At 40.8% G+C, this 129,592-nt stretch overlaps 3 protein-coding genes across 4 annotated transcripts in view; all 3 read left to right on the top strand.

Annotated features, from left to right (window-relative positions):
• Window positions 1–32,702: 32,702 nt before the first annotated feature.
• On the top strand, window positions 32,703–47,978 carry LOC139442691 (elastase-like). Its single transcript, XM_071223570.1, has 2 exons — window positions 32,703–32,740; window positions 42,859–47,978. The coding sequence occupies exons 1-2, from the start codon at window positions 32,710–32,712 to the stop codon at window positions 44,781–44,783; spliced, it is 1,956 nt and encodes a 651-aa protein (XP_071079671.1). The 5' UTR covers window positions 32,703–32,709; the 3' UTR covers window positions 44,784–47,978.
• Window positions 47,979–70,160: 22,182 nt separating this feature from the next.
• LOC139442942 (elastase-like) lies at window positions 70,161–101,371 on the top strand. Its single transcript, XM_071223866.1, has 2 exons — window positions 70,161–70,392; window positions 98,290–101,371. Exons 1-2 carry the CDS (start codon window positions 70,362–70,364, stop codon window positions 100,260–100,262), a joined length of 2,004 nt encoding a protein of 667 aa, XP_071079967.1. The 5' UTR covers window positions 70,161–70,361; the 3' UTR covers window positions 100,263–101,371.
• Window positions 101,372–111,610: 10,239 nt separating this feature from the next.
• The window catches only part of LOC139442943 (cleavage and polyadenylation specificity factor subunit 2-like), a 233,717-nt gene continuing 215,735 nt past the window's right edge, over window positions 111,611–129,592 (top strand). The window contains exons 1-9 of one of the 2 annotated variants that reach the window (XM_071223867.1): window positions 111,611–111,678; window positions 113,336–113,511; window positions 114,509–114,668; window positions 114,977–115,082; window positions 115,388–115,517; window positions 115,641–115,756; window positions 116,653–116,741; window positions 117,005–117,103; window positions 120,682–120,804. In XM_071223867.1, the coding sequence (XP_071079968.1) occupies window positions 113,363–113,511; window positions 114,509–114,668; window positions 114,977–115,082; window positions 115,388–115,517; window positions 115,641–115,756; window positions 116,653–116,741; window positions 117,005–117,103; window positions 120,682–120,804 (972 nt within the window). In that variant the 5' untranslated portion in view covers window positions 111,611–111,678; window positions 113,336–113,362. The remainder of the gene's footprint in view (window positions 111,679–113,335; window positions 113,512–114,508; window positions 114,669–114,976; window positions 115,083–115,387; window positions 115,518–115,640; window positions 115,757–116,652; window positions 116,742–117,004; window positions 117,104–120,681; window positions 120,805–129,592) is intronic. The other variant, XM_071223868.1, reaches the window with a different exon arrangement.

Raw genomic sequence — 129,592 nt, 5'->3', positions numbered from 1 at the left:
CATGTTGTTAGCACGCGTCACTAATCCAGGCTGCAGTGTTTGGAGTAATTATTTGATTTCATGATTTATTGACGTGTTGATTGCGACCATTCCAACAGTGAACAGGTCGATAAAGCACGGGAATTGTGGGGAGTGACTGGTGGGTGCCAGAGATGCTATCTTGAAGTTTGTAAGGTTCAAAGCAGTCCATTATAGATATGAACTCACTGTACAACTACCGCTAAGTCTTTGTCAAATGCTCGGGCATTCTTTGTGTAGATCGCAAAGCAAAGTCAGATTACGTATATCCTTGCCAAAGCTCGGGCACTTCAGACATAAATATCAACACATAGTCATATTACGACTACCGTAAAGCTGCATATAATGGTCGGGAACTTGTTTTGAAACCTCAAAGCAAAGTCACAGGATATTATTGCAAAAGCTCGAGCACTTTGGCATTAATCTCAACGAATAGTATTACAACTACCGTAAAACCTTTGAACAAGCAAGGCGCCGCCATTCGCTGTGCAGAGTGTGTTCCTTGGGTACGCTTGTTACCTATTATCGTGGATGCGAATCCCGGTTCGCTCTGATAATGTCTCTAGCTAGGGTAGTCAGCACCATACCCGTGCTTGTGTGTTTCACCGAGGTTATAAATGTCTGAGACCTGTATCACTTCGGGCTTTCCTTCCACATTAGTGAGTATGGTTTTACGCCGCTTTTCACAATATTCCAGCGGGGAACACCAGACATGGGCTTCACGCATTGTACACATGTGGGGAATCGGGCCCTGGTTCTTCGGCGTGACGAGCGAACGCTTTAGCCACGAGGCTACCCCTACCGCCCCTCTCCAACATTAAGCAGACTCGCCTTGACATAAGTGGAATACTGATCATGGCGTTAAACAAACGCAGTCACGCACGTTATGAAATGCTCGGACCCGTTGTGTGAACATCGGACGCATAATATATCACCTTACGACTACCGATAATCATTTGTACAAATCGTGCGTATTGTATTATGAAACAGGAAATTACGTTAATATTTCTCCACTTAATATCAAAAGGGTGAATGGGTGGATATATAACTGCTTTCTATTCTCCAGTTGAACGTTAATTTAGGCCCGGTTAGAGACCCACATCCACACCCACACCCACACCCACACCCACACCCACACATACACACACACCCACACACACACCCACAACCACACCCACAACCACAACCACACCCACAACCACAACCACACCCACAACCACAACCACACCCACAACCACACCCACACCAACAACCACAACCCACACCCACACCCAGTACAGACGGCCTAACTCACCATTCGTTTCCTCAAAATGACATAGTTATAAACTTTTTCGGTTAATAAACCGGTAACTTACAGTCAAATTCAAATGTCATCTTTGAGCTGTGTTGCAAAAAGGGTCTGTCATATATTGAACTTGACACGTGAAAAGATGGAACCTGAAGCACCTCACAATCAAAGTACATTGCTCATATATGCGAGGGTTGTTTTATACAACAGTAAACTCGTATTACCCTTTCCCAAATCAGTTGTCTTGAATTATCGTGGAATGCCATACGATTGGGAACACACAATGCTGCAAAGCCTCCACATCAGATAATAAAGCTTGCTCGTCCACGCACTGTCATTGCTACCTTGTTCAACACTGGTGACAGGCATGGCATTGATTACACAAACCAATCAGTTTAAAATTCAGCTACTTAATTCTAGAAAGACATTTGGCTGAGTATTTTATCTACAGGCACAATGAATTCATTTCATTTAATAACATGCTTCGTCCCCTTTCAATATGATGTTCATTCGACAGATGTCCGCACTGTTGTGTGATTTGTCAGTGTAGAGGAATGTGTTCAAGGTTTTGCGTTACGTTATTGTAGAAGGGCAACCAGAGATGTAAGGTTAAGTTCGCCCATGTAATTTCTGAAAGGTTTTACTTACGTAGTTATATTTCAATATTTTTTTTCGCTTGCCTTTTAATATGTCAATCCTTTTTTTAATAAGAATGTATTTTATTAAGTACAGAATAGACAACGAACAAGTCTTCATTTGTTTCGTCTTTTGAGCATTGTCAACGCTGTGCGGTGTTCGTCTTTTGCGTTTCGTTGATCCAGTGCATATGACGCACGTTTTTTTTTTGTCTGCTCCTAACCGGATTGAGTTTAAGGCATGACCTTTCATCGTGTTACTATAGCGACCGTAATAACAATAAAACTCATCGGATTGATGCATTTAGAATTGGGTTAAACCTATCAGATATTTCTGAAAGTGTATACCAGATAAAAATCTGAAGAGCGTAAACTGGTGCAGTGTCTTTATTAACATGATAGCTTCCACATTTTGTATATTCTGGAGCTGGTACATGAAGGACAGGTAAATCCAAGGATGAAACATGCGGATGGAGGAGGGGCGGCGGGGGGGGGGGGGGGGGGGGGGCAGTCGTTAAGATACAGCTGCAGTACTCCACGATACAGCTCTGATATCACAGTAACGGGTGGCCCAGTCGTCTAAGGCGCCGCGATTCCCTGTGCTGAGTCGTTTCCCTTGGACACGCTAGAAACCTATCATTGTGGGTTCGAATCCTGGTTCGCCCCGATTATGTTTCTTGGTTTGTCAGTACCATACCCGTGCTCATGGGTTTCACCAAAGTGATAAACGTCTAAGACAAGCATCCTTTCGGGCTTTCCTCCCACATCAAGCTGACACGCCGTGATATAACGGGAATACTGTTCAAAGCGGCGTCAAACCCAACTCACACTCACTCATTCTAGTAAGTATGTAGGAGTAATTACATGCCAGAATATGTAACTGCTTTATGGTGTCGGCCTGTAGATGATTGAATGCTTGGATGATTGAATGATTGGAGAGTATCAAACTAACAGTTATTAGCTTGCGGTCAGCGTGGTCACTTCACACCACCAGATCCCCGTGTTCGCCCATTCCTGGTGTACCCCACCGTGATACGCTTGGAATAGGTCTACAAGCGGATAACACTTTAAATCCCTCTCTCCTTGGGTCAGATCAAGTCCCCGTGCATGTCGGATGGTTAAGTTGTATCATGAGGCTGATTGTTTGTCATCGTAGTCATGCTATCAACCACTAATTTGGCTGGTCCAGGCTGGATAATTTACAGGCAGTCGTGAACTGGTCAACTATGAAGAATGCGGCATTTGCGACCTTTCGAGCACTCGATAATGGTATTTTATCTAAATGACGCCCCGGCGTATATTTGAGACCCGGATACCGTAAAAATAAAAAATAATGATAATATTAAGTCCTCTTATAAAGCGCATAACTCCATACACAATGTATGCCCAAAGCGCTGCATTAGTAGTAAGCTGGTCATTGGATCAGTGTGCACAGTGATTTCATTCTCAGCTCCCTTGGGAGCATACAACCCAAGCTGCCTTTGAGGCGCTAGAAGGCTAAAGTCAAATTACCATCAAATTATATCTTCACCGTAGGTTATGTTTCATTGTTTTTTCTTTATTTACTGTGTTTTAGTTGACTCGAAGTGTATTAGAAACCAAGTGTATAAGTATAAGTGACCTGTGTATTCTTCCAACTCGTTTTTCACCCGGCGTTCATTTGCAGGTCAAACATCAATTAGAGATTATACAGTAACCTATTCTCAGCAAGCACCAGACATAAAGACTTACGAGACACAAACAAAACTATGCTGTAATAAAACATGTGCAATAAATTCCTGATTTAAATATGATAAATATAAATAGGTAATATCTGGGTATTTTTCTCACATGTTGTGAACAGTAAGGGGTTTACAAAATATTTCACATGAACATTTATCAATAGATGATATGAAGCAGGACATTTTAGTTAATATTTTATGCCTGGGGTTGGAGAGCAGGATAACCAATAAGTTAATGTGTTTCATTCAACTGATTGTGCTTCAAAGTGTTCACGCTATCTCTCCTCCACTGGGGTTATTGGACTTATTGTGTGTTAGTGTTCCGTAACCATGGTGTCATTATCTGATCAAAAACCTGTCAAACCCTTTTCAAATGTTAACATATCAATCCAAGAATGCTAATGGTTTGTGTTGAGAGTGGATGTGGTTGGATGGGAGTTTGAGAGAGAGAGAGAGAGAGAGAGAGAGAGAGAGAGAGAGAGAGAGAGAGAGAGCGAGGGGGGGGGGGGAGTTAGGTGGTTTGAATTGTATTTGAGATAATAATATCTCACATGTTGGCTTCATGTGGAGGAAAGTCTCCCCGTAAATATTTCCCAGAACATTTATTTTTTACCATACATTGAATGGAAATCACATGAAAAGGCCCCCATGGCTTACATGGAAATCGGGTGGCCAGGCTCTGTGAATTGGTTTTGGCACGTCATCGTAAACCGAAGTCTTGGTTTATTGTTCGTGCTTTCAGCCACTGGTTCGCTTGGTCCAGAGTCGATCACAGATGGCCGTGATATAAGCGTTTACCTCACATCTGTGCTGGTCTATCTGTAGGGTTGTGCCTGTGTTCCTCACATCTGTGCTGGTCTCTCTGTATGGTTGTGCCTGTGTTGCTCCCATCTGTGCTGGTCTCTCTGTATGGTTGTACCTGTGTTCCTCACATCTGTGCTGGTCTCCCTGTAGGGTTGTGCCTGTGTTTCTCACATATGTGCTGGTCTCTCTGTATGGTTGTACCTGTGTTCCTCACATATTTGCTGGTCTCTCTTTGTGGTTCTGCCTGTGTTCCTCACATCTGTGCTGGTCTCTCTTTGTGGTTCTGCCTGTGTTCCTCACATATGTACTGGTCTCCCTGTATGGTTCTACCTGTGTTTCTCACATCTGTGATGGTCTCCCTGTATGGTTGTGCCTGTGTTTCTCACATCTGTGATGGTCTATCTGTAGAGTTGTGCCTGTGTTTCTCACATCTGTGATGGTCTCCCTGTAGGATTGTGCCTGTGTTTCTCACATCTGTGCTGGTCTCCCTGTATGGTTGTGCCTGTGTTTCTCACGTCCGTGCTGGTCTCCCTGTAGGGTTGTGCCTGTGTTTCTCACATCCGTGCTGGTCTCCCTGTATGGTTGTGCCTGTGTTTCTCACATCCGTGCTGGTCTCCCTGTAGGGTTGTGCCTGTGTTCCTTACATTTGTGCTTGTCTCCCTGCATGGTTGTACCTGTGTGACGTGCATCTGTGTTGGTCTCCCTTTATGGTTGTGTCTGTGATTGCCAACCCTCTTGTACTTCTTTTGTGGATGTGATGCCAAATGTTTCAACGGAATTTGCTCTGAAGATTTGACTTCGTGGTGATGGAGAAAGTGGTGGGCCACCAAGGTCCTACCCTGGGTTACAGTTCTTATACATCAGGTATCAGGATACTGCTGATGACGGATCATGAGGATATGTTCAGTCAGGTCAACTTCAGATCTTGAGGACGACTTGTGGAGTTAGTCAGTTGCGATTAACAGAAAACAGATCCGAATAGTGTCAGTGATGTGATGTGATGAATTGTAACAGGTACGAGGGGTGATTGAAAAGACCAGCCAAACTACGAGGAAAATATCCTACAGCCTTCAGGTTTTGCACGTTTTAAATACAATACTTCCCATTCTCACAGCTTTGAACGTTTTAACCCTGATCTAACACCTTTTGTGCACGAGGCGTGTGAAATGTAGATACCAAAGACTGGAGCTCATGGAATAATGTTTGACAATAAAAGTCCGTTGTACAATTCCGACTACACCATGGACATGTTTTTATGATAACTATCAAATAGTGATGATACCTGGTGTTCGCGGAAAAGTGAGAATATCCTTCCCCACCAGTGCCATCGGTCGCAAACACATAAAGGCAGGTAAATTATTCACCTAAAAATTCACGGTAACATATGGTACAAGTCAAAATAGAGAATTGCATCTGATATTATTTTTAGTCACTGATGCGTCGGGGAGGTCGGGTAGGCTAGTGGTTAAAGCGTTCGCTCGTCAGGCCGATGACTCGGGCTCGATTCCCGACATGGGTACAATGTGTAAAACCATTTTTGGTTTCCCCCGCCGTGATATTGCTGGAATATTGCTAAAAGCGGCGTAAAACCATACTCACTCACTCACTTACTCAGGGGATGGTGCACTTTCCGTTGACACTGTTAAGAGGTAGACTGATCGACGACTCACTTTACGTCACATAGCTAATACAGTAGGCCTTCAACTGCCACCACGAAGAAAATGTTGATAAAATGCATGATATGATTTTGGATGATCGACGACTCACGTCACAGTCTGAGACTGTTCTCAGGAACGAACAGTGCATGGCAAAGGTTTCAACACGCTGGCTTCCAACGCTTCTGACTCCTGATCAGAAACGCTCAAGGTACATCATCACTCGTAAGAATGTACGTCCTTTTGAACCAGACCCAGCTGATTTTTAAGCGATTTGTAACCATGGATGAGTCTTAGTTTCATCACGATAACGCAGAGACTAAACAACAGTCAACACAGTGGAAACATCTAATCTAATGTCTCTTCTATCAGCTGGTTAGGTGATGTTTTCGGTTTTCGGGGATTCCAAAGGAGGTCCACTGGTGGACGTACGTCCCTGAATGTCAGAACATCAGTAACATGCTAATCTTCTCAGGCACCTTCATAAGCATATCAAGGCTGAGCGTCGTAGAAAACTCGCAAAAGTTGTATTGTTCTTCCAGGACAATGCACATGTTCATAGTTAAGTCTGATGTTGCAATGGCTGTAATGTATGACTGTGGCTATTAACACATTGAACATTCTCAGTATTCACCAGATTTTGCAGTCAGTCATACCAAAACCCCATATATTCTATGGTGACATGCCGGTACTCGATCACAGCTCTTTCTCACTTTTCTCCATTTTCGCATTTTTCTTAGCCCTTTCAAATTCTCCAGTTGACATCTCGAAAACAGGGAATGTTATCAGTTTGAGAGATGGCGTTGTGTCTTAAAAGAGAAGATATTTTTCTTACACGCGTTCAAACCTTACATTACACAAAGACGTATTTATATATGAGGCAGCGATTTTTTCGATTTGCCTCGTATGCGTGCTTGTGTGTGCGTATGCCCGTGCTGGCTTCGTGAATCATTGTGCCTGCCTCAAGTGTGTTTGTTTGTTTGTTTCTCCATATATGCTTGTACAATAAATATACTGAACAGCAAAAGAAACGTCACCATGGATAGATATATGAGGAACCTTATTTGTCCAAACACTGTAAACATACTTTGAGACATAATAAAAAGATGAAACTTGGCAAAACTGATCATCAAGGTTGAAATTAAAGTGTCAAATGTTCGTAAAGTGAAACACAACACTAGTCTCAGAAAATTGCATCACAAGTCAGTATCTCGTGTGTCCGCCGTGTGCATTGATGACTGCCGTGCAACGTCGATACATGGAATGGATGAGGCGGTTGATGAAGGCCACTATCAATATCATAGGCACTAAAGCCCACACTCTGAGGAATGCCTGACGCAGTTCAGCTGCAGTTGTCGGCCTGGGTCGGACGCCATTCAGCCGACTTTGAATCTCGTCCCACAGGTGCCAAATGAGGTATGGAGTGTGGTCTCAAGACTTGATCAATGTACCGAGCTGCTGTGACACCATTGCCTCTCCCTGGACCGAATTTCTGGAAGGCCACAGGGCCGACCCTCTGTGCAAGATCAATTCCACCCCACACCATGATGCTCGGACCAGCCCACGAGTTTCTCTCAACAACACAAGCATCCGAATAACGTTCTATACGGCGTAGCCAGACACTCTCTCTACCATCTTCTGTTGAGATACAGTAACAGCTCTCGTCTGAGAAGGGAACTCTTCTCCACTGCTGGTGGCGCCAATACTGGTGCTGTGTTGCCCACTGAAGACGGACCCGGCGATAACGTGGTGTCAGAATGGGTCCTCGGTGTGGCCTGAGACAGTGGATGTGTCTGCTCATCAATCGTCGAGGCACGGTGTGTCCCCATGGTCTGTCGAGTAGTTTCCGCAGCAGTAACAAAGCGATCTTGAAGATGCTGTCGCACAATCTGACGATCCTGACGTCGGGTGGTGACCCTTGGTCTTCCACTACGTGGTCGGTCATCTGTAGTTTGGGTGGTCTGGTACCGTCTCTGGATCCGGTATATGGTCCTTACATGAAATGCATTGACTACTTGCCGGGCGGTTTGTCCTGCTTGCAATCGTCCAAGGGCTTGGTGTCGCTGATTTCTTGTCAATCTTGGCATATGGTAGCAATTCAATAACGAATGAATGTTTTCCGATCTGGAAGGATTTTAATACGGCAAGAAATGAGGGAACGCATGCGCATTTCAATTTGCACGGAACTCACGTGCATCGGGTTACCATGGCCGTTGCCATGATGCGGTTTGGCGTTCGGTTTTATTGTCATCTGCTTTGTTTTTTTATCATCAAATTTCATTTTTCCGGACAAGGTAATGTTAAATTTTAGAAACTTTGACAAAACATTACCCAGATATTTAAATGAAAACTTTTCATGCAATGTTACTTGGGGTGACGTTTCTTTTGCGGTTCAGTATATATGTTTGGTTGACCCACTGTATGATTAATTCGTTTACTACCGAACTTGACCAGTCGGATGATTTTAACAGATAATCTTAAATGTACCCACGGGTATCTACCTGTCTATCTATCTATCTATCTATCTATCTATCTATACCTATTGAAATCAAATTTACACTTCTCCGTTATGTCTTGGGACAAAATACATGTGTTACATTTATAATACGGTAAAACGATTAGCACGTTTAAGCGATGTCTCATTCGTCTCAAATGAAAAACGTGCAAAACACCATTCCCCAGACAAATAGCATCCACAAACATAAAAATGCTTTGAAAGAAACAGTGAACATGTTTCTTCAGAGAAAAAACATGAATGACAGGTTTCTTAAGCTTGCCATCATTTTAATTATTTAAGCATATTTAACACGTTGCAAAGCGGCGCCTTTGATCAATATCCCAAAGTGTGGGTGACATGCTGTCAGTCAAAACTGTCACTTCTCGTGAAATTCTTCTCAATTATTTAGACATGTAAAATAACGTTATTATTAAGTTAAGCGTCGTGTTTTTTAAGTATCGACCGGAATGTATTGTGTGGTGCACTAAACGCTGTGTCATTTTCGTGTTGGCAGTGTTTAGGCACACTTCTTAAAGTCAATACAGATTGTGGATTAGAAATATCGATCGTTAGTTTCAACAGTCTCTTCAGAGGAAAAGCACAACGGTCTTTGAATTGCAAGTACAACATGTCTTTTTATATTCCAATGCGTTTAAAGATATTACCGTTCTACAAACAATATGAACTTTATGTATTTGTGTCCAAATATTAACGTCTTTCCGAAGAAATCATACTTCAAGTGACATATAGAAAAACACAAGCTGAATCATTAATTTTCCATTCGCAGACTCGTTGGCGGGTACTTTCATTTCAATCTAGACGATTCCTAACATCAAAGAGTTTGGAGTGTTGAATACTTTTAAGGTTGTCAAAACTAATCTACGGTTGTATATGTTATGTACATGAATAAGTAGGTCGGTAAAGTAATGATATGTTCACGGACGGTTGGTGAGGTGAGGTGAAATGTGGCTACTTGTACTATGCCGAATGTATAGCGCTAGCCCACTGGGATACCATGTCGCAGTTTAACGTGAATACCTCACTCAGACACAATATACTGTCTCCGAGCCGACCAGTCCTTGGTTTAGCTCCTCGTTGCACAGCGTCAGGCAGGGCAACAACAAGTTCCATCTTTTAACGTCTTTCCGTCTTAACCCCGTACCTTCCGCTCTCCGGGCGGACGCTCTACCACTAGACCACGGAGGCGATCCCCGATGGTTACGGTTGCTTGTCTTCGTCATGCCGAAACCACAGCAGTCTCGTGGTTAAAGCGTTGTTTGTCATGCCGAGCAATATGACGTTGGTCTGTAAATAATCAGACTGTCCAGCGGTTCACATCATAAGCATCGTTATACGTAGTTGGAATACGATAATATGCATCAACGTAGTCAGCCTGACCACCCGATTCCATAAGTCGCCTCTTACAAGAATGGGCCCGTGGATCTTCACGGGTCGAACAAGGGGCACGGGTGGCCCAGTCGTCTAAGGCGCCGCGATTCGCTGTGCAGAGCTGCGTCCCTTGGGCACACCAGACACTTATAATTGTCGGTTCGAATCCCGGTTCGCCCCGATTATGTTTCAAGGTTTGTTAGCACCATGCCCGTGCTCGTGGGTTTCACCGAAGTGGTAAACGTCTGAGACCTGCAACACTTCGGGCTTTCCTCCCACATTAAGCTGACACGCCGCGATATAACTGGAATATTGTTAAATGCGGCGTTAAACACAACTCACTCACTCACTCACGGGTCGAAAACATTTGTTACGAAACCTTGTATTGAGGCATAATTTTGAGAGTCCAGCGAGGGGCCTTTGATGAGAAGCGTTTTTCGTTGCCAGTTCACACATTGTTTGTACCCTATCCTAATCTAAGTCTGCTTATGTGTGTTTATTTGTTGTATAAACGCCGCACTCAGCGATATTCTAGATGTATGTAAATAATCGAGTCTGGAACAGACAATCCAGTGATTGATAACATGAGCATCGATCCACGCAATTGGGATACGATGACATGCATCAATTAAGTCAGCGAGCCTGACCACCCGATCCCATTAGTCGCCTCTTACGGCAAGCATGGGTTGCTGAAGACCTATTCTACCCCGGATCTTCACGGTTCAAGGCTGCTTTTAAAACTCGTATGGTGTCCATGGCGAACTCGGGACCGATGTTGCCCCGAACTCTGCCTGGATCCAATATGATCGTATCATGCCAACACTTGCATACGGAGGCAAATGACCATTTAACGAAAGCAATGCATCAAAATGCACATCACCCATGCCAGAGACGTAAGACAGGAATACTTTTATTCATATGGAAAGTTTTATGTCATATGAATAATTTACAGCGAAAGTTCCATCGAGCATTAAATCCCTAATGCTTCGACATGCATGCTTTATGGGGTAGCTTTAGAAGGCCTGCAGGAAATGTTAAATCTTGTCGAAATCAATAGTTTTTATACATTTGATATGTCTACCTAGATTATATATCAGTTTTGTTTGTAACAACATAACTTTGGCCCCAGATGGCACCACAATGTTTCTTGTCATGGCGGCTTAAAGAAAAGGCGAGGCAACTTAACGCTGAGAACACTCGCCTTACTTTTTTATCCCCTCGAAAACCTTAATACAGGAGGTGAAAAAATAAATGTCATTTTACAAAAATAATCAATGTTTTATGAATACCCAAATGTTCTGGAAGAAAATGGTATTCTTCCACTTCAGCTCAATACAAGGCCCCGTTCCACAAAGCGATCTCAAGGCTGCGATTGTCTTAAATCTCCGTTAACGTACATGTATTTGCGTTCTGTCGTCTTCAGGGACGGGGTCTATGTCGTGTAAGAACATTCTTGTCTTGATCGTGTTTGAAATTTCGACCCTGTGTCTTCAATAAAGGTGGGGCAGTTCGTTCCCCACAATGGTGCGATGTGTGTAGCCCATTTTGGGTGTCCCCCATCGTGATATTGATGAAAAATCGTTGATTGGAGTTAAACCATACTCACTTTAATAAACACTTAGATTGAAAACGTGTCGAGTATAACACTAGCATTTGCAGACCAGTCGGATACGACTAAGCATTCAATACCGACGTCTTCATCTGTTTTGTGTGTGTAACGTGTTTGACTATTTACTGAGTGAACGTTGTTTAAAGACGTCAGCACTATCCCACCAAAATCGTGGAGGAATGCAAATAATTGAGTCTGGAACAGACAAACCAGTGACTGAAGCATCACGTCACTGGGGAACGATGACATCACAGGAACTCGATGATAGCGTGTAGAGCATAACATATTCGTAAAGAAAAATATCACACCCCTCTTTACATATAGACAAGGAGTGATACCCGCCATCTTGGACCTTGTTCAAGATTTCGCTCTCGGTTCGAATCACAGCTCGATATCGCATGAAATATGAATGTCACTTATTTCAACCTATTGGCACTTGCTAAACAAACCATTAGCTATACACCTGAGTTCATCTGTGGTCACCTTACCTCGTATGTATTTGAAAACTTCCATCAGATCTCAACCCTAAGCTTCGCCGCCGAGGTAAACAAGAAAAAGGTGGCCGAAAATTACGGCACTACACGGGCTTGAACTCAGTTAGCGTTTCTGATTAAATAAGGGCCAAGATAGCGGGTGTCACTCTTTGTCTATATGTATAGAAGTGTGTTACTTTTTCTATACGAAAATATTATGTTCTGCACGCTATCATCGAGTTTCTGTGGATGACCACCTGATCCACTCAGTCTCCAAGATATTTGTCTTAAGAGGCGACTAACGGATCGGATCCCTAGTTGCGTAGATCGATGCTCATAATGTCAATCACTGGATTGTCTGGTCCAGACTCGATTATTTACAGACCGCCGTCATATAGCTGGAGCATTGCTGGGTACGGCGTTAAACAACAAACAAACAAACCAGCCAGCTGAGGGTAAATGACGGCGAATTCTACTCCGGAATCCCCATTAGATCTTGTTCGACTATTTGTTCTGTTTTTTTATCACATACAAAATTCTTACATCATGAATGGTGTGTTATTTTAAAGGGTTATCACTTTGAAGCGGAATCCCTTGCGTGAACATTTTTCCGAGAGTAGATACTGCACCTATGTTAAAAATATTACTAAAAATACTCCAGTTGTTTTCACCCGTGCTTTTCCTTCAATAGACTACTTCTGAAGAGTTAATTTCTTTCTTCATACCAACAATATATACATTGATTCCGTCAGTTTCTTTTAAAAAACCGATAGCCTACTTTCATTAAAAAAAATACATAGTGAAAGGCGTATTTTCATTATATTAATGTCAAAAAAGAATTCTAATAGGACCACTTTCGCTATCAATGCTTCCAACCTCCATGCTGCCACAGCGATGAGATCATTTCATCCGGGACTTCGATTGCCGATAAACGCATTAGTCGACTTCGTGCTGCACGTGCATATTCAACTCTCCATGCAAAAGGTGTCAGATGTCAGGATCACCACGAGCTTATGGTGGATGATGCACGTGCAACTTGAACTCTCCGTGCAAATGATGTCAGGAACACAACGAGCTCGTGATTGACAGGTTTGTCTCAATTTGTGGAATATTGAATTTATGTTTTGGCTGAGACTTCTTCACACGTTAGTTCAACCATTAAACGGGTTGCAAATGTGAAAACTTGCCTTTCCCCCTTGTCTGTATACTTTTTGTTTTATTTACAACCTAGCCGTTGCAATTGAGTGTTGCTCTTGCTGTAGGCAAATGGCGGCGAGCTTGCCAAGGTGTTTGTATTAAAGCGTTGGCGTGGATTCGGGTTCGCTTTCCAATATTTGTGCCATATATGAACACTATATTGGCGGGATATTTATCAAATGCCGTACTCTCGGCGATGTGGTTTGTTTGTTTGTTTGTTTATTTGTTTGTTTAACCCGCACTCAGCAATAGTACAGCTATATGAGGCGATCTGTAAAAAAAAGTCTGGACCAGACAATCCAGTGTTCGACCGCATGATCACCATTCTACACAATTGGGATACGATGATATGCATCAACCAAAGTCAGCGAGCCTGACCATCCGATCCCGTTAGTCGCCCCTTACGACAAGCCTAGTCGCCTGTGTCACCCGTCACAAACACACGCAAAAGTAAGTCAGTTGATCACCTGTCAAGTCAAAATCGGGAATTGCAATTGCATGTCTACCATAAAACTACCAAAGAACATTAAAGAAAGAGCATGCTCGATTGCACCTAAAAGACTAGGAAAATGTCGACACTAAAGAGTGCATCTGCAGGAATATTGATCTACATAACGAGAAAGTTGACTATTGGATAGCTGAGCTCATCCCTCTTGTCATTCAGCCTTGTGGGTAATTTTGTGTCACTCTGAATCATTCTTGATAGATCTAAATATGAAACAGATGAAGCGGTTTCATTGGTCACCTACATTTCCAGGTATAGGGTAAATCAAAGGAAGGGAATTGGTTATTTGACCGTTAGTAAACAAACGATATCAGATCTTCTATATATACTCAACAACAAAAGTTCCTGTGACACCAATATTTTAGTGAATTTTTCAAACAAGTTAAGTTTGGTTTTCAATATTGTAGTACGTGTATGGAATGAAGTCACAAAAACGCAACTGCTACAGAAAAGCATGCATTCAATGCAAAAGTTGACTTTTATGCAAGCCCCATCCATTTCACTACCATGTGCGTTAACGGAATTCCATATGCATTGTATAGCATCGTGCTGACGACAACCACTCAGAAAAACAACAAAATTATGCAATTATTCAACATTACGAAATGTCACGCCTGTCCAAAAGTGAGCGTCTGCGAGCCATTGGTATGCTTTGAAGCAGGATCGAGTTAACGTGATGTTGCAAGACAAGTTAACGTCCACAGAAACACCATTTGGTGTTTCTGGCAACGTTGGCAACATACGAATGCAGTCAGAGACCATCCTCGGAGTGGCAGGACACGCGTAACCAATAATCGAAAAGTCAACTGGATTCGAACAACACACCTACGAAATCGATTCCAACCAGCCACAGTGACTGCAAGAAGCATCCTTGGCCTTCGACGAATACCTTCACAAACCGTACGTCGTCGCCTCAGATGTGCGATTACAGCAAGACAGAGGATCCGTTTGATAGTGGTAGAGGGAAATCTTGATGTACAACGCTACCGCAACTAGATCATCGTCCCTGTTGTTCTACCGTTTTAGCGTCGTCATGGCCCAGGCATTAACTTTCAACATGACAACGCCCGGCCTCATATTGCTCGACTTGTTCGGGATTCTCTCCAACAAAACAACGTGAATGTCATCCCCTGGCCGGCTCGCACTCCTGATCTCTCACCAATCGAGCACATGTTGGATAAGATGGATCGGCGCCTTCGACGTCAACCACGTCTTCCACAGACACTCCAGGAACTTCGAAACATGCTCCGGCAGATATGGACAGTAAGGACTTTGTGCAACGTCAGGTCCATTCCATGAGCCGAAGATGTGCTGCTTGCATCGCACCAAGAGGTGGACACACACGCTATTGATATGTATATTGACATTTTGGCATGTTCATGTTTTTTTATGAAATCACGCATTTTTTTAGGTCAGTGTGGCAAATTAAACCAATTGAACACTTACAGCAGACTTTTATCTGTAGCAAACCGAAATTGTTTCGGATTTGGTAAAAAAACATAACTTTGCATTAAATCATATTCAATGTCACAGGAACTCTTGTTGTTCAGTATACTTGATGCTGATTATGTTAAATCTCTTGATCCAAATTCCCTTGTTCTGAATTTGCAAACCCGAGCAGAAATTCACATCAAAAGCATCGTTTTACGTAGTTGGAATACGATGACATGCATCAACGAAGTCGGCGAGCCTGACCACCCGATCCCATTAGTCGCCTCTTACAAGAATGGGGGCCCGTGGATCTTCACGGGTCGAACACGTTTGTAACGATAACTTGGCCCGCCGAATTGTTTTGAGGCATAATTTTGAGCGTCTTGCGAGGCGCCTTTGGTGAGAAGCGTTATCCGTTGCCAGTTCAAACATATTTTGTACCCCATCCTAATCTACGTCTGCTTAAGTTTGTTTGTCGTTGTTTAAAGCCGCACTCAGCAATATTCCAGCTGTATGACGGCGGTATGTAAATAATCCAGTCTTGACCAGACAATCCTGTGATTGATATCATGAGCATCGATCCACGCAACTGGAATACGATGACATGCATCAACCAAGTCAGCAAGTCTGACAACCCGATCCTGTTAGACGCCTCATACAGAAGGGCATAGTCACAATTGACAGCAAGCATGGGTTGCTGATGACCTATTCTACCCCGGATCTTCACTAGTCACGTGCATAAAGAAACAGTTAAGCAAGAAGAGGAGCACAACTTGTCCCACCAGGGATGTCTACCTCTTCTCAAAGACTTTATCAAAGAAGAAGTCCAGCATTTGTGTACTCCAAATAACTACAATATGATAAATGATCAAAATTAATGTTGCCTTACGTTGTCACATAGATTTCTCGTGACGTTGCCGAATCAATGCTCGTCGTGTGTCTGAAAACAAGAATGTGAAAAGTTGGGCTTCAAGTACCTAGTTTACATTAAACCGTCAGCGACCTTCCCTGTGCCAGCTCCAGTTCAACTGTTCAATGACACGGCATGGTACGTAAGTACATTCATTACGATTCGGGCACTGCTGTCGTATCAAATATATATATATAAGTGCACATTTCCTATCACAAGCCAGTGTTATTAATACGTCATAACGTCAAGTAGGTACATGTGTCCTTAATTGGCCATGCTAAGTGTGAAACTTTTAATCTATTAATGGTCTCCTATCGGTTATATCAATACGTGTTACGTGTGAGGTCAAATTCCATTCGAACCGAAATGTCACAGTGACTTAATAACCAAAAAAATATGAATATGTATGCAATAATAACCAGCGCGGGGGTATTATAATATGTCTTAATTACGACGGCGTTGGTCTATTAATTACGTTCTAAACCTTGCAAAGGATTTTACTATCGCTAAAGTACATCGTATGTCTACGTTCATCCCCGTGGATTCCGGTTTAGAATTGGTCCCCAGCAACCTACGACGTCCTCAAGCCGCGATCATATGGAGAAGGTTCTCAGGCTCGGTGACTTGGTTGATTGCGTGTCATCGTACCCTAGCGGCGTGCATCGTTGCTCACAATATCAATCATTGGATTGTCTGTTCCAGCCTCGTTTATTTACAGTTCTCTGTCGTATAGCTATAGATAGAACATTGCTGAGGGATTCCAGGGGGCACCGGTGGCCCAGTCGCCTAAGGCGCCGCGATTCGCTGTGCAGAGTTGCGTCCCTTGGACACGCCAGAAACTTATGATTATGGGTTCGAATCCCTGTTCGCCCCAATTATGTTTCAAGGTTTGTTAGTGGTAAACGTCTGAGACCTGCATCCCTTCGGCCTTTCCTCCCACATTAAGCTGATACGCCGCGATATAACTGGAATAATGTTAAAAGCGGCGTTAAACCCAACTCACTCACTCGTTCAAATCCGTTCTTTACACTGGGCTAGGGCAGGGCATGATAATAACACTATCTCCGTACATCAATACTAAGTTGATGTAGCTTTGCAAAATACAAGCTTTTTCGTGGCGGTCTCTCTAAACAGATTCAAGCCTGGGCCAGCAAACGGGTGATTGATGTTTTGTGAACAGAACCTGACTGCCCGGTCTATAGTGGACAAAAAATGGGTTGCTTGGGACCTATTCTACCACGGATTCCGCTTGCGGTTTATTTGAATAAGAATCATCTGTAAATATTCACGAACTATTCATATAGTTTTCGCCCCGTAAAGATCCGGATTCATAATTATTAAAGTAACCTTCATACTAATATACAAATGTTTGTGTCATATCGTCTTTGACAAAAGGAATCATCGCGTGTGGTAGAATAACAATGATGAAGAAGACGTAAATATATTCTCAATCACGATTTCAGGCTAGGGCTAAACATATACAGATGTAACATATTAAATTAATGAACTTGGTGATATCAGTTAATATATTATCAATGACGTAAACCTTCATGAAATTTTAAAAGTAAGGACACCCGTGAAGATCCCGGGTAGAATAGGTCTTCAGCAACCCATACTTGCCGACAGAGGCGACTACGTTGTCGTAAGTGGCGTCTAACGGGATCGGGTGGTCAGGCTCGCTGACTTAGTTGATGCATGTCATCGTATCCCAATTTGATCGATGTTCATGACGTCAATCACTGGGTTGTCTGGTGCAGACTCGATCATTTTCAGACCGCCGCCATATAACTTGAATATTGCTAAGTGCGGCGTTAAACAACAAACAAACAAACTATATATTGTTCACTGTATGATACTGACATGAGTATGAAAGTCTTTGATAAGGTTTTTATTCAGGATCAGGCCCGGCATAGCGCTTGTCTTCTTCCTCATAAAATATGTTGTGCCTTGTCACTGGTGTAAGCTCACGACCTTTGATAGCATGCTTAAACCAGCATGGCAATTCGACGGCCGTCTGTCATGGTCTCTTTACGACCAATTTGGTCCATTTGTACAAGACGAGTCGGCGTTGGCGTTAAGAGGTCATGACAAATCTTATGCTACTTAAAGACATTGTCTGGGAAAAGCCGAGATAGTAAGATCTAAAAGAGGGCAATTGTATACTATTTAGGCTGCAACGGTAAAGCCGTCAGGCTTACCTCCGAAATGAGATGTCTATGTGTATCTAACTACATCTTCTGATATCGCAGTAGGTTATTACGAAAACAGCACAGATTTTAACGAGGTAAATAGGCCGCACTCAGCAATATTCCAGGTATATGACGGCGGTCTGAATTTGATGGAGTCTGGAACAGACACTCCAGTGATTGACATCATGAGCATCGATCCACGCATTTGGCATACGATGACATACATCAACCAAGTCAGCGAGCACGACCACCCGATCCCGTTAGTCCCCTCTTAAGACAAGCATGGGTTGCTGAAGACCTATTCTAACCCGGATCTTCACGGCTCTCTAATGAAACAAGTGCTGTGATGAAATTACTGACGCAATGAGCTCGAGTACACGATTGTGACCTATGAGATGAACCCTCTGACAATAAGAAACCACGACCATTGTCAACTGAGGTTACATTTTAATCACGGTACTGTAGCTACAAACACCGGTAATGTTTTCATATTAGTTATGGAGCTCCAGTCAGACGTCGCGTCTGCTGAATTGACTAAATTGACATGTCTATATTTATTTAATGTCCCTAACAGGCTTCCGTACGTTTTACTTCAGCGGAACCTTTCCATGAAAAAATGATGTTTTGTTTTTATAATGCCCTTTTGATAAATATCTATGATGTCTAGTCATACAATGGAATAAGAATAGCCAAAAAGGGACCGAACCTTTCACCATCAGCTCTCTAGTCGGTAAAGGAGGTGTAGTAGTGATGTAACTGTCTGGAGTCGTGTTTGTACATTCCAAGGAAGCTGTAAGCTATAGGAAAATACCACGTTATTGCTTGAATGCAGTCAGACAGTACTGGTAATAAATCTACTGCCAATGATATATGACTGTTTGGCTTTAAACACATTAAACAATGTTACAAGTAGCTCTCAGAGATGTACGTTTCCATGCACATAAAGAATACACAAGTCAATGCACGTTCTCAAATATTATGTTTATTTGTCTCGTAAATTCTGAAATAAATACTGTATTTGTTGCTTAGCATCTCATGTAAAAAATATGAACTATATTTCACTTGAAGAAATGTGCTTAAGTGCACGAAATAAGCTGTATTTACAGCATAACTTACCGCATAAATTTCCTAACATTTATTTACACAAGCTCCTTCTTTCCACGAGTGTCATAACCCAGTTATCTACACAGTGAGTGAGAGGTTTAACGCCGTCTTTAGCAATATTCCAGAAGTGCCACGGATAGGCACCACTCACATTACCCATGACGGGAACGAACCCAGATTTCGGCATGACGTACCAACACCTTCACCACTACCCCACTACCCCACCACCCCTATACTGTGCGATATAAGTTGACGATATTATATCGGTTCGCACATCAAATGTTAACAGTATATGTATCATCTCATTTTGGTCTAAGTCCTGGTAAGAAGATTGGTTTCTATGTGGACCCATCTAAAATGAATAATTTTTTCCGAAAAAAGTTAAAGAAAAAGTCTAGAACTATTTGATTATAAAAGGATGTAGAGAGTGAGTGAATGTTGATTAAGGTCCAAGTCATCCGCTCCGTTCATCATTTGTCTAGGAATTCCAAAAATAATCCTCCAATAACCATGTATGTTTTTCTGCAGTCCATGTCGTACCGACCTCCTTGCATGTATGTTTCCTATTGCTGCAACTACATTGCCCAACGGCTCTATTTTAAAGCCATAGCGGTTCTGATGCTTCTCACCTGACATGCCTTATACGAACTCGTTGCTTTAAGGAGTAGTAGGGTAGTTTAGTGGTTAAAGGGTTCGCTCGTCACGTCGAAGGCCCGGGTTCGATTTCCCCCATGGGTGCAATGTCCGCCCCGTCTGCTTTGGGGTACATTAATCTTAATTTGAGCGGACCACTGAACATATTTCTGATAATACATATTGAAACGGGTTGTGTATTTGCAGTTTAGAAGAAATTGCGTCGAAAGTTATAGAGCTTACTATGATGACTATCTGGAGAAAACTGAGAAACGAACTGTGATTACTTACCTGCATAAAATGGGAATAGCACCAAAGACAATACCCAAACATGTGGAATGAATGCTTGGCGATGTCTTCCGCGGTTAAGGTTGATGGGTGACTTAAAAGTTCTGAGCCTAACTATGATGGACTGCTTAGGTTGAGTTTGATGCTAATTATTGTTCACCATAATCCACTAGGTCCACGCACATCTGTCAACAATGCTGGAGTGCCTGGATCCCACTGGTGTAAAAGGCTTCCTCGTGTTGCTGCAAGAAGTCCTTTTCAGCAGAAATTAAATAATGCTTGCCAGACCGTATTTTCCTCAATTTTGGGAAGGGTACCAAATCTAGTGAATATGGTGGATGTTCATTGAATTCATAGCCACAGTCATGCATTGCAGGGGGCATGGGTGGCCCAGTCGTCGAAGGCGCCGCGATTCGCTGTGCAGAGTTGCGTCCCTTGGACACGCCAGAAACCTATGATTGTGGGTTCGAATGCCGGTTATCCCCGATTATGTTTCTAGGTCTGTCAGCACCATACCCGTACTCGTGGGTTTCACCGAAGTGGTAAACGTCTGAGACCTGCATCACTTCGGGCTTTCCTCCCACAATAAGCTGACACGCCGTGATATAACTGGAACACTGTTAAAAGCGGCGTTAACCCAACTCACTCACTCACTCACTCATGCATTTCAGCCATGGGGACAACAGAGTTGTGCACGGGTACATTGTCCTGGTGCAACAACACACTTCATGATGTCCTCTGCTGCGACCTGTAGCCTTGATATTATCCGGTCGTTGCCTAAGGAGAACAGAATAATATTGGCCACTAATGGTCTGATCTTTCGGGAGGTAATCCGCCAAAGCTACCACCTTGCCAGCTGATGAAACTTAGCCTTCGTCTTCGGAGGAGACGTCAAATGTTTCTACTTCAATGACGGTTGTTTAGTCTCTGGCTGATAGTGGTGAATTCAAGACTCATCCATGGTTACAAATCACTCAACAAAATCAGCTGGGTCGGCTCCTAGACCATGTAGATTCTTTAAAGAGATGATGAACATGGAGCGTATCTGACATGGAACCCACCATAATTATTGAAAAAATAATTTATTCATGCTTCAAGCCGTTAAAAATAATAGAATTTGCCTGTCACAAAAAATACATTGTTGCAAGATGTTTTTCCTTTAAAAGTCAGGCTCATAGTTTACAATAACAAAATATTTTTTTGATAAATACCTTATATCGATAAATACCACCCTAAGAATACCAAATGATCGGTCCCTAAGGCGTCAGAAGCCTTGAAACCCAGCATGCTGAAACCTATATCATGCCCAGTTTATTCCTCAGAGTATTCTCATCTCTCGTATGAGAGATGCGTACTGTATATGATATGTGACGCGTGGTGAGTCATAGATCTTCCATAATCATGTCATGTATTCTATCAACATTCACCTTAGAGGTGTTAGTTGAGGACTTCCTGCTCTTGGCTCATCTGTGAGCCCCTCTCGGCCCCAGTGGTCACATTTTAGCAGTGTCAAAGGAATGTGCACCATCCTCTAAAGTTGACACCATGTCCGCATTGATGGTTGTTGGAGTGAGTGAGTGAGTTGGGTTTAAGGCCGCATTTAACAGTATTCCAGTTGTTTCACGGCGTGTCAGCTTAATGTGGGAGGAAAGCCCGAAGTGATGCAGGTCTCAGACATTTACCACTTCGGTGAAACCCACGAGCACGGGTATGGTGCTGACAAACCTAGAAACATAATTGGGCGAATTGGGATTCGAACCACAATCGTAGGTTTCTGGCGTGTCCAAGGGACGAAACTCTGCACAGCGAATCACGGCGCTTATGACGACTGGGCCATCCGTGCCCCCTGTAAGCAGGGAACGTACTGTACTTATAACATTACATAAACTGTAAAGGGTGTACACAGAAACTGTCAAGAAGATTGTATGACAACAAGGATGACATCAACTTTCCTTTTATGTCAAGAAACATTCCTGCGCGCAGCTCCTGCCTTTAGTGTTTACACTTTACAAATTTTGAGGTACAATCGAGCATGTTGTTGCTACAAAGATTTCAAAGAGCGTCATACGCTTCTTTCTCAAAATGCCCGTGAAGATCCGGGTTAGAATAGGTCTTCAGCAACCCATGCTTGCCGTAAAAGGTGACTAACCGGATCGGGTGGTCAGGGTGGCTGACTTGGTTGATGCATGTCATCGTATCTCAAATCGATCGATGTTCATGATATCAATCACTGGATTGTCTGGTCCAGACTCGATTATTTACAGACCGACGTCATATAGCTGGAATATTGATGAGTGCGGCGTTAAACAACAAACCAACCAACCAACCAATCTTTCTCAAAAGTTGTTCGATCAAGGTTACAACATCCAAGCCCTTAATAAAGATTTCGAAAGGTTTTATGGTGGACATGTTGATGGCATTTCCAAATTTGACGCATCAGTGACTAAATTGATGTCCGTATGCAATTCCCATATTTTCTAGTCTTTTTAGGTGAAAAATGTACTTGCCTCTGCATGTGGAGCCACTGGTGGGGCAGCATATGATCCATAAACACATCTTCATGATATAATCGGAACGGTACAATGGACAGGTTTCTGGTGATTATGAATCGGGTTTTGTTGCATTTATTTATATACATCCTTCGTAGTGAGACTCATAACTTTTTGCCACACTTCATCACCGATCCTGAAATGCCTGCCCTGAAAGGTAAGAAAGTCAACCTCAAGCACCTAAACCCACTGGCTTTATTTTCGCTTACTTATGCACGCGGTAGTTAATGTTGTATCATATTATGCACGTAGGTACACTTAGTTTATCTGGAACGGAAACAAATGTTGTATTAATTTCTTATTATACAGTTTGCAGTAGATGTTTGTATTATGTTGTAGAAAAGATGCTTCTACATTTACCTCTTCAAACCTACAGAAAGAGGTATTTTAATAGTCTATTTGTATTGACTATCATTTCTTTGAGGGCATATCACCGCAAAAATACAGGGTATATCATTTTAGAAGTGTCAATGTCTCATTTCCGAACATTTTGGTCTCAAGAATTCAAGTAATAAATTATATTGACAAAACTGTGTTTTATTCATCATTTCCTACGGTGAGTCATTACTGGAAATCAATCATACCATTCTTATTGTCATGATAACTGTATTAGGAAGGGACTAAAAATGTGACTTATGTCAAGAAATAGGCTGTACATATACTCTAAATCAATATACACACCTGCTGCCCTTTCACATTTAAACACGTAACTTAGACAGAGAAATTAAGATGACCCCTCACAAAGGCGCGCAGATGATGAAAGTAGTATGTTTCCTTCAAATATGACCTGGCTTTTGGTTTTGCAGGGGCGGTCGGTAGCCGGTAGTGGTTAAAGCGTTCGCTCGTCTCGCCGAAGACCCGGGTTCGATTCCCGACAAGTGTACAATGTGTGAAGACGATTTCTGGTGTCACCCGCCGTGTTGTTGCTGGAATATTGTTAAAAGCGGCGTAAAACCATACTCACTCACTCACTTAGTTTTACATATATATCAAAATATCGATATTAATTTGTGTCCTGAATATTGTCTTCATTCCCCGTAAGTGGCTACTCAAAGGTGACTGAATCGGAGCGATGACTGCTGAGCTTGGCAAGTATTTGGATGGTTAACCACAAGGGTTGGTTGGTTGGTTGTTATTGTTTAACGCCGCACTCAGCAATATTCCAGCTATATGACCGCGGTCTGTAAATAATCGAGTCTGGACCAGACAATCCAGTGATTGATATCAAGAACATCGATCCACGCAATTGGGATCGATGACATCAACCAAGTCAGCGATCCTGACCACACGATCCCGTTAGTCGCCTCTTACGACAAGCATAGTCGCCTTTTACGGCAAGCATGGGTTGCTGAAGACCTATTCTACCCCGGAATCTTCACGGTTCTTAACCACAAAGGAAGGCCAGCCGTAGTGTATTATCTGGTTGGTAGTTATCCCGACGGCGCGTGTCTGTTGCTTCCACAAGCGAACAAGGGTTTATCTACAGATTTCTACTTACTAAAGACATAGTTTCTCATTTCATTTTTTGTCATTTCCAGACCGAATCAATTTGTTCACCCTAATGGTTACTGGAAGCACATGCACAAAAATAATCCACTTAAACACGTCCTCTGGTTGATCCTCTACTACACTGGTGAGTTTTAGCAGAAACCGCTGTTAGATATATCTTAACTAACTCCGAAAAAGTATCCTGTTTTCCTCTCTCCAAAGTTCGGACATTTCTGCTATTGGCACAAAACAGCGTGCTTTTTCGCATTTAGAACCTCCAGTAAATTTCAGCAATGGGCTCATTACGCATGGATGTCACCGCTAATGCACAGTTAGGAAGGAACATGCTGATAGCCAGATAAAAACTGTTTCCTTACGATTGTTATTTTTACACACGTTTCCGAGTAGATTTCACCTAATTGCACCATTGTTGACTCCTCTGTAGCGTTATGGTAGTGCACTCACACCTTGCAGGAGGTCACAGGATATTCAAGCGTTGGTGTGGTTTAATTCCAAGTGCGTGCCGTGTGCATTACACGCACATCACACTTCTAAGAATTCATTTCTATATTTCTCGACTAAATTGTAGCCAGGTTGTAATGTGGGGATATGTTTAATCAAAAGTAGGGTATGAAACAAGAACAATTTGATTATTAAAGGATGTAGTGAGTGAGTGAGTGAGTGAAAGGTCTCCGTCAGCAGTTTTCCAGTTGTGTTCCGCTTCACTATAACATCTGAAAAAGTATCTTCAAAGTACACTATTAGTCTAGGAATTTCACGAATAATCCCCTTATAGCCAAGTTTTTTGTCTGCAGTCCATATCGTGCCTACTCTCTGATATATACGTTCCCTATTGCTGCAGCTGCATTCCCCGACGGATCCATTCTAAAGCGATAACGGTTCTGATACTTCTCACACAACATGCCTTATACAAACTCTGCGAAACATATAAACATACTCAGTGTGGTTCCTCCCCAACATTCCACGCAACGGCCGTACCAGCACTTTGTTTTGATGCTCACGTTTAACACAGACACAGTATCACATAAATTTCCCAACCCCTGCTGTCATCGTGTAGCGGTGGTGCTGTAGATGTGTGCTTCAAGAACATCATCACTGGTTTCTGTGGCAGATGCATTAGCAGTGTTATGGATACGGGGCCCACCCAATTAGCGCTACCAGCATGTACACGTGTTAAAGGGATACTTGGGGTCAGGGAGGGGGCTAATTGCATGAGAGGCTGATAGTGATAACAACATCGTCAGGTGCCATTTCTGATCCTCAGCAGTCAATGCCTTTATAGATTAGATAGTAAAGTTCCGAGCAGCTAAACTCCCAGACTTCATTTTCGCTGACCTTTGCACATGTAGTTAGTATGATGTCATAATATATAGGGGTACATTAATCATAATTGGAGCAGATCACTGTATAATTTTTTGATAGTACATATTGATGTGTGTGTTTACAGTTTAGAAGAAAATGCGTCGATTCTTATTTATCTCTTAATTCAGATGAACAGGTATTAGAATCATCTATTTATATTTAGCCAATTCCTACGAGGACAAATCTCCAGAACTAAAGCGGACCATATGATCTGCGTTGTGTTGGTGTTTCTCATTTTGAGTGAGTGAGTGAGTATGTTTTTACGCCGCTTTTAGCAATATTCCAGCAATATCACGGCGGGGGACACCACAAATGGGCTTCACACATTGTACTCATGTCGGGAATCGAACCCGGGTCTACGGCGTGACGAGCGAACGCTTTAACCACTAGGCTACCCGACCGCCCCTCTCATTTTGAAAATTGTGGCCGGGACAAATAGGATCATGGTGTGCGGGGGCAAACACTATTCATACTTTAGTATTTCATTTATTTGGTCATTACAGGCCATTAATATCATTCAATTTAATTATATTAGTACTATTCATGGGGGCTGTCTGGTAGCCTAGTGGTTAAAGCGTTCGCTCGTCACGCCGAAGACCCGGGTTCGATTCCCGACATGGGTACAATGTGTGAAGCCCATTTCTGGTGTCCCCAGCCGTGATATTGCTGGAATATTGCTAAAAACGGCGTAAAACCATACTCACTCACTCACTATTCATGCTCGTGGTATGAGACACTGGGGTGAGCAAGGATACAGTGGGTATACGTTGTGTTGGTTCTAGCAGTAGACACAGAATTGTAGAAATATAATTACGGGTACAAGTAGTTATATTAGTGGCTGGAATATCGAAGTAGCAATAGTAGCAGCAAAGTAGAACTATTACAGTAGAATAGTAATAGAATACCGAGTAGTTGTTGCAGTAGTAGTCTTAGCTATAGCAGTAGCAGTCGTAGCCATATTAGTAGTATCGTGTAAGCATATCGCATTCTGATGTCAAATGATATACACTAATGATATTTTAATAATGCATATTGGCGATAGTTCAACAGTGACATGTCAAGATCCAGGATAGAATAGAACTTCAGGAACCCATGCTTGCCATAAAAGGCAACTATGCTTGTCGTATGAGGTGACTAACGGGGTCGTGTGGTCAGGCTCGCTGACTTGGTTGATGCATGTCATCGAATCCAGTTGCGTGGATCGATGATCATGATGTCAATCACTGGATTGTCTGGTCCAGACTCGATTATTTACAGACCGCCGTCGTATAGCTGGAATATTGACGAGTGCGGCGTTAAACAAAAGGGAAACGAACAAACGAAACATCATGTAAGTATGTCGCATACTGATGACAAATGATATACAATTTTATAATGCATAGTGACGATAGTTTATCATGTAAGTACGTCCAATGCTGATGATAAATGACATCTAATTATGCTGCATGGCGATGATAAAAGACATAATCAAGGAACTTTGCCGCCTACTAACGACAAATGCTGTTTAAATCTAGCAACTACTAATGTCAATTAATACATGAGCAAACGCACATTAACAGATTGCGCAAGTGGACAGTGTAGAACTACAGTGAAACCTCATTAATCCGGACAGAACCGTTCCAATTGAAATGGTCTCGGTACAAAGTAATCTCTATGTCAATAAATATACGTTCCCAACAACAAAAAATGTCCGCATAACAAGGTTTGCAGTCTAACGGGGTTCTCACTAACGAGGTTTCACTGTACAGAAATAAAACCGCACACACTGAATTCTTGCGTGCGATGATTAAACCGACGGCTGCTCTAGGGTAGGATCCCCGTCTGTTTGCCACGACGTCGATCGTCTGATTGAGTCCCATTGCGTGGGGTTTACCGGAACAACCACACGATCAGTTTCCGGCTCTCTTTCCCCCATACATAGCCTGCCGGAAGCTAGCGATGTTGCTGAGGGAGGAGAATAAATGGCTGTGACATCCCGAGAGGCTATAAACTAAATAACGTATATATCTGCCGCCGTTTCTTATATAAACAAGTAACCGAGACTCCGACAATAGAAAAAGGATGAAGACTCCACAGAGACAAATAATGAAACATAATTCTTTGGGATATGACCTCGCTGTTAGCTTTGCATTAATATCACTTGTCAGATTTAGTGGAGAAAATAATGCTATCAATGGGTGTCCCGACATACAATCAATAATTCCATGGCTCAATGGTTCCGTTAGGGGAGACTGAAAGAGACAGAGTGCCCAAGACGGTTGGTTGGCTCAGAAGAAAATTGACTACGGTTAACCACTCGGAAATGCATGCTGTCATCTATGATGTTTCTGTTTGAAATTTACCCAGTGGTTACAATATGTGCCCTGTGGATCAGGTGATCAAGATGGCTGCTGGGTATGGAAAGTAATTGGATGGATGACCGTGAGGCAACATCAGTTGTCGTCCATGATCTGACTTCGTTATTGAAGGCGTCGGTTGTTCACGAGGTCATTGCGTTGATCGAAAATGTCTACTAAATTACCTTTTTCAATTTAGAAAATATAGAACGCTGTATCATTTCATCTATTATCGCTTCTGACCCTCGAAATGACTCAATTTGTCACTTTTATTGCCATGGTAATCACATACACAGATGTAAGTTGCTTAAAAGAGTGTCTGTATAGATCCTGTACGACAGCGATGAGATTCTCTCGGGGTTCTCTCATCGAGGTTTCCTCTCAGCAAAGTTCGAACATTTCTTCTATAGGCACAAAACCGTGCTTTACCGTATTTAGAACCTCTGGTACATGAGAGACTACCTCATTACACGTAGATGTTACCGGTAATGCATAGTGAGGAAGGAACCTGCTGTTAGCCAGAAAAAAATACGGCTTACAAGTTGTTATTTTTACACACGTTTCCGAGTAGAATTCAACTAATTGCTCCATTGTTGTGACTCATCTGTGGCGTTATGGTAGTGCACTTACATCTTGCAAGAGGTCACAGGAACTTGGTGCAGTATATTTTCAAGTGCGCGCCGTGTGCATTACACGTTCACACACGCTCATTTCCATAATATCAGATTAAACGTATCAGTTGTGGTCAGGTACGGTTGTACAGACGAAATGGTATTAGAATATAGGTTTGAGAATTACCCTTTGACCTATACATGGTTATTGATAGACATGGTCCATAAACAAGCTAGTGAATGGTGTGGGAGGTGCCACAGAAGCATCAATACTCTTACAGAGATTCAAGAGAAATCATCCAGGCTGACAAAACACAACTAGCTGAATTGTGCATTGTTGATAACGTCAATCTCCATGCGTATTCCTGGACGTTCACAGTCTGTTATTTCGTAAAGGGTATCTATTTTGGCAGATTGTCATAGGAATCAAATGACAACAATTGGGTCTGAGGAAGGGTTGTCTTGTTTACAATGTATGTACTTTAGGATTGGCTTGCTGTTACCTCAACTCGTCAGCTGCATATAACCATCTGCTAACTCCATGTTTAGATTGTACTGTCCATGTCTGACACCTAACTCAACAGTAATTTGGTAATAATCGTTCCTTATTTTTATTGTTTCTTTGTTTGTTGTTTAACGCCGCACTCGGCAATATTACAGCTTTATGACGGTGGTCTGTAAATAATTCAATTCTGACTAGACAATCAATTGACTGATATCATGAGCATCGATCCACGCAGTTGGGACACGATGACATGTTTCAACCAAGTCAGCGAGTCTGACCATCCGATAATGAGGTTTTACGCCGCTTTTAGCAATATTCAAGCAATATCAAGGCGGGGGACACCAGAAATGGGCTTCACACATTGTACCCATGTGGGGAATCGAACCCGGGTCTTCGGCGTGACGAGCGAACGCTTTAACCACTTGGCTACCCCACCGCCCCCCAACCAAGAAGGGATTTTAGGGATATTTCTGCCTAGAAAGAAAACTCCAGTAGATTTCTTAATTATTAACATTATTATTCTCATTATTAATAGTATCATTATTATTATATGCAGCAGCAGCCATCCAGGCTGACACAACTGGATTATAAGTGCACTGGTTTTATAGTGCATCTCCAAGCTGTCTTCACATAGCACATAGGCAAGACATCAGCAAGCCATACGATGAGAAATAAGTTATCTGGTAAGAGGAGTCAAGTATATGTGCGGCATTTAAATAGTTATTGCATCGCTGTTGCATACATCCTCCAAGATCCAACTGTTCTTATATAACATAGTGTAGGTTGCAGCCAGATGGGTAACAATAATGCGTTTGTTGTGTGTTACTGATTGTTTCATCGTGACTCATTACTTTACAAGCAGTGTAACGTAAGATAACATTGACGTCAGCTCACGTGCCTTAGGCCATGCGTATTGTGATTGTTCATCATCTCCATGCTCAGCTTAAGCTGGCGGGCGGAGCAAAAAACAAAATAAATGAAATATGGAAACTGCATTTGGTTGAGAATTCAGCTGATAAGTTTTGTATTGTTAGATTGATCGACCTTGCTCTGGTGGATGGAAAAAAACAAAGTAATATGCATGGTTGCATCCTTTCTTCGAGTATCCTGACAATGAAAATTGGTAGAGAGAGAGAGAGAGAGAGAGAGAGAGAGAGAGAGAGAGAGAGAGAGAGAGAGTTTGTATGTTGTTTAACGCCTTACTCCGCAATATTACAGTATATGACGGCGGTCTGATAATAATCGAGTCTGGACCAGAAATTCCAGTGATAGACATCATGAGCAACGGTCTACGCAATTGTGATACGATGACATGCATCAACCAAGTCAGCGAGCCTGATCAACAAATCACATGAGTCGCCTCTTACCACAAGCATAGTCGCCTGTTACGGCAAGCATGGGTTGCTGAAGACCTATTCTACCCCGTATCTTCAGGGGTCTGGAGTAAATTAAGCCGTTACTAGCCTCTCGGTGCTGGTCGCATACCTCAATACGTGTATACGAAACATCATTCTGGTCAAGCTGAAAGAACCTGGTTATATCGTATAGTCAGAATGGCAATAAAGATTTGTTATCTTTGTCAGTGGTTACTATACAGTTTAGGGGTACAGAAATGAAATCATACCCACACGAGAATTTATTGACGGGGTTTACCAAATTGTAGGACTGCCACCTAGGTTTGGAGAGAGCGAGTAATTGTTCCCTAATTTGTCAATGCCAGAGAATAACCAGTCTAGATTATCAACTGACACAGATTCCATTTGGCGTTAAGGGCAAAATAGCTGTAAAAATTATATGGACCCCTATAATCAATGACGAAACCAGGTTTTTGCGACAGCCCCAGTTCACAATATTCTATCTATATCCCACCGGCATGTTACAATCGAATCTGGACCATGTAAACCAGTGACTGACAACATGAACAACGCCATCGGGTACGACACGCGATCAGTTTAGTCACAATGGTCTTCCTGCATTGCACCTATGTTTAGAATCGAGTGTGAACGCACCACTAGGCTCCCCCATTGCCCCAAGATCACACATAGGGCCTACAAAGAGGTCATTTCTAGTTTCCCTAAGTGGTACAAATTAAATTACAATAAACCACGGTTATAACGAACTAAAACCACTAATTTGAGATCGTTATAACTATAGTTCGTTATAAGCATATATACAGCCCATATAAAGCAAATGGACGAGACCCAAAAACAGTTAGTAATATCCGTCAGTTCGATATGAGCGTGTTCGTTATAAACGTAGTTTACTGTAGCTTATTTCGTTGGTAATGCGAAGAGCAAATTTAGATTAACACCACATTATTGTAAAGGTCAAACAGATATGACAGTTTATTCATGACCATTTGACCTAAATGTTTCTAGCGTCTACTTCTATTTGTCACTCCCTGGTTTGTAGTGAAGTAAAAACAATACCTTTGTTGGTCTGACCACGATTTAGTTCATTAAGCAATTACATCTCGCAATACACATACACTTAAAGTAGTCATTATAAGCTATTCCAGAAATACAAATGACTGTTGCCCGAATGGCATCATTAATACAAATTACTCTTATCATATTGGTATATCTGTTTCCGGTAAGAGAGTAAAAAAACAGGTTTCGTTTAGCACAAATTCTAGTAAACAAGTCAGGATGAAGTATTGTGTATACATATCATGCTTTGAAATGGTTTAATGTGTGAAGTTTGAAATCTTACTTACATGTTCAATGGTTGTCGATTGCATCGACCATGAAATGTACAACAAATATGACAAACTGATATCGACATTGTCTTTTAATATGAAAATAGTGTTAAAAGTAAAAACCTGAATCGGAAAGATACAAAAGAATATGACATTAATTTTGTCTAAATACTTAATACGAAAAGAAACATCAAAATTATACACACTATCCCCAGTTCACAAGCGTGGATAATTCACTTAGTGCCCTGGAGTGATATTGAACGCACGAAAAGGGGCACGCCAGAACCTAATACACCTGTCGTAATGAGAACCTAACAAAGAGTGAGTGAGTGAGTGAGTGAGTGAGTATGGTTTTACGCCGCTTTTAGCAATATTCCAGCAATATCACGGCAGGGGACATCAGAAATGGGCTTCACACATTGTACCCATGTCGGGAATCGAACCCGGGTCTTCGGTGTGACGAGCGAACCGTTTAACCACTCGGCTACCCGACCGCCCCCCTAACAAAGAAAATTTAAAGGGACGTGTTTACCTATTTAAGCCAACCAGTGAACTTCATTTATTCTTTAAAACATTGAAATTTGTCTACTGTGTACTATGGAATACTACAAGGGACATTGTCGCGTTGTCGCATTGTCACATTGTCGCCCTTGCAAAGTGTACTCTAGTCGGATTGACCCCAGCAAACGACGGACAGTCTTGGGAATTGTATTTCTGAAACAAGTTATAATTTGACACGGTCTGTATATATTGGTAAGGATGTCGCAACAGGCGTGCATAGCTGCTGACTGCCATGATGGCCTCATCTGTCCTGTGGGTGGCGTGTGAGTAGTACTGCTCTTCCATACTCTACGTTTCCTCAAATCCTAGACTCACAGTTACTGTGACCTGTTTCTGGAATGGGTCCAAAAATGGGTAACAATAGGTTTGTTGTTGTGGCAAGTATGTTGCAGATGAAGGGACGCTAATAGGCTGATGAATGTATGGGGACTGACGTGTGGTTGTAACTAAGGTTAATTGATTTGTCTCAAGCTGGGACGGATTGTAGAGTGGATGTGAGTGAGTGATTTAGGTTTAACGCCGCTTTGAACAGAATTCCAGTTACATCACGGCATGTCAGCTTAATGTCAGCCCGAAGTGATGCGGGTCTGGACATTTACAATTTGGATAAACCCACAAAAACGGGTATGGTGCTAAGAAACCTAGAAACGCTATCAGTGTAAACCGGGATTCGAACCTACGATCATAGCTTTCTGGCGTGCCCAAGGGACGCAACTCCGCAAAGATAATTGCGGTACCCTTAGACGACTGGGCCACCCGTGTCCCCAACGACGAATTGAAAATGCCTTTGGTATTTTCGACGTTGTTATTGCTAACGAATTGCTGCGTGCTTCACAAATAATATGGGTCCTTGTAGAGTGAGTTTTAAGGCTAGTTTTCTGTTTTCTAGAGAAGTGGATTGGATTGAATGTTCTTCTGACACGAAACTGGTATTTCGAAGGATGTAGTCCTGCTCGAAAATGAAATTCCAGTTCAAATTGCTGTACAGAAACTAGTTTGTGGGAAGTCACGAGTCCAAAGTTGAGTGTTGGCTGTTTGACACTGCTCCAACGAGTGATACCACTGGCGTTGCCAGCAAAACTAGTTTACGACTGTTTCTCTGTAGGGATGTGCATTGCATGGTCAATATGGCTGAAATATACGTCTTCGGCGTCGTTTGGCATTATCGGCCAAAAATGGGCCTTCTCCCCACTTGATGTTAATTGGGCTGTTGTTATATAGCATTATATGAATAACGAATCAATGTAAAATGTTTGCGAGGTTACTTGAATAATTCTACTATCACTAGGTGAGGAGGTGAGGTGGAATGGCGAAGTGCGCGCGAGCGTGCGTGCGTGTGTGTGTGGCTACGTATTCTAGTCGAGACTAATGCAACCTCCCCATCCCCCATGCCACCCCCTCCCTCCCCCCCCACCCCCTCATCCCCAGATACAGTTTGACATGAATACCCCTTTCAGACACAGTATACTGAATCCGAGCCGACCAGTCCTTTTTTATACCCATTAATGCCGAGAGCTAGGCAGGGACAACGACCACTGGGAAATGCGTTAGGCCGAGCTCTCCGAGGTGACATAACAGTGCCGAATGACACGATCTGCTGGTCGTTATTTTAAACCTCAGATTAGGACCCTGTCAGTACCATACCCTTGCTGTTGGGTTTCATCGAGGTGATATGCAACTATGACCTGACTCGGTTAATATTTTCTCGTATATTAAACTGCAACACCGTAACATAACTGAACAATTCTTACCAATAAAATTTATTCATATAACGAATAGAAAGTTACAGGGAGGCCATTTGCAGGTTTTCTGTACAAGAACGTCTCATGCCTGAACTGGTTCTGATGACCACACGCGATACATAAACATATCTCGATAACCCACGGCTCGCTTACTCATTGATTCATCCGTCACAAGCAGACAGGATAAGATACTTCCCGAAATCTAATTAATACTGGTCGATAGTCCGTAGCTCACGACCGCCAACTGTTACTATTTGGAATACATGGAGCAGATGTAGATGGTTATTCCCGGCCCCGAGGCAGCGGCTGTATGATGAGTTAAATGAGCCACAAATACAAACTACAAATCATTCGACGTCCACCTTCTAACGAGGTGACGCCAGAGAACTGAGTACCTATAAATATTTCTCTAAGAAATCGCCGCTCTTGCTAATTAAACACGATCAATGAAAGGGGTGGTCGATAACTAGGGATAGCATGCGTCGTTCATATTTTACGAGATTTTATCCCAGTGAGAATACCCAAAGTTTCAATGTTGTTCCAGATAGCTTTCTGTTGTTGTGAATGAAGTAATATGGAGTGAGTGAGTGGTGAGTGTAGGAGGGGGGTGGATGCTGTTGCAGAGGGGGGGGGGGGGGGGGGGGCTGAGTAAGTGACTGAGTCTGGGTGGGTGTTTAGGGTGAGTGATTGGGTGAGTGAGTGGGAGAATGAGTCAATTATTACGCTGTTTTTAACAGTGTTTCCGTTATATGGCGACTTGTCATTTTATTGTTCGTGTGTTTTGATTGGTGGTAATCAGTTGTGACGCAACGTAACACCAGGTCGTACAGAACACTTGACCATCCGTTACAGCAGAAGCATTGTAAGTACTTGACTGGACCAAAAACACCAGTCGCCAACGGCATGAGTAACGAGCCACGCTATAGCGATACTGACACATACAACCCTTGAAAATCTGGAGTAGAATAGGTCTTCAGCAACTCATGCTTGCCGAAAAAGGCAACTGTGTTTATCGTAAGAGGCGACGAACGGGATCGGGTGCTCAGGCTCGCTGACTTGGTTGATGCATGTCATCGTATCCCAATTGCGTGGATCGATGCTCATGATGCCAATCGCTGGATTGTCTTGGCCAGACTCGATAATTTACAAACCGCCATCATACAGCTGGAATATTGTGCGATGTTAAACAAACAAACAACACATAGTCATTCCATTGTGTAACTACCCGGTCCAGGTCACGGTAGAGTCATCACAGCCTGTAAGGGCTCAGTCACACATTCAGGATTGTTATTGCCGTCCTTGATAAGACCATTCTCGATCAAAATTTGTCAAACGTCTGATCAAGATCCTGTGATTCGTGGCGGGAAATTCACAAACAATCAGATATTGTTCAGGAAGCGTCCCGATTCAGCCGTTTCCAGCCGAATTCGTCACGGTTCTCCCTTTCTGAATCCGAATCTGATCCCATTTGTATCTTCCGCATGGTAAAAAACGACCGAATCTGTCACGAAAGGGTCCCGATTCTCCCGAATGCGATCCGACAGAGATTAGACAGTGACCGGACAGTGAACCGACAAAGACGGTTCGCATTCGACAAGATCTGGACGCAATCTGGACTTAATCGACAAGAAACGGCAATGAACATTTCATGCCCGTTCATCACGACAGCGTCCCGATCCACAGGACACCGTCCAGACAACACAGGACATTGTTACGATTTTGATCCGTTACAGCAGAATCTGTCACGACATAGTCACGATTGTAATCCGACTAGGCAAAATCGGCTGAGTTTCCCGACCATATTGTTGGGAGTGCTTGGTCGACCTCTCTGGACCTTTCCCGATGCGTAGGACTCTGTTACGAACCTATACGACTGCGTTCAGACAATGATAGGACATTCCAGATCTTTGAGGATAGTAATCTGACTTTTTCACTTTTCGTGTCGGAGCTCTGTCTGAACTCAAACGGGAGCCATAATCGTCACTGTGTGAACCTGGCCTAACTGGGTTGGTAATGTTTTTGAATGGGATTGAGCTGTGTTGAAATATGCTCACTTAAGATGAATTATTCCCATGTGTGCCTTTTCGGAATTAAAAGGCTAAAGTGTGGAAATTTATGAGCGCTAAAGCTTGGGTCATCCAGAAAACACAGAACTTGATGTGTGACATGTTTCAATGTGAGTGTAACGTCGTTAATAGGGGGCACGGGTGGCCCAGTCGTCTGAAGTGCTGAGTGGGTACCATAGACGTGCCAGACACTTTATACCATGGGGTTCAAATCTCAAATTCATGTTTCTAGGTTTGTTAGCACCATACACGTGCTCGTGGTTATATCAAAGTAGTAACCGTCTATACTGGATTATCCATTATGTTTTATCTCCATTCTATTATGATAACCACCCTGGACCCATTCGCCAACATAGCATCATTTTTTAAAGCAAAATTCGCAGTGACGTCCCCGCCTCTATCGCTTACTTAGCACAGAATTTCTCTCGCTCGTCAGATATGGCTGAAATATTGCCGATGTGACGTTAAAATTTTCACTCACTCACTCACTCACTCACTCACTCACTTACTCACCCACCCACCCACCCACTCACTCACTCACTCACTCACTCACTCACTCACTCACTCATGTTACACTAAGATCGTTCGTACATACTAAATTTTGGAGTCGTTATTTCTTCGGTCTGTTGGTAGCGCCATATTTCACATCCATGTAGTTTGATTGGGTAACGTTTTTGTATCGGATATTCTGCAATAGCAGAGGTTGATTACACCCTTGAGCGCCTTTTTATAATTTACAGACGAAAGTGAGCTAAATATATGAGAATTTAAGCTGTGGTAATCCAGTACTTGATATTTGACATGTTTAATAATATAATTATACATTTTAGGCCGCAGGCCCATAAACTATATCATTACAAATTACATATTGTCAGGAAAGCCCGAAGTGAAGCAGGAATTTGTACGTTTACCGAGAAACCCACGATCTTGGGTAAGGTGCTGACAATACTAGAAACACCATCTGGGCTAATCCGGCATTCGAACCCGCGGACATAGGTTTCAGGCATGAAACTCTACACAGCGCCCCTGCCCGAAACATGGGGCATAACTTTAAATGTTCCTTTAAAATACAACTTTTGTTTATTAATCATGCTTGTTCAGGAAATGTTTGTATCCAATTTCTTATGCGTCATGGACTGATACGTACATGTAGGCGCAATCGTCGTCTTGTTTTAAACGGCAAAAATCAATAGACGACAGTGTTTGGATTGAAACGTTCACACTGCTATTCACGCAGGAGGTGTAGACATAGTACTCAATCAGTGGCACTGCATTTCACTTCGCACCACTATGTTCCAGTATATACCCCAACTATGCTCCACTATTGCTCGGTAACGTGTCAGTATGCTCCTCTATGCACCCCTAGTCTACACAGTGCTCCATAGCCTGTCTTACAGACCCTGACCCATGCAAGTCTATAATGTTTAGCAAGTCTAGATTACTGAAGTATCTGAAAATGAAGAGAGTCACAGGGCTCCCTTTAATTGTAGTTTTATTAAGATAACTGAACAACTGTTTTTTTCTGTACGATATGTTCATTTCAGAGACTAGATGTTAGTCTAAGTGTTCCACGATACACCAATATCTACTGGTCTCGTGGCAGAGCGTCTGCCCAGAGAGCGGAGGGTCGGGGCTTCGATCCACGGCCGCGTCGCACCAAAAGACGTTAAAAGATGGTACTTGTTGTGACCCTGCATGGCGCTAAAACAAAGATTGGTTAGCTTGGAGTCATTATACCGTGTCTGAAAGGGGTTTCCACGTTAAACTGTGGCATGGTATCCGTATGGGCTAGAACTATACACACACACACACACACACACACACACACACACACACACACACACACACACACACACACACACACACAGAGCTTCAATATAAGACCAAGTCGCAGAATATTTTTTGCACTTTTATTTTTCAATACAATCTCCATCCACCTCAATACTTATTCCATTTGTCCTTCAAGCTTTTAATATCACTTTATAGAAATCCGCAATCATATCACCCACCCTACTGCCCAGACTTAGCCCCCAATGACTATTTCCTGTTCCGGCAAATGAAATCTGCCCTACGTGGAAGACGCTTCCAGGGTGACGAGGACATAAAGGCTGCCACAGAGGCGTGGTCAGAGGGCCAATCTGCGGATATCTATAAAAGCGGTATTAAAAGCTTGAAGGACAAATGGAATAAGTGTATTGAGGTGAATGGAGATTATATTGAAAAATAAATGTGCAAAAGTTATTCTGCGACTTGGTCTTATATTGAAGTTACAAAACTTATTGAACGCCCCTCGTATGTTCCTATATGTTCAACTATGTTCCTATATGCCAATCTGTGTTCCTATATACTCAACTATGTTCCTATATCCCCAACTGCGTTGCTATATGCTCAACTATGTTCCTGTATGCTCTACTATGTCCCTATATTCTCAGCCACATGTATGTTACTATATGCTCAGAGAAGCACATTAACCTAACCTGGAATGCAATCAAATCTGCCTGGAACGATCGTCAGAGGAACTTCACCATAATCACTATACTTAATCTAAAATTAGTTATTTACACATCATAAAAAATATCGTTACTATATGGGGATTTATAAATCGGTAACGTCATTATTGTTTGAAATATGAGCCATAACACGATGCGCCAAACAACCTATTACAGAACCTCTAAGCCAGCGACTGTGTTGTGAGTCTTTTACGTGTAAGCTATTTGGGAAACCACGGCAGGACACTCGTGGCAGAATAGATCCCCATGACCCGATAAGATCTAACGTGTGCCGACCCGTAAAGATCCTGGTTAGAATAGGTCTTCAGCAACTCATGCTTGTCGTAAGAGGCGACTAACGGGATCGGATGGTCAGACTCGCTTGACTTGGTTGATGCATGACATCGTATCCCAATTGCTTGGATCGATGCTTATGATGTCAATCACTGGATTGTCTGATCCAGACTCGATTATTTACAGCTGGAATATTGTTGCGTGCGGTGTTAAACAACAAACAAACAATACCCTGGATGAGTGTGATATCAACCACTGGCCAGACTCGCTATAATTGCGTCACCATGGTTTCCCATGAATATTGCAACACTCACACATTTACTGGTTTTGAAAACATAGCTGATGCAGCGGTCCCACGATCACGCCGTGATGGAACTGAAATATTGTCCAAAGTGGTGTTCAACCAAACTCACTCGCTCACTCACTCCTCGCTCACGCACGCAATCATTCACTGTAAGGGAACTCATATTACGTGGAGTATCTGTGATAAATGAGGGGAACACATATTGCAAGTATTCTAATGTCAAAACTCTGGGTCAATAATATGTCCTCACCTATTTATTGTTTATTCCTGGTAATCGCTGCTTTTTGCCAGGAATCCGTTTCTTTACTAGCTATCTAAAAACTTACACTGCCTAAAATTGTCGTGGACCAGGCAATCTGTCTACTCGGGCCCACCAGAATGGCAGAAACACACATTTAATCTAAAATCAATAACATCTAATAAGATACTTTTTTTTTCTTTTGATGAGATATTAAGTTGTTCCAATAGAAAATATCGAAATTTCCCAATGTTCAAAAACATTAATGTTATCATTTCTGAAAAGAAAGTCCCTCGTGTCTCCACTTTAGTGTAGACTAAGAACAAAAAAATACATTTTGATGTGTGGATCGTTTCAGTGGGACATTGGAATCTAACTTATTGAATGTCAGGCGAATCACGTTGGTGTACAATCGATAGTCTCAATGAAGAGTCAAAGTGAAAGCCAGTTTCGCGATTACGACGGAAATGCTTTTAAACCAAATCCTATACAAAAGTGCATTGACGAAATAATCGTATGTCCCCATCCAGAGATTCTCCGTTGATATATACTCCGTTGGTTCGTTAGCTCACAAAACTGTCTCAGAACTCAAGGATGTGTAAAAAAGGTGGGTTTTTTTCAATTTTGGAAATACATCTTCTTCATTGACGCAGTCAACAAAATACTTGTATAAGTATTATTAACGTAAGGGATATGTAAACATTAATGTTTCCTTCAGCGTCGTGAATAAATCCGTCAACTGAAGAGTAAATTAAATATCTACTACTTGGACCTTCATATACATGCAATGAACATTTATCCCTCGTTAATGTCATGCATTTAACTTTATTTCATGGTACTGATAAATAGTGAAGCATTAACTCTTGTTCATCATAAATATTATGCACACGCTGATGCGAAGGACCAACGCTGACAATTTACACATCCTTCTGCTGAACAGACACACCACAGCCCAAAACCCTGCATTCGAGAATTCGAGAACAAAAGCAGAGCTGGAAGGTTTTTCTCGCTTTTATATGTGTGTGTGTGTGTGTGTGTGTGTGTGTGTGTGTGTGTGTGTGTGTGTGTGTGTGTGTGTGTGTGTGTGTGTTTATCATGCCATCCACGTTCACTGCTCCACACACCACCTCAGTCCCATGTTCATTATGGAATAGATGCTTTCGTTGAACACCTTCTGTTCACAAACGTGTATTCTGTCTCACAGTCCCTGAACCATATTATTTCCCTTCCGCTCAGCCCTTACAGTAATGCAATCATCATAATGAAGCGAGTCTAGATTTCAGGTGTCACCCATCTTACTAGGGATTCTTCTCAGTTTAAATCAAGCTTTTTGTTTGTATCAAAATTACCAGTGTATAAGGGTGTTCACGCCGATTCTGTTTATCTGTACTTGCGAATGCCCATGCAAACAAGATCTTTTACGCACGTTATGAAACTGGAACGATGCCTCGCGTGACGGTTGTCAAATTAACAATTTCAAAGCCAATCTAGCTTCAAAATTAAAATATCAAGAAATAACACCTGATAGATCTCGTGCACAACGCCTAATTCAAACAGTTCAGGTAACCTGATTCAATTTCAGAACCTCAATTTACAATCTTACTTCATATTTCATACCATTTCCCCCTTTATTGCCTTCACTGTGTATCAATGTAGACGGGTTGTGAAAATTCATTATCGGAGATGTCGTGAATGGGCACTTATTTTATCGATTTTGTCTTCTTAGAGACGGCTTAAGACGATAAATATACAGTGAGCAGTAGTGTTTGTTCAATCGATTTTAAGTTTGTCCCCAATTTGCTGGTCTGAAATGAAGTCTTGTGGTTATAAAGCTATTACCAGCATCCTAATTTGATCTGTAACGGTGATTGAACGACATGTAATATCTTTAGCCCTCGGTTGTGTTTTGACAACACTTCCATCCTTTTAATCAGGGGGTTTATATATTGGCATAGAATCTGCGCCCATGCCACGAAGTCTGCAATGTTAACAGATTGCTTACACAGACTGGTTGCAGTAGGGATTGTAGGTGTGGATCGTTACCTCCACCGAGCTTTCAAGATAATTACTAGCGATTTTGCTTTCTGTTCACTCTGGTGTGTGACGGCGCGTGAACAAATTCTATTTATCGTCTTACTTTAAAAGCTACTAGTGTTGTTATGTCACAATGTTTGATTTAACAAGCAAGACTGGAATGCACGTTGAGAATGTTTAGCTGATGGTGCGTTCATAAAATGTTTCATATCTTACTGAACCTTGCTGGTGGACTTAATTACTTTGTCCCGGAATAGAGTTTCTTTCCTCTTTGGTTAAGCTGTAAATGGATATGCCTTTAGTAACATTTCACATCAATATTTACAGGCAAAAAATATGGGAAGTTTAGTTATCTGTAACCCAGGGGGACGTCGTGTCAGAAAAGTTTTTGGTAAGAGACAAAAGGGATTTTATGTGATTTTTTTTTGTGACAAGTAAAGCGAACTCACATTCCAACCACATGATGATGGCATGTACATAATTGAGGCTGGACCAGACAATCCACTGATTGAAATTGTTAGCAATCATGCACGCCGTCTGTGTACGAGCCTTACCACCCGATCCATTTGGTCGTCTCAAGGGTTTGCTGAAAATCAATTCTAACCTGGAATTCTCACCAGTGGAGAGGGAGGGTGAGGTGTGTGGGGGTTGGGGGTGGGGAGGGAGTTTGGGGTTGGGGGTTCGAGGGAAGGCTACATTACAGATTGGCTGTTACCAAAACAATGTGTGATCTGGCTGATCGGGCGTCATTGTATCTCATCGGCGTTGAGCAATGCTCATACTCTCAACCACTGGTTTGCCTGGTGTGATATAACCATATAATCGTGGTCAGCAAGGTGGCATATAATAATAACTACCGCGTCCTAGTACGTCAGCTCTATCTACAAACATGCGGTGCTATGAACCTAAACTGTCTGGCACAAGGGTGTGCAAAGATAAAGACGTAGTCATACGATGCTGTTAAAAAAGCTGTGACATGTTGTTCTCCCTAATCTGCACATTGTGAAACACATCACATCGTAATTACACATCTGGTATTTTTTATTACAATATTTAAATGTTTCCTTCTTAAAAATATGCAAATGATGTTTCTTTCTTTAAATATGCAAATGATGTTGTCCAAAATGGTCCCCGTGATACCTTGTCCTTTTTCAGTTTTCAGATTTCACTGTGTTACACTGTACCTGATTCAAACATCGTTTATTTACTTGCAGTGTTGTTGTCGGTATGTGTCCATCACATAGAGGCGGCCAAGAGGGTCAATGCAAGGCAGGTACTCCTCGAAGGCCTCCCTGAAGTTGTACCAGGGTACACCAGAAGGAGGTCAGCCCGGGACACGGAGACAACCAGGAACCGCAACATGAGGGAGGTGTTCCAGCTAGCTGGTGGGGAATCGTTCCAGGAAACGGAGGAAGCCAACACTGTGCAAGGAACTCGACAGGTCAAAATGAAAGAAAGGTACCATGGTGAAGAAGTGTTTGGCGCATCAGTGACATTGACCATGACTGAAGAGTCCGGGGTGGTAGTTGATGCTACTGGAGATTATGTTAATAACATTGAGGAAGACGTTGACGAGTCTAGAGGAAGCATCACTGAAGACGAGTTGTTTGCTATATTGATTGCTTATGCTGGTGACGAAAGTAGGACGGGGGATATAAAAGGTAGGAGTATTGCGTATGAGGTATACACAGACGAACATGATGTGGCCCATCATGTTGCCATTGTTGAATATTTAATTGAGACTGATGATGTTCAGAAACGTCCTAGGGGTATCATCGACACGAGGACTCGGGAAGTTATGACCTATTTTGACAGCTTGGAGACTTGCTTTGATAGGGAGGATGAAGAAATGATCGGCGGAAATAAGAAAATAGGCATCATCCATTATGATGGTACTCATAGATGTTTGGATTTAAGACAAGAGAATGGAATATGCTATTTGGAAAATGAGCATGTTAAAGTGATTGACATGAACAACTCAGCCATAGAGAGATCAACGGGGGTGGCACGTTTCGATTGTGCTGGGAATCTTAATGACAGTATAAATGGTGCATATTCACCTGCTATAGATGCTCTGTACTATGGCACTCAAATCGTAAAGATGTTCAAGGAGTGGTACGACACAGACCCAATCAGAGGAGGACTCACACTCAGGGTTCATTTTTCACGAAACGTCATGAATGCCTTCTGGAACGGCCACAACGTTTCCTTTGGTGATGGCAGGCGAAGATTTATCTATCCACTAGTTTCCCTTGATATTGCTGCCCATGAAATAGCCCATGGTTTCACCGAGCAACATTCCGGCCTCATCTACATTGGACAGTCAGGAGGACTCAACGAAGCCTTTTCGGACATGACTGGAGAAATGGCAGAATTGTACAACAATGCTACTGACTGGCAGGTTGGTGCTGACATTATGTACAGGCGGCCCATGCGGTTCTTTGCCAACCCTGAGAAGGATGGAAGATCGATTTCCCACATGGATAAATTTTCAAACAGAATGTCTCCACACACGACGAGCGGTATATACAATAAGGTGTTCTACCTCTTAGCACACGAATATGGCCTGAATCCTGTGGAAGTCTTCCGGGTGTTCCTCCATGCTAATAAGATGTACTGGCAACCCATGACCAACTTTATCAGCGGAGCGTGTGATGTGATGCAGGCAGCTTATGACATGGGCCAACCAGGAGAACCTTTTGCTAGAGCGTTCCAAGAGGTTGGGATCGAAGTTTGTGATGTGGAAGACCACCTGCTCCATCTGAGGCTCAACCGGACTAAAGACCAAATCACCGTCTCCAATGAATCCAGTCCGGCTTTTGGTATAGATCTGCCAGACTGGAGTAAGGAGATCCTCGTCGAGGCAACGAGTGACAGCGGAGATGATATAACCATCACGGTGTTCAGTGAGCCATGGAAGCAGATTAACGACTCCACTGTTCCACTGGTCCAGAGCTCTAATCGCGTCACGTATGACGTGAGTGGTGCAGGACCGCATTTCTACGTCATCCGACTGTCAACCGGGGGATCTGCCTCGACAAATGTCGGCCTCACTGCAGGATATACTTGCCAAGAGAACTACTCGACATCGAACCACAAGTTCACCTTGTACTACAACAAGGAATGTGGAAATGCATGAATAACAGAAGCAGGATAGGTGGTAGTATGCTATCAGGATTTAAAAGAACTGGTGTTAAATATAAAGCGAGGCGAAGCGAGGCGAAGCGGGACCTCGCAACCTTGTATCAGTACTTTTAGCTGCTGATAATATGCATTTCACCCTGACGTGAATCAAAGCTAAACATACTCAAAGGGAAAAGCACTTTTTTCCTCTATTCTGTTATTTTCTTTGGAGATGCATAGTGGTGTGGTTTGAAATTTGGCCGCAGATTTTTCATAATTTGTTTAAATCGGTAATCTTTTCACATAACAAAATTTATAACTAAAATTCTCAAAACAAGTTATGGAGAAGTGCTTTCGTTTGCCATCGATAAATACAAAACAACAACAGAAAGAACATTTCAGGATTGACGTTCTCTTTGATCCTTTAATGTATTCAAAAGAACGTCCCTGGTTCTCCTTTGCAAAACGGTAGTTGTTTTTCGAATACTGATCAAACCGTCAAAGCTATAATCTCATAATTATCATTTTCAGTTATCAATTAGGATGTGTGTGACCACTTACTTTTAACTTTGAATATGTGGCGAAAAGCATTATAAAATTGGTGTCGCTGACAGCCATGGAAAGTGTGAATATCGTGACTTTTGTCATGGCGGTATACATGTACTCAACGTGATCACATCTTGATACCTTATTTGACAAACGTCTATTACATGTGTAACAGATGGAAACTAAACTAAAGCGAAAATAAAACCTGCTGAAATGGACATGAGGTACATCTGAAACTGCCTCGCATGCTGAAAAACTGTGTAAAAGCTCTAAATTTACAAGAGACATTACTGAGACGTTAACGTTCTCGGGTTGTGTCTAGATTATGTTTTGTTACCTGCCAAGGGATTATATATATTAATTAGACGCGTCGACTACATATAATACAAATAAACCTTTATCTATATTCATTTGGTAGATAGGAGTCACTTGATTTCTTCAACGTCTGTCCTTGCATTGAGAAGAACAATTCACATGTACATTTTGTAATCCTGTTATGTTTTCTTTGTTGTTTAACGCCACAATGATCAATATTCCTGCTACGTGACGGCGGCCTGTATATAATCGAGGCTGGCAGACAGACCGGTCAATGATATTGTGTGCAGTGTCTCGCGCCGTTGGGGTACGATGACAACCAAGTCACCAAGCCTGACCAATCGATCCATTTAATCGCCTTCTACGACAAGCATACGTTGCTGGGGACCAATTCTAACCTGGAATCCCGACGGGACCATCATCCTTTAAAGTTATTTGTATCAGGCAAACTTCGTAAGACATCACATTAGTTTATACTACGTTCAATATTTGCTTCCATGTCCCTCGCTATTTATGCTTGAAAAGAATAAAAATGTCTTCATTTTTAATATATATTCAGATGCTATTTGGACAGTATATTTTGTTCTATAAATGATTCCTATTCTGTATTGTATAATTCTAGGAAAAGGCAAATATTGGTAGCTACACGTACTGGAAAAGTGTATGGAAAAGCTATGCTATTATAACATTTTCACTACGTGTAATAAAAGGATTATTTCTCATAACTTTATTTATTTATACTTACAAAGATATACATGCATCTTGTTTCCTTCAATTGTTGTTTCCAATGGCACCAACCCGTCTGATGATATGTGTTATATATATATATTTCGAAGTCGGGTGAAGCGAATTCCCCATTTAATAACGCTGGCTTTTGAAGTTCGTTATAACCGAAGATGAATGCATTATTGGTGTGTTAACGTTGTGTTCCTCACAATAAAGAAGTTGACATTCATTAATTCCCTTCCTTAATCCAAATGTGTTTCTTTCTTCAAAACCAAAATTTCGGAATCCAAACTGAAATACTCGACGACGTACTTTCTACTCGTTCATTGTTCAATCTAAAGTAATATCATTCAAGTACCGGTGCTGATTTAATTACCTTCACCACAAACCTGTGTAGATTCTACACAAAGAACAAGGTCTCAGATCATGATTATTGATATATGCCCTGGCAAGATATGGCATGCTCATTGTACCCCATGCCTTTAATCCCATCTTTAAACTGAGTGTATGTCTCTGATCATTATTGCAGAACCTGTACAGATCATGTAGAACGATATTGATACCAGTCCTTGGGAATGAAAGTCACCTGTGGAATATATAAGGACATAAAAGACTTATGTGAGGATCGTTTCAGTGGGACATTGGAATCTGACTTATTGAATTTGAGGCGAAACACGCCGGAATACAATCGATTGTCTCAGTGATGAGACGCACTAATAGCGTCAAAGGAAAGCCCACTTTCGCGTTTTAAAAGAATCACATACAATACTGTAGAGATGAAATACTGTAATGACAGAACATCTCCGTTGATATATACCTTGTTGGTTCGTTAGTTCCCAGACTATCTAAGAACTCTTAGAAATCAAAGACATGTAAAGGATATGTTAATGTAAAACGTCAACACCAGAGAGCTTCCAATCCCGACTTTCCAACGAAACAGATTCCATTGGACGTGTTAGGCAAATCAGCAGTGAAAACCATGTGAATGGATCACTGACAATCAGTGATGACACGAGGTGCTAGCTAAAAGGGCAAGCATGACGCTTGTTTGTACGCCTAATATATCGAAACAATGTTTTAAATTTGGAAACATTGATCTTCCCTTCAACTTGGGGTGTAAATCCGACAACAGAATGGTAAAAGCCATGACGGCTACACAGAAGTATATACATACGCAATGACCATTTAAGGACATTCACATCAGTAAGCATGAAATATTTACGTCACTGTTCAGTTCGTGTTGATGATGGTTTGTGTACATCAAACTTTAACTTTTGGTCCCCACCAACGTCTGCCGGATGTAAGAGGCGACTGAATGGATCAGGCTCGGTGATTGCGCGTCATCGTACACCGACGACACCGACGACGTTGCACATTATTTCAATCCCTGGTTTATATCAACCAGACTTGATTATTCACAGACCACCGTCATATAGCTGGAATATTTCTGAGTACGGCGTTAAACGGCAAAGATGACAACAGTAATATTTATCCCAGGTAGAAGCTGGCTATTGGGCCTGCACTATCGAGTCCACAACTTTATTCTGACGAGCACTACCAAAGCCAATATTCCCTGCTTATTCTACTGACTTGTCACAGCGAAACAGTTTTCTCATTTGAATGTTTTGTGGATCGGTAAAAGTCAGTTCTTGAAATATGCCATTTCGTGAAATGATTAGTTTGGTATGTCATTTCTTGAACTGACTCATTTTCCTAGTCATTTCATGAAATGACTGAAATTTATTACCAGATATTACTTGAAATGACTAAGCAGTTTCCATAATGAATAATTAATAAAGAAAAAAAGAAAGACTCATTCGCAGCATTTATTTACACTCACATATGTTACACTCAGACTCTGTGCAGAATTGCGTCCCTTGGACACGCCAGAAGCTTGTGATTGTGGTTTCGCCCCGATTATGTTTCTAGGTTTGTCAGCGCCATGCCCGAGCTTGTTGATTTCATCGAAGTGGTAAACGTCTGAGACCTGTATCACTTCGGGCTTTCCTCCCACATTAAGCTGACAAACCGCGATATGACTGAAATACCGTTAAAAGCACTCACTGTGTCCACTATGACACCTCTAACCCGATCTACCATAGATATGGGAACAGAAACGTTGTCTCCTGATGGAACTGCAGGTTATTCCATACGGCGTCTCTTGACCATAATCCATTTACGTTACCATGGCACATTGACTACATGTCCCTGAGGTAAACATGTCCACTGGAACAGAACCCAGTGGTCAAGATGGGCTTCACCACAACACGTGTTGTCAGTGGTCACTCCCTCCAAACATATTGATTTGAAACATTGTACTGTGTTTGTCAAGATGTTGTCCCATGTGGTCAGCAATTCCGTCTCGACCTTGACCCGTGAAGATCCGGGTAAGAATAGGTATTCAACGACCCATTCTTGCCGTAGAATGAGTGAGTGAGTATGGTTTTACGCCGATTTTAGCAATATTCAAGCAATATCACGGCGGTGGACACCAGAAAAGGGTTTCAAACAATGTACCCATGTCGGGAATCGAACCCGGGTCTTCGGCGTGACGAGCGAACGCTTTTACCACTAGGCTACCCGACCACCCCTTGCCGTAAAAGGCGACTATGCTTGTCGTAAGAGGCGACTAACGGGACCGGGTGGTCAGGCTCGCTGACTTGGTTGATGCATGTCATCGAACCCAATTGCGTGGCTCGATGTTCATGATATCAATCACTGGATTGTCTTGTCCAGACTCGATTATTTACAGACCGCCGTCATACAGCTGGAAAATTGCTTAGTGCTTCGTAAAACAACAAAGCAACCAAACAACTGTCTCTACCACCATGTCCAGTAGCAATGTGCACATTGGACCAATTAATGCTCTTTGTTCATGGATTACACTACTTGACTGAATTGTATCAGTCAAGTAATATAAAACAGACACGCAACTTTTGTCACTTCAAGAAGTGACTATTTCTGTCAGTCATTTCCTGAAACGACTGATTTCACAATTTGATTATAACAGCTATACCATCACTAAAGACTTCACTATTACGCAAACCCTTCTGGTTGAGGCTAAAAACCGTATAAATCCACCCTCGCGGCTATAGTGTAGTGACACAGATTTCCACATGGGGAACACAACGAGTTTTGTAGTGTACACAACGTACTTGCGAATACCCATACAAGCTAGGCCTTCACGAGCATTGTGAACATCCATACGTGTTCCTGTAATGAAACCTCGTGTGACTTTTGTCACATTAACAATTTCAACGTCATATCTAGCTTGAAAATTTCACGAAATAGTGTAGGCAAAACCTTAGGCAAGAATTCCTTGCCAGAATTCCAATTCACAATCCTATATCCCCTTTTATTGCCTTACTTATCGGAGATATCCTGAATGGATGTTTATCGATTTTGTCGTCTAAGAGACGACTTAAGACGATAAGTATACAGGGAGCAGTGGTGTTGTTTTCAATCTATATTAAGTTTGTCCCCAATCTGTTGGTCTGAAATGAAATCGTGTGGTTGCAAGGCTATTGCAAGCATCCTTGCTTACTCTGGAACATAAATAAACGAATTGTGATTCTTCAGGGCTTGGATGTGTTTTGACAACACTTCCATCCCTTTAATCTGCGCCCATGCCACGAAGTCTGCAATGTTAACAGATTGCTTGCACAGGCTGGTTGCAGTAGGGATTATAGGTGTGGATCGTTAACTCCTCCGAGCTATTGAGATAATCACTAGCGATTTTGCTATCTGTTCACTCTGGTGTGTGACGGCGCGTGAACAAATTGTATTAATATTATCTGGGTTTAAAGACAACTAGTGTTGTTATGTCACAACGTTTGTTCAAACTAGCAAGATTGAAATGAACATTGAGATGTTTAGCTGATGGTGCGTTCATAAAATCTTTCATATCTTACTAAACCTTGTTCATGGTCGTGCTAAGTTATACTTGTTTCGTATTAATTAATACTTTGACTGTCACTGAATACAGTTTTTGTACTCTTTGGTTAAGCTGTAAATGGATATTCCTTTTGTAATATTTCACATCAATAATTACAAAACCCTTACCATATTTCATAAGAAATTTTGTACGATTCCGACTATGTCATGAGCATGCGTTTATGATTCACTATCAAGAAGTGATGATACCAGATGTTCGCGAAAAGGTGAGCGTATCCTGTCCTACCGGTGGCACCCGTCACAAACACATGCAAAGGCAAAGAAACAGGGGAACATATGGTACAGGTCAAAATAGGGAACTGCATCGGACATCAGTCAGTGATGGGTCAAATTTGGAAATCTCCTCCACATGTCTACCATAAAACTTTTTGAAAAAGCTTCACTTTGGCCGTGAATGTTGTAACCTTGATGAAACAACTTCTCAGCAAAAGTTCATCTTTTGAATGTAAACGCGAAACTGAGGTTCGATCCTCCACCCGAAATGGTTTTGTACTTGGGGGATGTGGCAGATAGCCATTGTATATATTTTCGCTCAATCGCTGGATAAATTACCGGTTACAACTGCCGTTACTTCCATCTTGCGATACCCAGTAAAGACCTTAAAAAGGCTATTTTATCTCGATCCAAATGCCAATCACTCGCGCAATAAAAATAATTGGGCAACATATATCAAAATCACCTTGGATACACATAGATGGATGAGGTTCTTGGAGATATAAGAATAGTTGTGGCATATTTGCTTCAAAGAGCTAAAGATGCTTTTCAGCAAATGTGGATGGGAAAACTATGAAATAGCAAATGTCCATATATCTATTCCCTCTTCACACAATTTATACTGAAAGAATATCTACGATAAAAAAGATTCGAGTCTCGCTAGCTCAATTATGATCCATGTTTCCATCTTTTGATAGTATTGTTGCAGAAAATGAGGATCATTTTATGCTTTTTGTGAACCCAATCTTTCAATTTATTTCAAAGAATGTTATCCAAATATACATCTGTTTCGCATATTGGTCTGTCAACTTCAAATGTTACATTATTACAAAATAGCGAATTGTCCACATTCATGCATTGTTACGTTTACCACTATGGTGAAACCCGAGAGCTTACAAACCTAGAAACATAACCGGGGCGAAGCGGGACTCGACCCCACAATCATAGGTTCCTGGCGTGCCCAAGGGACGCAACCCCGACAGGGAATTGCGGCGCCTTAGACCACTTGGCCACCCGATATTAGAAACTGAGACAGCATGACTATGTTGCATACAATAATATATTTTAAACCTCCCTAGCCCTCCACATGTAGACGTCAAAGGCGTATTAGTTTTAAATTGATCTTAGGGAGAAATCTGTAGGTTATCTAAAGATTTATTTTAAATGATTAAATTATTACTTCTTGCCAGTAAGTGGTTGATTATGGTTATGCTTATGGTCAGAATGTGAATGAAGGTCTGAATGAAGAAATTTGAGGCATGACTCTCTCAAATTCCACTACAGATTAAAACGATATAAAATGGTATAAAACGGCATCAAGTAGCCATGGTTCGCTTTCACATAAGTAGGTCTTATTGGGGAGTCAGAAGGCAATAATTTCCAGTTATCAATTTAGATTCATACGACCACTTACCTTCGCCGTTTAATATGTAACGAAACGTATAAAATATTAAACGTTAACGCCAGAGAAAATCTTTGAGTGTAAAAGGCAACAGGAATATTCTATGAATGGGTCAATGAAAATCAGTGATCACAACAGGTGTTCGTGAAATGTGTAAGCATGTGCCTTCCTCGACGTGATCAAATCGCGAGATCTCGCGTGAAATGTGGTTATTGCACTTATATAGCGACGTGCATGCACGTGTGTGTGTGGCTGCATGTATTCGTCCGCACGAATGCCGCTTTATAGTGCTAGCCCACTGAGATACCATGCCGCAGCTTAACATGAATACCCAATGCATACAGTATAACGACCCCGAGCCGACCAGTCCTTGTTTTAGCCCCTTAATGCCGAGCGCCAGGCAGGGTAACGACAAGTACCATCTTTTAACGTCTTTTGAACCCGAGACCTTCCGCTTTCCGGGCGGACGCTCTACCACTAGACCGCGGAGGCGGCTATGAAATCAAGCAGCCCAGTAAAGTTGTCACATGTCGTCCCTCGGTGTTGATAACGATCCCAGAGTTTCGTTATGGTGCTTAGGGATATATGACAGGCCTGGCTACGGCTGACCTAGATTCACCCGTTTCCAAGCGACCGACTTGTTTCTTTCTGCTTCTTCCAGTCGCGGCATGTGTTTGCTGTTGTGCAAAATGTCCCAATGAAAGGACAGGTAAACGAAAACGCTGCATGTTTATAGACCTGGTGTTCATGCTTCAAGTAGTCACGTCATGTGGCGTGCACGTTCATGCAGTTTGGTGAATACCTCGTTTGTGATCTGCAGTTTGCATTAGTTGTGTGAGGTGACAATAACATAACGATATGTTGGATCACCAAATTACACTATGTTCATGATTCCTTTTTTTGCTGTGTGTACAATTCTGACATTCATGATTTCATTCATTTGGCGTGATTTTTTTTTGTATTATACATTCAGTTGCTATTTGGACAGTGTGTTTTGTTCTACCCACGACACTTATTCTATATTGTAAAATCCTGGAAGAAAACCAATATCTTGACTTGTCATACCTTAAAGGAAACAAAACGATACGAAAATAGATATGCTAGCTATTCGAGGTTTTAATGTCAATATTATTTCTCACCACATATCGATAGTTACACAGACATGCATGGTTGATGGAATAACTATACTTTTAAACACTTCTTGACTCCATATTATGTAAAAAAACAACTATTTTTCTTCAAGATAAATCATAACCGCATTTACGTACATGTTTGTATGGTTTTTTTTTTAGAGTAATTGAACTTAAATTATTTGACTTTTCCAGTGACACCAAGCGTGAAGGCTCCTGTGAATAATTATCTGTTTAGCATAAGACATGGGACAAACGATGCCCACCTTAGGATATATAAACCGAATGGACACTCCACTAAGGGTAAATCGAAGTCGGGTAAGGCGTCAACATATAAGGAAGCCAAAGTTTAATGCTATTTGTATGTGAATAACTAAATCCTGATTTTCTTTGAAGTTCGTTATAATTCAGTTTGCCTGCAGTATATTATTTTGAAAACAATTTTTCATGTTTGTTGCATCTGTCAAAACGTTACTTCACTCACTGTGTTAATCTTTGTTTATTCCTCTTGACAAAATGAGGCTTTCGGGCTCTTAATTTCAACCTGTATGAATAAAACACAGTCAGAATATGTTTTTTTGGGGGGAGGGTGGTTTCTAAACCACAATTTTAGAATTGAAATGTCGTTACACGTACCTCAGTATATAATAGAAGTACTTTCTGCTCAGTTTTCAGCCTTAGGTCCTTCAATGTCATCCCAGTACCGGTGCAGATTGAGTTACTTTCGCCACAAACCTGACACTTGTGTAGATTCTGCACACACACAAGGAGTCAGATGATTTATGCCCTGGATAGTTGTGTTATCCTCATTCTATCCCGTGTCTACATCTGTCTAACCCTGTGTACTGTGCGTATGGCACTGCTTAGACTTGTGGAGGCAGTTCATTGTCTAGCCCAGTGTACTGTGCGTATGACACTGGTTACTGTTGTAGATTCAGTCCATTGTCTAATCCTGGGTATTGTGTGTATGGCACTGGTTACTGTTGTGGAGGCAGTCCATTGTCTAACCCTGTGTATTGTGCGTATGGCACTGGTTATTGTTGTAGATTCAGTCCATTGTCTAATCCTGGGTACTGTGCGTATGACACTGGTTACTGTTGTAGATTCAGTTCAGTGTCTAATCCTGGGTATTGTGTGTATGGCACTGGTTACTGTTGTGGAGGCAGTCCATTGTCTAACCGTGCGTACTGTGCATATGGCACTGGTTACTGTTGTGGAGGCAGTCCATTGTCTAACCCTGTGTATTGTGCGTATGACACTGGTTATTGTTGTAGATTCAGTCCATTGTCTAATCCTGGGTACTGTGCGTATGGCACTGGTTACTGTTGTGGAGGCAGTCCATTGTCTAATCCTGAGTACTGTGCGTATAGCACAGGTATTTGTTGTAGAGGCAGTCCATTGTCTAACCCTGTGTATTGTGCGTACGACACTGGTTATACTTCTGGAGGCAGTCCATTGTCTGATCCTGGGTACTGTGCGTATGGCACTGGTTAATGTTGTAGATTCAGTCCATTGTCTTATCTTGTGTACTGTGCGTATGGCACTGGTTACTGTTGTGGAGGCAGTCCATTGTCTAATCCTGAGCACTGTGCGTATGGCACTGGTTACTGTTGTAGATTCAGTCCATTATCTAACCCTGGTACTGTGCGTATGGCACTGGTTATTGTTGTAGATTCAGTCCATTGTCTAACTCTGGTATTGTGCGTATGGCACTGGTTATTGTTGTAGATTCAGTCCATTGTCTAACCCAGTGTATTGTGCATATGACACTGGTTATTGTTGTAGATTCAGTCCATTGTCTAACCCTGTGTACTGTGCATAGGACACTGGTTATTGTGGTGGAGGCAGTCCATTGTCTAACCCTGGTACTGTGCATAGGAGCACTGGTTATTGTGGTGGAGGCAGTCCATTGTCTAACCCTTTGTACTGTGCGTATGGCACTGGTTATTTTTTTAGAGGCAGTCCATTGTCTAACCCTGTGTATTGTGCGTATGGCACTGGTTATTGTTGTGGAGGCAGTCCATTGTTTAACCGTGTGTATTGTGCGTATGGCACTGGTTATTGTGGTGGAGGCAGTCTATTGTTTAACCGGGTGTACTGTGCGTATGGTACTTGATATTGTTGTAGATTCAGTCCATTGTCTAACCCTGTGTATTGTGCGTCTGGCACTGGTTATTGTTGTAGATTCAGTCCATTATCTAACCCTGTGTACTGTGCGTATGGCACTGGTTATTGTTGTAGATTCAGTCCATTGTCTAACCCTTTGTACTGTGCGTATGGCATTGGTTATTGTTGTAGATTCAGCCCATTGTCTAACCCTTTGTACTGTGCGTATGGCATTGGTTATTGTTGTAGATTCAGTCCATTGTCTAACCCTTTGTACTGTGCGTATGGCATTGGTTATTGTTGTAGATTCAGCCCATTATCTAACCCTGTGTACTGTGCGTATGGCACTGGTTATTGTTGTAGATTCAGTCCATTATCTAACGCTGGTACTGTGCGTATGGCACTGGTTATACTTGTAGAGGAAGTAACGAGAGTTGGAGGATATCGCAGGATATGATGACGTTCTGGTTTTCTCCTATCAGAGAAATAAAGTGTATGTCTTGGTGAGTCGTACTGGGGTGTACGGGTGGGGATGGTACGCGTTTTGATGTTAACAGAACGTGTTTTGGTATTTAAGTAAAAAACGCTGGTTTTAATGTATCTCTAACGTTGACTAAACCGTTAACGAAAACTTCTTCTTTGAAAATAGCGCATCACTTATGATACGATAGAAACTACTTCAAGTTCATAGCCTAAATATAAATTATAAGCCTGAACGTAATGGCCGTAAAATAAGACCAAACACTTGGTGGATGGGGAATTGTATTCATAATTTGTCCTCAAAATCCAAGGCACTCGTGAAGAGCAACCTCCCCGTGGTGAGTGCTGGGTAGCGCTAATAGCTCTTCCCCCGTGTGGACCCGGGGTAGAATGTGTTCACAGCACCCCATTGCTTGTCGTAAGAGGCGACAAAAGTGGGCAACCTGTTTGCCGTGGGTTGCGCCCCTGTGTCGGTAGAGGAAGGGAGTCTGGTGGTTGAGGGCGCCGGAGCCGGCAATAGTGTTCCTCAGTCCAACACACCACTTTGACCCTAACTTTACCTAGACGGGTGGTAGGATGTCGTGCCCTGTGCATTATCTTTATCAGCACACATTTGACCCAATTTAGTTTTCATTTGGCAAAGTTTACTTCTGCTTAAAATTGAATGATTATTCAAACCAAATATGTATGCTTATATGTTGAATTATTTGCAATTTTGCCTAGAGTCTAAAAGCCCAGAAGGCGGTGGCTCATAGGCCAATCTGGTAGTTCATTCCTTGTAATTCTTCTGCTTGAGTATACCCTGTTGGTATCCTTGGTGCCGCCTGTTGGAGGCCCACAGGCATTTGGCATCGTCTTTGTTGACGCGCCATGATGGGTGGGGAGCCAGGTGGGTGGGGAGCCAGGTGGGTGGGGAGCCAGGAGGGTGAAACACAACTATACTATCATGGCTACTCAAAACCGTAAAAAACAAAAACGTTATCATACTGATGATACTGATGAGGAGGAAGATATGATAACCAGACCGTGTTACTCTGAACGCAACCCCTGGCCTCGATTCATCGTTGCTGAATCTCGTGAAAAACATTTGGTTTCTTGTTCTCCCTGTTTATTAGAAAAAGCAATTCAGGGTATTGCTGGAACTGTGAAGAATGTCACCAAACTAGATCTGGTCCAATTCTTATAGAATGTGTTAAAAGAGGCCGGGCAGCTAATCTGCTGGAAGCCAAACTTTTTGCAAATATACCCATAACATGTTATCCACAACATGAACTTCAGCAAAGGCATTATCCGAGACAGAGGTAAGAGTCTTGCTGATCTATCTACTGATGACATTGTGGGTCAGTTACGTATGCAGGGTGTAGTTGAGGCTAAGAAGGATGGAATATTTTGACCATCCAATACCTACTTGCTCTACAATTGATGTTCTGAAGTAACCTCAAACAATTAAAGTAGGATGTTTCTCTATGAGACACCGAGACCCTATGTCCATTTTTAACAAATTCGGTGTTTTAGATGGCATGAAAGTGTCAGCCAATCAGAGCACCCGCTCTAGGAGCCATTCTCCTAAGAAAAAAAGTCGGGAGCGATCTCCCATAACACACCCCACATCCCACCATGAATATTACACTAATACAATGGAATTGTCGAGGAATTAAGCAAATTTTGAAGAAATCAAACTTCTAGCCAAAGATTATAACCCCGTGGCATTTAGCCCCCAGGAAACATTTCTAAGGGACGATTATTCGTTTAACTAGCGCCAGTATGATGGCTATAGTTCCTTTTCAAAGATTACCAACGGTAAGGCCTCTGGTGGCACAAGTATACTTATTAAACAGGGAGCATTACATAGCCCCATTGTACAAAATACTAATTTACAGGCTGTTGCAGTACGACTAACTTTACATGTTGCAATAACTCTGTGCTCTTTATATACACCCCCATCATACGCTCTTCAAATCAGGGATCCGGACAATCTCATTAACCAGCTTACGTCTCCGATCATTATAGTGGGTGACTTAAATGGTCACAACCCCTTATGGGGTTCATCTACACATAATGACAAGGGAAAAGTACTTGAAGACATTCTGGATAAGCATAGTCTACCTCCACCCGGCAACAAGTACATACTCAGCTTTGGATTTGTCCATTTCTGACCCATCACTTTATAATGAATTTTCGTGGTCAGTTCATGGTGATTTGTGCGGCAGTGATCACTTTCCTACCGTGCTTAAAGCGACATCTCCCTTTGTGGATAGTTCCTTTTCCAAATGGCAAATTTCCTAGGCTGATTGGGTGTCTTTTAGTTCTTTGTGCTGTATTAAATTGAAAATTGATCATTTTATGAATGATAATGATCAAATCAAACTATTTTCTGATACACTGAAACCATCTCTAAAACCTCGACAACCCCAAGTGTTAGTACACCATGGTAGAATGATGATTGCAAAAAAGCTAGAAAGACCAGGAAGAAGTTATAAAGCTGAAAGAGTTTTTAATAAACATCCGACTCAAGATAATTTAAAACACTTAAGGATATCAAGAGCAAAAGCTCGTAGAACCATTACGCAAAACAAACGAAGCATCTGGAGGCATTTTGTTTCCATACTGACTACACGTACACCACTCAATAAAGTATGGAATATGGTTCAAAGGATAAAAGGTAATGGATCCACTAGCAGTGTTCAACACTTAACAGCTGATGCTGAGATATAAACTTCCAAAAAAGACATCGCTCATAAGCTGACAGAGACAATTAGTAAAATTCATCGTCTGCCAACTATGATCCTAAATTTCAAAGATATCAAAATCAAGAGGGAAAAAAAATTCGTAATTTCAAATCCGATAATTCTGAAGACTACAGTGAATCTTTTTCCTTAAATGAACTGCAAGAGGCTATAAACAAAGCTCATGATACAGCATCTGGGCCAGATGATATCCATTATCAATTAATAAAACATCTATCCGAGTCATCTCTTTTAACCCTCTTGTTCATTTTCAATTATATTTGGGAATCCTTCTTTTTGGCATGAGACTACTATCATTCCTGTACCAAAACCAGGGAAGGATCACACGAATCCTTCTAATTACCGCCCAATAGCTTTAACAAGTTGCATTTGTAAAACCATGGAACGAATGATCAACAGGCATCTTGTCTGGTATTTGGAATCTAATAACCTGATAACTGATATTCAGTCCGGCACCATTGATCATCTCGTTCGATTGGAGTCATTTGTACGCAGGGGTTTTATTGATAAACAACATGTACTATCAATATTTTTTTATATAGAGAAGGCATACGATACAACATGGAAATATGGCATTTTAAGAGAACTCCATAATAAGGGTCTTCGTGGCCGTATGCCTGATTTTATCACACGTTTTATAGTAGATAGAAAAATTAAAGTTCGAGTGGGCTCCGCATCATCTGAGATATATGATGAGGAAATGGGTGTCCCTCACGGCTGTAGTTTATCAGTGACACTTTTTAGCATAAAAATCAACAGTCTCGCTAAAGTCTTAAATGACAATATTGATGGTTTGTTATTTGTTGATAATTTTGATATATCATGCAGTGGTGTCAATGTTAATACGATTGAAAGACAGTTACAACTCTGTCTAAATAAAATACATAAATGGTCTCAAGAAAACGGTTTTAAGTTTTCGAAAACTAAAACCTGTTGTGTCCATTTTTACAACAAACGGAAGGTACATAAAGATTCAGAATTGACTTTTAATGATATTCCCATCAAAGAAACAAAGTTTTTGGGTATTATCTTTTATCACAAATTATCTTTTATACCTCAATAAAATAAATAGATGTTTGAAAGCTCTTGATATTCTTAAAGTGTTATCAAATGCTTAATGGGGTGGAGATAGAGACACACTTTTGAACATCTATATAACATTCTGAAACTCTGAAACTCATCAAATCTTTTATCAACAAGAACTTCATGAACTGAAAAACAACTACCCATCTCATTACGTATTTACACAGATGGGTCAGAAGATGGTGAGAAGGTATCAGCTGCAGCTGTTACTAACAGCTGTACTATGTCAATACCACTAACTGATGGAAGCTCGATTTTTACGGCAGAAGCACAGGCTATACTATTAGCTTTGCAACATATTGAAAAGTCTACTAAAACCAGTTTTATCATATTTTCTGATAGTCTGTCCTGTCTACAGGCAATCAAAAACCAAAAAGTGGATCATCCATTTTTAGCTGAAATTTTAAGGTGTCATCTCAGTTTATCAGTAGCTGGGAAAGATACAATTTTTTGTTGGCTGCCCAGTCATGTTGACATCAGTGGCAACTATAAAGCAGATTCTTTGGCAAAAGCCGCTCTCAATAAACAAACTTCAAACACAAACCTTCTATATTCTGATCTAAAACCTTCCATCAGACAATATGTGAATGATCACTGGCAAAAATACCAAGACTCTGAACAAACTTCATGCTATCAAACCACTGATTGGAGGTCACGCATGTTCTGGTTTATATGGTCATGATGAAGTTGTTTTACAGCGGTGCCGCATTGGCGATAGTTATTATACACATTCATTTTTATTGAAGGGTGAAGATCCACCTTTTTGTATCCCCTGCAATAGTCCAAATACTATCAAGCACATTTTGCTTTCATCAGACAACGCATTTATGATAATGTTCATACCTTATCTGCACTTTTTAACACAGTTTCTGATCACTTGATTTTAGCATATTTAACAGAAATCAAACTGTATGAAAAAATATAGATTCTTATCTGAACAATCAGTTTTTACCCTTGAATGTGATATTGACTGAGGTTTAAGTGATTTCCAGCATCAATTTTATCATCTTTGATTCCATATGGTCAGATTAGACATTTTCTCGCCGCGAATAGCTGCAAGATTGCTGATGCGGCGTTAAGCAAAAATTAATCCACTCCACTCCACTCAAAATCCAACTCGAAAGGACCATGTTACCACCGTCAGGACCGACCTATTCATTTCTAAAAGCGTCATATTTGTTTTGTCCCTTGTCACTGGGTCGTAAAACCAGTCAGGTCACGGTTTAGTGGCCGCACCGCTTTCCTATCTCTTACTTGCCCGGCGTCGTCACCGATCGGCAAAGTCCATTGTGACCAACTCGTGTTATTCCGGGACAAGCCGAATAGCGACTCGTGCCTCTCTCGTGGCCATTTTTTGCGACTGGGTTCCGTCTTAGCGCAAACGGGCATACCTAAAACAATTGTCAACTCGTTGCGCAATGGTTTACATATATTTCCCCATATATTTTATATATTTCAGATGCAATTAAAAGTATATCGGGACATGCGGATTTATACAGTACGATTGACCACATTTAACTGTGTCTAGGGTATATTTTTAGATGCAAGACATATGTAAAATCAAAAATTGTTTCTGAGATATTCTTTGAAGAAGAACTTAAAATCATACGCGCATTCCAATTGGTTTGTCATATTTTCGCACATAACATTTATCGATAGGGGGACGAGTCTTCTTGCCGGTTACGGAAAGGGGCGAGTGGTGACGAATGCGGCAAAGTCCGGCGGTCGCCATACCCCGGTGTCTGTACGTTCATTGTTAGAGAATTTGTGACCCGTTAATGTTATTCTCCAGCTGTTTTATCGCATACTTTTATCATGTATTGATTTGATATATGTTATCTCGTACATGTATGGACACGTTTTCATGTATTATAAATGTTCTTGTAAGTAATATTCTCACGCTATCGCGCGATTATCTAATACTACAACAAGATATTTCTCATGTATTTGTGGTCATTTTTGCCACCTCAATAATCGTACATATCTGGTTGTAAGTCTTTATTGGATCGTTGGATAGGTTATGTTTAGCGCTTTAGTTTGGTTCTTACATCTTAGACCTTGGTTTAGTAGTTAATTTACTATTCCGGTTTCCCCAGTGTTAGGAAACACACTTTGTTGCCTCACCAGGCTATTGCCGTCCCACTGCTGACCAGGACATGTTGTTCTCGATGACGTCCTCGTTCACGTATATAAGCCCTGACAAATTCATGTGTATTTACCTCCAGGGATCGCTAGATCGTTTACGGGTCGTTTTGGTACGGGGTAGTCATTCGAAACTTAGGTTTCGTTAGAAAGTGGTTATGGGTTTTCTCCCTGGTACTGACTTACTCTGGTGGTATTGAGCTAACACCTATTGGGCAGGCTTTTATATTTCGTTATCCGTGTTTCTAGTAATCGGTGCATCACCAACTTTACCGCGATTGACTAGTTCAGTCAAGTACCTATTTACTACTGGGGGTGAAGTTACTCTTTTGGTCAAGTATATTGTATTTTGGGGAGTTTAGAATTGCCTTTAGTCTATAAGAATAGTTTGTCATTCAGGCGTTTTTCGTCTATTTTATTGTCCGAGAGATTTATATTTTAGGGGTAGGCCCCCTGTGTTTATTTCCCGCTATTTAACCGAGCCGAGGTTATTCACTCTTTAGAGTACTGAGTTCATTAACATTCGGGTGTTAATTGGTCGCAGTCGACTCAATTGTCTGTCTGTCAATATCTTGTCAAAGTGTTGATTTAGATACTCTCTTTACTCTCTACGTTTTTCAGTTGCTTAGCTAATCGGCTTTTATATTTATCCTGGGTTATTGATCAGCGTTCGTTGTCAGTGTAAATAATTTTTTATCCTTTTTGAAGTCATCTATGGTTATAATTAGCTGAAAATAATAAACCTGTGAACTTATAACCAGTTTTTCACTTCACTTCTGTTTAATGCCACCCTGGTCTCTGGGGCACAGCTCCGTGACATCCCGCCTATAATTCCAATAGAGCATGTACTTTCAAAAGACGCAAGCGGTACACTTTATTGCACTACGAATTTGTACCGAGATGCAGCTAACTTCCGACTACAGTTCTTTTCGTCTACATTACTACGGTAATTGTGTTATTGAAGGTGATTCGACTTCTCTCAGTTCATCCCATCCCTCATTTGATAATGGACAGATACTAGAGAACAACCTTAATAAAACTTGATACTTGAACTATCGCCGAATAATTAAAAATATCCTACTCATGAGTAGCTTAGTAGTAAGTAAGGGAGAGCACTCTTTGACAAAAACAACAATTATTAAGAGGCTCAGCTACCCCTTTTCATGAGAAGTCTCTCATGTGTATTTCAGGTATATTAGTATAAAAATACCCATGGTTCCACTGATCATACCGAATACGTAGTTTACTAATAACAACAAAAAGATTTTTTATTTACTCTTATAAGAGTTAACTAACTTCTTAAACAGATTTCTGAAAAGCACTAAAGTATAAGTGACTGACATGTTTTCATTGGAGATGTGTCGATACAGGATGTTGGCGAGTTAGTTAGAAACCTGACGTCCCAACCTCTTTGCCCTTATCCGAGATGCTACAGAAATTAGACAAAGCTGAGAGGAACAAACCTGCCCAGTATCTGCATGATTCCAGACCTCCTCCTCGCAAGAGACTGCACGTGGAAATTGATCAACGGTTACAGAGGCTGAAAAAGTGAGTAAGTGAGTGAGTGAGTGAGTTGGGTTTAACGCCGCTTTAAACACTATTCCAGTCATATCACGGCGTGTCAGCTTAATGCCCGAAGTGATGCAGGTCTCAGACGTTTACCACGTCGGTGAAACCCACGAGCATGGGTATGGTGCTGACAAACCTAGAAACATAATCGGGGCGAATCGGGATTCGAACCCACAAGCATAGGTTTCTGGCGTGCCCAAGGGACGCAGCTCTGCACAGTGAAGTAATTTGCAGGACATTTACTTAAACTTGGTTGAACTGTTGAACTGATGTTATATTGTTCATTTGCTGTTGCAGTACAGGACTCTTATAAGTGTTGAGGAATATTACTTGTTGACTATACTATGATATGGTATAGTTGGTCATTGTCCAGAGTCCAGATATTTCTGCTTGTCAAAACTCGTTTATGCACACAAAATCTTTCGCCGCTCAACGGCTCTTCAAGTGTAATGAACACTTTACTGGTCATAGTCATAGACGGACAACAGCAGCTTTGTACATTTATAATACTTTTAGTATCTTATTCTTCAGTAAATCTTTATCTTATTTTACACGGGCAGGATTACTGTTTCTGAAGCGGTCAGTTTGTTACGCCTCTGATCACTGGTGCATAACTTCGTTTTGATAACACTGTAGACGAAAGTGGGCGCCCCAAAACTTGACCACATACTCCTCTGTTTAAATCTTTGTACCTTTTTACTTTTTGATCCAACTTCTTATCGCTCTTAAGTGTTTTAACCGCCTGCGTCAAACATTTAGTTTGTTCGGCATGGGAAACATTGAAAACAACTATATTTGGGCGTTAGTACTCCATTTACTTTATGCAATAGGACCGGAAGCTGGTAAACAGCGTCAACTTTGTTGTAGAATTCTTTTTCCATCTTGTCCTCATACCCCAATGCATCAGTTTGCACATGCGATAAGGGGAAAGTGAACTACAGAGCACACGACTCCGTTCTTTAAGAATGTTCATATGGTCGCCATGACCTGTCCTCGAAGTTGTTTGACTGAACATTCAGTCTGAAGTAACTCTTAAACGCTCTTTAAGGAATATGATTACAGTATCAATGTTTATATTGAATATATTTTCATATTTAGACCAACACATTTTGAAAAAACAATTAATCAAAATGTTGCAACCCTATATGCACCAGAGACCATATACAGGTACCTCTTTGCGTTTGCTGAAATAAGACCAATTGGAAAAACGGACAAATACACGACATGCATTCAATCTAGCTCCAGATATTTATTCCGACAAGATTCTGACATTTCTTCCGACTAGCTTCTGACATGCATTCCCACCAGCTTTTGACATGCATTCACATCAGTTTCACGGCGACTGACAGCTCAGTTAAGCAATACACATTACACAGGCAACTAAACGTCTTCAAGAAGTTAGATGCCTATCTACCACATGCAGCCTATGATGGCTGAAGCGTCTATGCTGCGCTAGATTTATCACGAAGAGCGATCCATACATTTTGCTCTGCAGGAGGCAATGAATGAAACACCATTCAAACAGTCCAATAATTGCTTTAACATGGTGTTGCATAACAGATAGAAGAGCTGTCTACAACCAGCATTCCAGTGGAAAGAAGCATGTTGCCATATTCTCCGTTAACGCCTGTAACAATAGAGATTTGGATTTGGCCCTTTTTCGTTGAAAACGTCAAGTATGGAAATAACATATATTTTCAAGTACTCACATATCACTACGTATGCTTACCTGTTATGCTATTTAGAGAAAAGAAGTTCAGGTAACAGAATCATTACGTCTGTACATCGAGGCACACTGAATACAAACACAGGTCCAAATTGCAGGTCGTATTAGGAACCTGCGGAAACAGGCAATACGCTTCTCTCGACTAATCGGGACTCTACAAAACTATAGCTACGTCCCCCTAACACACTACACATGTACAACTTACCTAAAATTAAATTAACGTCCTTTCATTCCCACGTTTTATCCTAAAATAATGGAATTTTTCAGTTTCAGTTCGAAAGAAATAATTATCTTTTTCGGACTGTTTGATTTCAAACATCCCCGTGGTAAATCCAGGGAAGAATTGTTAACATGTGTTAATCACAAGAACGACTACAATGGATCGGATGGTCCTGATCGAATGATTGCGTATCACCGTCTACAAATAGCGTGGTTTGTCTGATCTCGGACAATATACTGGCCCTCGCACTGTGCTGATATGAAGACGAGACGACTAAAACAATTTTGGAACTTCCTTCGGTATTTTAGGAACCTTCGAGTGTTACCTTCAGTATTTCAGGAACCTTCGAGTGTCACCTTCAGTATTTTAGGAACCTTCAAGTGTTACCTTCCTGATTTCAGGAACCTTCGGGTGTTACCATCAGTATTTCAGGAACATTTCAGTGTTACGTTCAATATTTCAGGAACCATCGAGTGTCACCTTCATTATTTTGGAACCTTCGAATGTTACCATCCTTTTTTGTATCCTTCGAGTGTTACCCCTCCTTGAGTGAGTGTGTACATTTTGTTCAACGCCGCTTATATAACCCATGTTACTTAGTGACATGTCATCGTTATATGGGTATGAGGGGGAGGCCCGAAGTGATGCAGATCCTTTTCATTTTCCGTAAACTTAATCAAAACGAACCGGAATTCGAATCCACCATTATGGGTTTCTGTCAGGCTAAAGAGTCACTACTCTGCACAGCGAATTGATACACTTTTTTCGACTGGGTCACTCATGCCCCGGCATCGGGTCCAAGACCATCCTGAATAGAAATTAACATTTCGGCGTGTCAAGAGATTTCGATGAAGTTGCATGAAGAAAGATAAACGTTATATTTTCCAAATTAACACCTGGATTTTCGAACTTGCGTGTGATAGCGGGAATATATAGGAATCTGTCAATGACCACATTGAGTAACTGAAGATCAAAATGAACAAAATCCTATTCCCATAACAATATATTGTTCTGTCCCATAGTCCAAAACCTAATTTATGAGTTTACCTTTTAGAGATACATAATAAATATCAATAAGTATCTTATGTGCGTTGATGGTTCAACCCACAAATGTACCTTGTACATCAATTAGAAAGATTCACGTGTTTATTTGGCCAGTTTATAGCTAGTATACATAGCTTTAACAACCGTGATCTATTTACGAACGCATCATTTACATCACAGCGTGGGGGAGACAACGAGTTCAGTACATTTCTCACACGGTTTTTCGTTTACGTTGTCAATAAACACTTAGGTGTTGTACTCAAAACACAAAATGTTTCGGAAACAAAAAATGGAAGAGGGCGCCGTACCAAGTGAATGCAAAGCTGTCAAGCACAATATTTATATTGGGAAACATTAGCGGAATGAAAATATAACTATGTTGTTTGGTGTCATTCGCCGAGTTGTTGCTCGTACAAGACCATACAATAATATCATAAATGATGTGTGTTAACATTTTGGCTTCTTTGCTACCATTCCTGTAGAAAAAGACCTGGCATTGCCCTGCTTGGATAACGGACTTGGTTTAAGTGTCTTAACCGCTGTCCGTCTTTACTTTAAGTTTTTAGTTCAGGACAACAAATTCAATAAATATTGTTGTTTTTTACCATATTCCACATAGGATTACTCCCTCAACAGGTCGTGTTTTATTGTTAGATCCTTTAATATTAGGTAGGTCAAAGATCGTAATATTTGTCAAAACTTGACCAGCGGGTCAGTTTCGGTAACCAGCTAATCTGGTGTATATCAACGAGTTCAAACATCATGATAATGACTGAAGTCCCATGGGAATGGTTCCCGGACGATATCTTCAAAATATATTGACCAAAATGTTCCCAATGCCAATCGGTAAACGCGTCGCCTGTACAAATATGATCGTGTTTTATTATGTTAGAGATATAAGAAGTTCCTCGTGGAAAATGGCTCTAATTTAAAAGCTAAAATTATCGATATTACGGATGTCAATGATTACACACATGGCCTCGTTAATGTTGAGTGAGTGGGTATGGTTTCACGCCGCTTTTAGCAATATTCCAGAAATGGGCTTCACACACTGTACTCATGTGGGGCATTCGTCGTGACGAGCGAACGTTTAACCCAATTGGCTACCCCGCCGCCCTCTTTGATATTTAAGTTCAGATGATGACTCCAACAAATTATGAATGTCGTTTAACGCCACGGTCAGCAATGATCCAACTCAATAACGACGGACTGCGTGTAATCAGGTGTGGACATATATTAGAAATATATTCCTCGAAAAACACTATAATCAGCCCTTATTACACATTTTAGCTTTATATGTACATAAGGATGAGACACGCCCCGAACTTGCAGTCATGATTTGTCATTTATATGAACAGCTCTGATAACATTCATATTTATTTTAAGGGTTTCTTTATTTCTTACATTTAACATATCCCATGTGTCAGAAGGGTCTTCATCGTTATTTGGCCATTTTGCACGGGAATGATTTTCTGTCAATACCCCTGACAAATATTGATGGATCGTCGTAAATTTAAGTTTACTTGGCCTCAAAGGTCGCATGGCCAAGAGTACAAAACATGAGATAAATCTTTGCACATGGACAGGTGGGACAAGGGTTATATATTATACAGGCAGATTTCTTTTCAAATATATGGCAATATTGTTAATTAGCTTAACATTTTTTGATGCTATTAGTTGATTAATTTTGATCGTGATGTATACTGGTAACAGTAGCTTGGGATGTAGAGCTTTCTGTTTTCCTTATAAAATGGACAAACTAAAAGGGAATGGCATTCATCTTCAATTATATTATGATCACATTTCTTGCACTTAAGTAAATAAGTATTGACTTTGTCATTGTAACGAAAGTGTTGACTACCCAACTTATGGCTCAAACATCGGAATTTAAATAATATGCGGATGAGATATTTGTTTGGTCATAACTCTATAATATATTTCTCTGGTTCGAGTACAGACTTTTATGTAGAATAATGGTTTAGAAATGATGAAGAAATACTTTTAGCATGCCAATTTCGCCTAGTACTAGTTCGTCTAGTACAGCATTAGTTGATAGTTTCAAACACATAAATATCGTTTAAAGTAAAAACTCCTATTTGCACGAGAAGCGTAACCCCAAATTTCCGAACCATATAACAATATGGAAGCTGTTTTACTGTCAAATATTGTAGACGCTCCCTTGAGAGAAATGTTTGCATAATCCTTTAATAAGGTAATAAGAGGAAACGAAGCCTTTCTTCGTTTAGTGTGCTAGTGCTAATGTTTCACGCGCCTTTGACCAAATTAATCTGGATGTGAAGACAATACCTAGATATTTAAAGTGGGATACTACTTTCCAATGTTTATCATCATCAGTCCATTTTTTCTATATTTCGTTGGTATCCGCCATTTCTGAAAACAACAATACATGACTTCTCCAGGTTAACTTCTCGGCCCCATTTGCTATAATAACCTTTTAACACATCAAGTTTTCTTTGTTGGCCTATTACAGTGGCATCAATCAATGTTACGTCTTCTGCAAATAAAAGTAGTATGATATCGTTTAGTGCATCTCTGACAAAAACACCTCTCAATCCACATTTCTTCATTTCATTTAAAAGCTCATTTATATAATATATAAATAAAACAGGACTCAACATACATCCTTGGGGTACTCCACATGATGTTGTAAATATTTCAGTTTTCGAACTTCTGATTCTAACACAAGCTGAGACCTTGTCATACATATCTTTTAGAATTCTAAACATTTCCCCATGTACACGTTTCACAAGAAATATATACAATGTCTTATTTCTGACAACAAAGTCAAATGCCTTACGAAAATCTAAGAAACCTGCATAGAATCAGTGTTTTGGTTTTCTCAAATATATTTGACATAAAGATCGTGGGACAAATACATTATCAATTGTATAATTGTCATGTCCAAAACCTGCTTGACATTCATGTAATATTTTATGTACCTGTAGCAATATCCTTATTTTATCCATTTCATTTAGCCAAGAAATACCACGGTAAATATTTGGATCATAAACATCCCCTTATTTATACAATGGGATAATCATACCAACATTCCAACTATTGGGGAAAACACCGCTATCCAATTTAACATTTCTAAATATGGTAAATTTGAATTAGCGTGTTTAAACAATTCGGTTGGTATACCATCAATACCCGGGGATTTGCCCACTTTAAGTGACTTGATTGATTTCTCAATCCCCTCCCTGGTAATACGTTCATATCCAAGTTAGCCAATTCTGAGGAACACATAGTCACGTGACTATAGCAAAACTGGCCTGGCTGGGACTGGTTTGGAGACGGTCTTGTATATGCGATCAGGATGAAGTACATGAAGTATGAAGGATGAAGTAATAGGTTCTGAAATGAGACAACGCCATCTATGTACATAGCGCCATAGATAGCTTCATAAGGATATTTTTTACAGTATGTCAACAAAATAGCATTTGTGCACACAAATGTTGTTTTCGAGTTTTATGTTTCATTCGATATATATATAGTCTGTGAACCTAATGTTTCTATCTTACACCATTCCTACAAGTCTCTACAAGGAGATGGTGGTACAATCTGGGAAACCCCTTCTTGTGTCTCACGCAACTACGCTAACTCATTCACTCACTCACTCACTCCAGCGTCTGTACCAAGTTCGTGTGCTTATACTACAGGAAAAAACAATAGCTTGTAATTTATTTCAAACATATTATTCCAATACACAGACAACTTCTTATAACGTCATTCAAGCACCACGCACAAAATACACAAATGATCCTTAAAACGTAAGTACAAAGTACACATTGTTACACAAAAACTGACTGGATGTATGCCATACCACGGATACCATTGCTTCTACTAAACAAACATGCAGTCAATGGTTAGTAGATATCCAAGATATCTTCTCTTACAACCTCTCGCCGCCGAAGCTACGAATGTTGCCAAGTCGTGATGAAAGTCTGATTCGTTTTCCTGCGGTTGAAAACGCGAGACTAGCAGCGGGGCGTGTCGTATTACCGCTCCTGCCTTGCTGTCAAAACCGCCGGGGGTAACGTGGCTACCAGTGCCATGGCGATGGTGCCTTGCTTCACGAAATATGGTGTAAAATTAACCAAGTAATTGCCACTCGTCCATTACAAGACTTCGTTCGTATTTCACGCTCAACTATTCTGGTGGTGCGCCATCATGAGGAACTACATTTTCTTTCTGACTATAGGTAAGACTTTTAACGTTATCCACGTAGACAGAGTGTAAGAAATATCTACGCATGTTACGTAATCTTATGCACATGTTGGAATAATGCAGCTGTTCATTGTCGTAAAGAAGATTCAATGCTTAATTGTTTTTTTGCAGATATGTCAATATGGAAGAAGAAAATATTGAAACATTTTGCACAAATGAACATTCTGCGTCTTTAGTGATATCTTTCAGTGCCAGCCTGTCCCTGCAAGAAATTATCGAAATACCCCAGAGTAACAAGTTTCAGAACAAATAATGGTGCTTTACAAACAGCTCATGTGTTATCGTCGAATACTTTTGGTGTTTCGCAGTATGGCTAGTTTTTAACAGATTATATATTATTTTGAGCTCTTTTTACATAACAAAAAATGAATTATAAAGAGTGTATCTATTCATGCAAAAAGAATATTTCAAACAGAGTTGTGACCACGTCGAGCAAAGCATAAACATTTGACCTATTGACCTTTTTTCAAAATATGGCAAAGTTTAATAATGGTTATATGGAGGTATAACAATCTCAAAATTACAGTATGTCCCTGCGAAGCTGTCTACAAATATCATCAATATAAAAAAAAATATTTTACGAGCGCAGATTATGGAGGCTCAATCACTGGAATAATTCCGACTATTATCCCAAACTGGCTTCCGTGGGAGATGTCGCTTAGGTGACATCAAGCGTGGTCTCCTTTTTTGTTTATTTAAAAATGAAGCTTAACATGCGTCAGGCCCAGCCCAAATCCCCACTATCGATACATTAACATCTCCAAAACAACTAGTCAGATTTACACACACACACACACACACACACACACACACACACACATACACACATCACCCCACACCCCATTATCAAATGTTGAGTAGTATATATTTGATATACTACAAAAGACGCTCGGCGATATTCTCTATTTCTCTATTTCTGCAGTAAAACATGAGCACAAACAAGTTTGATATCGATGGGTAAAGAAACGTCTTTTAAACAAAAGCTCCAAGTGTTGGTGATGTTCTATCGGAGAAACGTCAGGGGTTAGTTAATGTATTGTAATTCCTCAGCGTCCCCCTCGAATGCGCAGCTAGTAGGAACATATTTACGGCGGCATATTTTCTCACAAACTATCACTAGCCTGTGAAATCGGAGTTCAAATTCCTCTTCGGGTCAATGTTCTGACCTTGTAACGCATAATTGCTTGTTACACAAAGTAAACGTGAGCCTTTTTCTTATATTCTCAATGCTGAGAAACAGCTGCTGATACAATGTTATTCTATCCCTCGTCGTACACATGTAGCTATCCTCGGTTGGCTGAGCAACGAGGATTCTGAAACATCTTTTTCAGACTACATGTTCAAACCTGAACCGAACTTGCTGGATCTTCTGTATGTTTGCTAAAAAGAGCTCACATAATGCAGTTACGAGTAACACAGATACAGTGTTCAAAGCGAGGACGGGTTAAATTCGCTTTCCCAGCCATGTTACGGAAGAAGACAAGAATAAATTTTCTAAATTGCACTATATTTTGAATTTGTAAAGCGCACTTTATAACTGCTCAAAGGCGCTTTGGCCATATTTATTACCCCGGTCACATGATCAGTGTGCAAGTGATTTTTCAATCTCAGCTCCCTGGGGAGTATACGACCCAAGCAGTCTGTATGGCGCTAGACGGTTAACAGCCACTACCGAGTACCCATTCACTAATGGATGAACAGAGGTATATTTCGAACAAAGCCACATGCCTTAGGAGTCAAGATGCCGAACACGGGCATCCCAGACAACTATCCGCGACCGACGTTGCTTAACTTCTCCCGGACCGCCTCCGTGGTCGAGTGGTAGAGCGTCCGCCCGGAAAGCGGAAGATCCGTGGTTCGATCCTGGTCCTCGTCATACCAAAAGACGTTAAAAGATGGTACGTATTGTTACCCTGTCTGGCGCTCGGCAATAAGGGGCTAAAACAAGGACTGGTCGGCTCGGATTCAGTATACTGTGTCTGAGTGGGGTATTCATGGTAAACTCACACACACACACACACACACACACACACACACACACACACACACACACACACACACACACACACACACACACACACACACACACACAGCGAGGAAACCTTCCAGCTCTGCTTTTGTTCTCGAATGCAGGGTTTGGGGCTGTGGTGAGTCTGTTCAGCAGAAGGGTGTGTAAATTGTCAACGTTGGTCCTTCGCGTCAGCGTGTGCATCATCATCACATAATATTTATGATGAACAAGAGTTATTGCTTCACTATTTATCAGTATTATGAAATAAAGTTAAATGCATGACATTAGCGAGGGATAAATGTTCAGTGCATGTATATGAAGGTCAAAGTAGTAGATATTTTGGTCCCGTTTTCCGTTTAAAAAAATGATATCATTACACTGATTGCAACCGAACCAATGTGACTCAATTCCCATAAGTGAACGCATGACTGTTTATACTGCAAGGAAACAACAGGAGAGAGATGACATAGGTTATCCTTGAAATGACCCCGCCGGGATTCCGGATCACATTAGGTTCGCAGGATCATCTGCTTGTGGTAAGGGTCAACTAAAACCGATCGAGGGACCAGGCTCTGTGACTTGTCATCGTGCCCGGATGGCGTGAATATCTTGTCATAATTCAGTACCTCTTTTGCTTAGTCCAGACTGGAATATTTTACTGTATTGAGATATATGGATTTATTGCTAACACCATCTGTAGGACACATGTAGATCTCAGACAGTTGAGAACAGTGCACTAGCCTACTGAAACAGCCTCATGGAGCTATTATCACAAACACCATCTGTAGGACACATGTAGATCTCAGACAGTTGAGGACGGTGCACTAGCCTACTGAAACAGCCTCATGGAGCTATTATCACAAACACCATCTGTAGGACACATGTAGATCTCAGACAGTTGAGAACGGTGCACTAGCCTACTGACACAGCCTCATTGAACAACAAAAGTTCCTGTGACATTTAATAAGATTTAATGCAAAGTTATATGTTTTACCAAATCTGAAACAATTTCGGTTTGCAACAGATAAAAGACTCTTGTAAGTGTTCAAATGGTTTAATTTGCCATATTGACCTCAGAAAATGCGTGATTTCATTAAAAAAAAACATGAACATGCCAAAATGTCAATTTTGTGTGTGTGTGTCCACCTCTGGTTGCGATGCAAGCAACACATCTTCATCTCATGAAATGGACCAGGCGTAGCACAAAGTCCTGTGGAATATCTGTCCATATCTGCTGGAGCATATTTCGAAGTTCCTGGAGTGTCTGTGGAACACGAGGTTGACATCGAAGGCGCCGATCCATCTTATCCAACATGTGCCCGATTGGTGATGTTGAAAGGTAATGCCTGGGCCATTACGACGCAAAAACGGTAGAACAACAGGGCCTATGATCTCGGTAGCGCTGTCCATTGAGATTTCCCTCTACCAATATCAAACGGGTCCTCTGTCTTGCTGTAATCCCACCCCATACCATAACGCTGCCGCCCCCGAACCGATCTTCATCCATGACACAATGATTGACGTAACGTTCACCGCGACGTCGGTACACTCGAATCCGTCCATCGCTGTGGCTGAGGTGAAAACGAGACTCGTCAATGAATAGAGCTTGTCCCCACTGCATGGCCGTCCAGCGTAGACGCTGTCTGCACCACTGTAGACGTGCTTGACGGTGGTTTCCTGTCAAAATGGGACGTCTGGTTGGTCTTCTGGCGACAATCCCTGCACATCTGAGGCGACGACGTACGGTTTGTGAAGATATTCGTCGAAGGCCAGGGATGCCACTTGTAGTCACTGTTGCTGGCTGGAATCGATTTCGTAGGTGTGTTGTTCGAATCCAGTTGTCTTGTCGATTATTGGTTACGCGTGGCCTGCCACTCCGAGGATGGTCTCTGACTGCATTCGTCTGTTGCCAACGTTGCCATAAACACCAAATGGTGTCTCTGTGGACGTTAAATTGCCTTGCAACATCACGTTGACTCGATCCTGCTTCAAGCATACCAATGGCTCGCAGACGCTCATTTTCGGACAGGCGTGGCATTTCGTAATGTTGAATAATTGCGTAATTTTGTTTTTTTTCTGAGTGGTTGTTGTCAGCACGATGCTAAACAATGCATATGGAATCCCGTTAACGCACATGTTTTTTATACCCATTCTTGGTTAGTGAAACGCATGGGGCTTGCATAAAAGTCAACTTTTGCATGGAATGCATGCTTTTCTGTAGCAGTTGCGTTTTTGTGACTTGATTCAATACATGTACTACAATATTGAAAACCAAACTTTATGTGTTTGAAAAATACACTAAAATATTGGTGTCACAGGAATTTTTGTTGTTGAGTATATATGTGTCTTTGCAAGAACTGATTATGTTCATTGAGCAAGTGGAATCTACACGCAATTCTCATCAGAAGGAAGTCCAAACTTGTTTCAAATATCTATCATTGTCGTGGAGTTTGAAAAAATGAAATATGTTTACATATCCGTCGAAAACCAAGTTTTTCATGAAGACTGAGAACGTTCTGGGTTCTTTCGTTCTCTATAAACCTTCAAAGCATTTCTTAAAGGCACACTTTTGTCAAAAACAAGGCTTCCACAATATATCTGTAGATATTCATGTAAAGGAGGTAGGATAAGCACCCCTTTTTTACCCACCGGAAATGTTTAATTATGAAAATTGCGGAAAGCTTTGTGATAATGATCTTAGCGAGAATTGTCAGACATATTGAAATTGTTGACAACCACTATTGTTTCCTTTAACACTTTAACACCTTTAACAGTTTTTAAATTCTGGCGTGATCAAGCACACACACATGTCGAAAATGAGCGTAAAAAGACGATTTTTCCAACTTCAAGAGAACTAATCCGTCACCCAACATGGACTTTTCGCCATATGGTCGAACTGTTTGTGTCTCCTCAGAAATTCAGTTTATGTCTAAGACTTGCTCATAATCACATATTAAATAAACGCGACAAAACCCTTTCCATATTAATAGGCAATCTCTGCCCAAACCACAGTCGATTGTACGATTCCGACTATGTCATGAGCAAATGCTTCATGAAAAACTATAAATTCAGTCTTTTCGACACATTTTAGCCTCAGGTATTCATTGTTGTCCAAAACATACATGTGTTAAAATGAACAAAGTCTAGTTCTCATTCATGTAAACATATCATAACTGTCATAACATGTCATGGCATATTGTGGAGTGTGGCGTTAAACAATGAACACATATTACATGTCATAAAATTTATGAAATTACTCCTGTGGACCAAGATGTATGGAAGCGTAGTAATGCCACATTCTAAATAAATCATCTGCTGCGAAGATGATACTTTCATCTACGTAAATTATACTTCAGTCTACGTAGATAGTACTTTCATTTACGTACATGATATTACTCACATCTACGCAGAAGATGCTTTTATCTATGTACATGATACTACTCACATCTACGTAGAAGATACTTTCATCTACGTACATGATACTACTCACATCTACGCAGAAGATGCTTTTATCTATGTACATGATACTACTCACATCTACGCAGAAGATGCTTTTATCAACGTACATGATACTACTCGCATCTACGTAGAAGATACTTTCATCTACGTACATGATACTACTCACATCTACGCAGAAGATACTTTCATCTACGTACATGATACTACTCACATCTACGCAGAAGATGCTTTTATCTACGTACATGATACTACTCACCTCTACGTAGAAGATACTTTCATCTACGTACATGATACTACTCACATCTACGTAGAAGATATTTTCATCTATGTACATGATATTATTATCTACACAGAAGAAAGTATCTACTATCGAATTATCGACATTGGTAAGAATATTTTTTCCGAGTCATCGACAATAGTATCGGGTCAGGTTAATGTAACCTTTGGCTTAATTAATAATTACCTATTTGTTTGACTTTTAACTTTGACATATCTTTATTGGGGTACCATCCAAACTTAAGTAAAGCAACTCGTCATTAAAATGTGTCGAGGTTACAGACCAGAAACCAAGTCTGGACTGGTCCTGTGATATCTGACCGACACAATTTTGGCTGATTTCCCATCTTAGCCATCCATTTACGAAGTAATGTGAAAGGATCCACATTAATTCAATTGTTTTTATGTGTTGTGGTTAATATCCGCGAAGCAAAACGTGATGGGGGAGGGGGGGGGGGGGGGGGGGGGGGGGGGTCCGGTAGGCGTCGAGAAGGATGACGCACCCCGCACCCCGCACCCCCAACCTCTTATAACCTTAATGAAGATGGCCGAGAACAAACCTTTCTCCAAACTACAATGTCAACTTCGTTTTCAAAGTGGTCAAAATTCGTTAAGAAATTAATGAACTCTTTTGAAATTTAACCATTGTGATGACGTCACGCTGTTTGAGCCAGGAATTCACTGGCTATTCTGAACGTGCATTTGTGCAAGTAAAACTGACGCAACTATAGGTTATTTATATACCATAAAATGGTTCAGTTTAAGAAATCACTCGAATATTTATTCTCACCATTTCTCCGTTACGGAAATAAGGCTTAAATTATGAAGAGTTTAGAATCACTCTAACTGTAAAAAGACTAAACCAAACTGATAATTGCTATCATCACATGACGCTCTGAAGGTACAATTCTGCAGTTTGTGTTTTATTTTAGCGCTGATTGTTTAACAAATTGTGAAAATATGGAAAAGGCCAAATGAAAATAAACAACCAACATGCTCAAAAACATATAATTAAATTAACAGTAATTAAGTAATCTTCTTTAGTTAAAATACAAATGTTTGTATTAACTAGTATCCAAAGACGTCGCAACTTCACAAACAACATCGGTGTCTGAGTAAGAATTTTCTCTTTCAAAAGCACATCACAAAGTTATAATTTCTTTGTTATTCTTTAAAGCTGCATTTAGCAATATATCTCTAGCGCCTCCTGCGCCACCAGTGGCATCCTTCACAAACACATGCAAAGACAAGTCAATTGTTCACCTGCAAAAACACGGGTACAATATTGCTCGACATGAGGGGACAGGTGACTGTTGGAAAGTTGTAGTCATCCATTATTCTTATAGAGAATCTGTATGCACATATATGAATATGAAACAGATGAGGCCGTCTCACTGGTCTTCTGTATTTCCAGTTCAGGTGGGTAAATTAGTGGAAGGGAACTGGCTATTTGATGATTTTTTAACAAAATCAGATCACCCAATTACGTGAAGTTCAAGTTAAACCTTTGGGCTAAATTACCTTGTTTTGACTTTGCCAATCTGAGCAGAAATTCCGATTCACGTGCATAAAGAAACAGATCAGCAAGAAGGAGAGCGCAACTGGTGCCCATGGAGACGCCTACTCCTGCCTAAGTATCTTATCCCCAAATCTTATACAGATGTTATTAATGTTTGTTGTTTGTTGTTTAACGCCGCAATCAGCAATATTCCAGTTGTATGACAGCGGTCTGTAAATGATCGAGTCTGGACCAGACAATCCAGTGATTGACATCATGAGCATTGATCCACGCAAACTGAATACGATGACATGCTTCAACCAATTCAGTATGTGCCTGACCATCCGATCCCGTTATTCGGCTCCTTCGGCAAGCATAGTCGCCTTTTACGGCAAGCATGGGTTGCTATGACCTATTCTACCCCAGATCTTCACAGGTCAGTTATCAATGAGGAGATCCAACACTTCACATATTGTTTTCTTAGAACAATATTATCGTTTCCGGAGCACGCCTAAAACCATATTCAACATTTTTTCATCAAAAGTTGTTACATGTATTCATTAAGGGCTGAAGTAGTGCCTTTTGCTTTTTAGGATTATTAAGACATGTAATTTCTCCTCTTTCCATGGCAACAAGTTATACTCTGTTCATAGTTGTCAACTTGTACCGTTTGCTATTTAAGGATTTCCCAAAATTTGTTTGTTTCCCGGTTTGCATGGAAACAAGTGAGACTCAGCTGATTGGAGGTAGGTGTCGTTTCCGGGGTAGAACTTAAAACCTATTCAACATTTTTAATCCAAACTTGGTGCATGTATTTATCAAGGGCTGAAGTGATGATTTTTGCTATTTAGGAATTGTTTTTAAACTAATATCTTCCTAACAAAGAAGACACAATTTATGGATAACAACTTCTTTAATTACTGTAAAGGCGACGTTTCGGTATAGATCCTTATACCGTTGTCTAGCAAGACTGAATGAAAGAACATGGTACAAAACATATATAGTAGATGGGGGATTAACAGTAACAACAATAATTGCATACATGAGTGGGATAACATGAGTAGGTAATGTAATGGCAACAGAAGGATAATACTGTAACAACATGATGGAAGGCAATGAGGCATGAAGCCAATTAAAGAGGATGAGTTTACATAGGTGTGTTGATTATTGCTTAATGAGTTCATGGTAGGCGGATGGGATGAAATAGCCTTGATCTCTGTTCAGTGATGGCTTTTGGCGGCGAATGTGGACTGCTTCTTTTAGTTTTCTTTCAGTGAGGTTGTTGGAGAGGATTTGGACGTTTTCCCAGTTGATGTTGTGATTGGGGCAGTTGCTGATATGGTCCGAGATGGCTGATTTACTGTCTGATTTGATGGTTGAAGTTTTGTGCTCTTTGATTCTGGTGTTGATGGGGTGGGATGTTTAACCTACGTAGGATTGTCCACAGTTGTAGTCAATTTTATAAACTACACCTTTAGGCTTGGGCTGTGGTTTGGTTGTGTTTCTACCGTTGGCTCTAAGTAGGGTATTGAAGGAGGTGGAACTGGTAAAGTAGGTGTCAATATTGGCTTGCTGTATATTTTCCTGTGTCCATGGCAACAAGTTTGACTTTGACTGGTGTGTTTGTCCGGACTATCTAAATGTAATAGGTAATCCTTTATGACACTTTGCAGACACAACGACTATTATGTCAATGGTGCCTTTTGCGAGTGACGGATATTCCAAAATTATACTGTTTCAAATTCCATGGCAACAAGTTTGATTTTTTACTGTGTGCATAATGATGTGTACCTGACATAGAAATACAGAGTTCTTAATCCAAATTCCATGGTATTGATTTGATAGCTCAATAGCCATTCTTGTATACAGAGAGACAGATTAGATATACATTCTCTCATCAAGCTGGAATTAAGGAAACAGTCAGAGGATTTGTTCTTTCGAATTTGCGGGGGCCGGGGCGATTTGTCATCTTCTGATGACTTATTCTTTGGGTTGTACCTCTATATGTTGGTGTTTTCCAGACCCGCATCTTAGAATAATAATATCTAGAAGCTGGGAGGGCGTTTACCGCTGCTTATTACCTGCACAATGTCAGAAAACGTCAGTAGAAGAATATGCATTGGTTCAAGCCTTTCAGAAAATCACTATATTTCACCCGTGCGTAATTAGTAAATGTCTAAGTGACACGTGATGCTATTAGCCACCGATAAACAAAACCCATTCTGACAGTAACAAGGCAATGGAAAAAGTCAAAAGGTTACAACTGATTTCTATTTTAGAATGTTTGTAGCGTATATTCTCTCAGAACATGTATGCCCACTGTGTTTGATAAGCAGCACTCATTATCGTATGATATGGTGTAGTATATCGCTAAAGTCTGGAGCCCATTAGGAAGTGCTCGATAAGTATGGCATAACACCAGCACAGGTGGCAGTTTGCCATGGAACGTCACATTGTTTTAATTTTATGTTTTCTACAGTTTCAACAGACATACACACAGGGGATAAACGCTGGGATTTTTATCTTTCCTTCTTTATTCATCTCAGCAGGTACAGCATATATATACATAACATGTCAATAAAAGTGAGGTACAGGGTATTCAAGAAGTGTACAGCATTTCATACATATAAATTCTTGCCTTTTAAGTCAGCGCACTGTGTCAGTGTGTATTACAGATGGATGTTTCTATTACATGTATATTTGACTAAGGTTTGTTCTTGTGCCAGTTTTCTTACTTTTGATCAAAATGTGTTTCCTCCGAATGCAAACTTGTGTTAACAGGACATGAACATCGTGCATACACAAGCTTAAACTGCAAGGGAACAGATAATAGGTTAAACGAAATGACAGATATAACTAACACTGAGCAGGTTTCGACATTTGAGGACTTCATGGATAAAAGAATTTAAGGCGATTTCTTTTCTTTGTTTAATTCCATAGTTGTGCGTACCGTTATACATTTCACAGCTGTGAGTACCGTCATTAGTTTCACAGTTGTACGTACCGTCATTAGTTTCATAGTTGTACGTACCGTCATTAATTTCACAATTGTACGTACCGTCATTAATGTCAGAGTTGCAGTGCGTACCTCATTAATATCAGAGTTGTACGTACCGTCAATAATGTCACAGTTTTAGGTACCGACATTAATTTCACAATTCTACGTACCGTCATTAGTTTCACGATTGTACGAACCGTCACTTATGTCACAATTGTACGTACCGTCATTAATTTTACAATTGTAAGTACCGTCATTAATTTCACAATTGTACGAACCGTCATTTATGTCACAATTGTACATACCGTCATTAATTTTACGATTGCACGTCCCGTCATTAGTTTCACAATTGTACGAACCGTCATCAATGCCACAGTTGTACGTACCGTCATTAATGCCACAGTTGTACGTACCGTCATTAATATCACAGTTGCTGTGCGCACCGTCATTAATTTCACAGTTGCTGTGCGTACCGTCATTAATATCACAGTTGCTGTGCGTACCATCATTAATTTCACAATTGTACGAACCGTCAGTTATGTCACAATTGTATGTACCGTAATTAATTTTACGATTGTACGTACCTTCATTAATTTCACAATTGTACGTATCGTCATTAGTTTCACAGTTGTACGTACCGTCATTAGTTTCACAGTTGTACGTACCGTCATTAATTTCACAGTTGTACGTACCGTTATTAATGTCACAGTTGCTGTGTGCACCGTCATGAATGTCACAATTGTACGAAACGTCATTAATGCCACAGTTGTTGTACGAACCGTCATTAGTTTCAAAGTTGTACGTATCGTCATTAATTTTACGATTGTATGTACCGTCATTAATGTCACAGTTGTACGTACCGTCATTAATGTCACAGTTGCTGTGCGCACCGTCATGAATTTCACAGTTGTTGTGAGTACCGTCATTAATTTCAGAGTTGTACGTATCGTCATTAATTTCACAGTTGTACGTACCGTCATTAATTTTTGTTGTACGTACCGTCATTAATTTCACAGTTGTACGTACCGTCATTAATGTCACAGTTGTACGTATCGTCATTCATTTCACAGTTGCTGTGCGTACCGTCATTAATTTCACAGTTGCTGTGCGTACTGTCATTAATTTCACAACTGTTGTGCGTGCCGTCATTTCATAATTATTCAGTCTAACGTTATTAATGGCATTATTGTTAATGTATATATATGCGTAATGTTCTTTACCAGTTTCATGGTAGTTATTCATAAGGTGATTGAATTCGTGGTTGTTATACAACACTTTAATAAAGCTACCATATGTTGTTATAAGTGTCGCGTTTGTTCCTGGTAACACTGCTACTCTAATCACGGTTGTGAGGCGATGTTATTAATGTCACTTTCGTCACTGTGTGAAATTCGGGAGAATGAGTCGCTCAGTCGTCTAAGGCACCGCAATTCACTTTGCAGATTTGATTCCTAATGATCGTGGGTTCGAATCCTTGTTGGAAGTCATCATATGTTTTTCTCTGTCAGCAACATATCCGTGGTCGTGGGTTTCATGAAACTGGTAACCGTCTCAGACCTACATCAAATCGGGCTTTCCCCCAACTTCAAACTGACACCTCGTGATATAACGGGAAATACCGTTCAAGGCGGCGTAAAATCACAGTCACGGATTGTGAGCAATTCTTTGTATGTGACCCCCATTAAGGTTACACAAAACAAAATTATTTTCTGATTTGGCGTTGCAGAGGTTCAACATTATGAAGACCACGGTTGTTATCCCCGTGACAGAAATCTGAAAGATGATAAATTAATGTCATTTTGACAAGCACCATGTCATATCTGTTGGTTATAACATGCAGGACATGACGGCCAACCGCCTGGTACCGCCCTTGTCAGAAACAGGTTTATCAATGTGTTTACCGTTAGGGGATCGTATTACATACTTACTTCATTTGCCAATAACGTTCTTATTGTTATATGTCTTCAGAACGGTGAAGGTTTATATTTCTGTAGGTTACGTTATCAAGCTTCTGTTCTATCTCCTGTTATATCATATGTTATGACAGCATGAAAACAAGATGGCAAGGGTGGAGTAATAGTTTACGTAAACAAACATGATCAATCGCAGCCTGTCCTGATGAAGGACCGATAACGTTAAACATAAAATTCTACTATTTATTTTACAATTGCCAACAACCATACAAACAGTCGTAGAAGATATATCGTAGTAAACACGTGGAGATGCAGTTGGGTGACAGTGCTGGCAGATATCCCAGTGTGTTCACTTTACTAAGTAGATACATAGTATTTGCAGTAATAAACGGAATATCTCAACGTTAACAAACGTGACCAAGCGTACAAACATTGGTCCTACTATTCCGCAGTTAACTCGCAATCCTAACGTGATCAAAATACTTATGATACTACTTTTTATTCGACGTTTAACAACAGTTTCGACTTGATCAAAATTATTCATATTACTCCTGCTAAATCGACGTTAAACAATATCCCAAGCGTGATCAAACATACACTCAGTAAACTACGGTTATAACGAACTGAAAGGGACCACCAATTTTCGTTCGTAATAACCGTAGTTCGTTATAAGCATATACACATTATATATGCATCTAATGGCCGGGACTAAAAAAATAAGTTCGTAATATCCGTCAGTTCGTTATATGCGTGTTCGTTATAAACGTAGTTTACTGTACTCATATATCTCCTGCTATTTCGACGCAAGATAACAGCCTGAAGTGATAAAACATACTCATTATTTCTGCTAGTTTGGCGTTAAATAAATGCGACAAAACTCTTTCCAAATTCATACGAAGTCACTGCCCAAAGCAGAATCTATTGGACTTTTCCGACTATATCATGAGCATGTTGTATGAATCACTAATTCAATAGTGATGACACCAGGTGTTCCAGGTGTTCTGTCCCAGCGGTAGCACCCGTCACAAACACATGCGAAGGCAAGTCAATTGTTCACCTGTTAAAACCACGAGAATATGTGGTACAAATAAAAACTGCATCAGACATCATTCTTGTAAGTGATGCACCCGATTTAGAAATGTCCTCATCATTTCACCATGACACTTTTTGAAAGCTTTTCTGAGGCCTTGAATGTTGTGACCTTGATCAAACAGCTTCTGCACAAGAGTCATATGACGCTCTTTGAAATCTTGTTAGATAGTGCATGCTCGATTGTATCTCCAAAGTTTGGAAATGTGGACGCAAAAGGCTGGAGCTGGAGTTAAAAAGGGAAGGTTTACCATTGGAAAGTTGAAGTCATCCCTCTTGGGAAAAAGTCTTGTGGAAAGTGTTTTGTCACTCTAATCCTTATGTATGGATCTAAATATGAAACAGATGAGGTGATTTTTAGTTCAGGTGGGTAAATCAGTGGAAGGGAATTGGCTATTTGAGATTGATATTTGTTATTGAACGATATCAGATCATCAATACACCTAAAGCTTAAGTGAAACTTCTTGGCCAAATAACCTTGTTTTGACTTTGGCAATCTGAGCAGAAATTCCGACGCATATGAATAAAAACACAGATAAGCAAGATGAGCGGTGGCACCATTTGTGACGATGGGGATGTCTATTTACTGCCTTAATGTCTCACCCACAAATTTGGCATGGATGTTATGAATGTGAAAATCCAGAATTTCACATATTGTTTTCTCAGAAAACTACAGATGACATTTGCTTTCATTTTACCAAATTGACCTGAACCTCTGAAGATAGATGTGTAACTGTAATAAAAGCCCCATGACATTTTCCCTTTAGTTTGTCGTGTGGGATAGTGGTGTACAAAGATGAAAAAGCAAATGTTATGACAGAATTTAACCGGGTTCTTTTCTGAGATTGTAAAAGCTTGATCATTAAAGAAAATCCTTGGAGTTTTTGAGAATCCACATAGTATTAATTTCACTTGTCTCAAGTGCTTTTCTGTGAGTAAAAGTATGTCCTTCCTTGATTGTATTAAGAGTCACGGTTAAATATTTGGTGATACATTTGCTGGACCCAGCACTATATCTCTCTTTGTATGGATATGAAGCTTTCGAATCCAGTACAAAAGAGGACTGGACTTCAGACCATCTTCAGACCATCAGCCCAAACGTCATCAAACATATTCATATTACTCCTGCTGTTTGACGTTAAACAAGAGCCCAAGGGAGATCAAACATACTCATATTACTCCTGATATATACACGATAAACAACACCCCGAACTGATCAAACATAATCATACTATCCTTGCTATTTCGACGTTGATCAACAGCCTGAACTTGATCAAACATACTCATATTACTTCTGATATATAGACGATAAACAACACCCCCAACTGATCAAACATAATCATACTGTCCTTGCTATTTCGACGTTGATCAACAGACTGAACTTGATCAAACATACTCATATTACTCCTACTTTTTAAACGACTTGTGGAATTGTTACAGGTAGAAATCTTACTCTTCCAAACTCGACGCCTTTACCGCAGTGATAAAACAGAAATGCTGTTCAAAACAAGATTAAACACAACACACACTCACTCTAACCGGTTATGAGCCATTATTAGACTAAACACATCAAAAGCCAATATTTATTACATGCTTGGGGTTTTATAAATACGGCATGTTTGTCTTCGGGCATTTTAAGATAACAACTTAACTGATATGGAACAAGAATTCAGACACTACTCGAAAATAACCATCGTGGTTAGAAAAACACCATCAACAAACTTCCATCGCATTTCACGTTTCTTCTCACCACGTATCTTATTCACAGATTTTATTGAAAATACACTCTTACGATAACACTTATTCCCAGCACTTGCCAAAACCAGAGAACATTCTCAGCACCGTGTGGTATTTAATATGGTTCTATTGGAAAGCTATGAATGAAAAACAGTCTCACTAAACTTAAAACGTGAGTAATTTCACGGAATATTATTCTTGTTATTTATTGTTTATAAAGTAACCTCACCCTCACTGCACTTAGACCGTATGTGAACTGCAGTCTGCCCCTAGACTATACAGGGACACTGTACACAGATTGAGTTTCAGCTTGTCTATAGAGAAGGCTGTATGAAAAGTAGCGCTTTTGTACAGGAGCCAACTGAACAGACAGGTGTTTTCTATATTTGAGACAGAATTATCTCCCGCATAAAAGAGAGGTTCAAATCGAATTTGATCTCAGAAAAGAACGCGATTCTTTTTAGTGAATCAGAGGGTTCAAATCACAATAATACGTTTCTGAATATAAAAACTAGTTTGACGAAATACCGTGAAATTTATATCACCAATGTAGTTTTGCTGGCTGGGTTTCAAATTGAACCCCGCCAAATCTACAGATAACATAGTTATACCTCTAAAATTGTTTTAAACACTCCACCTGTAATTATAACTTTCCAGTATAAGTTACACGAATGCGCCAAAAGAACAAACATGCCATGCCATTTGAAGTTTATGTGAGTGGGTGAGTGTGTATGACACTAGAAATGAAATGTGCGCACTGGATCAATGTGACTTCGGCGTGACGAGTCAACGTATTAACTACTAGGCTACCCCACCTCCCCTAATTTATGCAGGGTTATGGCAAATGTTTTACTTCCGATAATTATTGGTTGGTTGGTTTGTAGTTTTACGCCGCACTCAGCAATATTCCAGCTATAAGACGGCGGTCTGTAAATAATCCAGTGATTGATATCACGAGCATCGATCCACGCAATTGGGATTGATGACATGCATCAACCAAGTCAGCGAGCCTGACCACCCGATCCCGTAAGTCGCCTCTTACGACAAGCATAGTCACCTTTTACCGATGAATAATTATAGTTTAGACATGTTTAGAGTAGAGTGGGGAGGGGATGGTGATAATGAGTGGTATACCTGGTTATTAGTCTTCGCATCCCGGCAAACAACTCGTTTGCCAGATTCAGAATCGATCATTTAAGACATTCGTGTACAGTTCAACATTGCTGAGGCGAAAACAGCCCTCACTATACAGTGGTCCTGGGAACAGAACATATAGTCTGGTAGGTGAATGAGGGCACATAATGCTGTACGTATTGTCGCATATTGTTCATTGTTGTGTCCAATATAAAGAAAACCATATCAACTAACATTCAATTGATCGAAAAGTGGTAGTGAAAGGACAATTCGCTTTTTGACACATATGCAAAATCAAGAAATAAACTTTCAGAAATTGTCAGGAAAGTTATCAATGTGTTCATATAGGCTTATTTAAGAGGTTTTCTTGGAGCGTTTCTAATATTTGAGTGAGTGAGTTTGATTTTACGCAGCTTTTAGCAATATTCCAGCAATATCACGGCGAGGGACACCAGAAATGGGCTTCACACATTGTACCAATGCCGGGAATCGAACCCGGGTCTTCGTTGTGACGAGAGAACGCTTTAACCACTAGGCTACCCGACCGCCCTCTAATATTTGAGCAAGAGCCAGCTGATTATCTTAGTAGAAGTAGATAAGGTCAGTACACATATATGGTAAAAAATCATCTTCGCGCACAGACTTGCTGGTAGTTAGATGTTCTCTTGAAATTAGTTCAGAAGTCAGAAGTCGCGTGTAAGAAAGAACATAGGCTAGTTGGGAGATGAACCTACTGTGTTTATAGTGTCCGCGGTGATGCGGTCGTCAAATCGGCCATTTCGATCAGAGGGGGTTTATTATGATTTGACAACCTCTGATTCACCAATCAGAATCGAGTAATTTTCAAATTCATAGTAGAATGGTTATTTGACGTGTCTTATTATTCACGTCCAAACATTTCCAAGTTTCCAGTAACTTTTAAATTTAACAAACGGCCTCTTGATACTAAACCTACGCTTTCCATCAGAATATATGTTCTTGAACAGCCTATCAATATAATCTTGAATATAATCACCGATAACAAGGACAAAATAAGTATTATCGTTAAAGGAGGACTAAGCTCTGGCCATTTGACCGTCCTAGCATTTTTTATTCATTCAACCCTACTTTGTTCGTTAACTCAAAATACAGCTGTCTCGCAGTGAATGATTACCCCAATTACATAGACATAATGCCTCAGTATCACACATGGTACTGATCACAACATGTAGAACTGTTAATCTCCAAACTGCGGTCCTTGACCGTCTTTAAAGATATATACATAAAGCATTAGCTTGAAGGCTCAAAACTATACTTAAACTATACTTTTTTCAAATCCCGCCACGCCTGACGCTCGGACGAGAACGCCGAGACCATAGCAAGGCCTGATTGTAGATATACCAAACGCCCCTATCATATTCCTCAGCGCTATGGAATCTCAAATAAGTGTCTGTTTCTTCGATGATTCTAAGATCACATCGTGTCCATTGATAAAACATCTGCCTCTTCCTTGTACAAAGCTTCAGTGATAGACATATTGTCAGTGAATGACAGGCCGGAACGATACAGTGCCAAGAAAGACTAGGTCTGTCAATCAAGACAGTGGCTCGGTTCTTCGGGTTTTCAAACACAAATAACTTTTTTATACACTCTAAGTGACAAAATCCATAAACACTATGATTGGGTTTGGGTTTTTTTAAAATGGATAAAACTGTAACATTGTGGAGAATATGTTTCGGATAAACTTTGAACTCTACAGTTTAAGAAAATATGTTATGCAGTAACAGTAAGCAACCTTGTAGGTCATCTTTTCACATTTTTGAAAAGTTGATTAAGACCAATGTATTGTTTATGTTTGCGAACAAATATAACCAAGCAATTGTCAAAGTACAACAAACAAAATGGATCTATCTTCCACTAAAATTCGACAATTTTTTTATAACAGATATGCGTTAGATGTTCAATAGTTTAACAAACATAAAGATGATTGGCCAATCGTAATAATATTTGCGACCAACTACATTTGTAAGGATGAAAAATCACATTTTGACTTTTTATTATATTTTAAAACAACAGTGTCTTCAGAGGCCCAAAATACAATTCATAGGCTTCAATTCATATTTATTATAAAGATACAGGGCATCAAACATTTAGACTCATTTTCTCATATAACTGTTTATTTAATAATTGTAGGTTTTAGACATACTGTCTGGTGAATTGAAAGTAGACATGTATGCTGAAATGTTTTGAAATGATGTTTTTATTACATTACGAACTAACGAGAGAAAAATAAGATACTTTTGTACAGTCCGCACATATGGTGAGCACATATGGTCTTTATGACTTCATAGCACAATTGCATCCTAGCACTAATAAGGGTCCCTTTTCTCCTGGTGGGTCATATTTATCAATCAAAATGGATAGCGATTGACATATAGGGACATGTAGTGGAATTCGTCACCAAGTGAATTTGTATCACATAATATGCATAAGCGATCCTCACGAGATATCCATGTCCATCTACCCGTCTCCATTGGCAATTTGTGGTTACATGTGCGGAAGAAAAGTTCAGGTTGAGAAATATTTAGAGGCAGTAGTAAGTAATTTTAAAATGAAGGGTAGTCTTTTAGATACTTGTAATAATTCCCTTTTGAAGAGTTGACGACAGCACTTTTCCATGACTGGATAAACTGAAGACGGAGGGTATTCTCAAGTTGAAATGAACTGTACGCTATATTATAATCATCAGAGATATCAAACATATACTTAAGATCACAATTATCAACGATACTTTTTATATGATTAAGCCAAAGAAATTGGTTTTGCTTTATTTTATTGTGATTTATCAAACATTTTAACATAAAAAGCTCCATGTTATGTTTATATTGTGAAGGCTGACCAATAACCATTCTTTCAGCATTTTGTATACTGAGCGCTCTAGTTCGCCATATACCATGAAGTTTGGCGTGGACCGTTGTATACTTGCTGCCGGATTTAAGATATTTAAATGTACTTTTTCAATTATTTCGGTGTTATGAAAGTCCCCTATTTCACAACATAAGGGGGCACGGGTGTCCCAGTCGTCTAAGGCGCAGCGATTCGCTGTGCAGAGTTGCGTCCCTTGGGCACGCCAGAAACCTATGATTGTGGGTTCGAATCCCGGTTCGCCCCGATTATGTTTCTAGGTTTGTCAGCACCATACCCGTGCTCGTGGGTTTCACCGAAGTGGTTAACGTCTGAGACCTGCATCACTTCGGGCTTTCCTCCCACATTAAGCTGACACGCCGTGATATAACTGGAATACTGTTAAAAGCGGCGTTAAACCCAACTCACTCACTCACTCACAACATAAAGTAAATTAGGGACAACAATTGTATCAAACGCCGAAAACACGGTCAGGTTAGGTTGGAAAACATATGGGAATTGCTCTCTCTCTCTCTCTCTCTCTCTCTCTCTCTCTCTCTCTCTCTCTCTCTCTCAGAGAGAGAGAGAGAGAGAGAGAGAGGTTGGCAATCAATCATTCGCCAGGCCCAAAACACGATACAGACAATAAGGCCATTCGTCATTCTTAAGTGTATTTGATTGGCTAAGCAAGCTTTCTGTTTTTGCGTTTATGTTTCCATACACCGAAAAAGAAATTAGACGAGGACTACTGAATGGCTGATAATAGAATAGGCGGAGCTTGTGTTACTTCTATTGGGAAGAAGTATATGACATTTGGTGTTAATGATAAAATAAGCAGTCTGTTGATGTATTTATTTGTAAGAAGTGACTTCAATACGTTGTTGCGTTTTTATCGATATAAACGTTAAAGCAGGTGTGCACGCTGATATACACAGTATGCACAAAATTTCAGATAATTATGGCGGGGGAGTAACTGGACTTTTCCTTCCAATAATGGCAACTGTTCAGGAGATCGACCATGACAACATTTCCTGGAGTTGCAATTAAAATAAATAAAAAAATTAAACAGTTCTGGTTGGAGCAGAACCAACAACGAGACTGCCGCGATTTTTCTCATATTTAATCTCATTTTACCTGAGAAAACACATCAAAAACCAACATTTATGACATACTTGAGGTCTTATAAATAGGGCATGTTTGTCTACACGTATACTGAGGTTGAGACCTACTTGTGTTCAAAGTTGGAACAAGAATTTAGACATTACTCAGGGATAAACATCGTGGTTGGACAAACACGCTTCATCTTCCATTGCGTTTCAAGTTTCTTCTCACAACGTATCTTTTTCAAAGATTTTATCGAAAATACACAGATACAAAATACACTTATTTCCAGCACTTTCCAAAACGAGAGAACATTCTCAGCACCGTGTGGTTGTTTATGTGCTATGTGTGAAAAACAATCACACTAAAACTTCAAACGTGAGTAATTACACGGAAAATTGTTCGCTTATTTATTGATATTGAAGTTAATCCATCCTCCTGCACTGACATCGCAGTGAACTGCGGTCTGCCGCTAGATACAAGAACACTTTGCACGGATTGAGTTTCAGCATGTCTATTGGGTAGGCTTGAATACATGACACTTTTTATGGACAACAACTTCTTTTATCCTTTGTCACGACGTTTCGCGGCTACTTCTTGCTCATTCCTTCACCTGATATAGGAGCAAGAAGTTGCTCTGAAACGTCGTGCCAAAGAATAAAAGAAGTTGCTATCCATAACAGGTGTCATGTATTCATGTAACTCCGAAATACCCATCAAAGACTTTGCAGGGTAGGCTGTGTGAACAGTAGAACTTTGTACAAGGGTGATGAAAAAGAGAACAGTGATCAAGTCATATTTTTTAAAATGACAACTATGTCTGCATGAAGAGTGAGTGAGTGAGTGAGTTGGGTTTAACAGTTATATCGCTGTATGTCAGATTAATGTGGGAGGAAAGCCCGAAGTGATGCAGGGCTCAGACGTTTACCACTTCGGTAAAACCAACGAGCACTCGTATGGCGCTGACAGACCTAGTAACATAACCGGGGCGAACCGGAATTCGAACCCACAAACATAGGTTTCTGGCGTGCCCAAGGGACGCAACTCTGAACGGCGAATTGCGGCGCCTTAGACGACTGGGACACCCGTGTCCTCCTTTGTACAAGAGCCAAACTGAACAGACAAGTGTTTTCTATATTTGAGACAGATTTGTTTACCTGCATTAAATGTGAATACATCTCTTAAAGGTTCAAATAGAATTTGATCATGACTTTGGAACAATGTGGGTTTGGTTAAAGAATCGGTTTCAAATCACAATAACACGACAATTGAACAATTTGATGAACTAACTCTGACAGTTATAACACTAATGTAGTTTGCGAATTGATTTCATATTGAGCGCCGCCAAATCTGCAGATAACATAGCTCTACTTTAAAACACAATAATTTTACCTCCTAGTTGTTCTTAACACGCCACCTGTGATTATCAAACTACGCCGGTTTTAACAACATTGCAACATTTTGTTGTCGGAGAATACCAGAAATTGATCATCCTGGCAATTATTCATTCAAACCTAGTTTGTTTATCAGTTAACTCGCAATGGATGATGGCCCTAATTACACAGAAATTATGTCACAATCTCTCACATGGTACCGATTACAACATATAGAACTAAACTTGGGTTCTTTACGGTGTTTAGAGTGCATAGAGCATTAGCTTGAAAGCACTATACTTTAACTATACTTCTTTAAAATCACGCCACGCCTGAGTTTCGGACGAGAACAACGAGACCATAGCAAGATCTCATTGTAGATATAGCCTTCAGCGCCATGGTATCTCAAATAAGTATCTGTTTTTTCATTGATTCTAAGATGGCAATCACATGGTGTCCATTGATAAAACATCTGCCTCTTCCTAGTACAACGCTTCAGTGATAGACATATTATCAGTGAATGACAGACCGGAACGATACAGTGCCAGGAAAGACTAGGTCTGTCAATCAAGACAGTGGCTTGGTTCCTTGGGGATTTCAAAAGTCATTCCCCAGTCTGAAAGCACGGTTAGGTTAGTTTGGAAAATATGCAGGGATTGCTCTTCCGACAGGTCTGGGATCAGCCCCAAAACACGATACAGGCAAAATTGCCATTCATCACTTTTAAGTAGGCTCAAGCTTGAGAATATAGGCAACTAAACACTAAACACTTCGATATTACACAATTAACTAGGTTTACAAATAAACACAAATTACTGCACAGAAATTAGAATGCCAGTACACAATAGATTGGTCGTACAATATTCAATGGCAGCAGTTGAAATGACAATAACAATAACAGTATACAAGTCGACGCAACAGTGGTCAAGTTTCAAAGATGGGCCTTGGCCTAGTGTGAAATGGGATCTTCACACGATAGCTGGTTTTTGATGTTATGTCAGAAGAAATGCCTGACGAAAAGTCAGATGAGGCAGGGACGCGCCCGCTCCTCTTATATACTAGCTTCCAGTACTTTCTACACGGTGCTAGACCAGTCCAGTGTCACTTGAACATCACAGAATATTCCATTCCATATGTTTCTATAATGCTTGACATCCATTGGCATGCTATTCCAGAAGATTACGGATAATTCGAGCATTTAAATGAAATAACTTCCTCACCACTGCTTACATTAAATAGTTCTACATTCCTGACAACTAATCTTTGTCCATATACAATGCAACGAACTTCAACTGAATCTCAACAGAAACAATGTAATGCGATTACAATCATTGTTTAACAATAAATTACACTACCATATAACAACCTGAACAAACACGAGAACACATATTTAGTAAAATTATAGAATTGCATTGGACATCATGTTTGTGTCAAATGATGCGTCAAATGTGGAAATGTCCTCCACATATCTACTATAAAACTATCTGAAAGCTTGACAAAAACCTTGACTGCTGTAACTCTGCGTGAAGCTTAAGGTGACTTGATTTATTGTTAAGTGAAATTTCATAATTAGCAATGTAACTGTTGCATCAGGTAAGACAGCGAATAGTTTGTCCTCTATCTTGGTTTCGTTTGTCACACATGAAGTTTGACACGATGTATGTAAAACTTACTGAGTCGTGAAAATATGTGCGAATTTCAACGTTTATCCGTTGCTAGAAATTCAGTTTTCAGCGTATAAATGTCTGATTTTGTAGTTATGCTCTCTGTATGGATTACCCAATGGGTCACGTCACAAGCAGGATACTTACCAATTGGTGATGACCATACTGCTTTCTCTTGTCACCACAGGTTTTCTTTTTTTCATGTCAGCACACGTCATCTAATATTTTGATATTAGGACAATATACCCAATATATACTGAGTCAAATTAAAAACTTAACATTTTTAAAAGTAATCCCATATATGATATACAACGGACAAATGTATCAGAGAAGGTAATTTTTTATCATTAATGACCAAAGAAGGATTTTAATTAACGGTGGTTACCATAATTTGTTCCAAGCACCTACGGTAATCGGTAATAACATCAACAGTTTAAATCATAAGTCCCAAGCACGAAAATCTGATGGCCCACAAGTTCATTAGCGTGTATGGCCACCATGTGCGTTGACAACTGCCACACAACGACTCCGCATGGACCTTGTGATGCTTGTGAACACATGATTGGGAAGACGACGCCACTGTTGCTGCAAAATAGTGCCAAGATCTTGCAAATTCTGTGGTTGGATCTTGAGAGTGCGCAGACTTCTGCGAAGATCGTCCCAGACGTGTTCGATGGGATTGAGGTCGGGAGACCTTGACGGCCAGTCCATGACGTTGACTCCCGCATTCTGAAGGAAATTCCTTGTCAGAATTGCTGTTTGGGGTCTGGCATTGGCGTGATGGAAGATCAAACCGGGTCCATGTGCTGCCATAAAAGGTAGAAGTTCTGGTGCCAGTACCTGGTCGCGGTAAGCAGCAGCGTTGAGGTTGCCACGGATGACAAGAAGCCTGGAACGTGCATTGCCACAGAAAGCACCCCACACCATTACACTTCCGCCTCGAAATCTGTCAACTTCCTGTACACAACACTGGGCGTAACGTTCATGACGGCGCCTCCACACCCTCGCCCTACCATCAGCAAATCGAAGATTAAATCGGGATTCATCACTGAAGACGACTTGATTCCAGTTCCTCTGAGTCCATTGTAAGTGTCGCTGTGCCCACAATTGACGTTGACGTCTGTGTAATTGAGTCAGAATCGGCCCGCAGTATGGCCGTCGTGCTTGAAGGTGAGCAGTTCTCAGACGGTTTCGCACAGTTTGCGCACTCAGTCTACCCCTAAACAGTTCATTTCTGGTTGATGTAGCCGTCAAAAATCGGTTACGGAGGTAATCTGATCCTTTGCATGTGACGTCACACGTGGTCGACCTGGCCGATGGCTATCAGCGGTGGTACCCGTTTGCTGTAGACGCGTCTGTAAATCATAAACAGTCCATCGACTGCAACCCATCGTCCTTGCGACTTCAGCTACGGACGTTCCCGTCTGCAACATGCCGATGGCACGTTCACGTTGCACATTTGAAAGGCGTGGCATGATCAAATGGCCGTAAAGACTTTTGTTTTCTTGTGTTTTTCTTTTTTTGTTAATGACTGCTAACAAGTATGGCTGAAAACACGTGCGGTATTATGGCCACGTGACCAGTTGCACGTGAAAAACCACTTTTGCCACTTTAGTGCTGTGCACATGATTTTGATCGATTCACCTGCACAAAAACGGGTGTTATCTGAAGACAATACGTGGCCATTACTGTTTAAATACACAATAAGGGCCCACAAAGATAACTGGTCAAAATGTTAAAATTTTAGGATTGTGAAGTTTTTAATTTTTGTTCAGTATATGTTAGTTCTCCATTTCGAGATGCAGGAAGATATGGATGAATGGTAAAACGATATGGGGAAATATGCATCAATGGCGTGTTGCTTGAAGATTTTATTGATGCATTGGTGACGTGGAAGATATGCATGTGTAGTTAGGTGATGTGCGTTTGTGGCTGCTTGTTGTAGCCCGAACTAATGCCCGATTTTAAAGTGTAGACCACTGAGATACGATGCCGCAGTTTAACAGGAATACCCCACTCAGTATAACGACTCCAAGCCGAACAGTTGGTTGCTTTGTTTGTTTAACGTTGTACTCAGTAATATTCCAGCCCTATGACGGCGGTCTGTTAATATTCGTGTCTGGACCAGACAATCAAGTGGTTGATATCATGAGCATCGATCCACGCATTTGGGATCGATGACATGCATCAACCAAGTCAGCGAGTCTGACCACCTGATCCCTTTAGTCGCCTCTTACGACAAGCATAGTCCCTTTTACGGCAAGCATGGGTTGCTGCTGAAGACGTATTCTACCCCGGATCTTCACGGGTCCCGAGCCAAACAGTCCTTCTTTTAGCCCCTTAATGCCGAGTAACAACAAGTGACATCTTTAAGCGTCTTTTGACATGACGTGGCCGGGGATCGAACCCCGGCCGTCCGGTTCCCCCTGCGGACGCTCTACAACTAGACCAAGGAGGCGGTCTGGGGATTTGGGAAGGTATTGCTGAATGGTATTGTAATGTAGGGAAACACGCATGAGTGGCATGGGAATGTGGGAATATATTCCTGGGTGGTTAGGTGGAGAAAGTGAAGGAGAAGAAATGTATATATTGTTAGTGGTGTGGAAACATAAGCATGGATAACATATTAATGCGGGGAAAAACACACGGATGTTTAGGTGATTGGGAAAGATATGAATGGCCGATTTTGAAAGAGGTATTCATGCGTGGTTAGATGTGGGTGGAAGTGTGAATGGATGCACGCAGTATGGTGATGTGAAAATCGAACTGGGTGTCTTGGAAGTAACTGAGTACACCCTAATATTTAGCAAGAAGGTATGATAGCATTTAGTTGATAATAAGAATTGGATGACGTTTAGTACAGATACAAGATATAATGATAACATAATGTCGTCGTTGCTATGAAGATCAGCAGTCAGGATTTCTTCTCCGACGTCAATTTTTTTGTTGCTTCCAGCTGAAGTTCGTGCATTAGGCAAATTTTGAACATTTCTCTGACTGTCGGTACATCAGTGGTCTGATGGTAGCACAAGTGTGGGCGTGTTGAAGAGTCTCTTTAGATATAACGTCATTAATACATAACAAACAGCCATCGTTTATCCTGTCAAAGGGGTTTTACCTTCGCTTGGTCTCTCGACCAGTCGGCAAACAAGGAGTTCAAATAATTGCATACCACTTTATAACACGTATAACGTCGAGTTCAGACATTTTGGTATGTTTTGCTACTGGATATTCAATTATGATTTTTTCTTGTAAACACATAATCTATCCTATGATAATATCCTCACATGATGGGGACGGCGAGTACTTGCTAACGTGGTTTTGGTGTACAAGTAAGTATCAGATCTTAATCTCGGGGAAACACTGACTGGGTAATTGCCATGCACCCAACACTGATCACGAGTCACTGAATATATACTTGGAGCAAGCATGACCTCCTATGCCAAAGAAGATAACGACACTGAGAAGGTCCATGGTAACGAAAGACATATTCAGCATCAATTGAACAATTTGATACAGGCAAACCTCGAACTTCATTTACTCGACATACCGGTTAAGACGATAAGTATCTACTCTCCCGTAGAATCCGTATCGGCCCAATGATCCAATATAGGCACTTCGTTTCTCTCAAACTAACTCGATAAATGTTCGATGGTCCCCAGAGCGTCTAATTAATGTTTGCGCTATATTTTGACATGTAGAGTAACAGTAAAATGATACAATTGTGAGCGATGATTCTGTCTATTAACTTTTTACTGTTAAGGCTGGAAAAGGAAAACAGACAAACATATGTGTAGCAGAGTTTGTGAAATATATAAACAAGTGATTCTGTTGCATTTGATTGGCTAAGCAAGCTTTCATTTTTGCGTTTCTGTTTCCATACACCGAAAAAGAAATGAGGCTAGGTCCACTAACTGACTACTGATTGGTTGATAATAGAATGGGCGGAGCTTGTGTTGCATTATTGGGCTGAACTATATCACATTTTTAGTGTTAATGACAAAATAAGCAGTCTGTGAAGTTAATATTGTTGATGTATTATTTATAAGAAGTGACTTCAATTTGTTGTTGCGGTTTGTTTATTTATGAACGTAAAAGTAGATGTGTATGCTGATTTACGCCGTATGCAGATCATTCTAGATCACTACTGACCTTATCAGGAGATCGACCACGGCAACTTTCCTGTGGATTTACAGTTAAAAAAGCTAATAACAGTTGCAGTTGTCTCACTGGTAAAACGAGATTATGTTTGAGAAAATATCGCGGCAATTCAAAAACCTGCCTTGATGTTGGTAATCTTGCAGAGTTGGCTATGCGTTGATAATATGTCTTGTATAAATAACAGCGACAAAACTTTTCCATATTCTAAGAAGTCTCTTCTAAAAGCAGAGTCGATTGTGCGATTCCGACGAAATCATGAGCATGTGTAACTATCAATTTATAAGTTTATAGTTTCGGTATTGATTTATAGTTTATACCGAAACGTATGACAAAGTCGTGCATGTATGAAACAAAATATATATTTTGGTAATAAAATACGAAATGCAGTGTTATACCCATCAGTGTCTTGTTGAACGCCGCATTTAGCAATATTACAGCTCTGTGACGAGGGCTAAGTATGTGATCAGTGAATGTATTAATGGTTTTATGCCACTTGAAGCTTAAATCTAACATTGTTTCATTTGTTTTAGTCATCTCTTCACTTTCGTTATCTCTCCTTTGTCTTTACTTCCAGTGGCGGCTTTCACCCAGCATGAAGTCCAATCAGCCAAGCGGATGAGTGCCCGCGACAAACTGACACGGGTGTCAACAGCTCCGCTGGGCTACCTGACGAGACAGCCTCCTGAAATGACAGAGACCCACAGAGCTAAGCGATCTGCTGAAGGCGCTTCAATACGTCCCGAAGAATACGCAGAAGAGATTCTTGGACTTAAGGGCGCGGAGAGGTTTGAAACTGTTAAAGAAGTTGTCACCGTCCACGGCGTCACTTTGAGGAAGATGAAAGAACGGTACCGGGACAGGGACGTGTTCGACACCATCGTAACGGTCAAGGTGGACGATGACAACGAAACTATTGTTGATGCTAGTGGTTCTATTGTTGAAGATATTGAAACCGAATTAAAGGACTTTGATCACGAGCTGTCCGACGAGAAGTTGTATGATATACTTATCATCCATAACAATGATGAAAATATCACAGAAAGTATAGGAAATCGTAAGATTGTGTACGATGTGCATTTAGATGACAATAGTACGGCCATCCCAATTGCAATTGTGGAATATCTCATTGAAACGGAGGAAGTGGTGAAGCGACCAATGGCAATCATAAATACAAGAACTGGAGAAGTGATAAAAGCATGGAACAATCTCCAGACGTGTTTCCCCAACGAACGCCACAAGCTCTACGGGGGTAATGAAAAGATTGGTAAACGGGAGTATGGAATAATACCTCAGTGTTTGGAAGTGCGAAAGGAAGGGAATACTTGCTACTTGGAGAATGACCTTGTGAGAGTTGTTGATATGCAGCACACAGAGCTGGAGAACATCACTGAGACTGCAAGCTTCGACTGTGATCAGACCTACAATGACTCCATCAATGGAGCATACTCCCCAGCCCTAGACGCTTTGTACTTTGGGACCCAGATACAGAAGATGTTCCTTGAATGGTTTGGTCATAAGCTTGTTGATGACCTGGTCATGAGAGTGCATTTCTCCAAGAATCACGTGAATGCTTTCTGGAATGGCAAGAATGTGACGTTCGGAGATGGTCGTAGAAGAATGGTCTATCCTTTTGTTGCCCTTGATATTGCAGCACACGAAATTGCTCATGGTTTCAGCGAGCATAACGCGGGGCTGCTGTATGTGAGCCAGACGGGAGGGTTGAATGAAGCCTTCTCGGACATGACAGGTGAAATGGCAGAGTTGTACCTTGACATGGTAGATTGGAGAGTTGGCTACGCCATCATGTGGCCTGAAAGATCCATGCGCTATCTGGATGATCCACCAAAGAACGGAAGATCCATCAAGCACATGAAGAAGTACAAAGAAGGCATTGATCCTCATGGGTGCAGTGGGATCTACAACCGCGTGTTTTATCTCCTGTGTCAAGAATACAGTGATGATCCCAGAGACGTCTTCAGAGTCTTCCTCCATGCCAATAAGATGTACTGGCATCCTCTAAGCAACTTCTCAGACGGAGCGTGTGATATTATGAAAGCAGTTTATGACCTTGGTCAGACGCCAGAGCACTATATCAAGTCCTTCGACGACGTTGGCATTGAGGCATGCGACATTAAAGACCACATTCTCCATCTCAGGCACAATAAAACCCGAAATGGGGTCACCGTTTCCAGATCAATTAACCCAGTGTTTGCCATCGAGGTTCCCGAGTGGGCTAGTTCCTTCTATATCCAAACATCAAGCGGAGGTGGCAAGGATATATTAATTGAACTAATGACTGAATCTTGGAACAGACAGACTAGAAACACTGTGCCTGTTGCTGATGAAAACAACTACCTGGAGTACAATGTAACCAATCTGGATTCCAGATACTTCTTTATCCGGTTCTCGACAAAAAGTCGCATAGCTATCAAGGATGTATCCGTTAGGGCAGGCTACTTCTGCTTGGACTACTACACCCATCGAAACTTCTTGTACAGGGCGTTCTATGCACTGGAGTGTTGGGGCATTGACCTTTGGGCAGGATGAGTCAATCGTAGAAGGAAACATAGACGAGGATTCTACTTAAATACGACTTCTGTTAGCACACTGAAACACTTGCTAACAGACAATATATATACTATGCATTAAATTTGACATTTAAATACCAGAAAGCTACATGATGGATGGTAACGTGAGTTATATGGTAATAGATGAACACCACTTTGAGACCAAAAGGGTGTTACGAGTGATCCTGAAAGTGTTCTTAGTCTGTATTGACTTACGGAGAGGAAAGGTCGTCTGATTTGGTTTGTTGCTTAACAGTTTTAACATAGATTTTAAAAGTACGAAACCTCGTTAATCCAGACAGATCCGGATTGACAAGTTTCCGGATTATAGAATCATGGGTACGGTGTATGTTTCCTTTGGAAACATCTTAAACAGTATCAGATGAGGCGGTCTCATACATTGTAATGATATTTTGTCTCCATTAACTGTTTCTTTATTGATTATTGAGTCTTAAGAACATTTTGGAAGTTTAATGTACTCCCACATTTCCGCATATACTGAATGGCGATAACAAAACGTCCCCAAACTCTGGTAGATATGGGTCATTATTCATACGTTCGTTACATTTTCTTAGATCATGTCTCTAATGAATATTTGGAAAATCACGAAACGAAAATTTGTTTATTGTAATAGTTATTTTATTCAGTGTGATATGCTTGTGTGTTGTTTCTCAATTTAACTAAACGTCATACATTTGCTGCATTTAATGGATCTGAGAAAGATGGAATATTATGTTAACACCAAATGGACTTCAACAGGGCGGTGAACACTGTCTTGTGTCATTTTGAATGACAAAAATGGAATATCCTGTTGAAAGGTTCACCTTGTAGGACATACATTTAATTCAATATTTTCGTATGGTATCTATTCACCAACTAACGCTGTTTCATCTATTAATATGTCAAAGGCTGATATACGAGTACAACAGTTGGGCATTTGACTTTTCCTTTTTCAATTTGTGTTAGAAGGTTGTATATAGATGGATTGATAGATTGGTAGAAAATTGTGTTCTCATTTGAATATTTGATTTTGTGAAGTATGTTATCGTGACTGTTCACTACTGTTTAAGGAAAATAAACACAAGTAAATATTTCTAACTGCTTGAAGTTCCTTCGTTTTCATGTATCGTCATTTTGAATACATGATATTACAACAAAACTATGTCATCAAAGTGTCCTGCATGAACACATGAAAAGTGGAAAAAACATGTCTTACTGAAAACAAATGTAATGTAGAATTATGGACAGGAGTTAAAAATGCCTTACCAAACAAACACATGGAAGTATCCTGGACACTTTGTGTACAGCGTGTTTACTCAGTGTATGAGTTTTATATAAGTCGGAAAAAAACTAGTGGGCAAAAGAAAGTATACACCCATGTTTGATGGTCAATAAAATGAAAACAAACAAGAGAATGTTATTCAATGATGGTGTATTCGCTAATAGGGTCACAAGCGATAGTCTGTGAACAATTTCAGTGCAAAACGCCAAACAGGTGACGTGTACATGACGTTTACATGAACATGGGGTTAGATAGATCACAGTCCACCAGGTACTGTCTTGATAGGTTTGTGGTCTTTAACAGATACCAGGTACGCTCAGTTTCAAGTATGACCACCGTGAGCATCAATGCACGCCCAGGCTCGCCGTCTCATTGAAGTTGTCAGTCGCCTGATGACGTAATCGGGCACCAAACGTCCCCCCACCCCCTCTGCGACGGTGTACACGAGCTCGACCATCACTGTGAAACAGCTAAAACCCTGCTTTCGTCAGAGAAAAGCCCTCTCTGCCAATCACGGACATGCCCACGTCCTACTGTCCAGGCCCATTGCAGTCTTCGACGACGATGTTCCCGAGCCAATACCACTCCACGGAATGGACGGAGAGCTGCGTCACGTAGACGTCGTAGCACGTCACGTAGACGTCGTAGCACGTGCGTCGACCGATACGGTGTCCTAACGCCGTTATTGTCGTTTCCGTCGCCGTGACAAACCTGTTGCGCAGATGGTACGTCCGCAAGTGCCGATCTTCCTGATGCGTTGTCACTCGTGGTCTGCCCGATCTTGGTCTGTTTTGTGTCCTGTCTGTCTGTCTGGGGCGTCGAAACAGTCTGACGGCCGTTGCCAATGTACAGTTGAGGTTTCTTGCAGTCTGTAGTGTTTTATTACTTGGGCTGTCTTAGCAACGCTTCATCGACTTTTAAAACAAATTCAACACGTGCAATTCTGAAAGATAAGCTTCTCACTTAAAACCTCATTTCAGGGTAAGTCGATCTCCCCATCCAAGCATACATGATGAAAGAGAGTCAGCATTTGGCGCAAGATTTGGTCCATTTCAAACGCAATGGTTGTAGTAATTATATTGTGCTTGCCATCATTATTTCGCCATCAAGGCTCTCTTTGAAGGGACGTAACAAGACGTTTCCTTAACTGTTAATGTGAAAATGGAGTTGATTTTCAAACGCTCATCGTCTTTCAAGTGGTAGTAAGGCTTGTCAAGAAGATTATCGAAAATAGCTTTGCCAATCGCATTCAGCGGAATGTGTTTTGCTTTATCATACTGTTTTCTTTCATGCCAGGTTCACACAGTGCCGATTATGGATCCCGTTTGAGATCAGACAGCGCTAAGACACAAAAATTGAAAAAGTCGGATTACTATCCTCAATGATCTGGAAGGTCCTATCATTGTCTGAACGTAGTCGTATACGTTCGTAACAGAGTCCTACAGGTCGGGAAAGTTCCAGAGAGGTCGACCAAGCACTCCCGACAGTACGGTGCGTCCCGTAACATTCGGGAAACTCAGCCGATTCTGCTGTATCGGATCAAAATCGTAACAAGGACCTGTGTTGTCTGGACGCTGTCCTGTGAATCGGGACGCTGTCGTGATGAACGGGCATAAATTGTTAATTCCCGTTTCTTGTCGATTGAGTCCAGATTGCGTCCAGATTTTGCCGAATGCGATCGCTGTCTGATCTCTGTCGGATCGCGTTCGGGAGAATCGGGACGCTGTCGGGACAGATTCGGTCTTCTTTTACCACGCGGAGATCAGATCGGATCAGATTCGGATTGAGAACGGGGGAATCGGGACGGATTCAGCTGAAAACGGCTGAATCGGGATGCTTCCTGAACAATATCTGATTGTTTTTGAATTTCCTGCCACGAACCACATGATCGTGATCAGATTTTTTACAAATTTAAATTGGGAATGGTCCTATCAAGGACGGCAGTAAAAATCCTGAATGTGTGATTGAGCCCTTAGTGTCTTTGTGAAAGATTACACATAACATAAAACGTCAGCGCCAGAGAACAATCAGTCGCGATTATCTGCCGAAACAGAATGACTCAATTGGGCCTATAAAGAAAAATAGCGGTGACAATTTTATGAATGGATCCCTGAAAATCGAAATGCTCTGTATTGGTTGCATTTTGTTATCCCCAAATTCGTTCCACCTGTTTTACGTCAACGTGTTACAAGTGTGTGTTACACAATTGATAAGGTTTCTGACCGCCTATGTAGTCTAGTGGATAGAGCGTCTGTCCGGAAAGTGGAAGGTTTAAGATGGTACTTGTTGTTACCCTGTCTGGCGCTCGGAGTCAGTATACTGTGTCTGAGTGGGAATCCATGTTAAAACTGAAGCATGATACCTCAGTGTGCTAGCACTATAAAGCCGACATTAGTCCAGACCTGAAACAAATAAGCACTTTGCCATCCCAACGCCCTAGATCTTCTCCATAAGTGACCGTCTATTGTATCATGGTGTTTTTCAATATGCTAGATGCGTTCCTCAAAATGTTAACTTGGTATTAGTGTCTATCCTCTTCTTGTAAGGGAGCACGGATGGCACGGCGCTTTACGTTGCAGCAATACAGTTACATGTAGTGTTTCGTTTGGCGTGTAACAGTGTTAAGATTATGTCTCTGTTCAGCCAGCAGCTAATGGGTACCCGATATAATAAAGGGGTTATGCGACTGTTAACTTTCTATAGCCTCGTAGGCAGCCTAGGTTGTATGTCTACACTGATCCATTAGTGATGGTAGGGCTTTAGCACATACTGGTGTATTGAATTTATCGTATTGTTTGTTTGTTTTTTGTTTGTTTGCTTGCTTGTTTGTTTGTTTACGGTGGGGTAAGCTCATGCCAATGTGCAGTCCAAGCAAGTTCGTTTCAAGCCATCCATACACCGCATCCCAAATTGTATTATAACGATCAATCGGGCATTAAACTAATTCAACAGTAAACTACATAGGAACAACAAAATACCCAGACTAGATGTATTTTATGTTTGTTTCATGTTTTTTTAACGCTGCACTCAGCAATATTCCAGCTGTATGACGGCGGTCTGTAAATAATTGACGTGCTTCAACCAAGTCAGCAAGCCTGACCACCCGATCCCGTTAGCCCAAGACACCATGCCTGAAATAAATGTGATCCACAGTATGACCGGGAAGTATGTGAACTGGCAAACATCGCAACGCGTGCTTTCGGAGAGGAATTGTGTGTAGAATATCTATTACGTCAACGGTTGTAGTGGGACTGCTCGCAGTGGGAACTACATAGTCCATGGGTGCTGCTGCCCTCACGACTGGAAATAGACGCAGGCGGCAAAGATGTTGACACATTTACCAGATGTTGTTAACAAGTAGCTCGATGTAACTCTACATGGGCCTGTGTGTGCAAATACCATCTGTGCTGTCACTGGTTTGTGTGAAATGTACAACACAGGTGTAAAATAGGTTTTTGCTCTGTTGCAAAATCCCAGGGAGTTAGAATACGCGCATCTCTCATTCAACTGATCCCTGAAGATAAGCATGTTTAATGTATATGTTATATGTACGCGATGTATGTGTGCGTGCGTGGAGAGCCAAGTTCCTGGGCAATACTATATATTTCGCCAAGTTCTTTTCTTTCGAGTCTTTTACGATAAAAGCTTTATTTCCTGTGCTGACAGCGTTAGAGCTATTTCCAGCTAAACAGATGTTATTATGCACAGAACTGTCGTAGTATTATCAGTATAGTTATGGCGTTTCGACAGGTTTTATCAATTATATATTTTGGGAAATGGCTGTATATAAAATCCAATTGCCAACACACCATTTCTTAAGACATGTTGACCACACTTCGTGTTCACATCAGACTGCTATAAAACAACACATCTTGTCTCAAATCATCAAAGGAGATACAATAGTTAAAAACATGTGAAACCAGCAATAAAATAGGCCCTATTACAAAATTTAGTGCACTCACGAATTTCCAGTATTTGTTACTGTAGATAAGTCGCAAGTCAAAGGAAGGATTCGATTCGCCCTCGTCTTTCGCTTATAAAGTTTGTTGGTTGGTTTGTTGTTTAACGCCGCACTCGGCAATATCAAGCTATATTACGGAGGTCTGTAAATAATTGAGTCTGGCCCAGACAATCCAGTGATTCATATCATGAGCATCGATCCACGCAAATGGGATCGATGACATGCATCAACCAAGTCAGCGAGTCTGACCACCTAATCCCGCGCATATAAAGGATCAGCCAGCCTTCTAGAAAATGTTGCCGGTTAACGATCGCCGGTAGGGTAACGAAAGTTATGAACGGAGTTTGAACAAGGAACACTCTAGGTCAAGGTCATTACCACAACTCTGCAATATTCCTGCTATATGACGGCGGTCTGTGAATAATCTAGACAGGACTAATCAATCTAGTGATTGACATTATGAACATCGATCTACGCATTTGGGACACGATGACATGCACCCACCACGTCAGTGAGTGTTGTTACTTATTATGTTTTATCTGCCATAGCAGAGAGTAAAATGATCTGAAAAGTACGATACGAAAAATCAAGGATTTGTGTTATTTTGAAAACAAAAAATACAACGGTTTACTAACATTTCGATATTCCGCTTACATATTTAACGTACACTTCTTCGTGTATTATCACGAGGATGAGTACGTAGTGCCACGTCACAAATCAGGTGAAGTTAAACAGGGGTGGCTGCGATCGCAGCATTACGACCACCGTAAGTCTATCGTAAAGAATGGAAGAACAGTTTGACGTCGAGTTATTTTTTTTAAGAACAACTGGCTCCCTAGCTTGGCGGAAAAAGGGCACCAAACCGTGAATGATATTTCTATTCCCTGGATTTGGGGGTCTGTTCAGGACATTTAGCATTGTGTTACGCGTCAAATATAATTGTAATTTGAACGCAGATTCAACATTTACAAATGCAGTACATACATAACTGCTAATTTTATTTTGTCGATGTTATTTCAGTACAGTTAATTTAACTTCTAATCGAACCCTTTTCTCAAAGCTTTTGAGATTTATGTTTAGTATTCGTCATTCAGGGATGAGCAATGAGACTGAGAGTGAAAACATAGATGGCATTCGAGATGCGAGAGAGTGGAGCGTGGGGTGGCGCCCTCAAATGTGTCTTCATGTGAACAATTGTCATTGAACATGTGGCCAATGCAACATTGATGTTAGTCATCATTGTTGAATTGTCCGAACACTTGAAGTGAGTAAGTATGGTTTTGCGCCGCTTTTAACAATATTCCATCAATATCACTTTTGTGGACACTAGAAATAGGCTTCACTCATTGTACCCGGGTCTACGTCGTGGCGAGCGAACGCTTCAACCACTTGGCTACCCCACCGCCCATAATAAGCTCGGACGAATGGAAGTTTGATTCAAGACATAAAACACCACAATGACCATGATGTACCTGGTACCTTAACAGGCTAGCAGTCAATGATTTCCAAAGTTACACGGAGAAAGTGACTCCGTTTACACCACCAACTGATACCAGCATCTGGACATAGGCATCGGCACCAGACTGTACGGTGTAGCGCCCATTTAAGAACAGCTGGAGTGGAATGAGTATGATTTTATGCTGCTTCCATCACTATTTATATCACTATCACTGTCCAGAAAAGGACAAATTGTACTCATGTGGTGAACTGAACTTTACATGATAAGAACAGCAGCTATGACATCTAGTGAAAGTAATGCAGTGATAAACAGTCACTAAAATATTGATTGTCCTCATTTCCATACCAAGCTTAGTGGTGCACAGTTTCGACTGACAATTTAATTAAGAGCTATTTCTTTCACCAGAGGTTATTATGTCCTACTCACTTAAGCATATTTAGTCTATTAAATGCACTTTCATTAATTCTACACCGGTTTGAGAACGGAGGTTGGACTCGCCCATTGTTAGCACTACGTGGTAAGGTAGATTTCTGTGTACTGAACTCTACACCCTTTATGGTAGAGAGTATATCAATAGAGTAACGAATGCGTCACGCGCTGAGAAGGAACTTGTTCTGTTGAAGGTCAGAGGAAGACGTCTCAATAAAAGGTTTCATACACTCACTTCAGTGTTTTGTTGTTAGCGGAATATATGCTTAGTGGCCACGGGTGTAGCTTCATGGGCCGCACACCGAAGATTTCAGTTTCGTTCCGATCCACGCGCCTTATTCTATTACCCGCGTAGGTTTACCAAAGGGAAGTAACTGTAAATCCTGTTTACACTTGCTACACAGACTTACCTCCCTTTGGGACAAGGGAGGTAACTCTTAATTTGTACTACGCGGTTCTCAACTTCAAGCATGGTTGCGGCCACTTATCACAGTGGGGAGCTTTGACTGGTGGCCGCGATAGTAAAGAGAGTTCCATGAATGGGCTATCACTGTGAGGAGCTTGGTGTGGTGTGTGAAGTTTTAGAGACGCTGTTCAGAATTCGGGCAAGGGACAAACACGATTACCTCCCTTTGACCATAAACAAAACCATTCCCGACTGCAGTGCAGTCAGTCCTTTGCGATGTTTTTTTGCAATACCAAATTTATTTTTAGAAAAAAAGAGAACCCCCATAAAGGAGAACGACTATTCATGATTTTTAGCTTGCATCGGTAGTACCGGGAGGGTCATGAAACGGCTTCATGCACTCATTTCTTTTGTAGTTCACACAATAGTATGCTGAATGGCCACGGGTATGGTTTAGTGGACCTTGCGATTCGAGTCAACCTGGCTTTATCCGTAGGATCCATCTACCGACATACATCGATACGACTCCTTGGATTTGAGGAGCCGTGCCAATGGTCGAAAGGGTGTAACTGTAAACCCTGTTTACATTTGCTAAATTGACTTACCTCCCTTTGTACGCACTAAACAAAGCTCCTTCCCAGCGCGTGACACCTTCGTTACACTCTCGGTAACATCGCTGCCACCAGTGTGGGCGCGGCCATTACAAGAATATTGAAATTTGCCCTCCAACCCCATATGTAGTAACGTTTATACTTTTGTTTATGTCTTTGGGAATGCCATCATATTTCAATTTGAAAAGGTTTACGACTGACCATGTTTTCCAGATGAATTTACTTTATTGTTTTGATAATCAGATTGGTTCGAGATTGCAGACTAACGGAAAATCAACTAACTTCTCCCTTACATTCTTACTATATCAATAACATGATAGTTTTAATGAAAGAGAAATTCAAATTGACGAACGAAGAAAGTAATTTAGCAGCGATAAGTGTATTCGGCGTCACGACAGTCGTCACTTGTTTGTAAACATAACGGCACTAAACGCAAGCTCCCCACAGCGATAGTACGTTCCCGGAGCTCTCTATACTATCGCTGCCACCAGTCAAAACTCCCCACTGTGAATAGGTGGCCACAACCATGCTTGGAGTTGAACTCGCAACCGAATGACCGTTATGTTTACAAACAAGTGACGACTGTCGTGACGCCGAATACACTTATCGCTGCTAAATTACTTTCTTCGTTTGTCAATTTGAATTTCTGTTTCATTAAAACTATCGTGTTATTGATACAGTAAGAATACTAAACGCACTTAAGCTGGGCTCCTGTCTACCTACATAGCGATAAGCTTGTGTCACCAACAGTGGAACCAGTTTATGAGCACCCTTTGATTGACGGCGTATGCGAAATGTTAAAACAGGACACTGTGCGGAGCTCAAGCTCTTTTCCAGCGCGTGACACTTTTGTTACGCATTCGTTAACATCGCTTCCGTCAGTGTGGAAGCGGCCATGACAAGAATCTTGAAATCTGCCCCCTAACCCCAAATGTGGTAACGTTAATACTTTTATTAATGTCTTTGGGAATGCCATCATAGCGAATTTCAAACAGGTTTACACTGATCAGATTTCCCGGATGAATTTTGGTTTGTTTAATCAGATTGGTTCGAGATTACAGACATTACCTAACTCCTCACACCACACCGCCCCGTCCCTTACATTCTTACTATGCCAATTACATGATATAGTTTAAATGAAATAGAAATTCAAATTGACAAACAAATAAAATAGTGTAGCTGGGGTAAGAGTAGATCTATTAGGCGTCACGACTTTCACTACTTGATGTAAACATATCGGTCAGTCGGTTGCGTGTTCAACTCCAAGCCAAGTTGTAGCCAGCTATCACAGTGGGGAGCTTTGACACGATGGCTGCGATGGAGCTCCGCGAACGGTTTATCGCTGTGAGGAGCTTACGGGGGGTGCAGCGAACGTGTCACGCGCTGTGAAGGAGCTTGTTTGGAGTTAAACCAAGGGAGATAACTCTTGAACAAAACACGATTACTTCCCTTTGACCATAAACAATACCACATATAATCATACCTTGTAGTCTTTTGTAATACATTTTTCTATACCAAATCCAGTTTTAGAAGAAAACAAATTGCATAAAGGAGGAAGAATATTCAAAAGTGCAAAAAGTGTTTTAAATCCGCAGGAATATCTGTTTAAAAAGACGTTTGTTTGTTTATTCGATCGTTAACGCCGCACTAGGCTATATTCCACCTACATGACGGCAGTCTGTAAATAATCGAGTTTATCGATTGCTTACAGCCTTAAGTAAAGACCGTGAAAAATGGACAATCCCTCAATACAAGGCTGAAAAGTAGGAGAACAACCCGTGTCGTATGATTATTTTGTGCTTTTCTTCACACACACAAACACACACACAAAACACACACACACACACAAACACAAACAAACAAACACACGAAAATGTATTCTATAATACATTTGGGGCAGTTTTAACTTACTGCGCTTTCATTGACGATTTCTTAACAATCATGAGCAATATATGTGGACACTGCCTCGATAAGATGCAATATGAGTATCTTACGAAAACCTTCTCAAGTTTGCCTCAAAATAATGGAAATATTTAAGTCCTCCGTAAACGCTGTCCAGACCTACTCAAACAATACCAGTGGTGGCATACTTACAAGCATAGTCGTCTTTACGGTAAGCATGGACTGCTGAAGACATATCTCATCCGGATCTGTTGTTATTAGAGACACATAACAAACAATGTCTACATTGAAAAATGTTTAATCAATGTTTTGCTGCAGAGCTGATACTTTTCAGCAGCAATTTTCAGTACAACACTGAATTTCCGGAATTTAAGCTATTGTTTCATTATAACATCCCGGCAACATCAGCATCGACGGTGTCAAATATCATTTCCAGGTCATTGCTACAGATAACAATGGAATCCTATAACGAGTAAAATCACATAATTTTTTTATTTGAACTTTACACGATATACGGCTTTTCCTTCATGACCGCGAACTTGACGTTTATAAGTGTATGAACGTCACAATTTGACGTTCATACGATTTTAACAAGGCTGTATTCTTGAAATGGCGTAAACACTGACGGACTACTTACACATTCCTGGTTTACTTACACATTTCATACAGTTTTGCCCTCATTCTACATCTCCCCGAGGCATGGGAGTTTACTGACTATGAGACTGGAAACTGGACTTTTACAGTTAGTTAACTCCTTTACCTTCGGGAAGATGTCATTCTATGAAGGTTCATACAAAGTGAAAGTAAAATTGCTTGATTGATGCATGGTAGATTTTCATTTGGCATATTTCCAAAAAATAACGTAAGCATAAAAAAATAATAATCGGATGTAACTTTAATTTTGATATAAAAGTAACTCATTCCACCGAAGACGCGTTCACAAACAAATTGCCTGGCTCATTAACAAAACATCTGGCTCATCAGTAGACAAAATCAAGTACATTTATTCGTTGGCTGGCCCGTATACACAAGCTAACATCCATTCTGTTACTCATACACCTGTGTTTCTGAAGTTTGGTAATATATAAATACAAACTTAAACAACCGTAAGAAAAACGAGGCACTATTATCTTATATCGTATAATATTCCTATTATTCCATTCGTTTAAAAGAGCATAATTTTGATTCTGTACATCATTGTCAGGACCGATTGATGTTCATTGCAAGCTGGTTGAAATTAGTTGTGACGAAAATGTGGTCGTGCGAGAGGTCAGAGTTACGTCCCCTTTCTTGCCGGCGTGAAAACAAAACATGTGTTGACAGTGAGTCTTTCCCTCGTTTTATAGGTAAGAATGAAAGACTTTCTCACACAGAGAAATACTAATATGTTTGTGAATGTCGTGTGTTTAATTGACAAATATATGTTTTAAAATTATTATCGAGAATTAAAATGTTTTCTCCTACTAGCGCAGAAGAATTTTGGCACCCAAGACTCTAGTTTTATTTAAAAGTCGCAGTATTTATGATTATGGAATTGAACAATAATACATGGTATTGATGGTAATGCTCTTACAAATTATCGATCCTAATGAAATCTGACATGTCGATCATTTATTACTTGTTCTTAAACGTAGTGTTTATAATATTTATAAAATAAATGTTTTGGAAATATATTTATATCTTACATCTGCTGCTTGTGCTCAGAGAAAATTACATTTCGCGGACGTTTTATCATCTGGGTATTAATATTTCAGTAGCTTCATTCAGCATTCTTCAGTGCAAACTCTATTTCTATTTATATTTGTATCAAGAGAACAAAACTGGTTTCTCTTGACAGTAAGGCATATAACATTTTTAAGTGAAAGTGAAAGTATCAAGACACTTAGCCTATAGGTTATAGCACTATACACAAAATATTTATATTTAATCATTGTTGATGACAACAACAGTACAAGGTAAATATGAGTCTGATTAACATGGCTCCAGATTGTCAATTCAAACTGAAAAGAATTCTAAATCAATTGGGCAAAATCTCTTACATGTCTCAGGCAAAGATTTTTCAAATTGGATGCATTGATGAGGATCGAGCATTACTGCGCATTTTCTCTTTACCTTCATTATTTTGGAGAAACCAAGTGGATTCCAAGGTAGTATAGATCCGAAGAACCCATGCTTGCCTTTAGAGTTGACTAATGAGGATCAGGTGATCACAATGTGTGGCCAAGACTTTATCATTTACAGGTTGCCTGTATATTGCTGGAATATTGCTGGAATATTGCTTACCAAGGTGTAGAACAGTGTACTCTCACTCATTCACTCCCAAAAGTTTAATCATGAGCAGTGTTTTAATTAATGATGAAAGTCATAACCCTTTTGTAAAAATTCAAAGATTTAAGGAGTCCTCCGATTCAAAGACAAAAGTAAAGCTCCAATACAAGGACATGCACCTTTTCAATTCGAATACTTAACTTTTGATAAAATTTGTGATTTTACTTGAAAAGTATTTAGCATTTATCATGTTTATAGAAGATGTCATGATGAAAATCAAACAGAAATGTACACAGGTTTGGCTATTTTTCTGTGCCTCTGCACATTGTTAGCCATATTTTCTACCCTGGGACAGAATAGGTTGTCACTATGCCATGTTTGTTGAGGGTTGGTGGTCACAGTGTGCACTTGACTGATTGTGTGTCATCATATTACCATGGCACTGGGAATGAATCATCATGATCATGTCTGCCTGGTCCAGACTGGAATCTTTACATGTAGCTGCGACATATTACAGGTCGTCATAATTTAGCAACAATATTTACAATACATGTTCAAGTCGCAATGTTGTAACTGGAATATTTACAGATCATCGTGATGCAGATGGAATTTTGCGGAAAATAGTGTCTTCATCGTAAAATAATATTAACTCAGTCACTCTTACCACTGAATTTGGTGTGAAACCTGAACATGTTCAGCAATCAATCATGTTTATTCATGCCCATGTTTTTACAGTACGATCAGTGGTGTCCAGCCGAAATAATGACATCTATCATCAAGCTGCATGTCTTCTCGGGGTCACAAGGAGAGAGCCCGCCCTGCTACATGCTGCAAGTGGATGAGTTCCGCTTCCTCCTGGACTGTGGCTGGGATGAGGACTACAGCATGGACCACATCCGAGAACTCAAACGGTATCAGATATTAACTTGAGTTGTTCATAAACCCAGATTCCCCTTGATTCGAACACTGTGGAACTCAAACGGTACCAGATATTAACTTGAGTTGCTCTTAAACCCAGATACCCCTTGATTCGAACACCGTGGAACTCAAACGGTACCAGATATTAACTTGAGTTGCTCAAAAACCCAGATACCCCTTGATTCGAATACTGTGGAACTCAAATGGTACCAGATATTAACTTGAGTTGCTCATAAACCCATTGCTGTGTTTGAAATTCAGCATGAAAGTCGAAGGGGCCTTGTAACCCCATGTAAAAAGGGGCCGCGATTCAAATACATCATGTGTACATGTTCTGTGGCAGAAAACCTGAGGGACCCCTTTAGTTTCTAAGAATGCCCCTGGTAGACATGGTAGAATTGGCCCAAAGTAACATATGTTTGTTTAAGGGGACTTAAATGGACTTAAATGTAAATGGTTCTGGTTTTCAGACTCACTGACTTTGTAGATTGTGTGTCATTGTACCCAGATGGTGTAATGATGCTCATTATATCAACCACTGGTTGTTTGGACCAGATTTGACTATTTATAGACTGTCGTGAAATAGCTGTGATATTGCTGACTGCTGCACTAAACATTCATTCATTCAACATTTATTCGCTTCTGTCATTCCTTCAAGGGGCTAATTTTCATTAACATAGCTGATGTGTAAAAAGTCAATATTTGATAAGCCCGACCCTTATCCTGTTTATCGAACATGATAAATGGTTATAGCTGATATCTCACCAGTTTGTTTTGGTTCTGTTACCAATCAAGTGGCACATTTTTAGAATGTCGATGCTCACACAGGCGATATCTCCTGTGGGAGAAATTACGCAGGATTATGTGGTTAAATATAAGAACTTTAAGAAAATACCAATCTTGGACCAAGTAATTGATTTTTCCCAATTTCCATGGGCACTTAGTTTAGAATCGTAAATATATCCGTGGATTGTTGTAAATCTGTTTCAGCCACCTTCACCAGATAGATGCAGTGTTGTTGTCATATCCTGACCAGCAGCACTTGGGTGCAGTCCCATACCTCGTGGGCAAAGCTGGTCTCTCCTGCCCCATATACTCAACTATTCCAGTGTACAAGATGGGGCAAATGTTCATGTATGACCTGTTCCAGGTAAAGCATCAGTTACCTCCCTTTAACTGGCCAACATTTTTCAGTTACCATGGTTATTAGCATGTTTGATCCCAGGTATTTAGACATATTTTTTTCTGTAAGAAATCGTTTTGAGATATCTGTTTTCTGGGACATATGAACTCTATTGATTTGTTTAATTGGAAGTTGGATTTGAACCATGAGAACAATGATTATGAAAATGAAACGTCTTGTTAATGGAATTTGTTTAATAATCTTGGTTATTTATTTTGATTTGCTATATGAAATTTATGAAATGACATTTAATAAGAATACTTTACCTGTTTCAGTCTCGTCACAACACTGAAGACTTTGATGTGTTTACATTGGATGATGTGGATGCTGCCTTTGACAAGATCATTCAGTTGAAGTACTCACAAACTATCACACTGAAAGGTGAGATGTTGGCATGCATGTGATAGGCCTGTTTCCAGTATGTCCAGTTGTATTGAGTCAAGGGGCGGTCGGGTAGCCTAGTGGTTAAAGTGTTGGCTCGTCACGCCGAAGACCCGGGTTCGATTCCCGACATGGGTACAATGTTTGAAGCCCATTTCTGGTGTCCCCCGCCGTGATATTGCTGGAATATTGCTCACTCACTATTATTTACACACCACGGTCATATAGCTGGAATATTGCTGAGTGCAACGTTAAACAACAAACAAACAATGGTACTAGCACTAAGAAGTGCACACTGTTTCCAGGCAAAGGCCATGGTCTGCAGATAACGCCCCTAGCTGCAGGTCACATGATCGGAGGCACAATATGGAAGATCGTCAAGGATGGGGAGGAGGAGATTGTGTATGCTGTGGACTACAATCACAAGAAAGAAAGGTCAGTTGTCCAAACCTGCAGCATAGTAATCGCATTGATTTCCTTTCAAATTTGATTTTCATTTTTTGATAACATATGATCAGCCAACAAAGTACAGTGACATTTACGTGATGTGTGTTTCAGACATTTAAATGGATGCGTGCTGGAGATGTTCAACAAGCCGTCGCTGATGATCACTGATTCTTTCAATGCAACATACAACCAACCTAGGAGACGGCTGAGAGATGAACAGCTCATGAGTGAGTGGCTTGAGCCAATATGTCACATATGAAATAACCATGACAAAAGAAGAACCAATTGCAGATATGTCACGAGAGATGACTGACAAAGTCTTTGATGAAGGGTCATTAGAACATGTAGAATACACCAACTTTTGGTGTTCCCCATTGTAATATGACTACAATGATGCTAAGGCTTAAAAAAAATAGAAGAATTGGTTCTCCAGCAATGACTTTTGATAATAAAGCACGGGTGGGCTGGGTTTTTTTGGGTTTTTTTTGTTTGTTTTAGCTTGTTGAAACTAGAATGTAACCAAATAAACATTGTGTACCATCAACCTGGGAAAGGGCCTCCATACATTAACAAGGACACAAACTCCTATTGCCGCCATGACCATTCCACAAAATGTCCAGGAAAGCAGTTTGCATGTAAGGGGAAGTAACTGCGTGCTTTATTGGATTTCATTGTTTTAAAGTAGGATCATTTTTATTATTTTTTAAATGGAAATAAAAACGAAACATGCGGCAGACTTTTGGATGATGCGGGCAGTGCCTGAGAGCCAAGACTATTATTTTTTTTAACCTAAAAGGAGTGTAAGGTGTACTCCTGCCATAAGACACGTTTTGGACCAGTGGGGATAGGTCTTCAGCAACCCATGCTTGCTGTAAGAGGTGACTATGCTTGTCTGAAGGGGCGACTAAAAGGATCAGGTGGTCAGGCTCACTGACATAGTTGATGCATGTCACCTTTCCCCAATTGCGCAGGTCGGTGCTCATGATGTTAATCACTGGATTGTCTGGTCGAGACAAAAAGATGTAATATTGCTGAGTGCGGCATTAAACAACAAACAAACACACCGACAGATGAGGATAAAGTTTTTATGATGAATCTGATAACTAATTCATATGTTTTGTAGCCACTATCCTACAGACTATGAGGAATGATGGGAACGTTTTGGTTGCGGTGGATACAGCAGGAAGAATGCTGGAACTTGCACAGTTACTGGTTAGTCCTTTGTGCATATCAGCTTAAGTTTATGGGAACTGATAACAAGATGAGATATGATTATCACATCCAGCTACTGGGAAGGAAAGTGTGAGATGTATGCGATTGTTTTCAATGTTTGGCACAGTTGTTGTCCAGAAAACGTGACCTATATTAATATTGTAGATGTTATATCTAGTTGTGGGAGCTAGAACTATCAGTTCCCTTTTCTTGTGTGTCTCTCTCCCTCTGTTTCTGTCACTGACTCCCTGTATGTGTTTCAGGATCAGATGTGGAGGAGTGCTGAGTCAGGCCTCTCACCCTACTCCCTGGCTCTCCTCAACAATGTCAGCTTTAACGTGGTGGAGTTTGCCAAGTCACAGGTAATACATGATCAAGCTTAAGGATGTCTGCTGATGTATATTTGTGTTCACATATTTTAGAAAGATAAATACTGTGAACATTGTATATGATTTCCTTTGTGTGCCTCTTACGTAAACTGTGAATTGGACACAAAAGTTCATTGTCAAGCGCAACCCTATTTTTTTTATCTTTTGGACACTTCAATTAAATTGTTTAAATTTTGAAATGTTAAAAACAGTTAAAGATCAGGAAACATCCTTAATTTATTGTTGATATGTGTTCATGTAGGTGAATCTGGTTGTATGAAAATGTGAAACTTCATGATAGGCTTCTTGAGGCGAAACCAAGCAGTTGCAGTCTGACGACCAACATGATATCTGCAGTGACTGCTGCGATCACTGCACTTCATCTGTGCGTTGTTCACAGTGTGTCGACCTACCTGACAGGTCATTCAGCATTTATCTTCACAAATGCTCACTCAAGGAACAAGACCAGCTTTCTAAATTCACGGAACCTGAAAAATCACCCATGGATCGCCGCTTGATGCTGGCAACCATGGTCATCGACTGCTGCTCCTGAATTGTACAGTGACTTTGCAACTCTGGCCCCCAAACGTTCATTGACCTGATTAACTGTGGACAATAGAGATTTAGTGCATCTGGACAATACTCTCAAACACTACTATTAGCCTCCGCTATCCTTTCAGTGACGGAAGATCTTACTTCAGTATTGGATCATGTATCTCCTCCTGAAGAGGCTTGCGTACAAGGTGCTGTGGGTCTTCTCTAGGACAAAGCCATTTTGGATCTTTTTGCTCATCATGCAGTGTTGATTACTGCCTTAAAATGATGTGGTGTACTTCAGCATTGTTCATGGGATCATCCCTTTAAAAATCTCCTACATCAACTCCTTCACTTTTTGCTGAACGCATTCAAGACATTGTGAACTATGTTCAGCGTGAGACATCCCTCCAGGTGACAGTTGATCTGCCTCATTTACAACATAATCACCTTGAAGAGCTACACGGTTGCCACTACCATGGACGGTGCTCCCGTTTGGAATTTCTTTGGCCTCACTAAGCCCATCGTGCAGGTCCCCATCCATCAGGAGCAACGCCACTTCCTTCAGTTCATTTTCCATGGCTGCCACTACCAATGGAAGGTGCTCCTGTTTGGAATTTCTTTGGCCTCACCAAGCCCATTGTCAAATTCCTACACATTCAAGGCATTTTCTTCGAATCAAACATCGACAACTGCATTCAGGCCACAAAGATCCAGGCATCCTTCCGCTACGTCTCAACTTCATGTGGTTTCTGTGGGTTAGGGAGCTCATTGTCAGGAGCTACAGGTGGCAGGGCGGTGGTCTGTCGAAGAAAGCCAAACTTCACATCAACAACAACATCATAGAGTTCAATGCAGTGGTCTTGGCAGTGTCACATTGGGTGACACTTCTTTGTGCTTCCAGTCTGATGACCCTCGGAAAACCTATCAGTCATCTCGTTTCCAACCACCGACCTGGGATCTGAACTTCACCACTGCACTTTCAATTACGAGCCACTTGCCAAGAAGAAATTTCTTTTTTCTCCTGCTACTGCTGCTCAAGTGAGTGAGATTCATGCCTCAGACGTCAACAGGATTCATTTCGAATGTGATTTGCACCGAAAAGTTTCTATTGGCCTGCGGTGGGACTTCACAAGAAAATCAACTCCCTGGCCAACCTGATGAGTTATTTACTATCTCCCTTTGACGTTCATATTGAATCCTGTAGACGTATCCTTGTGTCCAGTATGAACCTTCGTATCTGTCTTGATGCAGCGAAAGCTTTGGCATTTTTAGCAAAAGGTTCTTTCTTCCGCTTTCCATGGCAGCTGTTCTGGAAGTCTCCCTACCACGATTTCCTTTTGGCTTCGCGTAGTTATTTTCCGGGCTTATACTGCTGCTCCGAGCACTTCCAACCCTCGTGAAGGATGCTTTGGAAATCTGACAGTTTTTGCATCCAACAACCTCCGAGACATCTCTGTGACTGAAATCCAAGGTCTGCATCAATTTGGGCCATTAGTTCTCTGCACAGCAACTTCTGTATCTACTGCAACTGTGTAGATAGGGTGAGGTGTGGACCCAATCCAGTTCCTTGTACTAAGCTTTTTCTCTATATTAGAATTAGAATAAACCTTGGCATTATCCTTTGAGATTATTATGGGTTTTTTTATTTTCCCGGACTAAGTATCCGACTGGAGGATGTGTTCACTTCTCTGTAGAGACTTCAGTCTCCAACCTGGAAGTCACCATCAGGCTTGGCCAGGTAACACTGTCCAGGTCCTTTATTCTGCTCACCTCTGCCTAGAGCATGTGTTGCTTGGTACTGGTTTGATCATCCTGTTCTGGATGTGGTCGATCGTTCCTCTTCTTATCTGAGCCTCTGGTTGAAGAATCGATTGGCTGGATTCTTTTTCTGAATTGATTGTATTGTGTGGCTTTACAATTACACTCCTTTATGTCTGAACAAGGTTCACATGTTGTTCCCGATCTCATGTGTTTCACTTGTTCCACATATCAGGGTCACAACACTTTATTTTGGGAGTGTTTTTTTTCCCCCTTCCAACAAGTTCTTGCCTTTATGACACCAGACAGTGTTACCTATTTGTGTTCCGTAATGTTTAGCACCAGCTTCCTCCGTATGTCCAACCGTTGTTGCTTTTTATATGGCTCGGGATCTGCACCCCACCATCCAACCATGGGATAATGCATAGTGTGAGATAGGATAAGTTTAAAATTTTGGAAATTTTGATATAAATTGTTTTAATACTTATCCTATCTCGAGGTTATGTGTCAACCTGTCCATCTTATTTTCTCTAGCCTATTAGCTCCAGAAAGGGAATTAGTTGGCTGGGGAGACCACGTGTTCAGTGTGTGCAGATTGCTTAGCAGGAAAAGCATGCATGACAGATTATATGGGATGACCATCATGCTCAGGGGTGTTTGGACCGCCTCCATGGTCTAGCAGTAGAGTGTCCGCCCGGAGAGCGGAAGGTCCGGGGTTCGATCCCTGGCTGCGTCATAACAAAAGACGTTAAAAGATGGTACTTGTTGTTACCCTGTCTGGCGCTCGGCATTAAGCGGCTAAAACAAGGACTGGTCGGCTCGGAGTCAGTATACTGTGTCTGAGTGGGGTATTCATGTTAAACTGCGGCATGTTATATCAGTGAGCTAGCACTATAAATCGGCATTAGTCCGGACTATGACAAGCCGCCACACAAACACACACACGTACATGCACGCCGCATATAAGTGCAATAATCTTGGATGTGATGTTAAAGCCCATTTCACCTCACATCACCTCAGGGGTGTTTGGGTGAACTGGTTTTAGAAGCTGGACACCATTTGTTTAACAGTGTTTAAGTATGTTTCCACATAGGATCAAAAGAACAATGAAAAATGCATAGTGTGAGATAGGATAAGTATATAAAAATACAATTCATATGAAAATTTCAATTTTTAATTGAGACATCTTGCTGAAATGAGCTTGTTTCATAGGTATGTTAACGCTGCAACGTTCACATGATTCGAACATGGATTTCTTCACTATACTTCTATTTAAGGTGGAATGGATGAGTGACAAGATCATGCGAGCGTTTGAGGACAACCGCAGTAACCCATTCCAGTTCAAGCACCTCAAGCTGTGCCACAACCTGGCGGAGTTGGCCAGAGTGCCGGAACCTAAGGTAGGCCTTCGCTCTAATGCTGAGGATGCATGTTTGGCACCTTGATTTTATTTCAGGTTTTTATTCACAATGCAGCCATAGCATCCAATATAAAGACTGAAATTTTTGTCGCCCATAGAATACCTTTACCACTACACAGACTGACTTGGGTTTCTGCAGATTTCTGCCCATGCTGTTGAGTGGTTCTGTTGTCCGACTCTAATTGAATTTTATTGTCTCTTAAAATTGCTGTTCGAGTGGTAAAATCACTGAAGAAGGGTAGTGTCTTGTTTCCATGTTGTATGTGGTGTGTGCTGAGTCAGTCTCTGTGACGGATCGAATGGACACTGCAGAAACCTTGACTATTTATTCACAGATTTCAGAGCCAGTATGGCCATTCTTGAAGAACCACTTCAACCCACCTTGGACACAGCTGAAATTTTAAGCTATTATCGTCCTATAGCAAGGTTTTACAGGATACGAAATATTGCATCCTATGTGGATACCCATGAGAATTGATGCAAACAATTTACAGTGCAAGTCCTGTATGGCACAAGGTAGTATAGCTGTATAACTCATTAGATTTAGCAATGTGTAGGTTGCATGTTACATGTATAACTGACACTTCTATTCTGACAAAGTTCATTGTGTCTGCATTGTCAATGGTTGCTTTTTCTTCTCTACACCATTGACAACCTCATTGATGAAGGCTGCTGAGTGTGTCCAATGAAATGTCATCAATAAAATTATTTGGAATCATCTGAAGGGGGACAAATGTCACTACAGGAAACCGGATTTTGACCCCAGAAGTAATGAGTGATCTGTGGGGAGGTGTGTCCTGAGTCGTGCTGGGCTCCCCAATGTGGTAAATTTACGACCTGTATCACTTCAGACCTTCCTCCATCACTAAGCTGACACATATATTACGATGAGAACTGAAAGGCTTTTGAATGTGACTGCTTCCGTGGTCTAGTGGTAGAGTGTCCGCCCAGAGAGCGGAAGGTCCGGCATTCAATCCCCGACCGTGTCATACCAAAAGACGTTTAAAGATGGTACTTGTTGTTACCCTGTCTGGCGCTCGGCATTAAGGGGCTAAAACAAAGACTGGTCGGCTCGGAGTCAGTATACTGTGTCTGAGTGGGATATTCATGTTAAACTGTGGCATGGTATCTCAGCATGCTCAGTAAGCTAGCACTATAAATCGGCATCAGTCCGGACTAGTACAAGCAGCCACACAAACACACACATGTACATGCACGTCGCTATATAAGTGCAATAATCATGGATGCAACATTAAACCCCATTTCACCTCACCTCATCTTTTGAATGTGGCACAAACCAAACTCACTGACTTGGACATGTGGGAGACTCCGCAAGTTCGGAGACGTTTCCTGTCAGTTTTATTCAGTTCCAATTTAGAGCAAAGTTGAAGCCCTGAGTGCTGGTTCAGAATTATAGCCCATGATGACTGACATCATTTGGCATTTACTTGTCATGAGTACAATGTAGTAGTCTTCGGCTAGCAGACTAGTGTAAGTTTTCAAGTCTGAAGTGATTGATGTTATGAGCAAAATCTGTCACTGTCTGCACACAATAAGTCCATCAAGTCACCAAGCCTCACCACCTGATAGCTTCGTTTGCTTGGGGACCTATTTGTATTGAAATCCCAATAGGGTCTTGCAATATGAATAATCCTAATTCAAAGACCAGGTTTGCATCAATCATAAAGGTCGTACACATCCAACGATGTTAAATATTCATCCTAACAGATGCTTTTAATCACACAACCTTTAAGCTCTGAATTACTTCTGGAGACCCATTTTATGCACTGTGGGTATTAAAGGGAGACAATTCTGTCGCAACAAGTGCCCATACTGTCTTGTTGCAGAGCCTGTTATTGAACAAAGTGATTTCAATTGTTTATGCTTGAAGGTAAGGTGGTGTTCCCTTTGTTCACACCTTATTTACAAAGAGGTCCTGCTGATAACCCATTAGAGATCACTGTGCATGGTGTGTATCACATCCAGCTGCCATTCCAAAAGAAGAGGCTAGGTTTCTTACTGAGGAGAATGCAGGATCCATGTGGTCTCTGTTTCCATTAGGAACGTGGTTTATGTATGGCCATGCTCTAAATGTCAGCCCTCTAGAACTTGTGTTGAAACATGCCGTAAAATATAGAAGTTTAAAACCATGATATTGACCTTCTTTCAAGTCCATTACTGCATTAGGAAGCATGTTTGGAAGGAGTCGTCACTCAGAGTATGGCATCATTCAAGTATCATTCACCTTATCTTTCATGTGGTGATAGGGGCGGTCGGGTAGCCTAGTGGTTAAAGCGTTCGCTCGTCACGCCGAAGACCCGGGTTCGATTCCCGACATGGGTACAATGTGTGAAGCCCATTTCTAGTGTCCCCAGCCGTGATATTGCTGGAATATTGCTAAAAGCGGCGTAAAACCTCACTCACTCACTCACTCACTCACTCATGTGGTGATAGGCCGGCTCTGCGGTGTAGTGGATACAGTGTCTACCCAGAGAGAGAAAGTTGGTGGTTCTAACTACTGGACATGACATACCAAAAGACTTTAACATTTGGTACTTCTTGTAACCTAGTCCTGCACCATGACCACGGAATATATTTATTTTCTGAAAAAATAATAATCTAGAAATGCGTACAAAAGCAAGTCTAGCCAGCAGAAGCTAGCTCTATTCCGCAGCATAGGGAATTTTTTATTTATTTTTAGAGTCATAAAGGATATTGTGTAATATAAGATTTCAGAGACTAAATGTTAGTCTACTTGTTACCCTGCATGCTGCATGGCATTAAGGGGATAAAACAAGGACTGGTCAGCTCAGAGTCAATATGCTTGCTGTGCACATGTGCACGTCGCTACATACGTGAAATAATCTTAAAACACTCTGTGATTTAGTGATATGAGGATTAAACTTGGGTTGCCTGGTCATGGCGATATTTTCAGTGGTAAAGTAAGGAAGAGAATGTATGGATGTCAACTTCTTTATTATGAATAACACAATGTTTCAGAGTATACCGTATTCGACGTAATAAGCACCCAGGGCGCTCTCAAAATTAGAAATAGGGGGCTCTTATTAGAATATTATTCTGGTGAGAAAAAAAACAGAGTTGAAAATCGGAATTTCATGGTTTATGCTGACAGCCTGAAATGTTTACATACGACAAATATATTTTTCCAGAATTTAATTGACCATAATTAAGGATGCATATAACACACAAGTGCGCATTATACACAAATAAATAAGTCTTGTGTACATTGATCAATCGGAAGGGGTACTAACTGGGATTATGCACTCGCCAATATATTAGCAAATATCGCCGAGGGAGCTTATTAGAGTGGGGCTCTTATTATGTTGAATATAGGATGCTTACTGCTTCATTAGGTGAATAAATGCCATGAGACATAGTGTAAGCATGGACTCCGAAACGTTGTGTTCCTCATAATATAGAAGTTGACATCCATAAATTCTCTTCCTTATGTGTATCACTTCTAAATGCCTTTCAAAGAAGTGGTAAAGTGGTTGATTACTTGGGGTATCTTTTGTATCACTCATGTTATTTTGATCTATAATGGTCTATAGACTCTTCCAAAATGTTGAGAGACAAAAACAACCTAAAGAACAATATATTTTTCTTCCAAACAGATAGTTAACTTGTTTCAGAAATGTAAAAGGGATAGGAAGGGAGATTTCCCTTTGACTTTATCATGGCATTCATTTAATTTATCCCCTCTGACATTTGTAAAAGAAATAACTTTTTTAGATTGTTAAGTTTCTGCTTTGACCATGGATATGTTTTACCTCATGACTTAGGAAAATAAGCTGTCAGCCAAGTAATAAGAAAAAGCGTCAAACCAGAGATGAGAATCAATTGCTAAAAAACAGAGCAAGTCAAAAATATGACTGATAGGGACTTGAGACATGCCCAACAGCATGACACTCTGATGGACATACATGGCATGTATCACTTTTGACTTGCTACATGTTTAAAGTTTTTATCAAGTTTATAAGCTGGATATATTTTAAACAATAAGGTTGATAGTTGCCTTCATACTCAGATACCTGTGTCTGTAAACAATCCTTTTGAAAACCATGGCATTTGTGCTTGAGAAATTGCATTAAATACATTGATTATCAGCAATAACCTGACTGAGCCTTTAATGTCTACAGGTAGTATGTCAAGAAGGTTTATGCCAACGCTCACATCAGCATGGTTTTCTTGGACTGCTGTCACATGTCAACCATGTGTCTGTAGTTTTAATTGACAGTAATAAATGACAGCGATATTCTTACTACTGATGTTGTTGTTGTTATTTTTTTTAATACTGTTTTGGACCTTCACAATTAATTTGTCACTACAATCACTTACCTGCTTACCTGGTGTCCCCCGCCGTGATATTGCTGGAATATTGCTAAAAGCGGCGTAAAACCATACTCACTCACTCACTCACCTAGCTGCTTACAGATGTTTGAATTATCATGAGATACAATGACATGCATCAACCAGGCCCATGAAGATCCGGGGTAGAAAATAGGTCTTCGTCAACCCATGCTTGCCGCAAAAGGCGACTATGTTTGTCATAAGAGGCGACTAACAGGATCGGGTGTCAGGCTCGCTGACTTGGTTGATGCATGTCGTCTATCCCAATTGCGTGGATCGATGCTCATGTTGTCAATCATTGGATTGTCTGGTCCAGACTGGATTACTTACAGAAAGCCGTCATATAGTTGGAATATTGCTGAGTGTGGTGTTAAAGAACAAACAAACAAACATGCATCAACCAAGTCAGCGAAACTGACCACCTTATTCCGTCAGTAGCCTCTTATGACAAGCATTGTCACCTTTTACGGCAAGTATGGGTTGCTGAAGACCTATTCTAACCCGGATCTTCATAGGTCCAGTCAGTCCCTGTAGTCTGGCTGCCCTTGTGTGAGGTTTTACCCATGGTTTTGATATTCTCACTCAGTCATTATCTGTGGTCTGGCTGCCATGGTGTGACGTTGTACACATGGTATTGTTACTCCCACTCAATCAGTAACCATGGTAACTGAGGCCTGGTCAATTGGTGTCAGATTTCCAAATCAGTCAGTCCTACAATTCCTTTAACTTGACTTCATATGTGACCCCCCTAAATGTCCAAGCTTCCTCCCACACAGTGCACACAATACTATGGCAGAGCGCACAATGACAACCGGTAACATACTGGCCATTTCATCATGCTCATGCAATAATTGACTCAACTTCATTTGAGCTGTGAGCACATTTAATGAAATGTGGTCTGAAATAGCATGTAATAATGCTGGCCGTTCTGTTCAAGGTCTCTGGCTAGCCTGTGGGCACTTTGTCTGATGTGGAAAATGTGGTATTTATCCTGGCCCAAATGTAGCAGACACACAGACTCTTAACGATCACTTCTCCACACTCTGCAGCAAAGTAAGTTACAGCCAGTGAATTACAGCTGTCTTATTTTGATTTCAGTTGTCAGAATTCTCTTCAAGGGAACACAGACACAAGGTCAAATTGGAAATTTGAAGTGCTAAGTCATATGACCAAGGTTAATTTAGCAGCCACAGTCACGTAAAGGCTAAATTGAATAACATAATGTAAAAAATCAGGGTCCCAGAATGCTGTGGATGCAGCATTGGTTGACCTCTATGGTAGTACAGTACCATTGGTTGGTAGGTAGTTTGCTTGTCGATGGGACAGCTCAGTGGTAGTGCCATTAAGTGCCATTGATGTAAATATGGCAGAAATATTCAGGGCTTAAATATGGCAGCTGGGCAAGTCCGCCTGTGTCAAACATATTACAGTCTACTTGTCCAAACTTGGCTCTTTGCACCATTCTCAGTAGCTATTCTATTATTATGTTCAAAATACCGAAAGAAGTTTTTACTCTGATTTCAGACAAGTGCTGAAGTCTGAGACTTGCTGAATTTTGTCCTCATAATTTTTCTTAATTAAAACAAACAAAAAGAGATAGATTTAGAGACATAGATTTTGTCTGTATTCAAGTCCATGAGTTCTAATCAAGTAAACTTTTTCGTTATACTGATATTTGTAGATGATGGAAGGAGAGCCTGATGTCCCTTTTTCATTGTATTTACTGGTTCTGAGCTGTATGTTATTGGTTCCAGTTGATTAACTGGGTTTAGCGAAGTTACATCAAGGACTACATTTCAAAAACATTATCTGGGAACAGATCATTTCTGACAGAACAATATCTAGGTTAAACATGTTAAAAAGAAGTAAACATTTCAAGCAAAAACTATGAAAGTATGCAACAGTAATCAAAGCTGTAGACTTTTTTTGACAGGGGGAGCAAATAAGATTATTCATTTCTTATTCAAGTTAACTTTCACAAGGAAAAATGTTTTCTGTAAAAAATCCTGGCTACGGCACTGGTAATACAATTTAATCGCACAAAGGTCGATCTAATGTGTGTGAAAAACATTTCAAAAGACATTTGTAGTTATGTCTATTGAGCAGTGTTTGGTTTGTTAGAACATGCACATGCATTGCTTCTGGGATGAGCAAATCTCACAGGGCAACGACTCTATGGCCTGGTGTATTGTCTATGACCTATTTTCCTGTTGATCTTACCAAAAAAAAAAAAAAATGGTCACAAAAGTAAAGGAATTGTTTATATATTGATACTAATTACCTGTGGCCTACATCTGGTCATAAAAAAGCCAGTTAACCTGAGTGGATCAATCTATCATGAATAAAATACTCTATGGTAAAAAACCCATTTACGTCACACATTATCTCTGTGTTTATGTAACCATGGTAACTGCAACTTAAAATGTTTGAAAAGGCTTCTCACCAAGTGTTTGGAAGCTAAGCCTTGGATGTTTCTTGTATTGCTGTGTTTATTTACCTAATTAGGTCTTTGACATTTTCTGTCATCTCTTGGACCATGGGTACCGGTGGTATATGTATTCTCTAAAGACGTGTACTGCAAGATTGCCTTTGGCAGAGGAGGAAATTGGTATTTGCATTTGAAGAGTTTTATCCGGTCTGATTGGTCAATTTAATAATGTTTGTACAAATCCTTTTCTGGGCACAGTTATCAAACATCCGTTATAATTTTGACTTCGAGTGCTTGACCTGTGGTCATGGTGGTCAAGAAGCTCAGAAAGAAAGACAGTTTTATGGCCTTGAGTTTAAATATCTCATTAAATAATTGTTTGAATTACATTTTGTAATTATAATGTTGACTTATATCATGTAAGTTGAAACAGAACTTTCAAAGAGGATTTTCCTTACCTGATGAAAAATAGATCAAACTTTACGTATGACATTTCAGTTTCTGTACAATTTGAAATTATCTGGACAAATTTGTTTTTATGATATGGATACTACGACTAATGAGGCTAGTTTTGTATGGTAGACTTGCATTGCGACACTGTGCAGAGTGAAATATGTATATGCTTGCAACCTCACGTCAGTGCAAATGAAGACTTCAGCTTACTTCACAACATAAGGTGTGGAATCTTTTGTAAGATTTTGATCACCAATGTAGGATTTATAACAGAAGAAAGATCCTGTTCCAATCATGCTTGAGACATCGATTGATGCATGCTCATACTATTGACCACTAGCTTGTGGGATCCAGGCCAGATTTTGCGTATCTTTGTTGGTGAAATACAGTAAAATGCACTTAAAAAAGACATGCTTACTCAGCATCTCCTATGTTGCAGCGTTTGACAGTAAAGTGGTGCATGTTTTGGCGTTAATGTCTCACAGTGACAGAACTGATAACATTTATGGACTTTCCAATTGAAAACTCAGTCTTTATGGTGCCTAGAACCAATTTTATGCCGTTCCTAAAAAAGTCATAAAGTAATGACTGTTGTTTGCTGTATGGCTGTATAGGGAGATGTTTAAAGTGTACTGTGATCGGCAAACGTGACCTATGACTTATAACAGCTTCATCCCAGTGCCCCAAAACGAAACACAGGTCATAAAAAATGATGCAACTTCCGGAAATTTCAAATATTCCACAGAGATACGCCCATACAGCACAATGTTAAAATGCCCCATTGTATTTGAAAATGTGGGCCTTTTTCAAATTTAGGGGGTAAAAGCACAAGGTCCCACCCTAGAATAATCCCTGCCACTTTTCTTTTATACTTGAGGCAGATTTTTTTCAAAAATAAGTGTGTAGTTCTTTTCTCTCAGCAGGAAATGGGTAGGATGAGGTTACGATTGAATACAAAACCTTCTTGTACCTAACAGGCAGCTGAGAATGTAACACACCAGGATTCATTACCTGGGGTAATAATGTCAAATACTTTGCACTTTTATCATGTTGATTGTGTCTTGTGGTTTCTAAATGCCCAGTTATCATCACTTGTACGCGTTGGCTCTGGTTCCTGCCAGTCTTGTACTGAAATGTCAGTGGCAGTAGCAGGACTGGATAGCTTCAACTGACTGTTACATCTGACTGGACAAGACATGGTCTGATTCAAAATGTCAGTAGGAACAAACTCTTGTACATGTTGTATCAAACTGTTATCACCACTCAAAAGAAGTTAAAGAACACCTGATTTTTGCATAATGATATGTTCTTGACTTCATTTGAGTTGCATACTTTTACAATTTAAGTGATTTTAAGTCTGTCTGAGCATGAGTGAGCTTCTACATGGCACATTGTCAGGGTATAATCATGTTTATTCTTGTTGTCAACTTTTTTGGCAATCACAAGGTTTTGCAAGTTGAATTTTCCAAGCAATTAAGTGATGAAAATGTAGTATGTTCAATATACTATAACTGTC

The sequence above is a fragment of the Haliotis cracherodii genome, unplaced genomic scaffold, assembly GCF_022045235.1.
Source record: "Haliotis cracherodii isolate W230 unplaced genomic scaffold, xgHalCrac1.p SCAF_5, whole genome shotgun sequence".
Lineage (NCBI taxonomy): Eukaryota > Metazoa > Mollusca > Gastropoda > Lepetellida > Haliotidae > Haliotis > Haliotis cracherodii.
This window is presented reverse-complemented; position numbering and strand designations above follow the sequence as displayed.

Excerpts from the sequence above, each read along its gene's own strand:
- LOC139442691 (XM_071223570.1), top strand. The coding sequence starts at position 32,710 with ATGATGGCCTCATCTGTCCTGTGGGTGGCGT. Across the intron at positions 32,741-42,858 it reads ATCTGTCCTGTGGGTGGCGT|TGTTGTTGTCGGTATGTGTC; the intron begins GTGAGTAGTACT and ends ATTTACTTGCAG.
- LOC139442942 (XM_071223866.1), top strand. The coding sequence starts at position 70,362 with ATGAGGAACTACATTTTCTTTCTGACTATAG. Across the intron at positions 70,393-98,289 it reads CATTTTCTTTCTGACTATAG|TGGCGGCTTTCACCCAGCAT; the intron begins GTAAGACTTTTA and ends CTTTACTTCCAG.